General features: G+C 36.4%; 2 protein-coding genes across 12 annotated transcripts; both read left to right on the top strand.

Annotated features, from left to right (window-relative positions):
• Positions 1-44972: 44972 nt before the first annotated feature.
• SPINK5 (serine peptidase inhibitor Kazal type 5) lies at positions 44973-114537 on the top strand. Of its 11 annotated transcripts, none has more exons than XM_045576953.1 (38): positions 44973-45128; positions 46322-46351; positions 50861-50986; positions 53187-53259; positions 66383-66510; positions 68297-68360; positions 69386-69513; positions 70973-71039; positions 73922-74049; positions 75237-75324; positions 76784-76911; positions 78157-78232; positions 80658-80785; positions 82077-82119; positions 82454-82581; positions 83878-83920; positions 84255-84382; positions 85676-85751; positions 86085-86212; positions 88520-88568; positions 90928-91055; positions 93229-93316; positions 94742-94869; positions 95504-95567; positions 97886-98013; positions 99426-99534; positions 100168-100295; positions 101239-101311; positions 101898-102025; positions 102452-102530; positions 104676-104803; positions 105557-105629; positions 106339-106419; positions 106524-106651; positions 107469-107568; positions 109319-109449; positions 110968-111058; positions 114237-114537. In XM_045576953.1, the coding sequence occupies exons 3-38, from the start codon at positions 50886-50888 to the stop codon at positions 114243-114245; spliced, it is 3498 nt and encodes a 1165-aa protein (XP_045432909.1). In that variant the 5' UTR covers positions 44973-45128; positions 46322-46351; positions 50861-50885; the 3' UTR covers positions 114246-114537. The 11 variants fall into 11 exon arrangements, 10 of the variants coding, with proteins under 10 accessions (XP_045432909.1, XP_045432915.1, XP_045432908.1 ...); XM_045576959.1 differs by lacking the exon at positions 114237-114537 and adding an exon at positions 112695-113201 and having other exon boundaries at positions 46322-46347; positions 50859-50986; XM_045576952.1 differs by lacking the exon at positions 114237-114537 and adding an exon at positions 112695-113198.
• A 14676-nt stretch (positions 114538-129213) lies between these two features.
• Positions 129214-135096, top strand: LOC118711390 (double-headed protease inhibitor, submandibular gland-like). The gene is made up of 6 exons (XM_036424425.2): positions 129214-129376; positions 130911-130924; positions 131548-131678; positions 132910-132952; positions 134377-134483; positions 134931-135096. Exons 1-6 carry the CDS (start codon positions 129307-129309, stop codon positions 134983-134985), a joined length of 420 nt encoding a protein of 139 aa, XP_036280318.1. The 5' UTR covers positions 129214-129306; the 3' UTR covers positions 134986-135096.
• Positions 135097-144179: the final 9083 nt, after the last annotated feature.

Genomic DNA, 144179 nt, shown 5'->3' with positions numbered 1-144179 from the left:
AAATCAGGTATTTTTTTCTGCTTAAACTTCTTAAATACTTCAAAACCTACCTATTTACCTATTAAATTCACCCAATACTGCCTACCATGGCAAGTAAAGATTTTTATAATTCAAATACTTTTTTTTTCATTGATTAATACCATGGCCTCCATTTTTTCATCCTACAAACATTCATTGGATATTTATCTTGCATCCATTATTTGATAGCCATTGAGCAAAGCACTGTGTAATATATATTGAATATCACATATATCTGGCATATCAAGATGCAAAGGACATGGTGAAGGCTTTGAGAAGCTAATTCTAGTAGAGAAGACTGCTATATAAACTCACATATAAACACACAGTTTCATGGGCATGAGAGGAGATATGTCTCTATTTCAGGAAGTCAGGGAAGACATTTGAGTATTTAAGTAAAAATTGTCAAGTGGACGGAAGGGAGGATGTTATTCCAATCACGGGTGATTGCACAGTCAAAGCCAGGTGACCTCTAAGAATTTGTTATGGTTAAGGAAAGAAAAAGTCTGGTGTGTGAGCATGTAGGTGGTTGTAGTGAGGGGCAGTTACTGAAAAGGAGACTGGTAAGGTCTGCTGGGCTAGATCTGAAGGGACATTTGTGCAACACTAGTGATTATGAACTTTCTCTTACTTAAAGACCTCTGTGGTTCCCTATTACTCACTGGAAGAATAAGGAAACAATAATATTTGCATGCCAGATAGATAACCCTGGTGTCCCTGTGTGGGATGAGATGGTAGAAAGAGACTAGAAGCACAGAAATCAGTATAGTGACCATTGAAATGGGCTTGTGTTTTGAGAAGAATAAGAATGTGAATTAAGATGGTATTGATGGCAATGAGGAGCAGGTGATGGATTCCAAACAGAATCCAAAGTTTGTGTCATTGGGATTTCTTTAAATGTCAGTCTATTCAATGTGAACGAAAGGAAAGAATGTGATATGATAGATGAATGAAGCTGGTGGACAGAATGAAAAGAAGGCATGGTTCTTCATTAGGAAACACCAACCCTGAAGGTCCTGGACATTTGGTTCAGTAAGTGAGGATTTTAGTTGTTGAACAATGAAACAAAACACAATGGGAAACAAAGCAAATAGCCAAACAAAAATAGAAGGCCATCTTCTCTTTGTAGTACTCAGAATGACAGAAAAATGAGGATCACTGTTAACTATTTTAAGACCCAAATCAAGATGAAGGTGAAAATTTTAAGAACATGCAGATAATTACAAAGTGAAGTGAAGGAAAAGTAGATACTAATTAAGTGGATCTCCTACCCAGCAGGATTTTCCAGAAATAAGTATAATCTTCCCATTACAAATCTTGTATCACTCCTCTTTTCACACCCTAAACACAGCCATAATTGTTTGTTTCTTCAATATGTCAACCCCTCCTTACCCATGCACAAATTCTTCTGTCCCTCTGCTTATAGTTTTTTATTCAGAGCATTATCTCTTCTGCTGTGCTAAGAAGTGAAAAAGACAGCCGAAACTGGTTTGGCTCAGTGGTAGAGCATTGGTCTGCTGACTGAAATGTCCCAGATTCGATTCCAGTCAAGGGTATGTACCTTGGTTGTGGGCACATCCCCAGTGGGGGGTGTGCAAGAGGCAGCTGGTCGATGTTTCTCTCTCATTGACGTTTCTAGCTCTATCTCTCTCCCTTCTTCTCTGTAAAAAAATCAATAAAATATATATTTTTTAAAAAGTGAAAAAGACAGTTATTCTGCCAGAGACAAAGTGGTTTTCACCCTTGAGGGTGAGAATGGAGTTAGAATAGGTCCACTGCAGATAAAACTAGTTTTAAAAATCAGATGTGTTATTTTAATCTATGAATTATATATACATACACACACACATATATATATATATATATATATATATATATATATATATATATATATATATAAATTACACACACACAAACACACACTCTTTATCTGCCTGCAGGGGATAGGATTCAAGACCTCTAAGTGGATGCCTGAAACTACAATAGTACCAAATTATATACTATGATTTTTTCTTATACTAGAGGCCTGTTACATGAAATTCATGCATGGTGGGAAGATCCCTCAGCCTGGCCTGCACCCTCTTGCAATCTGGGATCGCTGGCTCCTAACTGTTTGCCTGCCTACCTGCCTGATTACCCCTAACCTCTCTACCTGCCTGCCTGCTTGCTCCTAACTGCTCACCTGCCTGCCCAATTGCCCCAACCGTCTGTGCCTCATGCCCCAGCCACTGTGGCTTCATTGGAAGAACATCCAGAATGATGTCCAGAAGGTTGTTCTATTGTCTGGCCTAATTAGCATATTACCCTTTTATTATAGACTAGAGACTAATTTATAAATTAGGCACAGTAAGAGATTATCAATAATAAGTATTAATAACAGAACAATTATAACAATATACTGTAACAAATGTTATGTGAATGGCTTTGGGGCCATGACTAAGTAAAATAATGTGTGATACTTTGACAATCAATCTGATAAACAAGATGACTGCCTCAGGAGGAATATAGGGGGCAACCTAGGGGGATAATTTGAATCTGTACCAGTGATTGGTGTGCTATTTCACATTCTTATTAGCCTATAATTAAGTTATTGCCTTAATTGTAAAGCATTAGTTAGAATGATTTAGTTAGAATGAGTTTGTTAGAATGATTAATTTAGTGTATGCTTTCATTTCTCTTGGATTAATATCCAGGAGCAAAGTCATTGGACTGAATAGTAGGTATATGCTTAACTTTAAAGAAATTGCTAAATTATTTTCCAGAGTGGTTGTTCTATTCTGCAATGAGAGTTCTTTCAAATCTTTAACATCAGAATGGTCAGGCTTTTTCATTATAGCCTTTCTATTAGATGTATAATCATATCTAATTGTGTTTGTATTTTTCATTTCCCTAATTACAAATGATGGCAAGCATCTTGTCATGTGCTTATGTGTTTTGTTTTTGTTTGTTTGTTTGTTTTGGGGTCAAATATTTGTTCAAACTGTGGATGAAAAGGGGCCACATGCTGATCTGATTGACTCAAGGAAGGCCTATGTGGCAGCCTTGCCAACTCAAGAGACCTAAGGTAACCACAAAGGATGGCCTGAAATTAAAAACCTTTCATTAAAAAGCAGTTTATAGCGGTAGTCCTATCCTAAGCCAGTTTATTCCTTGGCAAAGATATATTCCAATCTTTACTGAACCTATTGTCTTTTTTCATCTAAAATAACAAACTCATGAAATGTTTGGGTAACTTGTACCTTCCCTTTTTCTGGACCCCTCAGAGCACAACCAAAGCACCCTGGGCACCTTCATTGTTATTATTATGTTAGTTGTTGACTGTTAACTATCCTGTACCACCTAAGTAAAAGAAGTATATGTCTATAATTTTACTTTTTACCAGTCCCAGAGGTTTCTCCACTTTGCTTTCTCCGGCTTTCTTAATCTATCACCAATGGATTTCATGTAACCCACTTAAATCTCCTCCTTTTAAAGTAATATATAAAACAAGGTAAAACACACACACACACACACACACACACACACACACACACAAACAAAACAAAACTAACAAACAAATAAAACAAAAAACAAAACAAAAAACCCCCACCATTTTCAGTAGCATTATCCCAATACATTGAGATTCTGTTTCCTGGCAATTGTCTATAGTTGGCTCAAAAAAACTCATAAAAATTCTTTATAGGTTTGAATGTTTTTATGTTAACAAAATCATTTGCCTAGTTTTCAAGTTGGCTTGGAATTCTGTTCTTATTATTGACTTTTGAGAATTCTTTACAAAAGTGGTATGGGAAAACTTTGAAAGTGATGGGCATGTTCATTTGGAAGTGATGGACACAATCCATTGATTGTGATGATGGTTTTGATGGGGAGCATAAGACATTTTTGGGGGGCTAGCAATCTGAATTCGTTCCAGTCACCTGCCTTCTACTGCACACTCTTGCTAGCCGATAATTAACTCCATTTGTGAAAGAGTGTAGGAGACTAGCAGCCAGAATCTATACCTAGTTAATCACTATCCCTAATGCACATTCCTGATAGCCTATAATGAAATCACTGCCCCTTTCTTAATTATCTGGTTTTGCAAGACCTATTTACCCACCCTCTACAGAACACCTCGACTATGGCTGCCTCTTCCTCATGGTGACATGACTTGCACTGGAATCAGACTCTTTCTGTTTCACTTTTTAGGAAACACCATTACATTTTTATATTTCTAAGCTAATGAGAGATGAGGCATAGACATTTATTAAGGAAGCTACCCTCAGGCCTCCAGGAGGTCATACATGATTTTTGTTTCTAAGACCTATAGGCTTCCAGTATGCATTCAAAGGGCAGTAAATATGTAAATACACTAATTATCCTGTGCTCATTTAAAAGCAAAATTTCCCACCAAGTATCTTTAGAAATCCCTAAATGCAGGGTTAAGGATAGGAAAAGCAAAGGCTTTAGAACTTGAGTAACTGGGCAATGTGTACATACTAAACTCTCAAGAAATGACTAGAATACTTTTTTTTTGCATTTCTTTTAGGTTTTAATTTAAAGATAATTACATTTGATGAAGTTATTCTATTAGAAGATATGCAAGATGTAAAAAGCCAGCTGGAAAATAATTTGCAAGTTTTTATTACTATGTATGTGATATGATTTTTTAATCTATTGCCTTTAGATTAAATATTTTATTATTTAATTGAAAGGCCTATTAGGAAAAGTTCTCTATAGAAATTCTTTTTCTGTCCTTTTGGAAATTGAAAGTTAAGAGATGGATGTCAAGTGAGATAGAAGGTGAAAGTTGAAAGATAAGTAAAAGGAAGGCCAGAGAAAGAAGAAAATAGTGATAAGATAAAAGTAATTCTTCTGGAAACTAGTTGAAAGAAAGAGGGGTAAAAATGAGACAGATAAAATAAAAAGAAAATTAGGAGAGAGAGATCATGGAACCTGTTAAAAGGCAGGAAGAAATGTAAGAGGAAAATAGAAGCTGAGAAATAAAGAGGGTGTCAGAAGAAAAAGGGAGATGGAGAGGTCAGACAAGGGAATGGAGAAGAAATGAGAAGCTGCCCTGGAGTGAACAGGGAGGGCTAAAGGAAGAATCAGAAGCTAGGAATGAGATGTGCAGATGGGAGAATACTCACCAGAGAATTAGCAAGAAGGAGAAAAAGGAAACTCAAAGGAGAGGGGAGGAGGTGGAATGTGAGAACAGATTACAGATGGCTCTCCCTCACCTCTTCTTTTTAAACTTCCCCTCCCACACAACTTCATCACTTCCTCTTCCTTCTCTTCTTCACTTGTCTCAGTTTCAAACCTGACACTAAAAGAGAGCAAGTTGGTGAGACACTTGAAAGTAGGGCAGAAAGGCTCTGGGAGGAAGGTAGTAATCATAGTGTCTCATGTCCTCTTTTGAGTTGTCAAATGAGTTTCAATTTAAATGTCAGCTTTGATTGATGACAAGGTCCCTGGCATGGAGGAGCCACCTGGGCTAAGTGGAAAGGCACAGGGATCAGATTGGGAAGCTTCTCATGCTCTTGGTAATGGATCATGATGTCATTTGGACAAGTATTTGTCATCCGTGCACTAAAACCATAAACTCTCTCTTAGGACCTTGGTTTTGTCTTTTTTTTTTTTCTGGGTTGATAATCATTTTTCCAATTTCTGGTGTTACCTCCCCATGTAGATATCTTAGAAGTCCTATCTTTCAAGGCTTTTGTCCCCTGATCTTTCTTAACCTCACTCATTTATCGAATATTGAGCCTTTGCTAGATAGACACATAGGATTAAAATAAAGAATTTAAGAGGAGTTCCTGCTCCTGAGTCACTTGTAGTTAAGTAACATAGTCTGGCCAATGTATAGCAATTACAGTGTCATCTCAGGAATGGAAAGCACGGTGTCCTTGGAAGGTCACAGGTGGGACATCTCACCCAGACTTTCAGAAGCTAGGATTAGAGTACAATGAATGACTATAAGAAAATAATACAAAAGACTGGAAGATTCCTAGGATTAGGGCCAGCGCCAGAGGAGAAGAAAAATAGTGTTCTAGGCAAAGGAATAAGCTCAATTTACTGGGGGAAAGAAAGTAATTCAGTATTGTTGAAAAGAAGAGAGAGGGTGTGACTAAATGATGTGTAGTGTGAAGCAGTGGTGTGCTGATAAACCTGTTCTTAAAAAAAGAACAAGTCTTTATTTATAACATCTGCCAATTTGTGTGGTATGAATATTCCCACCATAGCTTAATCCAAATAAACAACAGTTTGTCAACTGCCTCACAAAACTCCTAAATACTTATTTATTTAAAATTTAAAAAGTTTTTTTTATTTATTTCAGAAAAAAAAGGGAGAGGGAGGGAGAAATAAAAATATCAATGATGTGGGAGAATCATTGATCAGCTGCCTTCTATATATCCCACACTGGGGATCGAGCCCACACCCAAGCATGTGCCCTGACTGGGAATCAAAGTGTGACCTCCTGGTTCATAGGTTGACACTCAACCACTGAGCCACAAAGCCAGGCGAAAGCTCCTAGATATTTAATAATTGACTCTAAAAGGTCAATAGGAACCAGCCCTAGCCCTAGCACATCTAAAGTAAACAGCAGCAGTATTAAGATGGACCTCTAAGTCCAAACTTTATCCCAAAGCTCTGAAAGATATTAAATCTGAAAGTGATTCATTAGGAAGGATTACCATCAGCTCTATAGGAGAATGGATTAATGGAGGTCAGAGACAACTTTTTCACCAGTTTTCTTAGCTCAAACCTTAATTCTGAAGTTACATAGAAACATTTTGTTAGATACAAAATAACTGATTCAGCCTTCCTTTACTCTCCCCTGTCCCATCCCTTTCTCTTCCTCTGTCTTCCTGCCACACCCATAATTCTCAGCTCTGCATATAAAGAATGCATGATATTGGGAGCAAAAATGTCTTAGACCTGCATGTCTGACTTCTCTGTTTCTTTATGTCACGGATTTATTAACTGCCTCCTAGTTCTGGAGAGACAAAAACATTCTCCTAGAAAAAATAAAAGAAATAAATTTTTTATTTATTAACTAGCTATTTGTTTTGTGCAGAGAGGATGAATTGATTAAAATGATTGAAAGTCGGTGCTTTTTTTTCATCAAGGCAAGTGATATGTGAATAACAGTGAGGCATTACTTTTGACTTAGTGAATAAGAAAGTGGCCTGTAGACAGAGTAGAGTATGAAATAATGAAATTCTGCTACCTTTATTTACTGGGTAATTTAAATCTTGGAAATTCTTCCACCTATGTCAACATTTTCCTTGACTGGTAATACAGATTCTTTTGCAAGGTATGTTATCAGAGTTAGTTTATAGTTTTTGAAAACTTGGAGTAGCACAGTGGTTTGTTTCTGCATCCATCAAGTTGAATATGTTGTTTATGGTTTTAAAAACCCACCTGACTCTGAAATGGAAGGATTATCTCTGGAGATGAGAAGTCTCCTAGAGGTATGCAAACAGATTCCACGGCTATTTCCCACAAGGCCATAGAGCAGTGTTCTTATACCTTTTGTATATGCTATGGACACCTGTGGAGGTGTGGGAATGAATGCCTGTGGTTTTTGTCTCAGATGCTTGTAAGTGCATAACTTAAAATGAATAGGATTATAAGGAAAGCAATTATATTGAAATGCAGTCATCAAAATATTATAAATTGGTGATCTAGTAATGCATCTGCTTCTTTAATATTCTAATAACTACCATAATTTCTAAGTAGTGAAGAATATAAATATTTCAAGTAATATGATATGGAAATATCTGTGATTTATATTGGTGACAAAATCAGAGTACTACTTATACTACTTATACTTTTGCCTGTTTCATAACTAAAATGTATGCTAAATTTTAGTTTGAGATTACTGAAAGCATTTAAAAATATTTTTTAAAATTATCAAATACCACAAATCATAAAGTTAAGACCATAAAGGTTAAACATTCCTTTAGAGGAAATTTAAGTCTCAGGTTTTGGTGTGTAGAGACTGTAGCATTGGTAAACTTTAGCATTTTTTTAAAATATTCCCTAGATTTTATCATCTGTGACCTTAGAAGATAACATAGATCAACATTCCTCAGCCAAGGTAATGAAGGTGCAGCCACTGTATATAAAATGTCACTTAGCACTTGTTGACAAGCATTATGGAAAGAGCTTGCCAGGACTATGTTTTTTACTCCCCACCCCCCCTTTTTTTTTATTAAGGTATTATATGTGTACATATTTTACCATTGCCCCCCACCCCACCCCACTTCCCATATATGCCCTCACCCACCAGTGTTTTGTGTCCATTAGTTATGCTTATATGCATGCATAAAAGTCCTTCAGTTGATCTCTTATCTCACCCACCTCTCCCTAACCTTCCTGCTTTAATTTGACAGTCTGTTTGATGCTTTACTGCCTCTGTATCTTTATTGTCCACAAATGAGTGAGATCATGTGGTATTTTTCTTTCATTGACTGGCTTATTTCACTTAGCATAATGTTCTCCAGTTCCATCCAGGTTGCTGCAAATGGTAAGAATTCCTTCTTTTTATAGCAGCATAGTATTCCATTGTGTACATGTACCATAGTTTTCTGATCCAGTCATCTACTTAATCCTCACAATATGCCAGGGATAGGCACTAATAACATATCCATTTTGCAAGTGGTAAAAGTGAATCACTGAAAAACATATAAGCTACTTCAAATCTTATACATCTAGAAGTTGTGTTGGAAACTCAAGAGTGTTTGACTTCAAAGTCTGTGGTATGAATCATTTTATCACTGTTTCCCATACTTTAATCATTCTGATAGCAGGTTCGTGAATTTTAATCATACCAGCTGACTATTATTCACTTAATATTTTCACTTAATATTGTAAAAGGAAAATTCATATCACCATCATATTTGGAAAGCTTATATCATTTGCCATAAAGAGGTGTTCATGGGAATATAAATACAATAACTAAACAAAACTGCCCATTCTCAAGTTCTTAAAAATGGAGGTACTAAGGGTATATTAATACCATTCTGAGAGTTTTTCCTTGATGTAAAAAGATTTTAAAAATTGATAAGGGAATTACTTTTTTCATTTGTGATGCAAAATTACCTAAAACTAACTAAATCTTATTTGTTATGAGGAGTTCCCAAACTGAGAAATACTGCCTTGCTCTGCACTAGAGCCTACGCTAAGTTTAGTGCCCTAGAAAGCCCACAGCAGCTATAGTAACACTAACACTGTGTTGAGGAAGCAAAGATCAGAAGCCATAAGCATTCATCACATGTAATAGAGTAACACAGGAGTATCCCACTGGGTCTTGCCTCTGTCACTCACTGGCATGTGCCCTGACTGGGAGCTGAACTGTGACCTCCTGGTACATGGGCCGACATTCAACCACTGAGCCACACCAGCCAGGCAAAATGCACAATCTTGGGTCCATCTCAGTGAGTCTGGGTGGAGCTTAAAGAGTTTGCATTTTTAACAAAAATCTCAGATGATTTGATGTTGATAGAGAGAGCATGGACCACATTTTGAAAACACTAGTTGAATCATTAGAAGTACATACAGGCTTTGGAGACAAAAGAATCTGGACTCAGTTCTTTCCTCTGTCACTAATTATATACCCGGGGCAAATTGCATACTCTCCTGAGTTTTAGTTTCCTCATCTGTAAAATCGTAATAATAATAATAATAATAATAATAATACAATATCTATCTCAGGTGCTTTTTGAGGATTAAATAAGATTGTATTTGTAAAGTGTCTATGTACTTAATACAAGGGTCATATTTATTATTAATGTTTATAATAATAATACTATCTAAGCTTTGATTCCATCTTTACATGATCAGATTATTTTTTACAGAGAGGTCTCTGCCATGACTTTAGTAAATATAGCTTATAGTTAGCTAGCTGTCAGCCCCACTGGTGTTGTCAGAGCTCCACTTGGGAAACTAGCCAAGCTATTTATCTATCCATGTCTATGCAGTTCCACTTTTCAACTGGAATATAATGTCTATAATATTTAGGCTGTAGAAGTCACTTCTACATAACAGGCTCAACAATAAAGATTCTCCCTTCTACTGCTGCTAAGATGAAAGTATGCATGCATTTATTATATTTACTCATTATTTCTCATATATGTGCATAGCTACTTCTTAGCCTTGACCTAGTGTGTTAAGACAGTCCTCCCATACTACTTTGCATATGATAGGAAGGAAAATGTGGCATTATAGTAACTTGCACATCTGTTTTCACCCCCCTAACACACACATTGATGAATTTATGCTGGATATTCATGTCTAGAACACTAACCAGCATGTAGCACTTGCTCACTGACTTAAATTGATTAGTGAACTTGGTGAATAAATTGCTGAAAAGAATAAGCTATTATTGCAATTCTTGCATCCTTTACAAATGATCATTTTCCATCATTCAAGTTAAAAACCAAGGAAACATATGCATTATATTATTAGTCTAAAATGTCAGGTATTGGCTTCAATTCCAAAAAAAATTATAAAGAAGATTATATCTTCTAATCTTAAGACTTCCACTGGAGCATTCTTTCAGGTGGGTCCTCTTCCCACACTGCAGATATGCCTGTGCGTTGGCCTCTAGTGGGAATATTGTCTTCCTACTCAGTATTCTTCTCTCCTCCTAACAGAAGGCCGATTTTGCTCCCTATGCATCTCCTCTGAGAGCCCAGTGCCTCTGGAAAAGCTGACCTGAAGCACTAAGTCTGATTGATGTGAGGCCAATACTATCCCCTATTATCAGTGATTAGCTCAGGAACGACCTGTACTGGTATTTACTAATGGGGTGTCAGTCATGGGCTTCTGGGATAGGTTTCTCTCTCCTTCGAGGATGTCTGAAGACAATCGTCCCCTGGCTCGATGCCAGGAAATGCTGTGGCCCTACCTGAGGATGATGTGGACTGTGCCCGTGACTCACACGGCTTTGAAGACTGCTCCACCTCTGACTTCCTGTTGTAGAAATAATGACTCTCTTCCTGGGTAAGTCCTTGCCATTGAGACAGGCTCTTTTTAAATAGATCACTTTGCCGAAACCGGTTTGGCTCAGTGGTAGAGCATTGGTCTGCGGACTGAAAGGTCCCAGGTTCGATTCCAGTCAAGGTCATGTACCTTGGTTGCGGGCACATCCCCGGTAGGGGGTGTGCAAGAGGCAGATGGTCAATGTTTCTCTCTCATCGACGTTTCTAGCTCTCTAGCTCTCTCCCTTCCTCTCTGTAAAAAATCAATAAAATATATTTAAAAAAAAATAGATCACTTTGCAAACTGTAAACATAGTGGTTCCCAGTAAGAGTACCCAAGTGAGAAGGACCTCAGGTTTGACCAGCTGCTAAGGAGTCGACAGGAACAGAGGTTACTGTTGTGAGACTGTGCAAATGGAGCTATAACTTCTGACTTGTGGAATCCTGAAATGATTTGGTAATTTTTAAAATATGGTTTTCTGAGAACATCAAAGAGTAATGAAACAACTGATATTCAGTCCTGGGAAATGAAATTTATGTTTCAGAAAAAGTTCTTAACTAGCAACCTAGACTTCTCCAGTTCCTCTCCAGGTAACCTTAGATACCTGTTTATAAAATGAGGAAAATTCATAATTGACTCATCTTCCTAGCAGTGTTGTGAGGATGAAATGAGATGCAGAATTTCAAAAGGCTTGATTCATATTTTAAAAAGCATACTCCATGTAGAGAAGGTGATTTTGCTGCTAAAGCTAGTAATGTACTCATTCAGTATGCTCCCTAACTCCCACTCATCTCCAGATTGGTTCTTTGCCACAGTTTTCCAGATAGTCATTTGAGGAACTTTCCCCTTTTCAAAGTTTGCCGGTGTTTCCATTGACTTTCTGTGTTAATACTTTGGCATGAAAATGTCACTTCATCAAATTTGAACTCCTAGCTCATGCTCAACATTGTGCTTATCCAGAGGATTATAGCTGATTTTTCCTGCCTCACCTATAAATTATAGAATCATTAAAATGATCCCATCATCAGTTCACAGGTGTCTAATTCACAGGTTTTATATTTAGGATTGGGATTTGAATCCTATAAGGGAAAGATGCACACATATGTTTTTATAGATAATACTAGCAGATCTGGAAACATAAATAAACAAAAGAAAACTTGTTTTTTTAAAGTTAACCTGAAAAACAAATCACAAAACAGAACACTGAGAAATAGAATACTAAGCCTTAACAGCCATAGGCCTGGGAGGTATGATGAAAAAATGTCGGGTGTGTAAACCTTGGCAGATGGGTGCAGGAGGAAGGGGAAGGAAATGACTGTTCATAGGAAGTAAAATTAGGGCAGGTGCAGTACACCCTAGATAACAGGCTACAGTTGAATCAAATTGGGCATGAAGAGCAAAACAGGAATATAAGAATATACACATGCATGCATCCATATATATTTATATCTGTGTACATATATACATACAATGCAGTACCTGCGATTCTTGTAATAATATGCTGATGTTAATACTAACAGAATAGAATACAAACTATTGTTAAATATATGATCTCATATTTTTCTTATAAACCTCTGAGGCTCAGATAAGGATTATTAGTCTTTCGTGTGAATAAAGAAACTGTAGCTCAGAAAGGTTGTCAGGGTTTGAGTTGGAATTTCAATGGATATTTCTGAACTCAGACTCCAAAGTTCATTCCACTCTCAATCCAGTATCCCAGAGTCCCAAATGTTTCCAAGGATCTTAAAGTGATTTAATCTAAGCACCTTTAATTTAAGGACTAATCCTGCATTTGATTAAGTAGTAGATTAGTTCATCACTGTATATTATAAAGACAATAGGAATATAGTTACAGTAACCAAAGATCTGTATCAATTTTTCACTATCTCCTCTCACCCCCCAAAATATATTAAAAAAACTAAAAGACACAACAATCATCCTAGTACCATTTTCATTTCTTCTAGCTCATACATGATCAGGTTTCATGCCAGGTTCATAGAATAAAATAATATCAGAAAGAGCTTCAGTTACATGACTCCTGAGAGGAGGAACACCACATTGGATGCTGATGCCCCAGCTTTCACAGCGATTCACTGTATGGTGTTGGGCAAGTCACTTATTCTTTCTGTGTGTCAGTTGTGTCATCTGTAACATGAGATAGTTATAAGAGATGACCCTTGAGGTCCTGCCTACTCGGAGTTCTGAGGAGCTGAATGGAGGTGATTGTGTTTCCAAGCAAGCACAAAGAATGAGTGGCTTCTGGAGGCTTCTAGAGCTTTCTTGTCCCCTTACAATTTTTTTTTTCAATAAAAAAAGGCAGAAGTGGACAGAAGCCTTCATATTTATTGAGTCCTTTGCAATAGTGTTGATTGATCCTCTTTCTCTGGGGGAAATAACAGATGTTGACATGGCTCAGCTAAAACTAGTTTGGGAAACCTAGGCACCCTCAGAGGAAAATGTATTTTACCACATTTCAATCCCATTAACAAAATCTTTTCTGATTCCTATCCAGTTTGATTCATGGATTCTTTTTTTTTTAAATATTTTATTTATTTATTTTATTTATTTTTTTACATAGAGGAAGGGAGAGGAATAGAGAGTTAGAAACACCGACGAGAGAGAAAAATCGATCAGCTGCCTCCTGCATAAACCCTACTGGGGATGTGCCCGCAACCAAGGTATATGCCCTTGACCTGATCGAACCTTGAACCCTTCAGTCCACCAGCTGAGGCTCTATCCCCTGAGCCAAACCGGTTAGGGCCAACTCATTGACTCTTACACACTTCACTGTTACTTCATTCCTGTTCCTCTCCATTGATTGTATAATTTCATTCATATCTACTGGGTCATGGGTTTTGGATCATTGAATGTGATTGCTTCATGCACTGAATGAATTATTGTCCTAGCATATGAGTTAATAGAGATGGTGAGTTAGGATGAATAGGTGATAACATTTTAGCCTCAAGCAATCACACAGAGCTGGATTTCTATGCATTGCAATATTGTGATGGATTGGACTTCGTGCATATTGTTTTCCATATTCTTACCCCTTAAATGTTTTTTTTAAATATATTTTATTGATTTTTTACAGAGAGGAAGGGAGAGAGCTAGAAAGCTAGAAACGTCGATGAGAGAGAAACATCAACCAGCTGCTTCCTGCACACCCCCTACTGGGGATGTGCCCGCAACCAACGTACATGCCCCTGACCGGAATCGAACCTGGGACCTTTCAGTCAGCAGACTGATGCTCTACCACTGAGCCAAACCAGCTTTGGCCCCCTTAAATGTTTTGAAATGAACTTAATGTACAGTGATTTGGTGTTTAAGTCAGGAAACTTGTGTCTGGTCATGGTTTTGCCACTTGCTAGGGATATTAAACCCAGAATATTCAAGGTAATTATCTATGCCTCAGTCACCCTCTAGACTAGGGGTGTCGAACTCAATCAGAGAAGGGGCCAAAATCTAAAATCCAGCCTAAATCGCGGGCTGAATGGTTTACTGAACAGTCATAAACTGTCATTGTGATGGAAACGCAGCAGAGTGCAGTGATGACAGCGCGGTGCGGACCACATTGCAAGGCCTGGCGGGACGGATTTGGCCCGCGGGCCTTGTGTTTGACACATGTGCTCTAGACAGTAGGGCGTATGATTTAGGCAGTGTCAATTTCACAGAGCTTTTGGGTGGATCAAATAGATGATGTCATATAATTCCAAGAATAGCCTGATTACGTTCAGTGGGATTTAATGACTGGGAGAGGCTGGAACCTGTGAAACTCCACCACCCACTGGATTGGACAGTGGTGGGCAGAGACTCAGATGTAGATGGTGCAGTAAGGAATTTAAGGCCAGCCAATGCAGTTCATTATTGATTAGAAGGGCATAGTGGTGGTTAAGGTAGACTCTCTGGCTGACTAGTTAAGAGCATGGCTCTTAAAGTTTAACAGATCTGATTAAAATTCCCTTGTTAGCTGTGTTACTTGAAATAAGTAGTCTCCCTGAACCTCAGTGCACTTATCTGTGAGATGAAAATATAGTAATAATATTTTTTCTATAGTACTATTGTGAGGAAATACATATAAGTCACTTAGCAAACTCCTGGACGTAGTAAATTGTATTGCTGTTATCATTAAAGTGCTAGCATTAGGGGAGTTTAGTATTAAATTTGAAGTGTCTTCTCATGGAGGAGGGTTAGCATTATGGCAGGAAGTTGAGAGGACATTACTTGAACATCCATCAAGTGACAGCATCAGAGAACTCTATCAGCAAGTCATTGGACTCCACCTAATGTTCTTGAATTGTGGAAAGATAAGGGGAAAGCAATGTAAATATCCAAGCTTTAAGGTGCTGGGACTTTATTGAGGTAATAAGACCAGGGGCCACAGAGAAGTCAAGTTAGCTGTGTTGGCTTCATGAGGAGTCCTGGAGCATTAGCCTGGGATGGGTCTAAATGAGATGCCCAGAAGCCTTGACAGCTACTAGAAGAAGAACATAGCAACCAAAAGCGAGCTGATGACCTTTGAAGACCTTTTAAAACTACAAAATGCTACACTTATGAAAGATAGCGTTAGCATTAGCAGAGGAATGCGGACAAGTTTCTTCCCAAGAGAAAGAGGACAGTTGGCAGTGTTTAAAGTGGACCTGTGATGTCATACACACACCTGCAAGGAAACATCTTCTGGGAAAAAGATTTACATAGGTAGGTAGATAGTAGTCACGGAGTAAGTTCCTAAGGCACCAAAGATTGGATTTGATATTCTTATCTAAGGTAGTTTCAATGTCTCAGTCTGGTAAGAGATGTGTGACCTTCTCTTCTTTCTTAAAGAAAATATTGATTTGACTCTGAAATTAATTAAACCACATAGATAGGCACTGACATTTTTTTTCTTGCATCATAAAGACAATTTTAAATATCACCAGTACAATTCCTTTATGCAACAGACGAGGAAGTTGTGATACAGTGAAAAGGAATTTTGACCTTGCCTCAGCTGTGTGACCTCATGCAAGTCACTTAACCTTGTGGGGCTATATTCTCCTGATAAGAAAAAGGAGAAGATAATTGTGCTGATATATTTCAGTGTCTTGTTTTGCTCAAATGAGTTGTTACATATGAAGGTGCTTCCAAATGATGAAGAATATTCTAGGTAAAAGGTTAATCATCATATCTAATGAGTTATAAATATACACTAGAGAATCTATTTCTTTTCCTCTTCTGAGCATATGTTAACTGATATTTGCTATTTGCCTTTCTAAATTCAGTTAAAAGTATAAATCCTTACTTTTTTCTTTCCATTCACGTAGGACTGTGCTTTTCAAATTTTATATTAATGAGAATTATCCAGGGAACTTATTAAGATACAGTTTTTATAAGCTTTTCATACAAGTTCTGATTTAGTGGGCCTACTAATTAGGGCCCAGGATTCCAATACTGGTGCACCATGGACCTCAGTTATAGCAATAGGAACTAAAATGTATTCCTAGTAAATTACTTTGCTAATATGTGCTTGGCTGCCCATGTTGTAGCACATGAGCCCAAAGCTGGGAATCTGGACACCTGAAATATATTCCTGGCTTGGATTCCAACCCAGTACTTAATACAAATCAGAGTTCAATATTTACCTTGTCCTATGATCCTGGATAGGTATCACTTCCATCTCTTCAGTCTCCTCACTAATAAAATGAAGAGGTTAAATGCTGGGGCTGACCAGCAGATCCTGAGTGATGGATGAATGGAGTACTTGTACACAACTGTTTACTGTAAAAGTGAGGGCTAAGGGGCTGTCTGGCTAAAGGAACTAGACAACCTTGATTGCCTTCCTTTTTAGGCTTTTATTGTAACAGCAGTTTGAGATAAAATTTGCCTTTTAGATACAATCAGTAAGGTAAGTAATCTTGGGAGGAGACATATGTTTGTAGTGTCTTCTAAGCAAGGACACTCAAAAGATTAAGCATAAGGATTCCAGTAAACCCCCAGGGGTCTGCCCATGCACAGACCTGTTTGGAAAGGTCAAGGAATAACTAGAGGCACCTCCTTAAGTACTCCCCTAATTCGGAATTCTGATAAACAGGGCAGGCACCTTATGCACACTTCCCTTTTCTTAGAATAGCATCCTTATGATCTTTTCAACCAAATCTCATGCTTCCCCACAGCTAAACTTCATAATTTCTAATATTCTTTCCAGCTTTGAATGTCTTTGAGCCTTCCAACTCTGAGGCCAGCTATGGAAACAAGTAATAACCTCTAGAAAAAGTTTTTTAAGCATCTTGAGAAGCTGAACTTGTTATTTTGTAGCAAGAAAAGGTATTCAGCAATATAACTTAATTGCCAAGTTGGCATCCTATAGACTTGAGTTATTACAGTTTTTCAGTGTGAATAATTTCATTTCAGAGAATTTCTTCAGCTAATAGAAGAATATTGTGGTAAATTTATTAAGATAGGCTGCTTAATTTTTAGAAGTTTAGACATAACACCTTTAAAAATCCTCGTACTTGTCTCATGTTATTAGTAAATGAGCATCTTTTTCCCAAGTTAATGTATAGCCTTGGGCTTTGGTAACTAACCCACATTTAATAATTTAATATCAAAGAGAAATAAAAAGGGAGCTAATTAGTTTGGTCAAGCTACTTTCTTAGCCCAGATCCATATATATATATTTGAATAGTATTACAGGTATCTCCCATTTTAGGATCCTTATATTTTTACCACAATCTATCCTTTGTTCTGCTTTCATAGTTCTTTCCCAGAACAGTATGTGTTTGTGTGAATAGTTAAATTTTCAGTGGCTCTTTTAGGATATTTGAAAAGTCTCATTATTTCTCTAAATTCTCAACCTATCCCCTTTTGCAGATACTCCTTTTTTCAGCAACATTGGGATCCTTAAACTTGAATTGTCCATGTTTTAATTTAAGCTGTGTCCTGTGCTCAGAATGTCCCTTTTTTTGACTCTGTTTCTACTCCTCTGAACTTAAAGCCTAGTTCAAATGTCACATCCACATTGTGGCTTTCTTTGGTTACCCAGCCTGAATGTAGTTTTTCTGCTCTGAACTTCCATAGTTCTTTTAGAAAGAGTAAGATTCTACCAGGTGCAAAAGAAAGGTCATTTCAGGCAAAAGGAATGGCAAGAACTAAAATATATACAAACAAAAATAATCCTATCTATTAAAAGAGAAGCATGCAAATTGACAGTACCTCCTCTATACCCACAAGCCATGCCTACCAACCATGTCCACCAGCCAATCAGGAGCGAGTATGCAATTTAACACAACCAAAATTGGTGGCTAATTTGCATATCCAGGTACAGAGCTAAATCTGAAGGCAGCATAGAAGGAAGCCAAGCTCTGCAGAAGGGAGTGAAGCTACAGAAAGCTAGCAAGCTGGGCAGCGGAGAAGGGAGGGAAGCAGGCAGGACAGTGGAGAACACCACAGAAAGCTCTATTGTAGGAATCTCCCTGCAACGGGCCTCTAGTTACTATATAAAATGATATATTAGATTATATAAGTTTGAGCATTTACTATATATTTTTCAATTTATTTTATAGGCAAGTATAGTTAACATATTATATTAGTTTCAAGGGGACAGCATAGTAATTTGATGTTCATACATTTTATAATGTGATCACCACAATAAGTGTAGTATTGATTATGGTAATAGCAATACTAAGAATATATATCTAATCAAGCTTGTAAAAAAAAAAAAGAATATATAATGAAGGTTCAAGTACCCACCATTCATCTTAAGAAGTATCATGTTAACAAATATATTAAAGCTCTTGGATTTTATGACCTTTTCTTCCATCCAGAGATAACCATTAGCTTGAATTTGGTGTTTGTAATTCCTTTCATCATTTTTTTATTTGTTATTTTGTTTTTGTTTTTTAATCCTCACTCAAGGATACTTTCCCATTGATTTTTGGAGATAGTGAAAGATAAAGAGAAATATTGATGTGAGAGAATCATTGATTGGTTGTCTCTTGCACAAGCCCCAACCAGGGCCTTGGGTGGTGAGGAGCCTGCAAACACAAGGTACATGCCCTTGACCCCCTTGACCACAATCCAACTGGGAGCCTTTGATCCGCAGGCCGATGTTCTATCCACTGAGCCAAGCTGGCTAGGGCATTTCCTTTCCTCTTTTTAAAATATGTTTGTTCCTTACAAATGGTCATCTAAATAGTTAGTTTAGATTTCTGTGTGTTTGGAACTGCATATAGTGTTATTGTACATGATTTTATATTTCTACCACTTGTATTATTTTTTGAAATTATGTATAGTTGGTATACAATATTATACAATATAGTGATTTAACAATATAGTGTACAATATAGTGATTTCAGGTGTACAATATAGTGATTTAACATTTATATACATTACAATGTGATCACCTCACTAATTTTAGTAATTATATATCACTGTGCAAATTTATCACAATATTATTGATTGTATTTTCTTTTACCTTTTTTACCCATTCACCCATTCTCTTCCCTCAGGCAACTATCAGTTTGATTTCTTTTCCTATGAGTCTCTTTTTGTTTTCTTTTATTTGTTCATTTGTTTTGGTTTTTGTTAGGTTCTACACATAAGTGATACCTTATGGTATTTGCCCTTCTCTGTGTGACTTCACTTATAATACCTTCTCAATCTATCTGTGTTGTTGCAAATGGTAGGAGTTCATTCTTTTTCGTGGATAAGAAATATTCAAATGTATATATCCACTCATCTATTAATGGACACATAGGTTATTTACAAATATCAGCTATTATAACTAATACTGCAATGTACATAGGGGTGCAAATATGTTTTTGAATTAGTGGTTTCTTTGTGTGTTTTTATAAAGAAAATAGGATTGCTGGGTGGCATGGTATATCTATTTTTAGGTTTTTGAAGGATTTCATACTGTAAATTTCCATAATGTAAAATTGTGCCAATTTGCAGTCCCACCAATGGAGTATACTAAAGGGTTCCCTTTTCAGCACATCCACTTGTTTTTTCTTTTTACTTTTTGATAATAGCCATTCTGATTGATGTGAGGTTGAATCTCATTATGGATTTTAAATGTATTTTCCTGGTTATTATTGATATTGAGTTTTTTTTTTTTTTTTTTTTTGTTTGTGTTTTTTTTTTATCAATTGGCCATCTGTATATCTTCTTTAGAGAAGTTTCTCTCCATGTTCTCTGCCCTTTTTATTATATTGTTTAACTTTTTATTATTGAATGATATGAGTTTCTTATATATTTTGGATATCAACTCTAGATTGGATGTATCATTTATGAATATATTCTCCCATTCAGTTGATTTTCTTTTCATTTTTTGATGGTTTTCTTTTCCATACAGAAGCTTTTAAATTTGATAATGTTCCATTTGTTTATGTTTCCTTTGGTCCCTGGGACATATCCACAAAGATACTATTAAGTGCATTATTTCCTAATAATGTTATATCTACAAAGGTTATACTCATAAGATTTTGTCCATGTTGATATGGGTATTTCTACAAATATCACACTTATTGCTCCCTACTATTCCATTGTGTGAGTAAACCTTAATCTCTGTTTAAATTTCTTACTGATGGATATTTGTATATATTTGTTTTTTCTCTTTCTCTCTTATTTTTCCATTAAAAAATACATTTGAATATTCTTATCACATTTCCTGGTACAGAGGTGCAAGAGTATCTCTAAGGTGTAAATTTAGGATTTGCAGTGCTTGCTCATGAGCTATATATATCTTCAATTTGACTTGTAGTGTTTTTTTAATAGATATGGATGTGAACAAAATTGGCTCCATCATTGTATCTCTCCCACTTTCTTTCTGTTCAAGCTTTAGCTCTGACTAACTTAATTGGTCTCAGCCAGCAAAGTCTCATAGCTAATGAAAAGCTGTGTTCTTTAGTCTTGCACAATGTTCAGAACTTGGATACCTGTCAGTAAACACCAAAATGGCATAGCAACAAAGATATCAGACTTTGTGCTTGCCTAAGTAGTAAGCAATTATTTGTCATAAGACCATCAGGAAGTATGGTTCCTGGCTCCTATGGCATTTTTTTGTCCCTTTGTCTTGTCAATTGTTAGTATTATAGTTTAGCTATATTGTAAAAACATTACTGTATCAACAGCCTACTAATGGAGATTATCTGCACAGACCATTGGAATCTCCTTCCGCTCAGACTCCATCATTGTACAGAGGTGCAAGAGTATCTGCCCTTTAAGTTTGCATTTGGATTTTATTCTAGAGGCAAAAGGAAGCCATTACTGTTAGCCCTGTAGGTTGCTTACCTTCCCTAAATCTTAGTTTCCTTTTCAGTAAAATGGGGACAACAACATAATCTTCACAAGACTGTTGTGAAGATCCTGTCATTTAGATACTCTCTCTATATATAAAACTCTAGGTGACTGTCGCAACTGAAACAACTGAACGGACAACCAATCAGGCTGAGTGGAGCAATCAGGCCTGCAGAGGGGGTATTGAGGGCCTACCAAATGACAGAGCAACAGGCTGGGTGGGGTGACCAGGCTGGCCAGGGGGGTTAGTGAGGGCAAACCAAATAATTGAGCAGTAGGCTGCGTGGGGCAACCAGGCAAGCATAGGGGGCAGTAAGGGGCCACCAGGCCAGCAGGGGGGTGAGGAGGAGTTAGGAGCAACCAGGCCACTGGGTGGGGGCAGTTGGGGGTGACCAGGTCATTAGGGGAGGGGGGACAGTTAGGGATGATCAGGCAAGTAGGCAATAAGCAGTTAGGAGCCAGAGGTCCCGGATTGTGAGTGAGATGTCCAACTGCCCCTGAGAGGTCCAAGATTGGAAAGGGTGTAGGCTGGGCTGAGGGGACATGAATTTCATGCACCCAGCCTCTAGTATTACTATAAAAAACAAGTGTGAAGTAGACATGATGTAAACAGATTTATATTTTAGAAAGCTAATGGCAACAGGGTTTAGACTGAATGCTTTCAGGAAGACAGGAAGTTATTGTGGTAATTTAGATGATGGGAAATCCTCATGAATCTTTTAAGACCTATTTCAGGGTTTCTTGACTTGGCACAATTGCAAATGTCAGGGGGATAATCCTTTGTTTGGGGGTTGCTGTTGCATGCATACATTGTATGATGATCTCTGGTCTCTACCCACTTGATGCCAACAGCAATCCTTCTCTTTGGCAGTTTTGACAATCAAAAATGTCTACAAACATTGCCAAATGGCACCTGAGAGGCAAAAACCACATTTAAGAACCTCTGATCTAATTCAAAAGTTTGCTTTTCCACGAGGCCTTCCTTGTCTTCTCTAGAAAGACCGAATTATTCTCTGCCCAATATTTGCCTTCTTAGTTTTGTAGTTGTTGTCTGCTTCTATATAAGTTTGTACATTCTCACAAATCATACTGATTATTTTTTATTACCACATGCAGAACATAGGTGGACTTACTATAGATATTAAATATGTGAATTATCAAATAAATGATAAAAAAAACTATTACTGAGCATATATTTTGTTTTAGAAACTGTATAAAGTATGAAGCAACAATGTTGAGCAGAAAAACATGGTCCCTGATCTTGTAGAACTTATAATGTATTGGAAAGGAAGTAATAGACACGTAACAATACATTAACAAAATAGCTCCAGATAAGATAAATGCCATGACGAAAATTCAACTGGTGCTTTGATAGAAAATAATGAAGTCCTCCACTTTAGATTAGTTTTTCAGGGAAAACAGTGACTTTTGATTTGAGAGATGCAGGTTAAGATAAGAAATACGTTATGGGAAGAATCAGGTAGAAGAAGAGCTCTACATGCAAGAAGCCAACAGGAATAAAATCCTTAAATTATAAAAGAGATTGTGATATCTCAGAAACAGAGAAAGATAATGCAACCGGAGTCAAATGAACAGTAAGATCAGTACATCAAGGAGATGAAAAGCTAGGCAAATTTGATATTATACAAGCCATTGGCCAAAGTAAATAATTTGTATTTAATTATAAATATAATACAAATCTGTTGGATGGTTGCTAAGAAGATACATGACCTAATTTTATTTAGATCTTTGACCTTAAACAATCTATGTTTACCTCTGTGCCTTGAATCTCAGAGTTATCAGAAAGATGAAATTAATATGTATAAAGCACTTAAACAGTGGTTGGTATATGCATGTATTCTATGTATGATGATGATGATGATGATGATGATGATGATGGTGATGGTGATGATTATGTGTTTTTTTTTGTTGCTTTTTAAAATATATTTTATTGATATTTTACAGAGAGGAAGGGAGAGAGATAGAGAGCCAGAAACATTGATGAGAAAGAAACATCGACCAGCTGCCTCTTGCACACTCCTTACCAGGGATGTGCCCACAACCAAGGTACATGCCCTTGACTGAAATCGAACCAGGGACCTTTCAGTCCACAGACTGAGGCTCTACCACTGAGCCAAACCGGTTTCGGCTGATGATTATGTTTTTTTAATGAAGGCAATTTGGCTGTGTATAAAGAATAAATTGAAAGGAGGTTATGGGTTAAGAGTGATAGTAGGACAACTACCTATGATTTCAAAAGTTAGGTGAGAGACTTTGGTAGCCTGACTAACCCAAAGATGATAGTAGAAGTGGGGAGAATGTCATATTGGTTTGTGATGGTCAGAAGGTTGATTTTTTAAGAATAGATGATGGATTACATATGACAGATGAGAGTAATAGAAAAAATTCCAAGGTTTTTGGCATCATCAACTGAGGAAATAGTGGTGCAATTTATTGTAATAGAACAGGGTGCATGTAAGGATTAGGTTTGGGTAGGGAAAATCAAGAACTATATCTTGAATGAATAAAAACAAGTAAGCAAGCATGCATTCATTTATAATGAAGATAATATAGGCATTGATATAGGATTTTATGAATAGAATTGATAACATGCTGTGACTGATTAGGTATGGCTAGATAAATGGATATTAAAGATTATGTGTAGGTTTCTTGGTGGGAGTGGGAAACTCTAATTATAGGAAACAAAAGCAGAGAAGATGTGGGTGTGAAGACAAAATACTGAGTTTGTTTATGAACAAATGAGTAATAATGACTGATAAAGGGTTAGAAGTTTGGGTTAAGAGGAAGATTGATATGGGAGATATTTATAGTTAACCTCATATAGCTAAAACATAATGGGTAGGAAATTAAATTGTAACACATCAAATTTAAAAGATAAACCATGAAAGAAGGGAAAACAAGTAAAGGAGACAAAAGTATTACATGTAATAGAAGCATATTTGAACCAAAGAAATGAAAAGCAGAGTGAGTTCAGAGAAAAGTGTAGTAATCATGTTAAATTTTGATGAGAAATTAAAAGAAAAAATTTTAAATAGCTAAAGCTTAATTTTCTGTAAAATTGTGGGCAGGAAGCTAACTTAGATATTTTGAAAAGTAAATGAATGAATGTTAGTCAAGGAAATGGAAGCTTTAAGTAGACACTACCCTTTATTTTTAATTTTTATTGAGTTTATTGGGATGGCGTTAGTTAACAAAATAATATAGGCTTCAAGTGTACAATTCTATAATACATGATCTGTATATTGCATTGTATATTCACCACCCAAAGTCAAGTCTCCTTCTATCACCATTTATCACCCCTTTAACCTCCTCTATCCCTGTCCTCTGTAGACACTGCCCTTTAAATGAGCTTGGCAAGATGATAGGCAGGGGGACATTGGAGGAGTAAGTTACAAGAGAGATATAAAAAATGTTTGTGGCCGAAACCGGTTTGGCACAGTGGATAAAGCGTCAGTCTGTGGACTGAAAGGTCCCAGGTTCGATTCCGGTCAAGGGCATGTACATTGGTTGGGGCACAACCCTGGTGGGGGGTGTGCAGGAGGCAGCTGGTCGATGATTCTCTCTCATCGATGTTTCTGGCTATTTATCTCTTTCCCTTCCTCTCTGTGAAAAATCAATAAAATATATATTTTTTAAAATATTTGTGGGTTAAGGGGAAAATATCCTGTTGTGGTGAGAATACTATAAGGAAATCTGATAAGGCAATGCATTGAAAACGTGGAAGTGATGGAATAGAGAGAAGTGGTGGGAGATTAGTCTTGGAGAACTGTAGTCATCTTTCTCCTGAGGCAAAATGGGAAAAGGATAGGTCAGCTGAAGTTGTAGACATGTTTTGAAGAGGAAAGAAAGAATTGTAAGTGAAATTAATGAGCTTTTCTGATATTAAAGAGGATAATATTAATTTTCATTTAATAATCATTTGCATCTGATTTTTGTCAAGACATTCTGCTGGGGTCATTCTAAGTAAATCTGCCATATGTACAGAACTGAGGCACAAAGAATTTAAATGACCCCAGGTCATAGAAATGGTAGGTAGAAGAACTGGAATTCAAAATATATGTGCCTGAATCTGGAGCCTAGTTTCTTAAATATAAGTTATGCCTCCACATGAGAATAGCTGACCTTTATCAATTAGGTTTGGAATTTTGCAAAGAGAAGTAACAGGAGCTCAAGGTTATGTGGTACTAATTATGAGATCGTATGTGATATTCCAGCATTGAATTTGGGTTGGAATAAAGAGAGAGCCAAGCTAAAAAGGAATATTTTGCCAGAGAAGGAGGGAAGGGAGATAGAAAGAAGGTTATCTGATCAGAAAGGGGACTTTAGGCTTTGCATCTTGGGACTGGAGGTTTTCTAGTAATGATGAGGGTTAGGGTGTGGCTATGTTGTGTAGATTGCTAAAGTAGGCAATTTCACAAAGAAAACTTTAGAAGCATTCAAAGAACACATAACTAGGGGTAAAAGTGCAAGACAAACAACCCCCCATACCTTCATAAAATCCAGAGGTTATAACTGTTTTAAACAGTTGTCAAAGATATACTAAAATATGTGTGTTATATTTCTATTCAAGAAGGCAAAATGTGTGTGTTTAGAATATTTAATCCCGGACATGGGTAAACCATATGACACACAAAGGGTAAATTCTCAATCCTTCAGAAATCTTGACCATATTGAATAACTCATTCTCTATAATATTGGCTTACTGTTGTCACTTTATTTAAAATTATTCCCTTTACTTTTATGCTCATTAAAGTGCTGGCCCCATTATTTAACTGATTCTTTTGTTACATGTGGCCATGTTGGCTATGCATCTGTCAGGTGTCCTCAGGTTCCCAAGAACCTTCTCTATTCTTTGGTGATATCTCAATTGAGCTTCCCTTCTACCAAGTTTTGTTAAGTTCTTCCCTCCTTCAGCTACTGTCTCAGGAAATTCCCACCCACATTCCACCCAGCTGTTCCTTTCCCATTCAGATATTTTTAATAGCTCTAAATGTATCTTCTGCCATCTATTTTCTGTCTTCTTTGCTACAAGTAAAATTTCTCCAGTAATAAGAGAAACAACAAATCTATGGTAGTTTTCAAAATGCTTCCCTAAGGACATTTTTCTCTTCACTCTAATGTGAGAAAGCTGGAATTATTTTTAATTTGACGAGAGAAGACAAATGGCTTGTCTAAGGTTGTTTGTCCTAGTAAGTAAAAGTGACAAATATGAGAACCTAGGTCTGCTGAAGTCGAAGTGCATCCCCAAGAGTTTCATCCTTTAAAGTAGGGGTGTCGAACTCAATCAGAGAAGGGGCCAAAATCTAAAATCCAGTCTAAATCGCGGGCCGAATGGTTTACTGAACAGTCATAAACTGTCATTGTGATGGAAATGCAGTGGAGTGCAGTGATGACAGAGCGGTGCGGGCCACATTGCAAGGCCTGGCGGGACGGATTTGGCCCGCGGGCCTTGTGTTTGACACATGTGCTTTAAAGAAATAGAGATTATTTGACTTGGAAGAAAAATATTTCAGACATCATCAATTGCAACTTTCCATTTATTGCTAATATCCCATCCTTAATATCTTTGTATAAATATGTTGGCAGTATATCACCTCTTTTTTTTTATTATTTTTTATTTTTTTTAATTTATTTTTTTATTTTTTTTAATTTAATTTTATTTTTAATTTTAATTTAATTTTTTTTTATAAACATATTTTATTGATTTTTTACAGAGAGGAAGAGAGAGGGATAGAGAGTTAGAAACATCGATGAGAGAGAATCATCGATCAGCTGCCTCTTGCACACCCCCTACTGGGGATGTGCCCGCAACCAGGTACATGCCCTTGCCCGGAATCGAACCTGGGACCTTTCAGTCCGCAGGCCAACGCTCTATCCACTGAGCCAAACCGGTCCTGGCATATATCACCTCTTGAGGTAGGCTGGTTCATCTTGGATTATTTGCTTTTCCTTATAATCAGCTAAAATTGATCTCCTCATAATTTTTATCCATGGGTCCCAGTTCACCTTCTGTAGCTACATAGTACGCTAAAGGAATGAGAACCCACTCTCCCTAGACAGCCTTTTAGTGTTTTCTGTACTCTGGTCAATTAACTTTTTTCCTATTATCTTACAGGACATGTTTTTCAAGTTTTTTTGTGTGGAACAACTCTCCTCTAAATATCAGCTTCTTAGAGAAACTGGCATTTAAACTAAATTGCATTAATCATGTCTGTCAAGCATGAAATCTACAATTGGGCACAATATTTCATTATTTTATTATCATTTTTATTGGTGGATTTATTTATTTATTTATTTATTTATTTATTTATTTATTGCTAATCCTTACCTTTTTGGGAGAGTGCAAGAGAGAGGGAAAGATAGAGTGAAACATCAATGTGAGAGAAACACATCAATTGGTTGCCTCCTGCATGTGTCTCTACCAGGGTCCTGGCTGGAGAGGAGCCTGCAACCAAAGTACTTGCCATTGACCAGAATCAAACCCATGACCCTTTGGTCTGCAGGCTGATGCTCTATCCACTGAGCCAAACAGGTGAGGGTGATTGATTTTATTTTTTTTAAATTATCTTTATTGTGGAAAGTATTACAAATGTCCCCCCTCCTTTTTTATTTTTATTGATTGATTTTAGAGAGAAGAGTGAGAACAATGTCAATTTTTTGTTTCATTTATTTATCCATTCATTTGCTTCTTGTATGTGTCCAGACCAGAGGCTGAACTTGCAATCGAGAATATCAGGACAACGCTCTAATCAACTGAGCTAACTGGCCAGGAATCAAGCATAGTACTTTATTTATTTTATGTTTATTTTATTTTTATTGTTTAAAGTATTACATGTAATATTATAGTACATATATCTCCTTCCCCACTCCCCAATTTATCTTCCTCCAGGCTCCACCAACCCCTGTCAAATGCCCTCATCCCACCTCCTTCACAGTATATTCTAAGAATAGTACTTGAGATGTGGTCTGTTCAATGGATTGGAGCACAGTACAGCTATCACCTCCTTTGTTCTAATGCTTTGCTACTATGAATAGTCCTGAGGTCATTCATGCTGATTTAGAATCAATTAAAATTTAGACGATTGAATTTCTTATGATAATCCTATAGCCATATTACCTCTAAACCCATAGAACTGAAAAGCCCATCAATAATTTTGTAGCAGAAATTACTGAACTAATAAGGGTGACATTTAGAGACTCTGAAGTTTAAAAGTTGGAACATTGTGTTTCATTCATGTAAACTATAGTAATTATAGGTTGTATCCATTATTACCTATTTAATTTAATTTTTAATTTGATTATAAATCTAACTTGTTGTCAAGGTTTTCTATTTCTCCATATTTTATTTTTCTTATTTTTATATTTTAAATTAAAACAAAATTATTATGCTCTGAAAGAAAAATTTAAATTTAAAAATAATTTATATTTATTTCAGGGAAGAAGGGAAAAACAGAGACACACAGAGAGAGAGAAAGAAAGAAACATTAATGATGAGAGATATTCATTGATCAGCTGCCTCCTGCACACCCCACTCTAGAGATTGAGCCTGCAACCCAGGCATGTGCCCCAACCAGGAACCAAACCATAACATCCTAGTTCATATGTTGATGCTCAACGACTGATCCACACTGGCTAGGCAGAAAAATTAAATTTTTGATTCAATTATCCACATAACAGTTATTCTACTACCCCTTTTAGCAAGTCACTCTTCCCCCTTCCAAAGTTAGAATCTGTTTATCATCAATAAACATTGATTTTTAAAAGGTTTTATTGTTTTATCAAAAAATACATAATATGCATGTAACAAGATTTTATTTAGATTCACAAAATTAAACATACCTGATTAAACAATATTTCTTCACACTCTCTTCCAATAACTTTATTTATCAAGGCTTACCACTCTTTTTATCATAATACTAGAGGTCCAGTGCATGAAGATTTGTGCAAGAATGGGCCTTCCTTCCCCAGGCTGCCAGCACCGCATTCACTCAGGATGGAGCTGTCTTTCCTCCTTCCCACACTGCCCAGAGGCCCAGAGTGACTGGGGGCGGGGTGGAATGTCTGAGTCCTGCCCCACTCCTGGCAGCTTAGCACCTGTGTATGCAAATTAACCTGCTGTCTTTGTTGGGCTAATTTTCATACTTACTCCTGATTGGCTGGTGGGCATCATGAAGGTACGATCAATTTTCATCTTACTCTTTTATTAGTTTAGATCATAGAGTACTTTTGCCTTTTGATGAATTATATATAAATGAAATTATATTGTAATTCACTTTTATATTTTCATCTTTTATTCAAGGTCATATTTATGACATCTAAATTGGTGCTTATATTTGTAGATTGTTTAATTTCATTGCTTTATAGCATTCCATTGTATGAATACGCCAAATTCATTCTACAGCTAATGGACATTTGGGCAATTACTTGTTTGGGATATTAGGAATAATGTTTATGTAGACATTCTAGGACACGTATTTTAGTAACATATGTATGCATTTCTGTTGGTAATCAAGAGTGGAATTATTGTGTGTCTTATTTCTCTTTTCATTTTCAGTTTGTTGATTTCATATTATACTACTCAAATTCTATCAGGGGGCGTTATTTAGCTAAGATAATATCCCTTGACCCTAGCCAGTTTGGCTCAGTGGATAGAGTATTGGCCTGCAGACCAAAGGGTCCTGGGTTCGATTCCGGTCAAGGGCATGTACCTTGGTTGCAAGCTCCTCCCTGGCCTGGGCCCTGGTCAGAATTCATGCATGAGGCACCCAATTGATGTATTTCTCCTACATGATGTGTTTCTCTTTCTAGACAAAATAATATCCCTTGGCACAGTTTTGCAAGAGTCTTTGTGTAAATTATCCTTAACCTATGAATCGACTGCCCTTGAACTCAATGTCTACTTTTGTCAAATTAGTGACCAGGCATCTCCATGCTCAGAAAACAACCTAGAGCTTTTTCCTCAAAGAAATAAGTGAGGCAATTTCTTATAAAAATGCCAGGAATCCTGGAAGACAAAATTTTTATTGTCATAATTTGAAATTAGAAGTCATTGGTCTATTTACTCTATGATATACATAGTAATCTCTGTTCTGAGAGGACATTGCAGCTTGTCCAAGGCCAGATAACTTGTTAGTATCCAAGTGCATTACCTGTGTCTCTACATGTCTACTTCATTGGTTCTCCTATACCTGCTATTAGCAGCAGGGTAAATCATCATGGATAAGGAAAACTAGTACATGGCAACACTATTCTTAGCACTACGAATCTGTTATTGCATTAACTGTTATTGCCATAGAATGTTTGAGTAGATAGAAAGAAGTACATATTGCTACAGATATATACACTGAGTGGCCAGATTATTATGATCTCTGAATGCATAATAATCTGGACACTCAGTGTATGTATATATATTAGAGGCCTGGTGCATGAATTTGTGCATGGGTTTTGTCCGGCCAGCCTGGCCAGGGGGAGGTGACATGGGCAGTTGGCAGGCCTGCCTGCTGGTCAAACTCCTAGTCAAGGGGACAATTTGCATATTAGCCTTTTGTTATATAGGATATACAATGAGTGGCCAGATTATTATACATTCAGAGATCATAATAATCTGGCCACTCAGTGTAGATATACAGAAGTACATAAAAACAGCAGCTTGCAGCATTTTTTTTAAACTTTTAAATTTTTTATTTTACTGTTTTTCAAATATTATTCATAAAGTTTGGCTCATTTTCAGTAAAACTGCTTATTCAGTTTCACCAAGTTTATGGCTTCCTGTCGTCAGGTCTTATTGATACAATGAAGATATTTGAATATACTAGAATATACCAATGGTTATTTCAGTTCAAGGAATATGATAAGTTTATTACTTTTCATAAGTATACACCTAATTCTTTGGGTATTGAACTAGCAAAGACTATACACCTCAAAAATGTTGAGTGTGTTTTCTTGTCAGGGTCTTACCTGACCTGTTTTTCCTTGTTGTTGCTGGGTCCCCCCACCTCCCCCTTTTCCAAAGAAGGCTTATCCCTATATCGACCCTCATTTCTTAATTCCATGAGAAATTGAAGGAAAAGAGTGCTTCAGCAAAGGCATCTATTTTGCCTTAATACGTTAATCATTTTCCCCCTCTGGAGAGGAGACCTGAGGCTGAGCAGTTTGGGTTATGCAGACACTTTTCTGAGCTCAGCAATGTAGTTTAAATGAACCAGGAATCAAGGGTGAACTACCATGGGAATCAAGGAATCCAGTTCTCTCTACTCGCCTCTCTTCCCAGAAGTCAAACACTAGTCTGCATTTCCGCCATAAGTAGGCTGCCATTTTTCATTGCATCACAAATCTAAGATGAGATTACAATAACTCCCAGGAGTTGTTTTCGGAGCACACCAGCTAATTAGGTGACATGACAACAGGGTGGAGTGATACTTTATTCTGCTGGATGTCTCCACACCCACAGTGGATTTGGCCTGGTGCCATTGCCAGCCACCCTCAGAGCAGTGGCATCTTACAATGCAACCACGCCTAGATGACAACAAGTTGTATTTTTTAAGCTAACTTTAAAGAAAAATTCCTCACATTAATTTAGGGACAAAAGAAGAAAAAGCATCAGTTCTTCCCTCCTCTCTCTTTTCCCACCTCCACCCCAATTTTTCTTGGTGGTGGGGGAGGGGATTTTGAGATGTAATGAGCTTACCTTGTAAGTGAATATACCTGATAGAGGTAGTTTGGGCACACAGTACCAATCTGGACAAAGATCAGTGACTGGCTTCTACTTAGCACCTTATAGTTTGTGAAGTACTTTCACTTATATTGCCTAATTATAACTTCACAACAAAATTGATACATAGATGGCAATATTTTTATATTTTTTAATGAGAAAATAGTCTGTTTTAAATAAACATGACTAATATCACTCAGATTAGATGGAGGACCCAGGTTTTTGTTGTTTTTTAAAAAATTCAAATCCCTTCCCCCACCTCACTGTTTCCCACAGTTGTTTCCTAAGTGACATAATGGTAAAATGTTCTGGTCAAAAGAGCCATCAATTAGTTCACTATATATTGAGTGCTGCTATGCTCTAAGTAAAGCTGCCTTTGAAGACAATATTTAAAAATATACATATTTAATGGACTTTATTTTTAGAGTAGTTTTAATTCACAGCAAAACTGATGGGAAGGTACAGATATTTTCCTGGACAATACCCACCCCTATAAATGCATGACTTGCCCCATTATCAATATCCCCACCACAGTGGTACATCCTATATAATAAAAACATAATATGCAAATTGACCAAATAGCAAAACGACTGGTTGGTGGGGGTCAGGGCTGGTGAGCAGGCCTAAGCCATCAGGTGGACATCCCCTGAGGTCTCCCAGACTGCGAGATGGTCACCCCCTCCTCGAGTGCACAAATTTTTGTGCACCAGACCTCTAGTTGATTATAACAGATGAACCTACATTGACACATCATTATCTCTGAGTTCATAGTTTACATCAGGGTTCACTATTGGTGTTGTACATTCTATGGTCTTGCCAGAGGTCCTCAAACTTTTTAAAGTGGGGGCCAGATCAAGGTCCCTCAGAGAGCTGGAGGGCCGGACTATATGAACTACTAATTCCTACTGTAACACCTCGGCTGCGCTCACTGCCCAAAAAACCTGGCGGGCCGGATCAGACTCGTGGCCCGCGGGCCATAGTTTGAAGACGCCTGGTAGACAAATGCATAATGACATGTGTCCACCATTTGTAGTATCATATAGAGAAGTATCACTGCCTAAAAACCCTCACTGGGAAGGCAATATTTTTATGACATTGTTTTGATATGCTAATTAGTACAGTTTAGTTGGCCTACCTTTATTTTGTCCTCATTGTGCATTTCTCAGTGTGCCTCACCTCATGAGTAATTTAGAAATTTAATCTGCATTCACAATCTTGTTTCAGCTAAAAGTGAGGACTGGAATTAATACAGAGACTTCCTAATTCCACATAAAATACCATTAAATTCATGAATTTGCTAATGAACAAGAGGCATAAGAGGGGCTGATGACAGTAAGAAAAGGCATTCCCTCACTCCCATTCATGGGCCGATAAAAGACATTTCCTTTCTTTTAAAAATGAGAAATATTTGAAAATTTAAGAACTTAGAGTCAGCTTTTTGATTTTCTGACCTATTTGAAAAGGTGTCACTTTTTCATGGCTCAAATGACCTGCCACTCCATCCAGACATGTGTATCTATTGTTCATTGAGAGTGATCCAATTCCCTGCAAAGGCCTCCCACCTGGAGTCCAATAAGTTGTCCAAAGGAAGGGGAATGGCCTGGCTGGCATAGGTTAGTGGTTGAGCCAGGAGGTCCCAGTTCAGTTCCCTGTTAGGGCACATGCCCCGGTTGCAGCTCAGTACCTGGTCTGGCGCATGCAGGAAGCAGCTAATCAATGATTTTCTCTCATCATGGAAGTTTCTCTCTCTATCCCTATCCCTGCCTCTCTGAAATCATTAAAATATATTTAAAACACACACACACACACACACACACACACACACACACACACACGAAGGAACACAGATGAGGAAATGACTCCTCTATCCTGGAGGCTATTAGTTTGTGCCCCTAAAACTAGACACTGGTTGCTGACACTTTCCACAAAATGTTGAATTCTTTAAAAGGCTCAGAAGTAGATTTCCACATTGTAACCTTTAATTCAATGTAGTTAACAGACTAACAAAGAAGACATTTCTAATAACAGCTGTACATGCTCCATGTACCAGATACCAAAGGCTTTACATGAGTTACTCCATGTCATTCTTATGATAATCACTATTATCATTCTCAGCTTAGTTGTGAAGAAAGTGAGTAGAGTGTTTAGGTAAATTGCCTTTTTTTACAAGGCAAAGAAGCTGGTTTTTGAACCCAGGTAGCATTGCTTCAAAACCCAACAGGTAATTTCTAAGTTATATCATCTTTCTGGCTCTCAAGTAGACTTAACTTTATATGATATGTTAAGTATATAATAAAAGTTGCTTCAGCTTTTTTCCTCAATCTGCTCAATAATCCTATCAAGTGGGTTATACTCTTATGATGATTTGCCCGAGGTCAAATGCCAGCAAGTCACACATTTCCAAAAATAAAATCACTGGTCTTCATTGGTGTCGATTGGAGAACTGGTCTTCTCTGTCCAAACACTGTGTGGATCCACCTGCAGGAGGTGGTTCGGAAAAATCCTGAAACACTTTATTTTGGCATTGTGAATTGGAAGTGTTCGAAGGATGAAAATGGCCCTCATCATGACATTTGCAGTTAGATCATACAGCTCAGAGGATGGGGGTACTGAGGGTATGTGTAACTTATTTTAACATTTAAACAATTAGGAAAATAATTCAGTTTTAGCCCTCATATCTTCATCTGTAAACTAAAGAGGGGAGTTGCCTGATTTCCAATGTCCTATCTAACCCCCAAAATATTAAACTAACTTTTAAAAATAGAGTTTTGTGTTTTTTTAAAATAATACCTACTTAGTGCAAAACACTTAATAGATGAGAAAAATAGTGAGAGAGATGTAAAATATCACAAATAATTCCACTGATTTTTGGTCATTCTGTGTCTTAATGCATTAATATATAATGTTGTAAAAAATAGCATGTTATTGAATATAAATTTTTTTTCTACAGTTATATGAAACTACCAGCACCATCAAGATATGGATTAGGGTCATCACCCCAAAATATAGGATGGGGCAAAAGTAGGTTTATAATTTAGAGTAAATGAAACAGAATTTATTCTTGTAATATTACTTATTATTTTTTAAAAATATTTTTATTGATTTCAGAGAGGAAAGGAGAGGGAAAGAGAGATAGAAACACCAATGATGAGAGAGTCATTGATTGGCTGCCTCCTGCACTCCCCCAACTGGAGATGGAGCCTGAAACCTGGGCATGTGTCCGTAACCAGGATTGAACCTAGGACCCTTCAGTCTGCAGGCTGACTCTCTAGCCACTGAGCCAAACTGGCCAGGGCTATTTATTAATTATTGTATTACTAGAGGCCTGGTGTACAAAATTTGTGCATGGGAGAGGGGGTAGGGGTGGTGGTGCCCCTCAGCCCAGCATGCACCCTCTCCAATCTGGGATCCCATTGGGATTGGGCCTGAACGGGCAGTTGGACATCCCTCTCACAATCCAGGACTGCTGGCTCTCAGCTGCTTGCTTGCCTGCCTTCCTGATTGCCCCTAACCACTCCCCTGCCAGCCTGATTGATGTCTAACTGCTCCCCTGCCAGCCTGTTTGCCCACAACTTTCCTCCTCTGCCGGCCTGGTCACTCCTAATTGCCCTTCCTTGCAGGGTTGATCACGCCCAACTGCCCTCCCTTGCAGGCCTGGTGCCTCTCAACTGCCCTCCCTTGCTTGCCTGATTACCCATAACTGCCCTCCATTGCAGGCCAGGTCCCTCCCAACTGCCCTTCCCTACTGGCCATCTAGTGATGGTCATCTTGTGTCCACATAGGGGCAGGATCTTTGACCACTTGGGGGCAGCCATATGGTGTGCTGGAGTGATGGATAATCTGCATATTACTCTTTTATTAGATAGGATTTTCCATAAGAACAACTGTAAACCTATTTTTGCCCCACCCTGTATTTCCATTTGCACCTTCTTCCTTGATTCCTAGCCTGACAACTTGAACTGGTTTATGCCCCTATAATTTAAAAATGTCATATAAATGGAATTCTAAAGAACATAATATTTTATGTCTGGCTTTTTTCACTTAGAATGATGCTCTTGATGTTCATTCCTATTGAGGCAGGTTTATTGGTTAATTTCATTTTATTCTTGAGTAGAAATCTGTTGTACAGATGTACAATAACTTATTATCTATTTCCCAAATGATATACTTTTGGATCATTTCTGGATTTTAGTGATTATAAATGAAGTTGCAATAAATATCCTTTCATAGGTTTTGTAAGGACATGTTTTAATTTCTCTTGGGTAAATACCTAGGAGTGAGATAACCTGGTCATATGGTAAGTGTATATTTAACTTTATAGAAATCATGTAGGATTTTGTAGTCTATATTTTTACAAACTTTTTTGGGGGGGAAATAATTATAGATTCACAGTATTTAACCAGTATAAGAAGTATTTAACCAGTTTCCCCAATAGGTAACTCTTACATTATTTTATCAAAAATAGGAACTTGATCTTCACTAAAGGCATGTGTATAGTTCAATGTTATTTTATTGCATGAGTGTATTTGTGTAACTGCCACCACATCACAATATAAAATCTTTTATCCCCACCAAGATCTTTCTCATGCTACCCTGTATAGTCACATCTAACCTGTGCCCAACAACCATCCTTAACCCCTAGCAACCACTAAATTGTTTTCCTTTTCTATAATTTTTAAAATGTTATATAAATGAAAGTATATGGATGTCGGTGATGGGCCTTTTTACTCAATCTTGAGAGCCACCCAAGCTGTTGTGTATAGACATAATTCATTCCTTTTTATTGCTAAATAGGAGCCCATGGTACAGGGTACTAACATTTGCGTCAACAGTCACCTGTTAAGGGACATTTTGGTTGTTTTCAATTTCTGGTGGTCACAAATAAAGCTACTATGAACAATTGTGTACAGGTTTTTTGTGTGATTATAAATTTTTATTTTTCTTGGGTTAATGTAAAGCTACTATGAACAATTGTGTACAGGTTTTTTGTGTGATTATAAATTTTCATTTTTCTTGGGTTAATGTCCCAAGGTACAATACTGGGTAGTTTACTAAACATATATTTAGTTTGTTAAGCAACTGCCTATTTTCCAGAATGACTGCACCATTTTATATCCACCAGCAACATATGAGAGGTCTGGTTTCTCTATATACTTGCCAGCATTTAATGTAGTCACAGACTAAAAAAATCCTATTCTTCATTTTAGCCATCTGACACTCCACTTGTCTAAAACTTTCTACTCTTTTTCTATCCATACAGTCAAAAGTACTACATATTCAGTCATGGAGACCCCACATTATTTTGCCCCTCGGACTTTGCTTATGCTGTTCTGAAAAATCAGTCACGTTCTCATCCCCATATGTTCAAATATCCTCTACCCTTGAGGCCCAATTCAAAGGCCACATCTTCCAAAAAAGTCATTGTCTATCTCCCAGATAGAAATAATATATCTTCCTGGGCACTTCATTCTCTACATTTATGACTCTTTATGTTGTATATCCTATTGAATTGTTTCTTTTCTAATAGAAGTATTATCTTCCCAACTACATGACTCAGCACATGTGTCAAACACAAGGCCCGCGGGCCAAATCCGTCCCACCAGGCCTTGCAATGTGGCCCGCACCGCGCTGTCATCACTGCACTCTGCTGCGTTTCCATCACAATGACAGTTTATGACTGTTCAGTAAACCATTCGGCCCGCGATTTAGGCTGGATTTTAGATTTTGGCCCCTTCTCTGATTGAGTTCGACACCCCTAAAAGGCAAAACAGTCTTTTTTACTTATATATTTTCTCTCACTTTCAGCAACATTTTTAAGCTGTCAATTGATAAAGTTCAGTATCACTCTTTCAAATTGATATGAATCTAAATGTACTTCCATTAATATCACATGGGTGTTGTCATTCAAAATAAACAAAATGTAAAATAATGTCTATATTCAATTTTAAATTCAACTCCTGCCCCCAGATAGTGTTAGATAATTAGCTAGTGATATAGTGGAAACTAAAAATATCAGATAAAAGAAATTATCAGAGGAAAAATTTAGTTTTCATAATTACTTAAAGATTAATTTAGTCTCATTAGCTGAATTTTTCAGAGAGATGAAGCTTTATATCTTTTTCATCCCATCTTTTTTATTTTTAGAATTTATCCTAATTTTATTAGAGCCTCTTCATCTAGAAGCCAAATATCTGTATTATGTGCTAGCTTAATTTTAACATAATAGACATTTTAAAAAATATTTTTTATTGATTTCACAGAGGAAGGGAGAAGGAGAGAAAGAAACATCATTGATGAGAATCATTGATCGGCTGCCTCTTGCATCCCTTTCCCCTCCCCCCCTCCCCACACACACACATACACACTGAGGATGGAGCCTGCAACCTGGATATGTGCCCTGACTGGGAATCAAACTGTGGACTCCTGGTTCATATGTCAACCCTCAACCACAGAGCCACATCAGCCAGGCATGACAGATATCTTTTAAAAAACATGTTCACAGATTCAGTTGATTAATGATTTGTAGGATTATTTTTTACCTCCTCCAGTGGACTGTAGTCTCTTATATGTTGGAAGCCTATTTCCTTTTTTTTTTTTTTTTTTTTAATAAATTAACACTAGGCTTTCACGAAGTCCTAGGCAAATGTAGGCATTCAGGAAATATTTGTTGTATTCATGTGGGGAGTATTATGGAATCTATTGGATATACCAAAACACCTGCCTTTGGATTTCCATTTTTAACTTTTTAAATCATATTTTAGTCATTTGGTTCCATTCCTGAGAATTCTCTGATTTCATATGTATTATTCATTATCTTGTTTCTTTTATCTGCCTTATGAATCAAGATTGTGATATAACTCAATGATTAGTGCTATTTAACTTGTTACCTGATTTACTAAGAAATGCTATCTTCAGGACAAGTCTCAGCTTGATTACTTGCAAGCCTTGTGACCTGGTATAAGTGACTATGCATAGCATCCCTGGTGTCTCTCTGTGTGTCCAAACTGCCTCCTATGATAAGAACACCAGATAGTTTTGGTTAGGGCCCACCCCAATGGCTTCATCTTAACTCAGTCACTTCTTTAAATACAGTCACATTCTGAGGTCCTGGGATGAAGACTTCAAGTATGAATTTTGGAGGGATGCAATTCAGTCCCAACAGTGAGTACCCGAGGTAAGTTAGTTAAAGACGTAGATAGCATGGTCACTCCAGTGCATGGTAATTAAGAGCTAGAGCTCTTGGGTTTGACTGTCTTTATTTGCATTGACTGTTCTCATTTGCATAGACCACTGCTGTATAACCTTAGGAAATTTATAGACTCCCACCTTCAATTTATTTACCTGTAAAAAATAAATCAAATGATACCCTTTAGATTTATTGTTGTACCTGTCACTTAAGAAGTGTTCAATAACTGCTAGTATATTTCCTATTTCTGTGCAAAAATTTTATAAAGATATATGGATCATTTTTTTTTCTAATTTTGCTTATAAGTCTAATAATATTGGTCTTGTTTATTGTATATATACATAAATATTTTACATATAAAATATACAGTATTCTTTTGTCAAAATTCAGTATAGTAGCTAAGAATGATATTGTGATTTTTAAAAAAGATTCACTTCTTAAACCTCTGTTTTCTATAGTCAAGATTAATCCTAGGAAACTTTGTAATGTACTAAATTTTCAGGTGATGCTGCCATTGAGCAGGGGTTCAAGTAGTATGAACTGTAGAGAAAAGCTGAATATTATATTTAAGAACCAAATATAATTTATAATAATAAAAGCATAGTATACTAATTATTGTAGATTGGACAGCCTAATGTCCTTCCAGACATCCTTCCTGACAAAGCTGGGGTGGCTTCCAGGGCTGGGCAGGCAGCCATGGTGGCCATCAGTGGTGGGGTCATGGGGACAGCACCTTCCCCTGATAGTCTCATCCCCTGAGGGCTTCTGGACTGTAAGAGGCTGGGCTGAGGAACACCCCCTCCAGTGCACGATTTTTTGTGCACCTGGGCCTCTAGTCCAATACTTAAAACTTAACATAGTTAAAAATTAGATATTAAAACTTTTGTGTTTTCTTAATCTTAGTCTAACAAAAGCAACAATTCTATCTATAAATAGCCAGGTCTGTATACTCAGTAATCAAACAGTGCCCATCCCTTCTGTTCTTAGATAAAATGAGATACTTATCTCTATAGTTTCTTAGCCTTTCTAGACAAACAGAAGGGAATTCTCAGAATATTTCAAGGTAATACAATGTGTAAAGGCTGTTTTCCAATTAGTGTCTTTAATAAAGGAAAATATAGTAGAGACATGTTATTGGGGAAAATATAAGATTGATAGGAAAGACAATTAAAATTAAAAAACTATAAAAGAAATTGCTTCATCTTCTAAGGTCTGTTGGGAGACATAGTTTTCAGCCATGGTCATAACATACCTTTCTCCCCTAAGTCATTACGAACGTGCGTGTGTGTGTGTGTGTGTGTGTGTGTGTAAGAGAGAGAGAGAGAGAGAGAGAGAGAGAGAGAGAGAGAGAGAGAGAGAAGAGTATTTTAGGAAAGAGCTATGTTAGCAATAGAATGCTGTATATAGTTTAAAGCTCCATCACATCTGGGTTCTCTTTGAATTGCCAGAAAGACTTTGAGATAACCACATAAAGTGTAAAAGGTGAGAAAGTAACAAGCTGGGATTACCATACAACCTAGTTCCTACTCTGGGGTTTTGTTAATGGAACCATTTTGGGCCAGCAGGGAATGGATAATAACACCTATTCTGCTACCACACAGCATTTTGAAACCAAATCAAGAGAACTAATGAATAGCAGATTGTTTGGAAAGGTATGGAAGATGGCTTGATGGTAAGGGACTATAATTATATATTAAACTATAATGATTAGCAAGGATATCTCTACATAGGAAAAGAGAAGTTGTCAATGGATCTGACATTTTAAAAATAACATTTGTCTTCAGTAAGATTATTGGTCTGCAAAATCTTGTTTACTTCAGACTTTTCTCACCTCTTCCATCTGAGTCAATATCCTTGATGTGAATACATATTCTAGGCCACTCAATACATACATTGAATCATAAAATTTATATTTTTTATAACAGCTCTATTTCTTTTTAATGAGGTAAAATGGGACTTTACATGTTTGATGAATGAAAGAGCTGAAAAGAAAATAGGAAATTTAGAATTTAAGAAAAAGTACTCTGATAATCTAATATAAAAGTATTCTGATAACCCAAGCCCTCATTCTCTAAAGCACATGTGTCAAACACAAGGCCCGCGGGCCAAATCCGTCCTGCCAGGCCTTGCAATGTGGCCCGCAACTCGCTGTCATCACTGCACTCCGCTGCGTTTCCATCACAATGACAGTTTATGACTGTTCAGTAAACCATTCGGCCCGCGATTTAGGCTGGATTTTAGATTTTGGCCCCTTCTCTGATTGAGTTCAACACCCCTACTCTAAAGCCTCAGTCCCATTCATTTGAATTTAAATGTCTTGGCTTTCCCGAAATAAGGAGTAACTAAAAGAGTACATGATGAATCACATCTGGATTTACAACATTCCTGAAATGAAATGGAGAAAAAGCCCTGATGCCATGAGCCAGCTGACATGTACATACTGTGTTGGGAGTGCTCGCTACATTTTCTCTCGACTACCTTCTCCTGCTGGAAGAGGTTATCAGTTCCAAGCCTCTTATTCATCATTTCAGAAGCTTCTGGGTGTCAGTGAGAAAAACTCTTTCCCCGTAAGAAGGAAACCAACTCCTTCAGCCTTTCCTCATAGCAGAGATTCTTTAGAGATGCAATCATATTTTGGTTCCTTTGTTCCACCCTAGTACGACTTCCACTCCTGGGAATATCCATTTGGGTTTGATTTGGGGTCTATCAGAGAATACTACACAGTCACCAATTATTTTGTAAGGCATTATACTTTCTTACCACTGGTAATAAGTGTGAGTGGTTGGGACACATTTCATATAGTCAGACATAGCAAATGAAGTATAAAAAGTTAGCATTAGTATGTCAATATTTAGAAGAGACTTTTATAACTGGTGATAGGGAACCAATGATGCTTAAAACCTAGAAATGACTTTTGCAAGTTTTAAATGACTAATGTTTTGATTTAGTTTTGGTAGTGTGGTTTAGAACATAGCAAAATGAAAAAGAACTTATATCTTCACTTTTAAATTCATATCAGAATGGAGATGTTATTCTATGATGAGTAAACTTTAATCTATTGTTAAAAGTCCCTATTCAAGAGATATTTACTTTTTTTAGAATCTCAGAAATTACCTACTACAAACATATCATTATAATGAAATAAAATATAAGACCAACTATCTCTAACTACATAGCTTAACACATATACTGTACTAATACTAAGCATTACAAACACACACATACACACAAATTACCTCTCTTACAACAGCTTTAAAATGTAGTTTTATTATACCAATTTTACATATTAAAAAATTGAGGCTGAGAAAAAAATAAACGACTTGCCCAAGGCAACATACCTAGTCAAGAGTTGTACCCAGATCTATCATATGCCAAAGTAAGGTTCATTTCTATTATTTTGTGTTGTTGCAAAGACAAAAATAGAAACAAATTTCCTGACTCCCTGTTACATTAGCTTTCTATTAGGCCAGCCAGTTTTAATCTTTTTCATCTCATGGCACACATAAACTAATTACTGAAAATTTGCGTCATACCAAAAAATATTATATATTTGCCTATCTGACTAAAAAATAAGTATAACTTTGATTCATTCTCACTGAACAACTATCATTAGGTTGGCTGTTGTCATTTTATTATTTTATAATCTAAGGGAAAAGAGTTTGGTGCACCTGACTATAATAGTCAGGTATTGCATGTTTTAAAAATTCTTGGCTGCACACCTATTGAAAAACACATCAATTTTCTTCCCTATAACAGTAACGCAATTTGCACTTGCTTTCTGGGCCACTAATTTTATTAAACAATTGCAAATAAGCAAAGCTAATGATGTTGACCTTGAAACTAATGATTATATTTTCATAGGAAATGAATTATATCATGGAAAAAAGAAATACTCTGGCTTTGATATTATTCAGAATATTCCAAAGCCAGCTAGCTTTAGATCAGCTTTTCTGAAACAATCTTTAAGAGGGTTTTTTGTTTTTATTTTTTTGTTTTTAATATATTTTGTTGATTTTTTACAGAGAGGAAGGGAGAGAGATAGAGAGCTAGAAACGTCAATGAGAGAAGAACATCAACAAGCTGCCTCTTGCACACCCCCTACCGGGGGTGTGCCTGCAACCAACGTACATGCCCCTGACTGGAATCGAACCTGGGACCTTTCAGTCCGCAGACATACGCTCTACCACTGAGCCAAACCGGTTTTGGCTTTAAGAGGGTTTGATTCCACAAAGTTCAAAACTTCCCTTCAATAGGTGTGGGACCCTGTGGAGCACTGGAACCCAACCTTTGGAACTTGGGGAACAGTGGGCTGTCTGAAAAGTTAAACCTGAAGTCTCTAATGTTCCTGATCATGATGTGTGGTTAACTCTGAAATTAAGTGTTAAAACATAAAATAATCCTTCAGGTTGAGGATTTTAAGAAGTAGTTATGTGCCAAGTTTGATCCTACAAAGTTTCTGCCTTTACTGTCTGTAATGGTGAAGCAGCGTATGGAGTTGAGAAAATACTGAACTTGTGTTCTTTCTTTTACTTTCTTTTATATTTTTAATCCTCACCTGAGGATATGTTCTTATTTATTTTAGATAGAAGGGGAGGGAGGTGGAGAGAAAAGAGGAGAGAGGAAGAGAAACATCAATCCGTTGCCTCCCATGGGCTCCCTGAGCAGGGATTGACTCCCAACCTAGGTATGATGGACCAACCAACAGAGCTACCAGGCCCAGGGTGTTTGTGGTCTTTCAAGTCGCACCTCTAACCTCTTCCACCTACCGTATTTTCCGGCGTATAAGACGACCATCTAATTTTACAGTTAAAACATAGGTTTAGGCCTATATTCGCTGTATAAGACTACCCTCCACTTCCGAGGCAACACCAGTTCTTTTTTTAATAGACCGCCTCTCTGACTCTGGCCAATCTGAGCAGACTTTTTACTAGAACACAGTGAACATGTTCTGTACCCGAAGCTACACTGTGTTCTAGTAAAAAGCCTGCTCAGTGTACATGTTCTGTACCCAAAACTACACTGTGTTCTAGTAAAAAGCCTGCTCAGATTGGCCAGAGTCAGAGAGGCGGTCTATTAAAAAAAGAACTGGTGTTGCCTCGGAAGTGGGGGGTAGTCTTATACAGCGAATATAGGCCTAAACCTATGTTTTAACTGTAAAATTAGGGGGTTGTCTTATATGCCGAAAAATATGGTAAACTGCATGTCCTTGGAAAAGTCATTTTTCCTCCTCTGAGTTTCTGTTTCCCCATGTATTCAATGCTAGAATTTTTCTAGGTTATCTTTTAGGATCATTTAAGTCTAACTTATATACAAATATGTGACACGGAATGGAGACACTTAGAACATCTGTGGATGGAAGCAACAAGAATACTTGCTTTTCTTCCTATAAAGCAGCTTTCTCCAGATGTGGTGAAATCTCTCAGTGTTTACCCAAATGGTAGTACAACTAATCTGTCTTCTTTTCTCCTCCCTCCCCCTTATGAAGGGAGCCAGGCTAGAAACATGTTTCTCTACGCAGTGATGTGTGTGTCTGTGTAGCTGAAGAATTCAGTTTCTATAGAAGACCATGGAATATTAAACTTGGAGTAACGTCCTTGGACTCAATCTATTATTGCCCTTTGAGGAGGTATCATGAAAACATATTAGAACTACTTTGGAAGCAGATGTTATCTGTTCAAATCTGCCACCTTGACAGGATCCTAAAGGATGGAAGAAGCTAAATTGATGTATCTTAAGTCTAGCACAACCTTGAACAACTGGTTTTGTAATGTTGGCTGTTGTGGGTGTGTGTCATCAGGCATATATAAAGTAAGCTGCATTGCCATGGGTTCAGTCCGAGAGCAACGAGCTGGTGAGCAATGCGTGGAGCAGACTTTTAGCCAGTTTACATCATCTTCATCATGAAGATAACCACAGTGCTGGTACTTCTGAGCCTGGCTCTCTGCCTCATACAAGGTAAGTAATTTGCATGCAATCTAAGCTTCTTGCCACAAACCACAAAGCCTGGACAGAGACTTGTCTCCCTCCCCCTGCCTGTACTTAGTATTCAAGTTTACATAAATGTATGTAATCCTAAAATATCTTGCCAGACACAGAGTTTTAAGGAATTATGAATGTGGTTTTATAACGATGTTGTTATCTTTAGAAATGGCAAGGAGCTTGAGATAATCTGAATTTTATCCATGAGAAATCATTCCAGCATTTCTACATTAGTACTAAAAAGCTAGTGGATTCTTCTTTACCTGACCCTCTTAGTAAGCATATCAATTCATACTTATAGGAATTATATACTAGATATTTGAAACTTCAATGTATGATATATATATAATGTTTATAAAAATATTAACAATTTAAATTCAATTATCTATTCTTACTTTAAAGCAGTAGTGCCCTCTAGCATATTTTATTTGTGTTAAATGTATTAAAGGCACTTCTTATAAAAGGGAAGGGACTTTTGTGGGAGCTCAGAGGTAGGTTTCTGCATTTGCTACTTGAACTTGGAGGGAACATGGATTTTGCTTAGAGCTATCTTGCTGTGAAGCATTTACATGTTTTAAAGGAAACCCTACATGGAGTTTTAAACATTATGCACAAATGATGCCCACTTCTCTAGGATAAATGTGTTGGTGCAAAAAGGTGTCTCATTTTGACAGAGTATAATATAGCCTGTGATTTTAATTAAACTTAATGTTTATCCTATCTCTAATTTTTGTATCTGTCTTAAGGAGGCAATGTTACCAGAATTCAGAAAATTTAATGTTATGTGTACATATGATCTAAACTTTCTGCTACATTATACTTTCAAATTGTAATTGATATGATATAATTGATATTTAGGTTATAATTTTTAAAAGAGGTCTGAAACACTCTGCTAATGAAGGGGTTTTATAAATTGGATATTTTGAGGGGGTCAGAAAACAAATACATTTTATTTTCCAAAGTAATTGGGCCTTTCTGAGTGTATACACTGATCTCCTGGGGCCATCCCTTCATTATATTTCAATGTGTTAAAAAATAATTTGTGGTTTTCTAACATATTTCCAGTAAAGTGGGCAAGTCACTGCACTGAGCAAATTGTTTCTTTTACTTATTAAATATTTTAGATCCCTTTGACTTTGTTTTTGTTTTGTTGTTTTTTTGTGTTCCAGATGCTGCCAGTATGAATGAAGATCAGGTTAGTCCTGCTTTTTCTGTTCATTGAATTCATTCCAAGATCTCTAAAGAAAAATGTTCATGGCCAACACCTTGATATTAATAATGCAGACACGTGTACTGATAGGTGCTGATAGCTTTTGCTAAAAACACAGAAACAGGTCTAAATGAATCAAGGCTTGAATGTCGGACACACACACATGACTGTATTAGTAATAATGGGTGTGAGCAAGAGGGGATCTACCATGCTATCGGAGTGCTTTAAAATTCCACAAACACATCAGCGAATTAGTATTGTTCAATTTAACAGCTGACAGTTATGACACACACAGGGAGCAGAAATTAGTTTTCTTGTGATTATTATGTTAAAAGGGGATTGGCTATATCTTGTATAATGCCAGTGTATATACTCCATTCAATAAATATTTATTGAGCATGTATTATGAATCAGACCTTGTTTGAGATGCTGGGGATATTAAAAAAATAAAGGAAAAAGACAAGCACTGTTCTGTCATGGAGCTCACATCTCAGTGGAGGAAACAGACGAACCAATCAGTCAATTAGTAAAAACATACAGTACATTAATAATGATTAGTCTTAGGAGGAAAATACAGGAGGATGGAAGATAGGAATTTCTGGGGATGGAGGTGGTATTAGTTCGTCTTATACCTGAAGCTAACAATAGAACAGGGATCTGAAGGTGATGGGGAAGGGTCGTGAAGATAATTTTTTAAATTAAAGCAGACCAGGCAGAAGCATCCATAATGGCAGAGGCCCTGACTTAGGAGAGTGCTTTACTACCTCTTCCTTAGAGGCTTATTGTTTGAGAGCTAAAGTAGTTGTTTTCTATAGCAGTTAATCATTTTACATATCTGGAAAAAAATTTAAAAGGGCCAGTTACAACTATGCCATTAATTCAGCACTTGAATCAGTGCTATGTATATAGCAAATATTTGCTACATCTCCCAAAAGCCATACATTAAGATAATAAAACAGTAAAATAACGCCTTTCTACAATGAAACTATTAGAACCATGGTAAAATATTCTCTTGCTATATTTTATTATAACAAATTTTTTAAAAGAAACTTCTTACTGGACTGTTCTAAAGAGTTTCATCATAGTCTCTATTATCTCATCTGTTTGCTGATTAAGGAGAAGTGGAGAAATGTCTATGGTGTAGTAGAGTGGTATTATGGTAGAGTAGAAAAGAAAAAGGCTGTATTTGGGGAAAATAAACAGCATTCTCACTGGGATGTTGCAGTAAAAAGAAGGGTATTGAGCAAACTTCATTTTTTAGGAAGCCATAATTTGTTTTTAGAGTTTATGACAATTGCGGTGATTTCCAGTGGATGTTTCAAATTCTGCATTGATACTTTTTATGGTTTTAAACTCTATTTCACTAAAACACCAAAAAAAAAAAAACAAACCCCTACATTTAGCCACCTCTCATGTTGGAATAAGCAAGAAGAATACCAAGAAGTAACTTTTTCTCTGGAAATGTTTCTGATCACAGAATTTGGATATTTTGCCCAAAATGAAAACTATTGGTTTAGTCTCTCTTGTGGTGCTGGGGATTTTATTTTTCAAGCTCAGTCAGTAACTTGTTGAAAGTTACAAACATGAGCCAGAGCAGCATGGAAAAGTCCTGTAATAACAGCAAGGATCTCTACCATGTGCTTCTATTTGCATTCACAGAGGATCATTATAAAGCCAAAGCAACCTTGTTAGTGCTCTAACACAGACAAGGAATGATGCCAACTCCCTGGCACATGTTGTGATGATGTCTGGGGAGTGACAATGGAAGACAATGGGCTATATAACAGCCACTGATGGAAACAGAAAGAGCTTGGCCCTAGAGGGCTCCAGTGTTCCTGGGCAGTGGGGAAAACACAAACAAGAGTAACAATACCAAAGACCGTGAGCCAAAGTCTACCAGTGAGACTGCAAGTAAACAGCTGCTGGGATTTCACCTCTCCACTTCACCATGCCTTTTTGGCCTAGATCGGCTCCTATTTCAAAACCCTCTTTATTATGGTGATTGGGAATATCTTATATTTTCCCCAGAGAAAAATCTAACCACTGCTTTCGATTTTTACAGCCCTTTCCTGTTTTATAATTCAAAAGGATAGTGTTGGGTCTCATCTTAACTAGTTAAACATTGTGCACAAGTTTCTTAATCTATTCTCTAGGCCTGGGTTGTTCATTAAACAAACAAACAAACAAACAAAAAGAATAGGGCTCATCTAATTTTGACATTGGAGAGGTCTGATTCAGGAATATCCCAATTGACAATGTTCTTATTCAATTGACTGCTAAAAACTACTTAAAGCTTTATTCAAGTGCTATGAATATTGTTTTAAATACTTTAAGATCTACCTCACAAAGGATGTATGTCTTTTATTATTATGATTGATTGATCTTTTCAGAAGAGAGAGAGGAGCATTGATTTGCTGTTCTACTTATTTATGCATTTGTTGGTGGCTTTTCACATGTGCCCAGGTGGGGGCTTAAACTCAAAACCTTGATGTATTGGAGCCATGTTTTAACCAACTAAGTTACCCGGCCAAGACTAGAATAGTTGTATTTCTATTACAAAGACACCAGGGTCTTCTCTGATTCTTGACAAAGTTTCTAATTAGATTTTATAGAATCATTTATATCTGGCATGCTAAGCAGTAACTTGCAGTGCTGGCATAAGATACTGTAAAATTAAAGACCAGACACAGATCTCAGAGGCCCACTTGTTGGTTCGTTGTCAGAAATTATTACTGTGCTCCTCAGATAAGATCACTGGGTGGTGACCATAAACTTAGAGATATTTCAGTAGGTTTTCCTTAGCAAAATTTCACAGGGCTGGTCTCTTACATTATTTAGGTCCCTTTTTTCCACCATTAATAATTTTTCAAGTGCTACCAACTGCCTGTATGTTTAAAAGGCTAGATGAGATACAACATTACCCACTAGGTGGTAACCAACATTTAAACAAGGATTTCTCTATATGCTGTTATGTCTATGGTACCTGGCAAAGTAATTTCATAAGTGTTTGCTTATTAATGAATAGTTATTGTGAAGATATAGGAAGCTGAAAAGAATTCTATAATTAATTCTTTGGAAGAGGTTGTATTTGTTGGAGTTGGAGCAAAGACATGATTTAATTTTTTTCTAATGCAAGCATCTCAAAGCACTATTTTATTCCTTTTGCAAAGGAAAAACTTAGATTTCAAAGACTTGTCTAAATAGCCAATGGACTTGCAAAACTAATAGGAAATATAAAGCATTTTAAATAATAGAATAGGTGGAAATAAGGACAGTGGACAGATCTTTAAAAAGAGGGTTCTTTCTTTTAATGCATTTCTTAACTCAATATACTTTATTGGAGAACTCCTATATGTCACTCAATCATTTTAGGAGCTTAACATTAATGGCATATTTGCAATACATGGCAAAATTTTGTTCAAAATGATTTCCCCTCTCCTTCCTAACATTGGTACAGTGCTGCCATCTGCATTTAACAAAAAGAAAGCCAACATCAAGCATAGCACTCCATGTTGAAGGATATCACACAGAATAGGAACATAGTAGTTCCAGAGAATATACAAAAAATATAAACTAACTAACTAACTAACTAACTAATAAATCTAGAACAACTAGGCCTCCCCAAGGAAGTGATAACGAAGGGCCTAGACACTGCTGCTTTGTTAGCTCTTACCAGTAAGTCAGTTAGTTGGATGTGAGGTTTATTTCATTTCGGAAGAGGACCTAGTCTATAAATATGTTTTCCAAACATATCTGACCAAGCAGTTCTTTCATTCAACTTTTAACTTGTTTTCCACTTTTTATTTGAACAACTGTTAACACTTCTGGGAGCTGGTGTCTTGGGTACATCCTTTGCTGACACGGCAGAGGCTCTTTACAGTGTCCAGGTCACACCCTGTGTCCCGGTCCTCCAGCAACTTTTCAAAGTCCTTCTTACATCACATGATGACCCACTGTGTGCTAGATGTATAATATGTGCCATCAGCATATTCCAATAATAATGACAACAGCAACAAAAACAAAACACTAATAATAAAGGAGGAGGAAGAGGAGAGAGATTCGACTTATTAAATATCTATAAGCATCAGACATTCTTTGAGGGCTTTTTACATACATGTTATGTTTCATCCTCAGAAGACCTGTGAAATGTATATATTCATAATTCCTGCTTTTTATTGATAGGGTTAAGTAAACCTTTGAGAAGTTAATTTGTGAAGGCTATTGGATGTGTAAATGGAATCATGAAATATATAGTTTTTTGATTCCTAGTTCCTTGTTCTTTGAATGCTTATTAAGTGAATTTGCAATCTCCAACAGACAATACACAATATACAGAGTCACTGTTTTTGTTTGTATTATTTATAACATCTGAATGAATGTCTTCTATATAAAGGGGGTAGTGGTTATTAAATAATATTGTTCAAAAAAGTTTTTCTTGGAAGATCTTGCTTTGATAAGGTTTCAGTAAACACAACTTCTTTTCATCTTCCCCTTAGAGTTCCTGCAGTGAATTTCGGGTATTGATGAAAAATGGGAAGGTTTTCTGTTCCCAAGATAAAAAACTTCTTCAAAGCCCTGATGGAATAATATTCCTCAACAAATGCGCCACATGCAAAATGATACTGTGAGTAAAGTTTCTCTTCCAGGTGTTTGAGTTACCAGCTGATCTCTGAACTAGTAAATGTATTCTTTTTACTTCTCGGCAAATATGCCTTTCTAAATCTAAATGGTTAAATAAAAATAGTTTGTAGATCACTCTGGCATCTCTCATCAGATAAAATTGGGTAAATGCCACCCACCTGGAAAGGTTGAATCATCCAGCATATGGTATTCCAAAACACCCAGAGGGCCCGGCATGAATACCTTATGTAAAATTTAATAGTCTTTTGAAGATGTAGTTCCAATTTGGGTTTCCTGGCCCTGAAAAATTAATTTAAGAAAGGAAGTCAGATTCCGTGGGCCTGTTCAGACCGGATCCTGTTGTACCTTAGGGTCTGAGGTTGTACTTCAGAGAATGATGTCAAACTTTTCTGTGGCAGCCAACCAGGAGAAGAATTTAAGCAGGATACACCCTGACTCTGTGAGCTGCCAGTGTCTTCAGACATTCGGGATTATGCTAAAATGAGATGGATTAAAAAGTTAATTATAGCTTGTAATTACCTGCAATTCAGAAAGAATTAGTATTCAGGAAGTTAATCAACATCTATGCAATGCTTCTTAACTTGACTTCCTTCTCTCCAATGACACCTCAAAACAGAAAATGGCTTGAGCTATCAATTGCAAAACCTCAAATCAAAGTGTCCTCATTTGTTTTTGAACAGGGAGGTCTTCTCAATTTCTGACCAACATCCAAACTTCAACACTGGTACCACGCCAATACTAAGCTTACCTGTTTAAGATAATTAGCTTTTTAAATGCCAGCCTGGTATGTGTCAAGGCATTTAATTTGACATAGCCAATAATATTGACATAGTGAAGTTCTGATCATATGTGCTACTTCTAAAGAAGAGACTATGGGAAGATGAGGGAAGGCAGGGCAAGGATGTAGAGTGGGGTGAGGCCCAGGGAAGGTTGAAGAATCCTTTCTTATTCTCTTGGAAGCTGAATGTAAATCAGCAGGTCAATTATTTACCATAAAGTTTCCTTCTTAATTCATTGGATGTTTTCATAGTAGACCAATACTATGAAATAAGTTTACTGAAAACTAATTTAAAACAAATATAAGATACCTTAAGACACATAAGGCAGTTTAGCACTAAGAAGTCACTCACTACATTATTCTATTTATTACCTATATAAATGAGTTGGAATAAATTATATTTTAACCTGGAAAGGAGACTGTATGAGGCATAAACACTGTCTTCAAATTTCTAAAGTTGTCCTTTGGGTCCTCACGGGTTGTAACTGGGTCCAAAACAGGAAGGCAGATTTTTACACGCTGAGAATAAATTCTTGCTTTTTCTTTTGATTTTCTTTTTCAAAAAATTGAATTTATTGGGGTAATATTGGTTAATAAAATTATATTGGTCTAATGTATACAATTTTACAATATATCCTGTGTATATTGTATTGTATATTCACTACCCTAAGTCAGATCTCCTTCCATCACCATTTATCCCCCCTTTACCATAACTGTTGTACCTCCCCCCACCTCCATTTTCCTCTGGTAATACCACACTGTTGTCTGTCTATAAGGATTTTTTTTCTCAAGCCATTTACCTTTTTTCCTGCTTCTCCCCTAATCTTTCTCTCTAACACCTATGAGTCTGTTTCTATTTGTTAGATTGGTTTTGTTCATTAGATTCCACATATAAGTGAAATCATCTGCTATTTGTCTTTCTTTGACCAGTTTATTTCACTTAATATTATATTCTCCAGGTCCATTCATGCTGTTGCACCCTTATGTTCATTGCAGTGATATTAACAATAGCCAACATTTGGAAGCATCCCAAGTGCCCATCTGTAGATGAGTGGATAAAAAAAATCCGTGATACAATTACACAATGGAATAGTCAATAATATGGTCTTTCAAATAGAGCATTCCTATAATGGTACAGATGGCTTTAACTTTGGTAACCACCTGGCTGTTAGAAGTATTTAAGGGGACTAATCTTCTATGAAGTTAAATATATAGATTCTTGCCAATAGAACCATGTTTGAGATATTTTTCAGTACAGAGGAGAGATTTATGGTCCCTCTGCTCATTTCTGGATCTGCCAGACTAGGCTGAGGAGAACAGTAAGAATTAAGTTCACCATATATGCTGTTATCCTTAAAAAGTTGGGAGATATGTCTAAGCTATGCCATTTCTTGCTCTTTTCCAGAGAAAAAGAAGCCAAAACCCAGAAAAGGGCCACGCATTTAGCAAGAGCCACTGGGGCCACTGACCCCACAAAGGTAAGAGACTAATTGGAGTCAATTTGCCGTATTTGCTTTCAAGATCAACTTTTACTCTATGTAGAATTTTTTATTTCCTACTTACTAAGTCATACCTGTTGTGAAGCCAACTGAGAAAGGAGGGAACATGGCTTAGTCCCTGGGTGGGCTAAATGTCCAGTACAGCTAGTCCATAGGCCCAAGCCATGACCCAACTCTCTGCAAACATTTTAGGCACTGACAGAGGCTGAAAGGAGGAGTAAGTCAGTGTGACGCCTGCCTTCCTTAGTCCTTTCTGGTTCCTCCTGTTCTGTATTAACTCCAACAAGAACCTTCGTAGGACTGTACAACTGAATTCAAATCTCAGAGCTTTTATTTATTATTGCTGTCACTTGCACCATTTATGTATTTCTCAGTGTCATTTATTTCATCTTTGAACTGTAATGTGGAACTAAATGAGAAATCAAGTTTAAAAAGCCAGCTACAGTGTTTAACATGTGCTAGCAGGCATTTGATTCATTTTATTTCCTTTTCCTTTACTTCTTTTACTTCCTATTATCTATCTTTTCCAATACCTGAAGAGTTCTAATTTAACTAGAGTTGTTTGTCTTTATCTAATTTCCAGATTGGATGTAGATTTTTTTCCAGATTTGTTTGAGAAAAATGTTCAGTGGTAAAAAAAAAAAAAAAAAAAAAAAAAAAAAAACACACAACAAAACTTTTTAAAAAATAAAAAAAGATATAAAATGAAAGAAGCTGCAGAAATGCACCCTAACACACAGCCATTTCACTTTATACTTTTTAATTTATACAAAATATTTTATTTATGCAAAAGAATAAAAATTCTAGGCCCAGATCGAAGAACATTTCTAGCCTACAAATGCCTCACAATGAATTATTGACAAGCTAGGCTTATTGCCAGGTATCCTGACAACTACTCACACCACTCCAGGTCTATTTAGTTTCTTCTCCAATATCTTCTTCCTCTTCTTCCTTTTGTGTGTAACAGGTAATAAAAATGATTTGTCATGGCAGACACACCCAAATTACTTTAACATCCATATTCTAACTAAGCTACCATCTTCCTTGTCAGTGTTACTTAGGAATGTCTGAGAACCTCAGCCTCCACAAAAAGGCTAGTCAGATTCTTTGCTGGTCTTAGCCAGTCTCACTTTTAAAAAGATAACACAATCACCACTCAGTCAATTTGAAATCCTTTTTCTGAGCAAAAAGGATCTGCTTCTATACTCTAAAAATCATTTGGGGTTAGAACAGTTTACTAGTAACAATCAAATCTACCTTTGTCACTTTTAAAGAGTGGCTCATTCTGTAAGATTTATTCTCTCCCTTCTCCTCTTCTTTTTCCTTTATGAAAAACTGGTACATCAATAGTGTTTAAAAATGCAAAATACAAGCAATGACCAAAAATGACACACATCCCAATCTTAACAAACCTACTATTTAAAAAATATTACAAGTCAGATGTTTTCATATATAGGCGCACATTTATTGAATTTTCATCAAATAGAATTTTTGAGAAATAAAATAACAGAATTTTAAGAATGTTAACATTTTATGCCCGGGTTAAAATTTTTACTTCTAGGTAAAGTTCTTAAAGTTACATGTTTGGCTCTCTAGGAAACTACTTACTTATAAATCAAGACAATTAATGTTTGGCCATCTGTGTTGATTTTATTTTAAGTGTTTGAATGAATTCATACAATTACACTGTGTTTGTTTTTGTTATTTCTCCCTCCACTGTAAAAGAGAAAAATCTGCCCACTTTTTCTGATTTGACTTCTCCCCTCAAAAATTAGCATTGGTACTCACTCTCAGAATAAGGTACTCTACCTGTTTAAGTATTTTCCTCCTACAGACATCCTCTCTCTCTTGCACTGTCAATTTCTTCTTCACTAGGATGAAGAAGAAATTCTTTTTCACCTCCCAACCCTAATATCCAATTCATAAATAAGTCTTCTTGGCATTCTCTAAAATACTTTATCCCAATTTGATTCCATTTCACCCTTTTCATTTCTATCATCCTAGTCAAATTCTTCATAATTTGTAACCTCTAACATATTCAGTCATGCTAGACTTGTTTTTAATTAATTGACTGATTGATTGATTCAGTGTTTCTCATTGATTTAGGTTGACAAGTTTATAGGCTACTAAGCTCATATGTGTATATTTGTGTTTCTGAGTTCTCAATTCTGTTCAGATTAGTTTATTGCTTTAATAACTAATAAGGCAAGCTTTCTGTCTTAGTTCACTTTTTTCAAATGTGATTTACCTATGCATAGGTTGTTTGTTTATATAATTATTATAAATAAAAATATCACTAAATTTATGAAAGCCCCCGACTTGAGCATAGGAACCAATGTGATTAAGATACATATAAGTTAGTTTGAGTAAAATACACTTTTTAGAATATTAACTTGCTCAAATCAAGAGTACATAATACTTTATCCTTAATTTCTAACTTTTGTGTATTTTATGAGATTTAAAAGTATTCTCTGCAGGAAAGTTTATATTTTTTGCTAATATCTAGGAAATTTTTAAGTGTTTTGCTACTTTAATTGCTATTTTATTATTATGGTATTTCTATCTAGTTAATGTCGGTATAGACAAATTCTATTGATTTCTATAGATTGATCTTATATTGAACAACTTTATAATACCTTCTGTTAATTCTTATAACTTATTTATTAATTCTATTTTTTCTTCGTAGTTGCTTACATTATCTGCATATACTAGCACAGTGGTCAGCAAACTGTGGCTCTGTTGACTAATGAGTTTGCTGACCACTGTATTAGCAGATAATAGACATTTTAATCTTAACACTTTTTTATTTCTTTTTCTTTCCTTATATTATTGGCCATAATCTAAGGGTTCAGTTATTAAACAGTAGTGATTATAATAAACATCAAACTGCCCTCTCTCCCCTATTTTAAGGGAAAACATCTAAAGTTTCTCCATTAAGTATAATATTTACTTTTCCCATAAACTGTGGCAAGTTTAGGAAGTCTCCTTCTTTTCTTAATCTTATGAATATGTTTTGGTCATTATCAAATGAGTCTCTTCAAACTATTGAAATAATTTTCTGACTTTTTCTTTCAGTCTAATGAATTAAAATTCTTGATAAATTTGCTAATGATAAACTATTATTCTTTTCTTAAGGTAAATCATACTTAATTAACATAATGTATGTTAAATATAATATTGGATTTGGAAAGTTAATATTTTATTTAGAAATTTGAAATTATTTTTACAAGTAAAATGAGACTATATTTATCTCTTTTTAATTATTCTAATGTGGTTTAGCAATCAATAGACAATTACCCTGAGTGGTCACATTTCAGGTTATGGCTGAATAAAGAGATCAGCAAATATTTTCTCCAAAATGCAACTATAAATCTAAACAAATTGAACAAAACAATCATTATGACCATTCTGGAAACTGAAGAACGGCAGCCTATGTCAATCTGACAAGCGTTTATGCTAAAAAAAACTGCTAACCTTTGGATTACAACAATGGGAGTCTGCAATGCTCTTGCTTAAGGAATACATCTTATCTCTGTTGCTTCTTTGCTGTGGAGGATCTACCAAAGCAGGGTAGGATATAGGGGTCAGCACTGCCATTGTTAAAGGGAGCTTACCTAATTTTGGGCAGTAGGCTACAGTCATACACAGAGATGTTTTCGGTATACGTCATGACTTTCACTAAGAGTAAGGGGAGGTGGCCCAAGGCTGTAGCATGGTTGGGGCAAATGTATTTCTGGCTGAGTGCTCACACATTGGCGGCAGAGAGCAAATAGAGACCAAGCAATTCACATAGTCCTGGTTAACGATAAGGCTGTGTACAAACCCTTAGAAAACACACACACAAAGTCCCAGTGTAAAACAAATGCTGGAGTAGATGCAAAAATGGCCTGATCTTTGAATGCCCTCCCCAGTGTACACCGGGTCCATCTGCACAGGATAGAGGCCTCACTGGCTTGAGGTATTTGAGCACAAACTGTGTCTAATAATTGGTCTGCCACAAGTTATACAGATACAGGGGCAGAAACCTAGAAAGCCATGCTTAAAAATAATAAAAATGAATAAACAAATAGAGATTTTCAGTGAAAAAAAATTTTAGATTAGGACAATAGTTCTAACAACAACTTAAGACTTATGGGTTTCCACTTACATAATATACATATACATATATAGGACTGGAAATTCTAGAGCTGAAAAGTAACTCAAGTGAACTACTGAGTAGAGAGTTCAAAAGCAGTTTTTAGATTGCATAAAAAAATTAATAAACCTGTAGAAAGATCAACCAAAATTAACAGTGGAAGTACAGAGAAAAAATTGATGAAAAATGAACAGTCATGGAGTCCTTGAGATAACAGCAAGCCTGACAATACAAATAGGAATACAATAGAAATATCAGAAATAGATCTGACAGGAAAAAAAATTATTTGAAGAAGTAATGACCTAAATAGTGTCATATTTGATGAAAAAAAAATCTTAACAATCACGAATATCAATAAGCCCCAAATAGGATTTAAAAAATAGCCAATTCAACAATATTGTTTAGAAATTTTAATACTCAACTCTCATAAACTGATAAACAACTACACATAATATCATCAAAGATATACAATACTTGAACACTATCAGTTAATTGAACTTAAATTGAAAAATACAGAATGCTTCCCCAGTGATTGCCGAAGGTACATTTTTTTCAAGTAACAGTAGAACATTCTTCCAGATAGATTATATAAAAGATATAAAACATATCTCAATAAATTAATTGTAATTAAAATTATACAAAGTTTGTTGTCTGATCACAACAGAATTAAATACAAAACCCCCCAAAAAATAAATTATGGAAATTTCCAAATAACTGAAGGATCAAAGAAACAACATGACAGAAGTTAAAACAATTTGAGCTCAGCCAGTATTGCTCAGTGATTTAACATCAACCTATGAACCAGAAGGTCACAGTTCATTTCCCCATCAGGGCACATACCTGGCTTGTAGGTTCAATCCCCAGTAGGAGGCATGCAAGAGGCAGCCAATTGATAAATCTCTCTCATCATTGATGACTCTATCTCGCTCTCCATCTCCCTTTCTCTGAAATCAATTAAAAAAAAAACACATAATTTGAACTGAATATAAGCAAAAACACAGTAATTTAAGACTCAAGAGGTTTTAGCTTAAGTAGTATACAGTTATACGTTGGTATACATGACGGATTTCACAGATACCAAAATCCAGAGATGCTCAGTTCATTACTTAGTCCTCTGTATCATTGATTCCATATTCATGGATAAAGGGTCACAATTTAATATTCTGAGCTTCCATATTAAGAAAGATGGAGGAAAAAAAGAGCAAATGAAACCCCAAGCAAGCAGAAGAAACATAAAGATTAGAGCAGGAATTAATGAAGTACAAATCATAAGAAATTTTTTAAAAATAATAAATCAAGTCTAAAAGTTGGTTCTTTAAAAAGATTAACAAGCTGACAAACCTTTAGGCAAAATGACCTAGAAAATAAAGAATAAACAAAAATTTCCAAAATCAAGAATGAAATATACAGTGTAAATATATATCTTAGAGAAATCACAAAGATTATAATGGAATATTAGGAACATATTTATGCCATAAAAGTGGACAGCTGAGATGAAGCGGATGAATTTCTAGAAAGAAAGAAATTATTAAAAATGGGCCCAAGAAGAAATAAAAGATTAAAATAGACCTCTAGTAAGTAAAATAATTAAATCCATAAGAAAATACTACATCTAGATGACTACATTTGTGATTTTCATCAGATATTGAAAGAAGAAATAATACCAATCTTTTACAGACTCATTCAGGAAATAGAGGAGTAGGTAACCTTACCAGCTCATTCTAATGAAGCCAGTGTTATTCTATAATAAAAGGGTAATATGCAAATTAGACCAGATGTCTTCCGGACAAAGCCACAGCGGCTGCTGCTGCACTACAAAGGCCAGGCCAAGGCTTAGGCAGCTGTGGTGGCTGGCAGTGGCAGCAGCAGTGGCATGATGGGGGAGTCGCCTTCCCCTGATGGGCGTGATTGCCTTCCACAGAGGGAGGCCAGAGGCAGCAGCAACAAGGAGGTGATGGAGGCAATGCCTTCCCCTGATTGGCCAGTCACCTCCTGAAGGGGAGCAGGCCTAAGCCATCAATAGGACATTCCCTAAGGGTTCCCAGACTGTGAGAGGGGGCAGGTGGGCTGAGGGATCCCCCCAAAGGCATGAATTTTTGTGCACCGGGTCTCTAGTTCCAATATAAAATCCAAAGGAAGATATCACAAGTACAAGGGAAACTGACAAATATCCCTCATAAACAGAGATGGAAATATTTTAAACAATATATTAGTGAATATAAAAAAGAAAACCATGACAAAGTAGGAATTATTTTAGGAATGCAACTTCGGTTTAACAGAAAATTTGATACACAATATTGATAGAATGAAGGATAAACTACATGATTATTTCAATAGATGAATAAAAACCACTTAACAAAGTCCAACACTCATGCAAGATAAAAATTTACATAAGAAAACTAACAATAGATAAACTAATAAAGAGCATCTGTAAAAATCTACAGCTTACATTATACTAAATGGTTAGAAAGTGAATACTTTGACCTTAAGATTGAGAAGAAAGCAAAGATGTTTGCTCTTACAATTTCTATTCAACACACTACTTCTACTCAATTTGAACTGAGAAGGTCTAGGCAATGTAAGGCCAAATTTCTTAGTTAATTTGAGACATCATGATTGAAAAGAAAGCAACTGTCTTTAATTATAGGGACATGACATTATATATAGAAAACCCTAAAGATCCACAAAAAGAAAAATTACTAAAACTAATAAGTAAGTTTGGCAAGGTTTCCATATATAAGATCAAAACTCTAGTGTATTTCTATATACTAGCAATAATCCAAAATTCAAATTATTAATTTCAATCATAATAGCACAAAATAATAGAATATGTCAAAATAAAATGCAAGCCGAGACCGGTTTGGCTCAATGGATAGAGCGTCGGCTTGGGGACTGAAGGGCCCGGGTTCGATTCCGGTCAAGGGCATGTACCTTGGTTGCGGGCATATCCCCAGTGGGGGGTGTGCAAGAGGCAGCTGATCGATGACTCTCTCTCATCGATGTTTCTAACTCTCTATCTCTCTCCCTTCCTCTCTGTGCAAAATCAATAAAATATATTTAAAAAAAAAAAAAAGCAAGACTTGTACATTAGAAACTACAAAACATTGAAATGAAAGAGCTAAATAAATGATGAGGTAGACCGTGGTAATTCTCCCAAATTAATCTTCAAATACAACATATTTCCTGTGAAGATTCTGGCAGACATTTTTAATTCTATTTTTGGGGTGTAAATTCACAAGTTGAACCTAGTATTTATATAGAAATGTTGGGAAACTTAATAGTAACTGACTTCAAAACTTTATTAAAAAGTAATGGTGAGAAAACAGTGTGGTATTGGGTATAAGGACAGACATGAAGATCAATGGAATAGAATTGAGATACCTTACATTTATAATGACCTAACAGTGCTTAAAAAATTGAATAACTATAACCATAAAAACAAACTTAGATTCTTACCTTATACCATACAGAAAAATTAACTCAAAATGGATTACGGTCCCAAGTTTAAGAGCTGTAGCTAAAAAATTTTTTGAGTAAAACTTAACAAAAAATAAGGAATTTGAAGGGGTGTTTTTAGATTTGAGACCAAAAGCATGATTCATGAATATAAACTTAATAATTTGGACTTTATCAAAATTAGAAACTTTTGTGTTTGAAATGAGATCACTGAAACAATTACAAAGGAAATAATAGGCTGGAAGAAAATGTTCACAAATCATGTATTGTAAAAGACTTCTATCCACAGTATATAAGGACTTCTTACAACTCAATTATAAAAAGGTGAGCAGCTCAACTAAAATAAACATTACACTAAAGGTTTATTAATGGCTAATAAGCACATAAAATATATTCCACATTGTTATTACTTAGGGAAATGTACATTAAGACCACAGTGAGATAGTTACATTACCACTAGAGTGGCTCTAATCATAAAGATAGAAAATACAGAATATTGTTAAGATTGTGGAGAAATTGGGACACTCCCAGATTGCTGAGAGGAATATACAAGGGTGCAGCAACACTGAAACACGGTTTGGCAATTTTAAAAGAATTAAACATGAATTTGTGTTTAATATCATATGTTATTTTGTGATGTTATGCTAATATTTGATGTGTTTAATATGATGTTATGTTAAAGATGACCTAGCAAATTCAGTTCTAAAAATCTACCCCAATGAAGTGAAAACACATGCCCACACAGTCAGGCATGTGAATATTCATAGCAGCATTGTTTTAAATAATCCCAAACTGAAAACAATCTAACTACAGTACCTAAATATCCACTAATGCATGGATAAACAAAATGAGCTATATTTTTACAATGAAATATTCAGCAATTAAAAAGAATTGTACCACTGATGCTGTTAAAATACAGATAAACCTAAAATATTATGCAAAATTTAAGAAGCTAATGATATATTTATGAACCCATTTGTATGAAATATCCAGAAAAGGCAAATTTATAGAGTCAGAAAGTTCAGGGAGCTAGCATTAACTATAAATGGGTATAGGGGAAACCTCTGGAATGATGGAAATATTGTAAAATTAGGTTATAGTGATTGATGGTTGTATAACTCCATAAATTTACTTAAAATTATTGAAATAGTACTTTTAAAATTAGTGAATAATATGCTTTTATTTTATGTATAGCTAATGTTGATATATTTTTCCAATAAACATTGCATATATTTTTATTTTCATCTTTCTCTTTCTGTTTTATAAGTCATATAGAAATCTACCATATCAGCTTTTTTGTTAATCCCCAATATATTATAGTTTCTGAGAAGTGTGTGCCAAAATCTCTTCTTCCACTTGTTGATTTTTCTATTATATTCTGTTGGTTAGAAAGAACCAACATTATTAGGTGAATTTAAGCTGATTATTTTATTTTTCCCCCTTCTTCGTGTTACTTTATATAATGTACCTTTTTTCCCTTAGGATGCATTTTAGACTCAATTCTATATATTATTAATATTGTTGCTCTGCTCTCATTTATTTTTACCTTCTATATAACTTTTTTATCCTATTGTGATATTTGAGTGCCTTTTTTCTTTTAATTTTTCTCTTGTGATCAATAACTCTTTGTTCCTATACTTAAAATCTAAACACACATCTTTTAATTTGTGGGGTTAGTCAATTTATGATTTTTGTTACTTGTTTTGCTAGGAGTTGATTTTCACAATTTTTCATATTTTTAGTTACTACACTTTTTTTTTTACAAATTATTTTTGAAGTAGTTTTTTCCTTTGGGTTTTCTTTGATGATGACTTAAATGTAACATATCTTTTTGTTGTTCTTTTCATGACTACCCTAAATAAAATATCTATAATTATAATTTATCAGAATTGCTAAAGTCCATGTTTACTGTTAATATTTCTTTATTCCTTAATGTGTTAGTCTGCTCTCAGTTCATTTTGTTAAAATCCCCTAACTTCCACAGTTTTATTATGGCCCAGATTATAGATTTGAGTTGCTATGGCTACTTTTCTTCTTTAACTTTTCACAAATTCTAGCGATGTCCCCTGTTTCTTCAGATATTCTTCCTGTATATTTTTACCTCTTCTTGAAGACTTCTAAATTTATTCTTTGTTTTTATAGATTATTTTCTATTTTAAATTAGGTGGGTGTTTTTTTAAGGTCTTCTATGTGAATTTCCTAATCTGATTCTTCTGGTTCATAAATTCATTATGTATTTGTACCTATCCTATTTTTATTCTTTATATTGGCTTACTTATTTACATTTAAATATTTTTCATACCTAAAGCTTTCACTTTTTTCTTCCTTTGTAACTTCTTTGTTTCTTGCTTTATATTGCATTATCTTCCCTCATCTCTCTGAAGCAAAGTTATGTTCTCAGTAAATTATTCTTCTATGCATTCCAATAATACTGCTTCAGTTGATACTTATTCTGTTCATATTACTATATCTTTTATGTTGTTTTACTTCCCAAATATACAGATTTATTACTATAATATTCCTTGATGGCTTTAGTTGTGTGTTTTTTCCTGCTACAGTGTGTTAGATAATATTGAAGGTCAGGCTTTAGTGGCTTCCTCTCCAATGAGTGTAAGGGTAAGGACGGGAAAAGGGAAGGCCCACAGCTGAAGGTTCTGGAGCCAGGGTTGCACACTCTGGATCACCGCCACTCCACCAGGTCAGGAATCCGTCTGTCAGCTCTCAGCAATTGTCAGCATTAGGAAGAGGTGTTCTCTGTAGGCTGTGCTCCACCAGCCCTTGGGGTTTGGAGGAGGAGGAGGAGGTGGAGTAGTAAATGCTTGCACCTGTTCTCATCACCTCCCAGCTGGGCTTTGACCTGCCCTGTCATCACTCTGCTAACACCTGTGACCTAGTATGCTGTGGTTGATTTTTCTGTTGAAGAGGAATAGCAGTGATTGTGGAAATTAATAACTTTGATTCACATTGCTGAGGCTTCCATAGTTTCAACAAAATGATATTCAGGGAAAATCAGCAGCTTCCTGTTGGTTTTTTTGTTTGTTTTGTTTTGTTTTGAATATGTTTTTATTGATTTCAGAGATGAAGGGAGAGAGGTAGAGAGATAGAAACATCAATGATGAGAGAGAATTATTGATCAGCTACCTATTGCACAGGCCCTACTAGAAATCAAGCCACAACCCGGGCATGTGCCCTGACCAGGAATCTAACTGTGACCTCCTGGTTCATAGGTCAATGCTCAATCATTGAGCCGCACTGGCAAAGCCCCTGTTGTTTTCTTATACTCCACCCATCCTCCTCTCCTTTCTGTCCAGTGAAGAGAACAATCTAGTTCCTACCAAAAATACTTTGCAATAAGAGTTCTCTATGCCTAGAATGGTTTTCCCTCAGATCTTTAATGGCCAGCTCCTTGTCATTAATCTCATATCACCTCAAATGTTATCATTGCTGAGAGATCTTTCTTGAGACTATATTTAAAATAGCCATTCTTCTAGGTGCTATCATATTGTTCAGTATAGTTTTCATAGCACTTACTATAATTTAAAATCATTTGTATTTATTGTCTATTTCTTCCCACTAGAATGTAAGTTTCTTAGAGCACATATTTCTTTTCTTTTGTTGTTTATTTTTCTTTTCATTCTTTTTATCACCCCCTCCCCCCCACCCCCCCACCCCCCACCCCCGCTGTGGTGATGTGACAGTCTATGCCACATCTATGGAATGCCTAGAGCATGTGAGTGTGTAATGTCTTTTAAGGAAAAATAAAAAACTGAATGGATGAAAGTAACACATATGGCCATTATTTATCCTATTTTCACTCTATTTTTTTTTACCTTTTTCTAAACACGACATGAATAGTGGGGTATGTCCTATAGCTTTTCTTTTCTATTTTAATTTTTCCCTCTTTGTTGGCTTCTTTGTTTCTCAATGTAATCTTCTGTTTTACAAATTCATTCTATATTTGTATTTATCCTACTTTTATTTTTTCTATTGTATGACATACTAGGTTCAGGTCTATATTTTAAATGTCTCATATCTCTAGTTAAATATTTTTATTATGACAATATTGACATTAAAATTTGTTTTTCAATGTGACATCATAAAAAATAAATCTCATTTTATTCATTGATTTTAGAAAGCAAGTAAATTCAAGTTAACTCTGTGTATTTTTTAGTTAGCTTATGTCACAATAGTGAGTTGCCAAATAATGTTTCATAAATATTCATTTGATCTTCAACATGAATCTGTAATATGGATAGGGTGTGGATTTCCATTTTTCAGATGAGGAAAGTGAAGTTCAAAGAGGTGAAGTAGGTGGGTGGCTGATGTGAGAGTTAAACACTAGTCTTCAGTTATTACCTAGTGCAGTTGTTTTTCTCACTGTTCAAGTTTGTCCCTAAGTACATATCATATTACTAGAGTCATGATTTTGGGACTTCTCCAAGTATCTCTAAAAGATGTTTAAATTTATTGGCTTAATTGTCAGTAGAGAAAACAACAGGGACAAGAACAACAATAAATGGTTATGATGTACTTGGCATAGTTTTAGATGCTGCACATGTATTAATACATTTAAATCTCTCTTTTTTTAAAAAATGTATCTTATTAATTTTTTTACAGAGAGGAATAGAGAGTTAGAGTTAGTAACATCGATCAGCTGCCTCCTGCACACCCCCCACTGGGTACATGCCCTTGACCGGAATCAAACCTGGGACCTTGTAGTCCGCAGGCCGATGCTCTATCCACTGAACCAAACAGGTTTAAATATCTTTATAGTCCTGAGAGCAGTCTGTATGCATTTTTCAAATGAGGTTACTAAAGCACAGAGAGATTAAGTAACTTTTCCATATCACATAGCTTGTAAGTGGCAGAGTTAGAACTATGAACCTAAAAAATCCGGCTTGTGATCATTAGCCTAACTGGTAATAACAGAAACTTTATTACAGCTTATAGTTTACAATGAGCTTGAAGATGTATTATCTACAATACCAATCTGTAAAGAAGGCAAGTAGAATTTTATAGACAAACAGTCCTAAGTTTCAGAGAGGTGATTTGGTATCTTACACAGACAGCAAGGAGCTAAAATTATACTGAAATTCTTCTCTAATCTAATTATACCCCTTTTCTTGAACCATGTTTATTATCCCTGATTTTATTATCTCAGTGTGGTCTCCTTAATATGTTTTCCTTCTCCAGTGAGTTATATTGTTGTGGGCTTAACATAGTAACCTATGCCCTAGCTGGTTTGGCTCAGTGGATAGAGTATAGGCCTGTGGACCGATGAGTTCACAGTTTGATTTGGTCAAGGGCGCATGACTGGGTTGAGTGCTCAATCCCCTATGGGGGTGTTCAGAAGGCAGCCAATCAATGATGTTTCTATCTCTCTCCCTTTTCCTTTCTCTCTGAAATCAATAAAAATATATATATTTTTTAAAAACCCAGTAACCTAATTAAGTTCCTAAGGAATATTTTCTCTCTTAATATTTTTATTTTCTTTAACCACATCTCTTGCAGTTGAATTGCGAAGATTTCAGGACAGGTGAAAGAGATGGGGATTTTATCTGTAACTTTGATAATGCAGCTGTGTGTGGCACAGATGGGAAAACTTACAGCAACAGATGTGCCCTGTGTGCTGAGAACGTGTGAGTATTCTCTGAAGCAGTCTTTTTCCCTACAGCATGTTCTCTGTGTAATTACATGACACATTTTTTCTTATGGTCTTTAATGATTCATCTTGTGGGAATTAGTCATCTATAAAGTATTAGAACCACTTCTTTTACTGCTCTTAAAGAACAGTATTTATAACTTTATATTTTACAAAGCACTTTTGTGTGCTATTTATCAGATGGTTATCACTGTGTCTATGAAGCAGGGATAGAAGCTTATATCTATACATATATATATACATATACATATATTATATATAATAAGCATACAAACAATATACTACATAATTCATCTATTTTCTATTTATCTATTTCTGACTGTATTCTGTTCCACAGAGAATTATTTAATCATCAACTTATATTAAGTTCTCAGTAATTTATAGTATTAGAGTAGGTAATTGGGACTCTTAATGTTGAAATTCTTTTCATCTCTTCAATCTTCACCACATCAATAAAGCATCTTGCTGTCCTATATTTTGTCCCATTTGTTGCTTCTCCACCCTCAATACCAGGTTTGGTTATTGATTGTATTTAACTAACAAGATAGCATACTTGCTTTGCAGGTTCTGGTTTGTGACCTCAATCTTTAATTGTCTGCTCTTCAGTTTTTGAAAATATAACAAACAATGTCTGAGAAGACTGGTAAAGACTATGAAAGATATTTAGTCTTCAAGGTTCTGCAAGCTTTACCAAGGCACCTCTGGATTAAGTCACTCTAATCCCTCATATGACTGCATTTTCAGAAATACACCCTAAAAATTATATCTTCAACTCTTACCAAGGGACAACATAGAGAAACAGAAAGCAAAAACAGACATGGAAAGAACATACTGGTTTTTATTAGATATGTGTTTTATAACTGCTGTGAGCACCCTGCACATTTTGTTTCTATTATACTCTGATTTAGGTGGGGAATCCTGTGGTAGATTCTTTAAATCTCTGGTTCAGGTGTAAGTATTTCTCCCATCATTTCTGGTATGCTTCCTGTACTGTGCAGTGAGTCATTCTGCTCATTGCATTTCTTAGCTTGGTCTACAAGAAGACTCTGAAATTTAATATTTTTGTTTCCTTCAGCTGATTATATATATATATATATATATATATATATATATATATATATATATATATAGCTTTTCTTATCACTTTAACTACTAAGTTTTTACTTTTCTTATTTCTATTGGATTTTTGTTGTTATACAAATACTGTAGGTGTAAGCTGCCTTGTCTTTATAGGAAGTAGGAAATGTGTTCTATATTTATGGTTCTATGTTTTCAGATATGCTTTAAAGCTCTATTAGATGGAACAAAATTAATTATTAGGACTTTATAATCTTCCTGTGAAAAACAGAATGTTAGTTAGCATAACCCAAATGAAGGATAGTATAATGGAATGCTAGATACTGTCACCTTGAATTTATTTATTAAAACCAGTAACATCAACAACAAGGTTTCTTGGGAGGCATCTAATATCTAGTTACAAGTTTTACTTTTTCCCACACTTCTGATAGGGCCCCCTCTAGACATAGCAAAACAGATCTGGAACTAACATTTATAGGTGTGCATCTTACTGTCCCATCAATGTGATTCCATTTCTTTGATTCCAAGTTATAAACCTAGGCTCTCCTTAGAGTAAGTAAAGAAAATAATGCAATGTGATGCCTGTTTTCAAGAGCAAAGAATCACAACACAATGAAGATAAGTTAACACTCAAATTATGAGAAGTTCTGTGATACTAAACTATGTTTATGAACTTTCAATTCCAGTAAAACCAGGTCCCAAGTTGGCATAAAAAACGAAGGGGAGTGTGAAAGCAGTACTCCAGAGCAGGTGAGCACCCATGTCAGCATGGTGGGAACACTGGGGCTGGGGCACTGACTTCGAAGAGGAAGAAGGCTCTTTGCTCCTCCTTCTTCGTTGGTGGGGTGGTTGGAGAGAAGTAATTATTGCTGTGCTTGAACTGGGATACTGCTTGTTTGATGAAAAGCAATTGATAGTTTTTGAAGCTAGACTAGGTTACTTTAGTAGATAGTTAGACCTTTCAGCTCTATTTTAGCTTTCTATGAAAAGAGGGAAAGAGAAAGGGAGGGAAGGAGAGAAGGAGGGAGGGAGGAAGGGAAGGAGGGAAGGAGGGAGGGAAGGAGGGAGGGAGGGAGGGAGGGAGAGAGGGAGGGAGAGAGGGAGGGAGGGAGAGAGGGCCAAGGAGGGAAGGGGGGAGTTAAAAGGGAACTACCTGTATAGTAGTAAAGGTCACTACACTCCCGTCAGTTACCTAAATTGAAATCCCAGCATTGTCACTTGGTGTCAGGAGGCCTTGGGCAAATCCCTTAACCTTTCTGTTCCAGTGTTTCCAATATCTGAAAATGAGATTTGGATTAACTAGCTTCTTTTTATGCTAAAATTCTGTGAGCCTTTGATGTTAGAAGAAGGAAGTGAACATCTCACTATATCACAGTTGACTTGTTCTTGCTGAGTGACTTTTCTAAGTCAAGTTTTGGTGCCCTTCTTAGAGGCACTGGTGATTACCCTCACCAAGACTTTTAGGTTGCATTTTAAACCTCTCTTTGTCTGTGTCACCCAGTAGATTGTGAGCAAGCTGAGGACAAGGACTGTGTTCTACCTTAGTTCTAGCACACAGTAGTTTATCCATGTTGACTAATAAATGAATTAATAAGTAAATGAGTTCCATACTTCACCACATGAATTTTATGGAGCTACTTCTACACGTCTCAGACTGCTCTAGGTGACTAGTATGCACTTGACAGAGAGGCACTGAGTTCTATAAAGTTTCTGAAAGCAGCGTTGTAAGCATTACAATCAAGGTGGCAAACATCACATTTCTTCCCCTGTTCTAGGATTTGTGCAGTGCTTTTCGGCCTTATGTGAGGGATGGAAGACTTGGATGCACGAGGGAAAATGATCCAGTTCGTGGCCCTGATGGAAGGACGCATGGCAATAAGTGTGCGATGTGTGCTGAGCTGTTGTGAGTATCTCCATCCCCAATCAGGCTTGATGAGGATGTCTTTGGTGACTGTCCTAGGCACCACTCCTCAGAGAGATCAAGTCCTTATTGCGAAGCATGCAATCTTTTGTTTTCATAAGGCAAATGGTCTTTGCTCCCAGAGTGGCTTTTCTCTTTTTAGTTCATTTCATTTGCTAAAGTTTCTTAAAAGGAGTGGATAAGGTGGTTATGTTAGTTATTAAATTCAAGTCTTAATTTGTTCCATTATAATGATTTGAAAATGCACAATGTCTTATAAGACATAACATTTTTAAAATTAAAAAGCACTTTCCTATGGAATAACCTCGTTCAGTCATTTGACATGCATTGTTTTTTTGGGGGGACAGGTATAGAAACTCTTATTACAATGAGATTCTAATTTAAAATAATAATAATGACAGCAATGTCATGTGGCTGAATTTATTATTAGTATAAAAGGTGGAATTTATGAAAGGGAAGAATTGTTAGATTAATCTTTCCTTGGGTGCCTGACATGGTTCTGAGCAATGAAACCCAGGTATGAACACGATCCAATGAGTCTTTAATATTCTGGATGTTCAACAAGATATAGACTCTAATCTATATGATGGCAAGCCTTAAAGTGCTTTGTATACATCCTCTGGGATCTTTAAAAGCTGAACAGAGAAAGATTTACAGATTAGTAAACTTCACACCTGCCTTTGAAAATTACAGTGTACTGTTGTAGGATTCAAGGGCATGTCTTAACAGGTTTACAATATAGTGATTATAACTGGTTTTTAGACTGGAATTCAGCCAAATTTTCACCTGTTTAGAACTAGGAGATATGTGCCTTTAGTGTTCAAACCTGCGCTGATTCTGCAACTTTCATTTTCTCTTTATGCACTAGCCAAAAAGGAGAATTTGACCTCCCTAACTCCTGTTTTTTTTCTCTGTAGAACTAAAATAATAATGTAGGAAGAGACTGCAATTAAATAATAGGTGATATAAAAGGATTTAGAAGTTCAGTTTCGTGTAGCTCTTATTAACAATGATGCTTTTACATAAAGGCAAACAAAGTACTTTACGAGGTATAGAAAGCTATACATAGGGTGTGAACGACAATATTTCCAATACTCAGTTTGGTTTCACCTCGTCACAGCATTATTTTAATGCTCTTGGTTCTACCTGTTAAATGGAATTCTCCTGACAATAGTTTGTCAATCAAGGAGTCACACCCATCAAGCTGCACAGAACAAAGCTTCTAATTGACTGGGAGTGAGTCAGTTTCACACCCTTCCTTACCCTTTCTTATCTGTTGTAATTTTCAGGCTCAGACATTCAAGACAGACAAAAGTTGGTCTAATGTAAGTGGATCAGTTTAACAAGTCAGGGCAAAAGATATAAAAGTAACTTAACACAGAACTGAACACTAAAAATAGGATCAAGCTATAAACTGACCAAGTGTTTTCATTCTTTGCAGCTTAAAAGAAGCTGAAGAAAATAGAAAGCGACAAGATGAAACCAGAATTCGACGAAGTGCTGAAAAGGTAAATTACTCACCAACGCAATTTAGTTCTTGTGGCTATAAATATTAATAAACATATGCTTAAACATTTGAGGTAATTTAATAATGCCATTGTCCTTCATTATCACATTAGCATTTCCATTAATTTCACAATTCCCCAGGTTGACAATTCCTAGTATATTAATAATTAAATTCATTCTTAAAACAGCATTTCTCACCTAAAGCTCAAAATACGCAATTTTCCTCTTTGCTTAAAAAAAAAAAAAAAAAAAAGAAGAAAAAAAGAAAAAAAGAGTGTAAGTCAGAAAGTTTAGGCAAATTAAATTCCACTTAATTTTCATCAGGCTTTCGTATAACCTTGCTTTGAATAATTATAAAAAATATAACAATATAAATTAGGAATAACTTTAAAAAATAAATTTTTATTATTTAAGGCCTTTATTAACAGGTTCTTACAGTTGATGTTTTGGGGGGAAATCAAGTTTCAAAGTTTTGTTACAAACTAAAAATGAAATTCTAAGTTAAAAAATAATAAAATAACAATAATTATAGAGTCTTTTGAACAATATATTCACTAGTATATTTTATGTATAATCCCATTTATAAAAGTCTTGCTTCTGTTACATGAAAATCTCAAACAAATATTGAGCTTGTGGTTTCAAAAATACACCCACAATTAAGTTTTTAAAAATTATTAGATGATTTAATTTTCCATCTAGCATACAAATGACACTCATTTTGTTAATAGAATAGGCATTGTAGGTAATTCAGCCTGGATTTCTTAAATCATGAAGGCTAGTAAACCTATTTTCCGTAAAAATGATAGCAGTTACTTTGCTAAATAATTAAAATTATCGATGACTAACCTTTTGTTGAGGAGTCAGAGCGCCAGAGTTTTAGTCTGAGCTCTGTCATGCTCCTGTGTGTGAAACCGAGCCAGTCATCTCTTCTCTCTGGGCCTCAATTTTTTTTGGCAGCAAAATGAGGAGGTTGAATAAATGATCTCAATTCTGCTTTCCTGTTGGTTTGGGATTCTATGTCTTGCACCTTTACACCTTTATGTGCTAATACAAGCATACAATTCTTGTAGATTATAGGGCATATGTTTTCCCAAGGGAAACACAGATCCAGTTAATGGTAGTCAAGACCTGACCTTTCATTTCATATTGCTATTCAATGAAGCAAATATCTCAACTTTCATAGGGTATTGAGTGTTTCAATAAAGCATGAAGCATTCAGAGCTGTCAACAATTTGTTCAATACTCACTGAAATTTGAAAAGCAGTTCTTTAGTGGCGGTTAAACTTCAGTCTGAAACCTTGGGTCACCATGTGATAGTCAGCATCTTACTACTCCGTAAACAGAGTTCTTTCCCCTTGTCTTTCATCACATCTCGGCTACTTTTCCCTCATCCTCTCTGTGGCCGGGGTAATTGTTTTTGATGGGGTCATTGGACATGATTATGTTGAATAGGACAGGTTTACTGTGATGGCTCAATTTCTGCCCCATAATTTAACTGTCAGTGGGTTGCTCACAAAAGAATTTCCTAGGGTGAATCACAGCTTATAAACTGAAATTATCATTGTTTCTCTTATGGGAATTATTGCGCATTGATTTTATTACCTTGCTATGATTATAGGTGACTTCTGTGTCGGTATCCCTAGATTGTTAAAACCAGGAAGTTTGGAGCACACCCACTGCTCCTCCAAACACAAATATCTTCTCATTAGGAGGTAATTAGGATTCTCTTTTAAAGTGTTCTAAGTAATATGTATTATTTAAAAAGGGAGAGAATTCAAAGTTTTTAAAAGGTCCTAACGAGCATCTGTTCTAAAACACTTCATTTTGAAGGTGATGGGATTTGAGTCTCAAAGGAAGTGAGATTTTATGATGGTCTCCCAGTGGGTTTGAAGCACAATCCAGCTACTCAGGTCTCACTTTATGTTCATGTTTTCTTGGCTGAAAGGGAAAAATGAAGGTCACACAGTTGAAGAGAGGTCTAAAGGGAAGCATTATTGTAGGTTATATTGTAGTAATATATGTCATCACAAAATATGTTTATTGATATACAGATTCCCAAGTCTAGAATAATTTATGTGTTTGTGTAAACTTATCCCACATCAGATAGTAGTTTTTAAAACACAAAGAAAAACACAAGAATACTAAACCAAAGCATCAAGAAATAGGTACAAACCTCTCAGATTTTGCAAGGAAGTAATAATCTTTTTAAGGTTTTCTAAATAAATATTCATCTTGATATTCTATCACTCTAAGAAAGGGAGTGAATGAAAATTAGATTCACTCTCTCTAAGGTTTCTACCTATCATATTACAAATAAACATTTATAAAAGAGCAGATTACATAAAAATGATGCACAATTCAATGGAGAAAACAAATCAACATAAGCCTAATGCTGTTGGATACCAGCTTATTTTTTTTTTTCCTTGCCAACTGGTTTGGATTATTCTTGACTTGATCCATATTAAGTAGCATGTAAGTATCTCACCTCACAGTTTGTATATCCTACTCATTTTCAACTTTTATTTATTTATTTTTTTGTTTTGGCTGCTGCATTTTGTTGGAACGCCATTGAAAGATCTTTTGCTTTTTATTATATTTTTTTCATAGATTTGAAAGTTAACAAGAACTAACTAGTTTTAGAAAATACTTTCTCAACCTTATCCTTCCTAAGGCTCTTTTACCTTTTAATAAATATACCACATAGGAAATATAGACACTGAGTAATTTTATACTGTAATTACTATTTTTTATTAATTCTTATTAATATGTAATATGTGTTTAACAACACCTTTGAGATCTGACATTCTTTAACTATGAAGTTCTGGTATACATTCTGTGTTAAAATGTAGAAATGTGTTCAATGTAATTGCTTGTCTTTTTAAAGGATTTTTGCAAAGAATATGAAAACCAAGCGAAGAATGGAAGGCTTTTTTGTACCCGAGAGAGTGACCCAGTCCGTGGGCCTGATGGCAGGATGCATGGCAACAAATGTGCCCTGTGTGCTGATATTTTGTGAGTACAGATGTGGGGTCTCTGGAGTGAAGTGGCGGTTGATTGGAATGATGAGTAAGAACGGTGTTGAGGAGAAGATTTGTTCAGAATTTCGAGCAGTTTTATGTTCTCTACAAATTATAATACCACCTGCTAAATAGATCCTAATGATATATGTCTATTTCTGAGTACAAATGGATTTTATTACTCAGTGAGAAGGTTGGATAACAAAATACTTCTTAATATTTCTTCTCATGAATTTTGTAAGCCTTCTATGAGATATCCATAATATAAAATGAGGGTAAAAGCAGGTACCAAGACTTTGTGTCCTTCATTAATTTTCTCATTGTGATCATCACACTTTCTCTAGATCCTTGAACTCTCTCTGTTCTTTCTCTGTGCTCCCTTATTCCAGCTTGTCTCAGTCTTGACCAGTTAATGTCTTCTCTTCCATGGATTGCATTTTAACATTATCTTACCTTGGATAAGACCGCCTAAAATCTCTCATTGAGATTCAATTTTTATAACTCTTATTGATTTTATTTCATAACAGTTATTGCAGTTGGTAATGGGGAATTTTTTCTATGACTGCTTATTGACTATCAGTCTTCGCTATTGAACTCTAAGTTCCAAAAAGACAGGAACTTATAGCTCAGTGTTTGTTTTGTATACTGTTGTGCTATATGCCCAGGCTAATGCTTGCCAAAAAACAGTTACTAACTAAATGTTTAATGACTATATGAATGAAGACTAAGGCTAAATAGCAGAAAAAAAGCCATGGATATGCACACACACACACACACACACACAGGGCACAACCAAATGAAAATGTACCATAAGAGGTGAATATTCAGGTATGAAAACAGCAATGACAGATGTAGGACTCATTTTCACTTTGAGGTCTAAGATGTCTTCTTAAAGAAGGGAAAATTTAAGCTGGGGAGATTTAGAAGAAATGAAGATGATTAAAAAAAAAAGATCATTACAATGAAAGGAAATGGTATGCATGAAGGCAAAATGAAAGAAAGGGGTTCTTTGGGGAAACAGTGGAGATTTCAATTTGAAAAGGGACTTTAAGGTGATCAGAAAGTGTTTGTACAAGAACTCAGGAATACTTAGTTGTTTTCTACTTGTGCCTAAACGACAGTTTTATAACATGAAGATTTAAAGCATTATAGTCATTTGTTTGCTTTTGTTTCTTTCTCTAGAAAACGGCGCTTTTCAGAAGAAAAATATAAAGCAGCTGAAAACCTGAGAAAAGCTGAAGAAAAAGTTAAAGTTAAAAGAGAAATTGAGGTGAGGATTAGTTTGATCAATCTACTTAGAACTTTTGTAGTATGTGTGCGTATGTGCATCTTACTCTAGAATACATTTTCAACATTGGTTCATTTTTTTCTCCACTACTGATGGGTATTCTGGAAACTAATTTATAGTTATTATTTTATAAGATTTATAATAATAAAATAATAAGTATGACATTACAATTTTTAGCTCTATTTGGAGGAAATTAATCAAGTCATATTAATAAAATAGTTCCCTATTTCTAAATGCAGGTATATATCAAAGAATTATCTGACTCCAATTTTATCCTTTTCTTTTTTCCTTTATTTTTTTTAAAATATATTTTATTGAATTTTTACAGAGAGAAAGGGAGAGGGATAGAGAGTTAGAAACGTCAATGAAAGAGAAACATCTATCAGCTGCCTCCTGCACACCCCCTTACTGGGGATGTGCCTGCAACCAAGGTACATGCCCTTGACCTGAATCAACCTGGGACCCTTCAATCCATAGACCGACGCTCTATCCACTGAGCCAAACCAGTTTTGGCTTCCTTTCTTTTTTTCTATAGTTTCCCTTCAGTCTCTAGTCACTCAAATCCTCCACATATCTCACTGGATAGTCTTTCTAAAACAAAGGTTTGATTGTATTCTTTTCTGCTGTAAATATTTATCATTTCCCATTTTCTAAGAATAAAGTCCAAATTTCTTTTAAACTTTAGTAGCCTGGTTTTGACTTATCTTCAAGGTCTCCTTTTAACCAGTTCCCTAATGACTTTGCCCACTAATTCTTCAGCCACTATACTCATGACCACAAAGGATTAGCTTGAAATAACATGTCCTTTTATGCCTCTGTGTCTTTACATATAATTTTTACTTTTGAAGGACTTTTTGCCACATTGTGTTCCTGGAAATTATCCTAACAATACAAATCAGATATAAGCTCTTCTCTGAATTTCCATGAATTATTCTTTCCTCTGTGCTTGTATGCACTGAATTCTGACTTGTGCCATCTCTTAGCTTTTTATATTGTCATTCCTTATCTTTTTCACTTGAATAATAGAAGAGCTAAGTCACATTTATATTTATATCCCCTTAACTTAAAATTTGAGAGTCTAAATCTTAAAAGCTTTATTTTTATTATTCTTCTTTTTAAATATTTTTAATAAAGAGAATCTACCCTATGAGGGAAGGTGGCAGGGGAAGGGAGGGTGGGTGAGGGAGTAAGAGATCAACCAAAGGACTTATATGCATGCATATGAGCATAACAATGGACACAGATGGGACCAGTAGGTGAAGGGATGTGGGGGTTGTGTGCTGGAGGTTGGGGGTAGCCAGGGAAAGGTCAATTGGGGGAGGGGAGGAGAGGAGACTTGTGTAACATATTAACCAATAAAGAATTTAAATTAAAAAAAGAGAGAGTACCTAAAAATTATAAACATAGAACTAAATGGAACTATCTCATTTTCATTATTCAGAAACTCTGCAATGAATATAAGGGTCATGCAAAGAATGGAATACTTTTCTGTACCAGAGAAAATGACCCTGTTCGTGGTCCAGATGGGAAAATGCATGGCAACTTGTGTTCCATGTGTCAAGCCTTCTAGTGAGTATAGAGCTTTAATTGTCAAGATGTGAAGGGACCTTACAGCTAAACTAAAAAACCTGATTATTTCAGATATGAGGAAACTGTGGCTTGAAATAGGGAAGTGAATTGAGTAAGTTACACTGAAAGTGTTAGTAACCGAGCTGGGAGTAAGTACCTAGAGCTATTTATTTTAAGGTATCTGTTTTGCCCTCACGTGTCACTCATTCTCTTAGCACTGGAACATTCTGATAAGTATGAACTTGTACAAATACCAAGTTTTTTCCTACTTTGAAATTTTATAGTTGAACAGTTTATATAAGTTAATAGGCATCTCATCCTCCAGAGGCGTAAGGGCCCAAAACTTCACACGTAATGTGGAAATTTGATTACTAGAGTTAAAGTTGCCCATGAAACCACCATGAACCTTATAAAATTACAATACATGTTACTTTACATAACATTTTCCACTAAGTGACAATTGAAAGCTTGCTTTCAAAATTTGGAGCTACTCTTAATTTATGTGATTGAGCTTAGTTCAATTCATTGATTCACGTTTAGAATCTACAACCTCTTGTTTGATTGCTAATCATGCATAGTTGAAATAACATCAGTTAACTGTACATATCATGCAGTTCTATTGTTCAAATCAAATTTAGGCTCGTTTAGTTTACCATGGGCTGTTGTGGCCTTTTTCTTCTCACCATAGATTTTGTCTTCAGATAACACAGACATGAAGAAGCAATACATTTAAGATGAGTTAATAAAGTTAAGTGTGCATGATGAGGTAGATAGTTCATAGACGTAAGGGAAAAGACCTTGACTAGTTCACATGCCTTGAAAGTGTAGCCAAAGCCCTCTCTGCCTCATTTCCAGTCATGAAAGGAAGGGACCAGTTGATACGCTTTGTTACGGCTGCCTTCACCCTTCAGGTGTAATGTCTCCACAGTACCAGCTTTGATCATCTCCTTTATGGACCTTAATAATGTTTCTTTTCTGACCACAGGCAAGAAAGGTAATTTAGAGAAAGCAAGTTTTCCAGATGCACAATTACACTCTTTCTCTCAAAGTTAAGCAGAAACTATGAAGAAGTTATGGCATCTAGCCATACTGGAGGCGGTTTTGTTGCTTCTCATTGGTATGTAGTGATAAAAGGACAAAATCGCTTCTTTCTAAGGAGGGAGGACAGTTTAGCAATGCAGGAATATCGAGAAACTATTATCTGTATATTTGGTCCTATGGCTCCTCTCTTTTTCTCTCATTCAGCCAAGCAGAAGCAAAAGCAAAGAAAAAGGCAGAAGCAAGGAATAAGAGAGAACCTGGAGAAGCATCTTTATTTGCAGTGAGTTGAATACATCCCATAAGTCCTACTTAGCATGATAATTTGAACATACTTCAAAGAGCCTAAAGGTTGGAATATCCTATCTGAAATAGAGGGAATATGCTAACTGACCCTAACACCTTGGTAAAGATGGCAGTGCCCACAGCCAATAAGGAGGGGATATGCTAATTGACTGCCCTGCCCTCAAAGATGGTGGCACCCACAGCCACAAGATGGTGGCATCCAGTCCCCTCATCCCTGCCAGGACAGCAGGTGTGTGACAAGGCTGGACCCACCCCCAGGTAGGCCCAGCTGCTCTGTGCGCCTGCCTCTAGAGTCCCCCAGTCCCCTCAGCCCCCCTAGCTCAGGTAATCAGAGCTGGCCAAGGCTTGTGCTGCCGATAGTGGCAGAAGCAGAGGTGTGATGGGGCCTCACTTTACCCGGATCGCAAGGTGGCCTCCCACCCTGAGGACTTCCAGACTGTGAAAGGGTCAGGCTGGGCTGAGAGACACCCCCCTCCAGAACATCTGGGCCTCTAGTTGCCTTATAACTCCCACGCCCCCAGAAAATCATAATCCTTCAATCTGGGGGTGACATTGACAAGAATACTATGGGAACTTGATCAATTCTTGCTGCTACTGAGACTAACCATGTATAATAAAAATAACTAATCCAAAGCCTGAAAAACAGTTATGGTTTCATCAATTACAGACTGGGCTGATTTTTGCTTACCACCTTTCAGAAACTCTACATGCATGTTTTCTACATAAGAATTTTTGAAATTTCATATCTGAGATGGGATAAAAATACATTGATCATAGATATTTTTTTTAAAAAAAATGCATAATTTTTAGCTTGGCCAGTGTGGCTCAGTGGTTGAGCATCAACCTATGTACCAAGAGGTCACCACTTAATTCCTAGTCAGGACACATATCCCAGTTGCAATTCAATCCCCAGTAGGGGAGTGCAGGAAGTAGCAGATTGATTTTGTTTCTCTTACCAGTGTTTCAATCTCTGTCTCCCTCTCCCTTTCTCTTTCTCTCTCTCAAATCAAAAAAAACATTTTTTTAAAGCGTGATTTTTACTTCTGAAATGTCACAATATCTGTTCCCATAGCCTTATGTAAGTTATTGTCACCTATTGTTTTGATGATGAAAGTTTCCTAATCTTTCATCTAAGTTTTGTTCTCTCCCTTTTCCAGCTGTTCTCCCACACACAGAGTAAAGTTTCAAAATATTATTCAGGTCACAATACTGCTCTTCTTAAATCCACAAATAGCTTGTTTCATGTCTGATCAAGGATGCATCTCAATCTCCTTGTCTCCTTATCTGGCTTCTTTTTTTTTTTTTTCCATTGACTCATTCCTCCCCACTCCCATCCACTCTCCAGGCCTTCACCCCAGTATTGTCTGTGTCCATGGGTTATGCCTATATGCATATGAGATCTTCAGTTAATCTCTTCCCTCCCCTTTCCCCTTCCTTTTGAGGATCCTCAGTCTGTTGCATGCTTCCATGTCTCTAGATCTATTTTGTTTATCAGTTTATTTTGTTCATTAGATTATACATATAAGTGAGATCATGTGATACTTGTCTTTCTCTGACTGACTTATTTCACTTAGCATAATACTCTCAAAGTCCTTCCATGCTGTCTCAATGGGTAAGAGATCTCACTTTTTTATAGCTGCATAGTATTCTGTTGTGTAAATGTACCATACCCTTTCTCCCCCCCCCCCCCCCCCCCCCCCGCCCACATCAACTGATGGGAATTTGGGCTGTTTCCAGATCTTAGCTGTTGTAAATAGCACTGCTATGAACATAAGGATAAAAATGTTCTTTCTGATTGGTGATGCAGGCTTCTTAGGATATATTCCTACAGTTAGGATCACGGGGTCAAATGGCAGCTCCATTTTTAATTTTTTGATGCAACTTTACCTGTAATCAGAAGTTGATATTCTGTTATATGCCATATATGTCATGTAGGTTTCTACTTGTATCTCACAGCTCATCTTAGCATTCCAATATGCATATTCTCCAGTCCATTGAATAAGGAGCAAATCGTATTTATTCTTCATGGTCTCAGTCAAATTATTCTTATTCCCTGACACCTCCCTGCTTTCTACAATCAGATTTCATGGTCTCAACTTCTCAAATTCTCAGATTTTATTGTACCTGATGTTCACACTTATTATATTCTGCTTAGGTTACAGTGAAGTTAACTTGTCAATTTCTTTTATTATATTGTGACATCCTAATATGTCTTATTTGCTCCCATCTCTTATCAATTGATGATTGTTATTTGTTTAATTGAACTTTACATTTGAGAGAGAAACAGCTAAAATCCTGGGCTCAGAGAAACCTAACATTAGATTCTGCCACTGTAGATGTTTTGATCTGCTGCTTTGAAGAGAAATGAAATGTATGTCCCACTTATTTCTCTGTTTTGACAGGAGTTGTGCAGTGAATACCGCAAGTATGTGAGGAATGGCAAACTGCCTTGCACCAGAGAGAACGACCCCATCCAGGGCCCAGATGGGAAAATGCATGGCAACACCTGCTCTATGTGTGAGGTCTTCTTGTGAGTAATGCTGCAGCTGGAAAATATGGGAGGGTTTTGTCCTTTCTGCCATGTTTCCTTATTTTCAGCTGTAATATCTTATTTTTTAAATTGGCTTTGTTTTTTATCCATGGCATTATTGTGCCACCTTTTTGCACCATGTCCTAATTATGTAAGAATAATTCCAATATCTCAATCACTGCTTGGTTAAGCTCCCATGGAAGTGAAAAAAGATGTAGACCAAGGACCTGGCCTGTGCAGGGTGGAGGATGAAATCATCTGAAATCACACCATTGATCCCCAAGCAAACAAACCAATGTGCAAAACAGTGCCTCAGTCCATACACAGGGCCTGGAGGAATGGTTTAGAATAAGGAATGACTGGTATCTGGTGGAGTTGACTCCTCCACGTGTCTTGTCAGCTTGAAGAGCTTTGTTGAAACCTACTCTATGCTCCTACCCCCAAATTTCTCCCTCATCATTTCCAGAACTTTTCCTTCTTTGTAGAAATCACAGTCAGGAGTAAATTTATACATGTGACTATTTGCTTAATGTTTCTCTCTTCCACTAGATAATTATTATTATGAAAGGGATTCTAGAAAATATAAGCATTGGGTTCAGATTAACCTTCTGCTTCATTACTATGTTCAGTTATGAGAGAGCCACTTCAATAGGAAGACAAAAACATATTTAGAGGAAATAGAGAAATTCATGAAAACCACAACCTTTGAGGATTATGAAGGCTCAGCACACTTAGCCAAGGGAAAATCTCAGTCTGGAAATGTCCAAGTAGTTTTGTCTTTAAATGTGCAAATGGAGAAGTTTTAGGTTGTGTCCATGGGTGGATGTGGGGCCAGTAAGTAGGACCTGTAGGAGACAGATTCGGCTCAATGCCAGGAGACACTTTCTAAAGCTTGAGGACTTTAAGGATGAAATGACCTAGCATGGGATTTCAAGGATTACAGAGGTAAAAAACTGATGGGCAGATTAGAGCAAAGCGAGATAATAACCAGAGATACAGCTGTGAGTACTGGAAGTTTAGAAAACCACCTCTGAGTAGGCTTTACATTCTGCCTGGATTTATTAATTCTATGTCCTTGGAAAGCTCTACATTCTGTCAGTTTTCTCACCTGAAATTGGGCTTAAAATAGTACTTCTTCCACATGCACTTGTGAGGATTTTAGTAATATGAGCACAATATTAGGCACAGAATTAAATTGTCATTAACTGTAGCAATTCGATGATATTTGAGATCAATTTCAACCTGGAGATTTTATGACTTGCTCATTTCTTTCTTAATCACTCTCTTTTAGCCAAGCAGAAGAAAAGAAAAAGAAGGAAGCAGCTTCCTTTGAGGTGAGGGGATCTTCTCCAAGTCAGAGGCATATGGACCTGGGACCCATACATGGCACTCAGTGAACCCATAAATTCCCTGAAGCTGTAGGAAACATGCAGACAGTTTCTGTTTGTGTGTTTGTTTCCATGTGTGCATAGACATGTGAGTGGCTTTTTTGCAATTGAGGATCCATTATTTCATCACTTGAAAACATTCATGTCTTCAAAATTAAGAACTATTCTAAAATAGGCCAGTTGCCGATCCCCACTTAAGAGAAAGTCCAGTCTCCAGTTATTCTTGCAGTGTGATCCTACCTGTGTTCAATACCTCAAACTTGTCTCCTCCGTTTCACAGGAATTGTGCAGTGAATACCGCAAGTATGTGAGGAATGGCAAACTGCCTTGCACCAGAGAGAACGACCCCATCCAGGGCCCAGATGGGAAAATGCATGGCAACACCTGCTCTATGTGTGAGGTCTTCTTGTGAGTAATGCTGCAGCTGGAAAATATGGGAGGGTTTTGTCCTTTCTGCCATGTTTCCTTATTTTTAGCTTTAATATCTTATTTTTTAAATTGGATTTGTTTCTTATCCATGGTATTATTGTGCCACCTTTTTGCACCATGTCCCAATTATGTAAGAATAATTCCCATATCTCAATCACTGCTTGGCTAAGCTCCCATGGAAGTGAAAAAAGATGTAGACCAAGGACCTGGCCTGTGCAGGGTGGAGGATGAAATCATCTGAAATCACACCATTGATCCCCAAGCAATCAAAACAATGTGCAAAACAGTGCCTCAGTCCATACACAGGACCTGGAGGAATGGTTTAGAATAAGGAATGACTGGTATCTGGTGGAGTTGACTCCTCCACGTGTCTTGTCAGCTTGAAGAGCATTGTTGAAACCTACTCTATGCTCCTACCCCCAAATTTCTCCCTCATCATTTCCAGAACTTTTCCTTCATTGTAGTAATCACAGTCAGGAGTAAATTTATACATGTGACTATTTGCTTAATGTTTCTCTCTTCCACTAGATAATTATTATTATGAAAGGGATTCTCGAAAATATAAGCATTGGGTTCAGATTAACCTTCTGCTTCATTACTATGTTCAGTTATGAGAGAGCCACTTCAACAGGAAGACAAAAACATATTTAGAGGAAATAGAGAAATGCATGAAAACCACAACCTTTGAGGATTATGAAGGCTCAGTATACTTAGCCAAGGGAAAATCTCAGTCTGGAAATGTCCAAGTAGTTTTTGTCTTTAAATGTGCAAATGGCGAAGTTCTAGGTTGTCTCCATGGGTGGGTGAACATGGGGCCAGCGAGTGGCACCTGTAGAAGACAGATTCGGCTCAATGCCAGGAAGCACTTTCTAAAGCTTGAGGACTTTAAGGATGAAATGACCTAGCATGGGATTTCAAGGATTACATAGTTAGAAAACTGATGGGTAGATTAGAGCAAAGCGAGATTATAACCAGAGATACAGCTGTGAGTACTAGAAGTTTAGAAAACCACCTCTGAGTAGGCTTGACATTCTGCCTGGATTTATTAATTCTATGCCCTTGGAAAGCTCTACATTCTGTCAGTTTTCTCACCTGAAATTGGGCTTAAAATAGTACTTCTTCCACATGCACTTGTGAGGATTTTATTAATGTGAGCATAATGTTAGGCACAGAATTAAATTGCCATTAACTGTAGCAATTCGATGATATTTGAGATCAATTTCAACCTGGAGATTTTATGACTTGCTCATTTCTTTCTTAATCACTCTCTTTTAGCCAAGCAGAAGAAAAGAAAAAGAAGGAAGCAGCTTCCTTTGAGGTGAGTGGATCTTCTTCAAGTCAGAGGCATATGGACCTGGGACCCATACATGGCACTCAATGAACCCATAAATTCCCTGAAGCTGTAGGAAACATGCAGACAGTTTCTGTTTGTGTGTTTGTTTCCATGTGTGCATAGACATGTGAGTGGCTTTTTTGCAATTGAGGATCCATTATTTCATCACTTGAAAATATTCATGTCTTCAAAATTAAGAACTATTCTAAAATAGGCCAGTTGCCGATCCCCACTTAAGAGAAAGTCCAGTCTCCAGTTATTCTTGCAGTGTGATCCTACCTGTGTTCAATACCTTAAACTTTCCTCCTCTGTTTCACAGGAGTTGTGCAGTGAATACCGCAAGTATGTGAGGAATGGCAAACTGCCTTGCACCAGAGAGAACGACCCCATCCAGGGCCCAGATGGGAAAATGCATGGCAACACCTGCTCTATGTGTGAGGTCTTCTTGTGAGTAATGCTGCAGCTGGAAAATATGGGAGGGTTTTGTCCTTTCTGCCATGTTTCCTTATTTTCAGCTGTAATATCTTATTTTTTAAATTGGCTTTGTTTTTTATCCATGGCATTATTGTGCCACCTTTTTGCACCATGTCCTAATTATGTAAGAATAATTCCAATATCTCAATCACTGCTTGGTTAAGCTCCCATGGAAGTGAAAAAAGATGTAGACCAAGGACCTGACCTGTGCAGGGTGGAGGATAAAATCATCTGAAATCACACCATTGATCCCCAAGCAATCAAACCAATGTGCAAAACAGTGCTTCAGTCCATACACAGGGCCTGGAGGAATGGTTTAGAATAAGGAATGACTGGTATCTGGTGGAGTTGACTCCTCCACGTGTCTTGTCAGCTTGAAGAGCTTTGTTGAAACCTACTCTATGCTCCTACCCCCAAATTTCTCCCTCATCATACCCAGAACTTTTTCTTCTTCATAGTAATCACAGTCAGGAGTAAATTTACACATGTGACTATTTGCTTAATGTTTCTCTCTTCCACTAGATAATTATTGTTATGAAAAGGATTCTAGAAAATATAAGCATTGGGTTCAGATTAACCTTCTGCTTCATTACTATGTTCAGTTATGAGAGAGCCATTTCAACAGAAAGACAAAAACATATTTAGAGGAAATTGAGAAATGCATGAAAACCACAGCCTTTGAGGATTATGAAGGCTCAGTACACTTAGTCAAGGGAAAATCGCAGTCTGGAAATGTCAAAATAGTTTTTGTCTTTAAATGTGTAAACGGAGAAGTTCTAGGTTGTCTCCATGGGTGGATGTGGGGCCAGTAAGTAGGACCTGTAGGAGACAGATTCGGCTCAATGCCAGGAGACACTTTCTAAAGCTTGAGGACTTTAAGGATGAAATGACCTAGCATGGGATTTCAAGGATTACAGAGGTAGAAAACTGGTGGGCAGATTAGAGCAAAGCGAGATAATAACCAGAGATACAGCTGTGAGTACTAGAAGTTTAGAAAACCACCTCTGAGTAGGCTTGACATTCTGCCTGGATTTATTAATTCTATGTCCTTGGAAAGCTCTACATTCTGTCAGTTTTCTCACCTGAAATTGGGCTTAAAATAGTACTTCTGCCACATGCACTTGTGAGGATTTTATTAATGTGAGCACAATGTTAGGCATAGAATTAAATTGCCATTAACTGTAGCAATTCGATGATATTTGAGATCAATTTCAACCTGGAGATTTTATGACTTGCTCATTTCTTTCTTTAATCACTCTCTTTTAGCCAAGCAGAAGAAGAAAAGAAAAAGAAGGAAGCTGAATCAAGAAATAAAAGACAATCTGAGACAGCTTCCTTTGAGGTGAGGGGACCTTTTCCAAGTCAGAGGCATATGGACCTGGGACCCATACATGGCACTCAGTGAACCCATAAATTCCCTGAGGCTGTAGGAAACATGCGGACAGTTTCTGTTTGTGTGTTTTTTCCATGGGTGCATAGACACGTGTGTGGCTATTTTTCAGTTGAGGATCCATTATTTCATCACCTGAAAATATTCATGTCTTCAAAATTAAGAACTATTCTAAAATAGGCCAGTTGCCGATCCCCACTTAAGAGAAAGTCCAGTCTCCAGTTATTTTTGCAATGTGATCCTACCTGTGTTCAATACCTCAAACTTGTCTCCTCCGTTTCACAGGAGTTGTGCAGTGAATACCGCAAGTATGTGAGGAATGGCAAACTGCCTTGCACCAGAGAGAACGACCCCATCCAGGGCCCAGACGGGAAAATGCATGGCAATACCTGTTCCATGTGCGAGGTCTTCTTGTGAGTAGAGCTCAGGGCTTCTGAAGGAGTGGGGAGATAGAACTAAGAGAAATTCTCAAACAATTGCAAATAATACATTTTCCTCTCCAGTGTAGCATTTAATTTTGGGTGTCACATTTAAGTTAAAAAAAAAAAAAATAGCACAAATCCCAAATAGCAAGTTTAGAGAGCTCTCAGGGAATTATTGTGATGTAAAAAGAAACAGAATAATCTCTTTTAGGATCTTTCAGAACTCAGAATATTTTATTCAGGAAAGAAAACACTTTATGATAATCTTACTCATTGCTTTTAGTTCTGCGCAGGATTACCAGCTGAAATAGGAAATGGATGAGATTACATGTAAAATATCATTATGGTACTCAGAAAAAATTAGGAAATTTTATTTTAATTCACTATCTGTCTACTCGTTTTGTGTGATCTCAAGGAATAGAATTAAAATGGATGAGAGCTATGGGGGACAGGTCTGAGTGCAACATAAAGATGAACTTTGCAACAGTTAGGGAAGGAGAGGCTGCTTCGGGAATGGTGACCTTCTCGTGTAGGAGTTGGATGACCATTTAAAGGGGACTAAGATATAACTGTACAATAAATGACATGCTATGTCCCCTGAAACAAGCCTGTCATTCTGTAAGTCTTTTGATCTTTGTCCAAAGGGATACTCCAATTTATTTTCTCTCTCTGGATTTAGTAGTTAGTCATGCAGTTTTTTTCTGGTAGAAAACAACAGAACCCAGATTGATCCCATATTATTTGGGCCATGGAAACACTAAACATCTGTTAGATAGAAGTCAAGATGATGACTATGTATTCATTGTCATCAGTGTTCATTGAATGCATATAATTGTTTTGTATCGATACTTGCCAAGAGCTTTGCTACCTAATCTCATTTAATCTTATCAACAAACATGAAATAAATTCTGTATTATAAGTTTTAGATAGAAATTAAAGGCTCAGAGAGGTTGTGAATGATAGGAAAATCAACACAAGAAAAACAAAGTGATAATATTTCTCAATGTATGATGTAGACAGTATATGATAATTTAGCAAAGCCATGATCAGCTTGTGGTAGTTGTATTTAGCTATATTAGGCATGTTTCAGTCTTTTTTTCTTTACCTCTACATTAATCTCCCAGTGACAAGGAAGTCATTCTGTCATTTAATGGTCAACTCTGATACTTCCTTACAATTTCCCTGTATGGAAAGAAAATGCTTCTTGAATTTTTTAGTTAAGACTCATGATAAAGTTTAGATCAGTTTTCGTTTTAAATAAGTATAAGAAACCTCACAATTTTGGAGTTGTTTAAATAATTTCCTCATCACTATAAAATTTCATATCCAAAAGAAATACAGTTTTTTTACGTCATATTTTATGGTTATGTTAATAAAGGGTATTGACTTTCTTGAGAATTATTCTTCCCTCTATAGTCTTTTTTTGCACACTTAAAATCATATTCAAGCATTCTCTTAAACTTTTAAAAAGTTTTAATTTGATTAATGGACAAGTTTTACATTGATTGGAACATATTAAAACATTTTTACAAATTATTTTATATTTTTCTGTCTATATAACATTATTAAATTGCTTGTGTTATAGATTCAATTATGCCATAGATCCATTCACTAAACTCAGCTTGCAACACTGTTAGTTATCCAAAATGATTAAGAACTGTCACTCTCACTTCACTTCCATCATATGCCTGCTTTTGGAGAAGTCACTGATAATAATGATTACACTGATGAGAATACCAATCTCTTATATCACTTTTGTCAATCATTTGTTTATTCTATTTGTATTCTAATGTATCAACTCATTTCAGGCTCATGATAGTCTAATGAAAAAAGTATTCTTACTAACTTACTATCCTGTCTCTCCTTTATCCTTCCCATTTAAAGATGAGGAAGCCACAAAGAGATTAAGATTTTTTGTGCTTCTTAAGCAATCTGGCTTGAGTTTTGTCCTCCTAGCTACCATGCTATATTGCCTCTCAAAAGCCAAATATTACCACTTTATAAAGAGTTGTTGCAGATGCAAACGAATCGGCAAATAAGAAATTCTTTCTGCAGTGTATTTGCTGGGAAGCTAAACAGATTTATTCATTAAGGGACTTTCTCTTGCATCCCATTCTCTTGCATAGTCATTCTAATCTATTCCAATAAAATTACAAACAACTATGATTGGATCTTTGGGGTTACTTGAGACTAGTCAAAGCAATGAATGGTCAACTGGTAAATGTTAAGAATCTATTCTACTGCACTAACATTAATTTCTTCTCTTTTCCCTGACGCCCCACATCCTGGTACTTATAGTCAACAAGAAGAAAGAGCAAGAGCAAAGGCTAAAAGAGAAGCTGCAAAGGTAATTTTCTCAGGAATGCTAGTGTTATGCCTTTCTCTCTGTAATAGCGTTCTAGCTACCTCACCAGCAGAAATGTTTTCCTATGCAATTTTCATGCCTGAAATGAACAAAGAAAACCTTTAACCTGAGGGAAAATTATCTTGATTAGGAGTTTGCAGAGGACCAATTTTGTTGCATGATAATTCAAATTTGGAGCTTCATTTCATGAAAATTGGAGTGTTATTAACTTTATAAGGAATAGTCTCCATATTCGACTTTTCTTCATTCTCTGTTGTCAGGCACAGATTATTAATATCAATCTTTTTAATTTACTAATTTTGATTTATGTAATTCAAATATCTGCTGTTTCTAATAAAAAGTACAAGATCTTTAACATTTATATTAGTCCAATTTACAAAAAAATGCACAAATATTTATCATGTTTCTTCTTTATCACTTCCTAAATATGGAAGAAATACTATTCTCACTCATAGTTAATGATAATTACATAAATTTTTTACTTTCTAGTTACTTTAATCTACTGTATTTTTTCTGCATGCTTTAAAAATTTTACCAGAGGCCTGTTGTATGAAACCAGTGCACTGGGAGTGAGAGGGGTAGGGCTTTGTCTCTCAGCCTGGCCTGAGCCCTCTCACTGTCCAGGATCCCTCACTCCTTACCTCCTGCCTGCTCATTCCTTACCACTAGGCTCCTTGCTCTTTGCTCCTGACCACTTGGCTCACTGCTCCTTAGCAACAGGCTCCTTATTGCTTGGCTCACTGCTCCTTCGCACTGCCATGGAGGTGGGAGAGGCTCCTGCCATCATTGCTGCACTCCCCAACTGTGAGCCCAGCTTCTGGCTGAGCAGCTGCTTCCCCTGTGGGAGCACACTGACCAAGAGGGGGAAGCTCCCGCATTGAGCGGCTGCCCCTGGTGGTCAATGTGCATCATAGCGATCAGTCATTCCGGTCATTTCACAGTAACAATCACTTAGGCTTTTATTATATAGATAATTTTACAAGTAGCAGAACAAAATTTGACTGTATGTAGATGCTAGATTACTGTCATATTAGAGCTCTATATAAGATTTACCCTTATGTATTCTATCTCCTAGCAATAGTTGCAAAGTATAAGCCTGATAATTTACTTGGGAAAAGTTGATACAGTTTAAAAGTTTACCTTCCTCAATAACTTTATGTTAGCTGAAACCATTTTTGTTGTTGTTGTTGTTGGTAATTTAGAATTGAAAATTTGTTTTACCCATAATGTCTGAGGAGTTGCTAAGTTGTCTTAGATTTTTCAAATGATTCTAACACATTCCTTTTTCTCTCCACTCCTGTAGTTGCTCTCCAGTTTTAAGTCTATAGCCCCCACTTTAACAAGTAACTCCCTGAAAGGTGTCAACTTCTCCAGATGTCATGCTTGTTCTCTCCTCCACATCTTCAAATATTTCTTTATTTCTTAGTTGAGCGTGTTTTTCTCTTTTTTCCTTTGGCTCTAGAGACAAATCAAAATTCAGCAATGTTCTCTTTTTGCACATTGCTCTTATTTTTTCCTAGCTTTCTTGAGACATAATTGACATATGACATTGAATATGTTTAAGGTGTACAATGTGTTGATTTTGAAATGATTACCACCATAGTTTTAGTTAACTCCTCCATCACATCACAGAATTACATTTGTGTGTGTATGATAGGAACATTTAAAATATACTCTTAGCAACTTTCAAGCATATAATACGGTATTGTTAAGTGTAATCACCATGTATGATAGGTCCCCAGAGCTGATTTGACTTATGACTATAAGTTTGTACTTTTTTACTGACATCTCCCCATTTTCCTCCATGCCCTCCAATTCCTTGTTAACCACTTGGTAACCATTCTACTTTCTGTTTCTATGAATTCGGCTCTTTCTTTTTTCCACATAGAAGTAAGATCATACACTATTTGTCTTCTCTGCTTCACTTATTTTACTTAGCATAGCGCCCTCAAGTTTCATCCAAATTGTCGTAAATGGAAAGATTTCCTTTCTTTCTCATGAAGGCTCAGAGTATTACCAGTTCCTCTCTTTTGAGTCCTATTGATTCTTCTCACCTTTGATCTTTTGTAGCTTTTGTGGACTGATGTGCAACACAATATATATATTGTTCTTTATCAATTGTATCAGCCTTCTTCTACAACTGAATGGTAAACACCCTCAGGAGAATGATGAGGATGTTTACAGATCTACTTTAGTGCCAGGACAATTCTGAGTCTGTGACATGAGCTTTGAAAAGACTTATTGATTTTTTGCTTCTTACTCTTTGCCTATTTCTCATAATAGGCAAAGGTACAGGAAGGGTAGAAAACTGCTCTGAGAAAATATTTTCTTCATTTTCCAGGAGCTCTGCAGTGAGTTCCGGAGCCAAGTGAGGAATGGAATGCTCATCTGCACCAGGGAGAATGACCCTGTCCGTGGCCCAGATGGCAAAATGCATGGAAACAAGTGTGCTATGTGTGCAACTGTGTTGTGAGTATCTACCCTTATCTTTCCCATGGAATTTCTTCATCATTAATCATCCCTGAATCTCACACTTTTTTTTCAGAGATGTATAGATTATATACTGTATACTAGGTAATTTTAAAAGCACTTGGACAAGGACAAGACATTAGGTAATGTTGAATCACATAATGACAATGTTATTCTCTATTCAATAATCCTTCTATCTCCTAATTAGGCAATGGGGGGAAAAGTCTTAATTTAGTGCCAACATTTCCTTAACATTTGATAATTATCATTAAGAACAAAGAGAGCAGAATTTTGATAATCTGGGTGGGATGATCTCTTTGGTCCCTCTCCAACCCCTACATTTTATGATTCTATGAATATATTCAGATATTGGTTAAGGGAAAACCATTTAGACAAAGTTCTGTGGGTCTGATATGTAAAGACTCTTAACATAACCTGAATAAGAAATAAACTAGAGAGAATCATATTTATCCTTTCAGAAATATTACTATACACAGGTGGAATAAATACTCTGAGAAGTGGTTTAGTGTAGAGAGTTAATCCCCTAAGAGGCAGGCCCATGTCATAGCTGTTTATTAAAATGTCTTCTTGGTAAGCTAGGTTCAGGGCCTAATAGGCCATTGTGTTATTCCACTGTGTGGGACAAAACAGGAGAAGCTCACCCTAGCCAGTGTAGTTATATGGTTAGAGCATAAGCCTGTACACCCAAAGAGGTGCAGGTTCGATTCCTAGTCACATACCTGGTTTGTGGGTTTGTTCCCTAGTTCCTGGTGGGAGAGTGTTCGAGAAGCAGTCAATCCATGTGTCTCTCTCAAATAGATATATCTCTCTCTTCCTCTCCCCCTCCCCCACTCTCCTTCCTTCTCACTCTCTCTGAAATGAAATGGAAAAATATCCTCTGCCTTCTCTCCCTCTCCCTTTCTCCTTCCTTCCCACCCTCTCTGAAAAGCAATGGAAAAAAATACCCTCTGGTGAGGATTAACAAAAAAGAAAAAGAAAAAAAATACAGGAGAAGCTAATGTCATATTACCACCTCTAGTTCTCCTTCTTAAACTCCTAATCTCAAGCTAAAACAAATGTTGAGAAAAATATTTAAATAATATCTTCTGAAAAAGGTGCAAATTTATGTTGCTCCTTAACTTTCCCATGACTTCTTCCAGTGTTAAGTATAAGATTTAAGTTCCATAAAAAGAGATTAACAGGGCAGGGCAGAAATTAGGGCTTTTCTCTCACCTGCTGGATTTGGTTTAGTGTAGAGAGTAATGTGAATAATATAATTCACCTGCTTAGTAGAGAAAAGGGTGGTTGACCTCATCTCAAATGCACAGGCAACTAGATGAAAGTTGTTATGAATAAACTGAACTGGAAGAAGGGATCTTCATATATAAAGATCCGAATTCATTTTTTCAGTTTGGATAGTCAGTACAGACACTAGGATTGGGAGGAGGGAGCAAGGGCTGGCCTAGTGAGAATGGAATAGGTGAGCAGCTCCAATGACCTGAAATACCTACCTTTACTGTTTCTCTCTTAGAGGTGATGACTAGGTTAGACATGATAAAGGCTAAGGATATTTTCCAGCCTTACTATGCTTCATGTTAGTAGAAAATGGCAAGAATGCCAATCAGGTTCATGAAAAACCTCCAAATATTAGTTGTTGAAACTTCTTGGGCTTGAATCATTATTGCACTCTAAAATTTGAATTTCAACTTGAATATTATCAATGCCATTAAAATAATATTTATAATTTTTTATGTTATAGTGAAATGTGGTTTATTTTGATTACAGACCCATTTTTTTTTACTTGGTTTCATCCCTTTATTTTATCATTGATGTGGTAATTATTTAAACAGAAAAAAAGTTTCACAATTTAAAAAAAAATCAAAGCAATTGAGGCTTTTTTTGGTTGAAGGCACAGACTAATAAAAAAAAGACCGCCTCAAGTTCACATACTGATAAAAAAAAAATCATGCTGGTTTTAATTTTTAAATGATGCTGGGAACTACTGAATTTATCTGCATAAATGGACAAAGTATTAGCACCTCCTAAACTGGATAAAATTGTACTGAAGACTCAATCTTACCTTTGGTCTGAAAGATTCTCATTCCTTCTGAAAACACATTACCAAAGAGAATGAAAAATTGTATTTAGTTTGCATCTTCTTTTTTTATTGCAGTGAGCTTGAAGAAGAAGAGAAGAAAAATAATGGTACTGAAGAAAAGGCGAAAGTTGAAGCTGAGAAATTTAAGAGAGAAACAGTAAAGGTAGGTATTTCAGGTCATTGGAGCTGCTCACCTATTCCATTCTCACTAGGCCAGCCCTTGCTCCCTCCTCCCAATCCTAGTGTCTGTACTGACTATCCAAACTGAAAAAATGAATTCGTATCTTTATATATGAAGATCCCTTCTTCCAGTTCAGTTTATTCATAACAACTTTCATCTAGTTGCCTGTGCATTTGAGATGAGGTCAACTACCCTTTTCTCTACTAAGCATGTGAATTATATTATCCCAATAAAGAAGTACATGCAGATTGTCTTGTTGTCTGAATGCAATCCAATAGAGGAAGATTTTAGATTGCCCCCATATCTTGTCATGTAAAGGTTTTTATTAGTTAAAGAAAAAAAAATTACCTAAGTTTTCATCCCAATTAATTTTCTGTGAGATTTTGAAGAAATTACTCCATAGCATCATTTAGCCTGGGTTTGCTTCTTAACATCTTTATGATGATGATAAAGAGATGATGATGATGATGATGATTATACTATGATAATGACAATTATAATGGTGATGGCTATTAATTATTTCATTGCGACTGTATGCAATGTGGTCTAACAATTTTATGACTGATTTTTGTAGTAATCATTCAAGGAATGTATTACTATATGTATTTTATAGAAGAAGATTCAGAGGCTTAGATAAGAAGTTCAGGACTGTATGTAATTAGTAATTTGAGAGCAAGCAATTGGACCACAAGTTCTAGTTTTAATGCCCATGATGTGCTTTAGATTTTACAGTTTCAATTTGTAATTTTCCTATCGGTAGGCTGTGTTCATTTCTAGAATATTCAGGAAACAGTTTGTCTCTTTGCCTTTTCCAGCATCTAGAGGCCATTCATGTCCCTTTGCTCTTGAACCTCTTTTGTCATCTGCAAAGACAACAACATTTCATCTCTATTTTTTTGCTGTCATGTCTCCCTCTCACTATCTCGTCTGTCTCATTCTCCTTGTTTTAATGGCTGAACTTTGTGATTACATTGGGCACAGTAGAATTTCCAGGAAAATCTCCCCATTTCAGTCTCCCATCTTTAATCACATCTGTGAATTCCTTTTGCCCTAAGGTGATATTCACAACCTCTGGGTATTAGGGCTCATTCAAATTTGAGATTAGGGATTGGGAGCTATTGTCCTGCCTACCACAAATTTCCTTACAAAAGGAGCAATAAATTACTCTTCTTTCTATATCTCCTGCTGCTGAGCAGAGACTAATATTTACATTGAATTGAAGGTTTTTTAATATATGGAACAACAATCTTATGTTCCAAATAATGTGTGACCTGGACCTCTGAAAGCATCTTGGCTATTATCAATCTTCTGCATCACCTTTTCCATTTATCAATTATGTTTTGGTTCATTATATCATAGTTTTCAAAGGGTTAATGTGAGAATACTTAGTTACCCGATTCTTGGCAGGAGCTGTGCAGAGAATACCGTAACTATGTGAGGAACGGACGACTTCCCTGCACTAGAGAGAATGACCCCATTGAGGGCCTGGATGGGAAAATCCATGGCAACACCTGTTCCATGTGTGAGGCCTTCTTGTGAGTAGATCTTTAGCCACTGCTTCTGCTGACTGGAGGAGATACCTTCATTTGGGGCAGGCAACAGAGAGGATATTGGAGGTTCTCTCTATGAGGTAGAAAATGAAGGCTTTCTTTGAATTGAGAGATTTCCTATGATAAAGCCTTAGAGTTAGCGCATTTCTTTGTAGTGTTCTCAGTGCTCTGAAAGGCACGTGAATCACCATCAAGGAAGGACCATGTGCTAAGGGGAAACTACCCCAAGCTAATGGCATACAAGGATGGAGATTTCTGTTCTCTGCATACATACTGTCATGAATAACCTAAAGATGTAATTATTGGGCCTATCAATTGAAAATTTGCTAATATCTAGTCACTGTTTTTAAGTATTCTAGCTTCATTCTGGGGAGAGGACAAATCTCTATTTTCTAAAAGAAATATGAAAATTTATTTGCTGGCTCACTGTAGTGTGTGTTATTGTTTAAGCAACACTAAAAGCAAAAATAATCTGGGGGTGTGCATTTGCCTTTTGACTCCGAAGCTAAGTTGGTTGTGAAAGGGAAGGAATAGAATATTTCTATCTGGAGAGACTTCCCCTTTAGGATTATATGTCTGGGAGCTGGGAATGATTCTTTCCACCCATGTTCTCCTCTAGCCAACAAGAAGCAAAAGAAAAAGAAGCTGAATTAAGAACAAAAGTTAAGAGAGAAGCCGAAAAGGTAACTGTCCTGGAGTGTTCAGACCACAATGAAAGAATGGGGTTTTGTATTATAGTTGCTCTTTAAAAATAATTCATGCCAAAACTGGTTTGGCTCAGTGGTAGAGCTTCGGTCTGTGGACTGAAAGTTCCCGGGTTCGATTCCGGTCAAGGGCATGTACCTTAGTTGCGGGCACATCCCTGGTAGGGGGTGTACAGGAGGCAGCTGGTCAATATTTCTCTCTCATCGACGTTTCTATCTCTCTATCTCTCTCCCTTCCTCTCTGTAAAAAATCAATAAAATATATAATTAAAAAAATAAAAATAATTCATAAAATTACTGAAGCCTGTGTGAGAGAGCTCAAGGTTCAGTTAGTCACGGGGTTGAAGAAATTTTCTTAATAAGCCATAAAGTAGGTATTTTTATATTGTGGTTGTTTGGTCTCTGTAACAGAGTCTCTATTTGCTGTTGTAGCTCTAAAGCACATGTGTCAAACACAAGGCCCTCGGGCCAAATCTGTCCCGCCAGGCCTTGCAATGTGGCCCGCACCGTGCTGTCATCACTGCACTCCGCTGCGTTTCCATCACAATGACAGTTTATGACTGTTCAGTAAACCATTCGGCCCGCGATTTAGGCTGGATTTTAGATTTTGGCCCCTTCTCTGATTGAGTTCGACACCCCTACTCTAAAGCAAATGGGCATGGATGTGTTCCAATAAAACTTTATTTATAAAAAATCTGGTGGACCATATTTTTCCCTAGGAAAAATATGTTTTACTTACAAAGACCTAATTTAACTTATTCCCATATTTTTAAAGTGACAATTTAAAGCAGATAGAAAGAAGTACTTGCTTAGAAACGTAATGAGAATATTGATGTCAGAATTCATGTCATCATATTTCAGAGTTTTTATAATTGAAACATGAAAACAATAGAATTCAAACCTGGACTCCCTGATACCGATCTACATTCTTTCTTTCTTTTTTAAAAAATTTAATTTTAATGTTTAAAGTATTAGTAATATATATCTCCCTTTTCCCCCAGCCTCCCCTACCCCTTGGCACATGCCCTCATCCCATCCCCCCAGTGTCTTATGTCCATTAATCTAGCATTATTTCTAACACACCATGCAGTTTTTAGATGGTCACATTTGGTCAAATTGTGCTTTACCCTTAAATATTTCTGGTGTTAGCAGTTAGGGAAAAAATAGAAAAGCAACTTTCCTAAATAATATTTTCTTGATTTAAAAGGACTGAATTCAGTTAGATTTTTTTCCCCAATTTTGGGGTCATTTCCTTGTCCCCACCAAAAACTATTGACATTAAAAATAATTTCTAGACAAAAGTATCACACTTGGAATTCTGCTTGATTGTTTTGTTTACAATTTTATTTCCCACAATTGCGGGTCTGGATTTAAAAATAATATGATATGCTCATCTGATCACTTTTCAACATCTACAAGAGAAAGTTCTTCAGAATCTGACTATTTCTTACTTTATATTAGCTACTACCAACAAACTGTCCTCTCATACCACATTTTTTATTGATAACTATGACCAGTTAGGAAATATGGCAGCGAACCTTAAAGTAGAGCTGGGGAAAAAACTTACTTTTGTCCTCATTGAGTTTCAACTTGAACTAAAAGATGCAAACAAACAAATAACCCCCTCAAAATTAATCCTAATTGCTATTCTATGATCTTAAGTGATTTCTTACTCTCTATTAATTGCTCAGATAATTCTGGAGCAAACATTTACTGAGTACTTCCGAGATGTCAGTCATGTGTATTATTTCATGTCATTCTCTTAACAACCCAGGACATATATGGAATACTTAATGCATAATGGTCTTTATTATTGCTGCAGGTATTCCTGTGCAAATTAGGTAACTTCTTGGTAGGCATGATATAGAGGAGATTGAGATATAGTATGATTGTTGGACCACATAAACTTTGAAGTTCTATCTAAACCCATTTTTTTAAATTCTATGATGTGTCCAGTGTTTTGTGGTGTGTATTTTTTTAATTATTATAACAGAGATGGACAATAAAACCCATAGTAAGAAATGTGACCAGTCCTCAGAGAACCCACTTTATTAAAATATTATTGCTTGCTTGTGATTGCAATTTCAGTCTGAATTCAGGGGCTAAATCTCAAGGAGGAAAAAAGATATAACACCTTTTTAAGTCCTGTGTGCTTAGTAGGAATTGAGCAAAAACAATTGCTAGAAAAGAAATCCTTAGGTCATTTTCCCTTTTTTTCCTAGGAAGCACTTAGTAGGAACCCAACAAAATAATTTCCACGAAAATACTCAAGCTCTTACCTTTTCTGCTTCTTTTAGGATACATGCGGTGAATTTCGGAGCCTAATGCAAAATGGAAATCTCTTTTGCACACGAGAAAATGATCCCGTGCGTGGTCCAGATGGCAAGACCCATGGCAATAAGTGTGCCATGTGTAAATCAGTCTTGTGAGTGCACAAAGGAAGCCCCTGCTGTGGGTCAACAGAATTGGGGAGGCAAAGAGCTGGGGAGCTAATAAATATTGCAATTCTAGAAATAGACAATATATTAGGTTGTTACTATATTCTCTATTAGTTCTGGGATGGAGCCTATCAATGGATCACAACATTTGTCTCAATAGAATTGTTAGTCCTTTGCTATCATTTGTTCCCTTTTCTGGATTATTTTTTTAATTTCCTCTGGGGGGGAAAAACATATCAATTTACAAAAAATCTAACTACTCTATCTATACTTTTGAAAATACCAGAAAATTAGCTTTTTACACAATGTTTGGAAGTAAGACTACATTATTTGCCATTCAACAGTCATTTACTGAACATCTACAATGTATAATGTATATAATGGTTTCACAGAGATGAATGAAAGATCTTTTGAGAAATCATATAGTTCATTAGACATGGGCATTAGTTAATATATTGATAATACACTGCCAAATGAAAAATGAGATAGACAATATGTTATACTACTTCAGGGAAGGGAAAGTTAATAGTTCAACTATAGAACTTGACCTTATAATTTGGATAATATGAGGACAGGACTGAAAGGAATGAGAACAAAAGAAGAGAACAGCATAGGTAAAGATCTAAAATTAAGAAAACTGTTATATGTACAGTAAAATGCAAGATTTTTTTAGTTAATACTTAGAAACTTCACCAGCTTTGAATGCCAGATCAAGGATTTTTAGTCAATCCTATTGATATATAAAGTGGAAAGGCTGCAAAATTTTTAAGTAATAGATGAATATGATTCCTTTAAGAAGATTCATATGTCAGCAGTATAAAGGAGAATAACAGAAGGGAGGGACTAAAATTAAGAATACTCCAGGTGATGGTAGGGGTTCACAAAGACCCAGTGTAAAGTCACTGGAGCCTGGGAAATAGGATATAAGGTGAGCGGATCAGCATGGGAGATACCGTGAAGGTGAAATTAGTGTTTTGTGGCAACAGCTATCTGAGCCAACCAAGAGGGTGAGAGGTGACTCCAGTGTTTTGTTCTTCATGGAAGGGAGATAATCTAGAAGTAAGAACACATTTATTAAAGAAAATCGTTATTTTTGGACCTCTTAAATATGAAGTATTTGAGAGAAATACCTGAAGATTCAGTGAGCCTTTATGAAATACTAATTAATTGCTCACCTGGTATTGTTAGTGATTTATAAATATTGGTTTTCTTCTATGGCAATGAGGACTACGCATAATTCATCTTTTTTCTTTTCAAAGAAGGCTTGCAACATACTAGATGTTCAATAAGTGCTGGTGAATTCTGTGCCAATCTCATGTGGCCAAATGATGAGAAACGCATAGGCATGCACTCCACTCGGTAATCTATTATCTTCTGCCTCCCACTTTCTAATTTCCAGCCAGAAAGAAAATGAAGAAAGAATGAGAAAAGAAGCAGAAAAGCAAAGAACTGCTTCAGAGCATGGTTCCAGTGGTAGTGGTGGTGGTGGTGGTGGAGGAAAAGCTCAGGTAAGAGATACCTCTAATTTCATAACCAAGGTGAGCTCAACTCATTGGCAGTAAGACCATGGCAAAGGCTGTGGAACAAAGTAAATGTGTGTAGTGCAGAGTGTGAAAATGTCCTTGGAAGAACAGTAGGTCATCCCCTTAAAATTTTAGGGTAATATAATATCTCAGCAATTTGTAGTCTCTCCAAGGCTCATTGTGTCCTCTTCAAATCTGGAATAGTTAATGTGATGGCTTCATCCCAGTCTCCTGACATTGTTGTGGGAAAGCAGCCATAAATAATATCTAGAATGAATAAAGGTATTTCCAATTTTATACATAAAACATTGTATATAAGAACAGGACAGATTAGTCCTATTGGTTATGTATTAGCTGACCCTTGATCTATGCTGTTAAATTTCACCAACTTTGTCATTTCCCTGTGTGGAACATTAAAAGCAGCAAAATTAGGCATGACAACTGTACATCATAGCATATGGGTGGTCCCAGCCCACTTTTTCCTATAGATAGTAATTCTAGGTCTTATATTCCATGTAAGAGAAGGTTGACAAGAGCATTCCTTACTCAAATTGTTTAACAAATTTAATAACAATACAACAGACCATGTGATACAGAAAACCTTTTCTCTCTTTTCAGGACCAATGTGCTGAGTTTCGTGATAATATGAAAAATGGAAAACTCAGCTGTACCAGAGAGAGTGATCCCGTACGTGATGCTAATGGCAAAACATACAACAATAAGTGTTCCATGTGTAAAGAGATTCTGTGAGTACTTTTATTAACAGACATGTCTGAAAGATAGCCACATAGTCATCCTGAATGAATGCCTATTTCTCATGAAAGATGGCTACATAATCTTCTGAATGACTGCCTACTTCCCTATATGAAAACTATTCTTTTTGTTAATTCCAAAATATTATTTCTCCAGCTTCCCCTAAGGAATGGTAAGAGGTTAAAAACACATGATCCTAAGGTATTTCTCGATCTTTCTTCTATCACAGGCTCCATACTTTAAAAAAAATAACATTATAATAAGTTAACCTACAAATCAAGGTAGCAGAATGATGAGTTAATGGGGAATTAAAAATTAAAATTTATGATGAAAAGGTGGAATAACTGAGAAAGCTGGACTTTGAGACCTGAAACTTGCCTTAAATATCTGAAGGGTTAATATCAGAAAGATGTAATGAGTCAGTAGGCTTGTTCTGTGTTGTCCTGAAAATGTGAAATAAGACTAAAGGATAGAGATTACAGGGAGATATATTTGGACATAAATAAATAAAGGAGACTTTAAAATTACTTGAGTTGATCGACCTAGAATATCTACCTTTGATGAAGAAGCTTTTTAAAAAATGTTTTTATTGATCTTAGAGAGAGAGGATTGCAGAGGGATAGAGAGATAAAAACATCGATGAGAGAAATATTGGTTAGCTGCCTCCTGTGCAACCCCTACTGGGGATCAAGCATGCAACTTGGGCATGTGCCATAACAGGGAATTGAACCTCGGATCTCTGGGTTCATGGGTTGACGCCTAACCACTGAGCCATACCAGCCAGGTGAGGAAGCTTCCTAATAACCCAGCTGGCTGTCCATGATGGGGGCATGCAGAGACGTTCTCTGTTCAGGAAGATATCTAAGATACATAAACTCTAAGGGGCATTTGAAACCTCGGTACATGTTAATAAGATAACTATTGTTGCTTTTCTAGGGAAAAACAATCAGGTGGAAAAAATACGTATTCTGGCTATAAAGCAAATGGGACTGAATCAGCATCAGGAAAGGTGAGTCATTTACTATGTTTTGGCAAGAATGGTCTTTTGTAAGTCAGCATTTGGCTGTCAAAAATATGGAAAGAAATGTCATTGTTGCCAACCAAGATCTTGCCCTTAGATCAGAAGCCATCATTAATGTAAACTCCTGGTAAACTTGTTCAGTGTGGAAACTTAATATCAAATGGAAATCTTACAGTCTTATACTTTACAAAGCACATTTATAAAGAGTAGTTTATTTAATTCTCTCAACAGCCTAGTAAAATTTTGATCAATTTTGAGTCAAAATTTTCATATTTTCTTCTTTCTCACCCCATCCTCCAAATACAAGCAAGAGTTTATTTAGAAAGTCATAGAGGTAGGAGAAGTGAGCCATAGAAGAAATGAGCTAGCTGAGCTGTGTGGGCTCAGGGAACAAGTTACAGAAGCAAAAGAAAGGCCATTGGAACTTAGGAGAAGGAGAGAAGCAAGATATGCCTGAGGGAAAGGAAAAGGCATGGGCATGTTCCACAGAGACACCCAAATCTTCAGATTTCAAAGCCCAATCAAATACTGTATGAAAGCAGTCCTACCTAACATAATCTGCCCTTCTTTTCAGGATCCCTGTGATGAATTTAGAGGCCAAATGAAAAATGGACAACTTATCTGCACCCGAGAAAGTGATCCTGTCCGTGATTCAAATGGCAAGACACATGGCAATAAGTGTGCAATGTGTAAGGAAAAACTGTGAGTATTTTTTCAAAAATGGGCCTTTGAAACAGAACCAGAGCAATAGAAGCATCTAATAGATTGTCTAACCTATAAGGGAAGACAGGGGTGGGGAGTTAAAAGGAAGGTGGTAAGAGATCAACCAGAGGACTTGTATGCATGCATATGAACACAACCAGTAGACACAAACGGGGGTCAGGGGGCGGTGAGGGCATGTGCTGGGATGGGGTGGCCAGGAAAAGGTCACTGGGGGAAAAGGAGACTTATGTAATACTCAAAACATTAAAGAAGTTAAATTTTAAAAATGGGCCTTTAACTGTGAGTCTTAAAGTATAATGATCATTTCTCATCAATGTGAGAAAATGACACATTTTTAAAGCCTCGTAATTAATGAGGTAGTTGTCCACTTTGGTTGAAATGTTTCTTTCCATTCTTTTCCTCCAGGGAAAAGGAAGCAGCTGAAAGTAAAAAGAAAGAAGACAATGACAGGCAAAACACAACAGAAAGGAGCAATGAAAAACAGGTAATATATGCCAATACTTAAATTTGGATGGTTGTTGTCTGGTTAATTTATCCAACAAATATTTAAGAAATGCCTACTCTGTTGTAGTCATTATAACTATAACAATGGTAAACAAGAAAGACATGGGCATGTCTTGCAAAGAAATAGCATGTTAATCAATGCCCTAAGAGCACCTCTGATGCAATTACGACCATCTACAGGGCCAGTGACAGTTGTCAAATTATTGTTGGTATCAAGTAAATTTCTTTTCTGAAGTTTTAAGACAAAAACAAAATAACCAAGTAAAAGTTACAAATAAGAAAGCATGTATCATTAGAGCTCATGATCATAAATTCTTGGCATTACAGTGCCATCTTGTGTTCAATTTTGTACTTTAACACATGATGTCAATGCTTTACACACCTACACAATATATGACACAGCACACTCTCTTATAACCCATCTCAGAGCGCCAATTAGAAGCGTAAAATTTCCCCAGGAAAGTTTTCCCATCAATGAGGCAACTTTTCACTGTCTATATTGACTAAACAAAATGAAACTTAGTAATAGTTATCAGTTTTAAAAATATGTTGGCAATGTCTGCTATGCATTTTAGTAAATGAATAGTTTTGTGAAAAGGCTGTACTGTACAGCCTCGAGTGATATCTACTGGCCAATTATTCTATTTGTAATCCTGTTACTTTTTAAAATTATTTATTATCTATTTTACAAATGGAAAATTTAAAAAAATCCTCTCTGTATGTGTGTGTGTGTGTGTATATATATATATATATATATATATATATAATGTCCAGATATTGTGTGTGTCTGTGTGTGTGTGTGTGTGTGTGTGTCAAGAAGGGAACTGTAGTCTTATCTACTCATGTAAAGTGAGATAAGCTTTACAAAGCATTTGCATTATCTTATTTAAGCCAACCCCAAATCTATGCAGTGGCTGGTATTTTTCCAATTTTACAGTTCAGAAAAAACTCAGAGAAGATAACTACAGACAGATAATAAATGGAAGATCCAGACATTGCACCAATAAAGCAAAGGTTGCAATTCAGGAAGATGAATGCTATCATAAACATATATGTTGGTATGCAGGGCACCTGGAAAGGAAAATCATTCTAGTAGCTTTTAAAAATGATAGCTGTGAAACATTTAATATGTTAATCAGATATTGAATTCCAGAAAAAAATTTAAGTGCTCAGCAAAAGCAGGTCTAGAGTTGTCTATGTAAATCACAATTTAAAGAAAGAATGATAACTATAATCTAAATTACTAGTATTTGGAAGGTAATCTTTCCAAATGTCTATTTTGGCTCTTTGGGCTTAACAGAAGTTCAAGAAAATCTTATGGAGATGTCCAAAGCTTTCAACAGAGGCCAGATTCCAAGGACCCAGTTCCTTTGGCTTCTTTTTAGGAATGAAATAGTTTCATCTTCTCACAAATATACAGGAGTTTCATTTTCTGCCAGGTAAAAGCAGTGAAGAAAAGGAAAACAGCGTGGTTGTGAACAAGTTTTTATTTTATTTTATTTTATTTTATTTTATTTTATTTTATTTTATTTTATTTTTTTAGTCACAAATCCAACATTGACTTTAGTTACTTATTCTCTCCAAGGCTTACTTTTCTGATCTGTAAAATGGGGATAATGCTGTTTATTGTATAGGGTTTCTATGACAACTAAAGAAATCTATCAGAGCACCCAACAAAGTACCTGGAATATAATGCAGATTTGAATAAATGTTTTTGTTATTGGGGAACAAAGCTAAATGTTTACATTTTAGTATGTTTTACCCAAGGAGCATCTTTTCGTTCATTCTGAGGTTATTTTTTTCTGTGTGGAATAATGGTGCAGTTGTAGAGAGACAGGTTTTGAGCTCAGCCTAATAGAAACCTGCATAAAAATGGTATGGGCTGCCTCAGAAGGCAAATTCCATTGGGGAAAAACAGTTATTTGAGAGGGATGTTGTGGAGAGGATCCTAACTCCCTGAACATATATTGAATAAAGTGCCTGTAAAGCATATTACACCTCTAAAATTTCATTTTCTCTAGATATTTTCCGCCTTGAAGTGTTTTGAGTTTAGACCTCACTGGCCAATCCAGTTTTCAGTTCTTCAGACCAGACTATTAACATCTTGCTTTGCTCCTTTTGGCAGGACCAGTGCCATGAATTCCGGAGCATGGTGAGGGACGGAAAGCTCATCTGCACCAGAGAAAACGACCCGGTCCGAGGTCCATACGGGAAGATGCACGTCAACAAGTGTGCCATGTGCCAGAGCATCTTGTACGTGAGGAGGTTTATTGATCAGTTTGATGTGTTGTGCATGATGCCAAAAAAAGCCCAACCAGTTCTTAATTTAAAAATCCAGGTACAAGTGACAAATATAACAGCTCCTTACTTTAGAAGAGGATAGTAAGTGTCTACAGCACATTCACAAGAAATTCATTTTGATGTTGAGCATCATGTGGGATCAGAAGAGAGCTAGTGGATTGTGCTCACATTACTGGCTTTCAAAGAGGAAGCTTATCAGCTAAGTAATGTGGGACAGGCCAATTCATTTTACAGAGCCTATGTGAAGGGAAGAGTAATTTCACAGTAAAGTTTTTATAGGCATTGGAGGAGATAATATAAAACATGCTCATAAACTTTAAAGCACTAAAACTATATAGTGAACAATCAATACTGAAGAGTTTAATTGTGCTTTAATTAGAAAAGTAAAAAAGGAGAAATGAAGCAACTCTCTCTATGAAGCCCATAAGTAGATTCTACTAGGAGAAAAGAGTAATGGCCTAAGAGGATCACATGATTCTGACAGCATAGTAATTGGATTGAGGAAGGTTGAAAGCATTGCCATAAATTATGAAAATTCCAACAAGCAGAATTCATTAGTAAAAAATCAAACAAAACTATTTTAGGTATTTTTGAAACATGAAAAAACTCTTGAATTTGTTAATGTTTAGAACTGGAGAAACACTTGGTTTAAAAAATTCAATAATAATCCTGGAAAAACTACCCTATTCTTTTTTTTTTCTGCAGTGACCGAGAAGCTAGTGACAGAAAAAAGAATGATGAAGAAAAATCACACAACCAACCTTCAAATGATAAAAAGGTTATTTCTTTAAAAATATCAAGAAAACTATTTTACTTTTTATCCTCAGATTTTGAATTCTATTCCAATGTTGGGATAATGAAGATGCTAATGTTTTACCTCAAAGAAAATTGATTTTCCCCATATTGTCTCTTTGGGCATAATAAGGTGTGTTTTTTTTTTCTGGCTCTGAGGTTTTATGTTTTTCTCAGTTTTGTAGAAAATTCTCTACAAAATTCTCAAACAGTGTGTCATTACTTTAGTCTCTTATCTTGGGAGAAATGTGGGTTGAAAAATAAAGGGTGAAATCCTTTTTCTCCTCCCCTGCATGCTTATCTCTGACACTAAATGTGAAAGGAGGCTTCAGGTGGCTTGCTGACACTGATTTAACAGCACAGGTAATAGAATCGAACCCCAAAGCCTCGCCTTCTGCCCTTGACGTCTTTTTTTCTGTTTTCTCCAGATGATTTTCTCAGCATCAACAAATCAATAGCATGCATGCATGATGCTGCCTTTTCTGTTAGCTTTCCAAGACTCTGAAGAAGACATCGTCATTCAGTCCTTTAGCAGTGATAATCAATCCCATTTGTAGAGTTACATTCCTGTGAGAATGTCCTTTGGTCAAGGGCACACCTCATGTGGCAAACAGGGGAAAGGAAGGATGGAAGGAAAGGACATGAGAGACCAGAAGGTCTATCAAGCATTGTTTTGTGTTTCCTTGCATTTGCAGGACCAGTGCAAAGAGGTTCCGAAAGGAACAGAGAATGGGAAGTCTGGGCATTCCTTGGCCTCCATTGCCAGGATAAGTGCAGTGAGTCTGAGCCCAGAGCCAAGAGAAATCCTCCTCAAGTCCAATGTGAGGAAACCGCCAGGCTAAAGGGAAACAGCCACGCTCACTTCTTTCTCATTTTCCAGGACGAGTGTGCTAACTTCCGGGCGTACCTAAGGAATGACGAGCTCCTGTGCACTCGGGAGAATGACCCTGTGCATGGTGCTGATGGGAGGCTGTATAAGAACAAGTGCTACATGTGCAGAACTGTCTTGTGAGTAAGGGTACCCTCTGACCCCTTCAGCATGTGGGGGAGCTGTATTTGTAGAAAAGCCCTTTAAATAAATATGGGGTCCTTAAACTACGATTTTAGATTCAAGGCCCTTAATTTGACAACACCTGGTATAGGAGGAAGAATGCTTGGATTTGGAGACAGGAAATCCAGATGTAAGATCTAACCATGATATTTACTAGCTGTCACTTAAAAAAGTTTTTTGTTTTTTTTTTTCATCTCTCGGGATCGTAATTACAAGAAGTTATTTAAGAGTTTTGTTCCAACTTAGATCAGACTCAAAAGAGAAAGATATATAAATATGTACTTATGCTTCCAAATATATAAAGTCAACCTCCAAAGCTAAGGAATTTGTTTTTGAGAAAGGGTTTCTAAGTTATTCTGATGGACAACCATATTTGGGGACCAATGGGCATGATAGATAATGAGGACAAGGATCACAATTATCACCATCGTCATCATCAGTGTTCATTTAGCTCTTTGTAGAATGTCGCTTTTTTATTTTATATTTTATATTTGTTTTTTGAGGAATGAATTACCAATACTACCTTTTTTAAATGTTCTAGAAAATCTAAGCTCAAGGAATTTAAGCAGCGTATCTAAGGTTACACATCTATTATGTGATAAGAGCTCTAAACCAGAGCCCTGCTATGTACTTTCCTTAACATGTCACCCTGGTCACTCTGTGTTCTGTGTTTTGAACATAGAATATTCTAGGGTTCCATCCTATTTTATTGGAATTACTTAACTTCCCACAGGAAGTTATAGGAGCTAAATTACTTTTTATTTTCTTTTTTAGTCAAAAAGAAGCTTTGGAAAGGGCAAGACTTCAAGAAAAGCCATCCCAACCAAGATCTTCCAGTGAGGAAGACAGCTCAGATTCCCCCAAATCTTCTCTGGTAAGAATGACTCTTTTAGGAAAGCTACTTATTAATTTAATTTTCTTATTAGGGAGGTATGGTGGGTGTTGTCACTGGCCCCCTGTGGATCTCATTTCCACCGAAAGGCCTGGGAAGGGCTGATTCAGTACAGCCTCAAGTGCTTTTGCCCATATTGTCACTGTGACTTCAATAATAACTTTATTAATTTAAGGAAAATAGTACTTATAAGTTTCCCTCAACTCAATGCAAGAACTGCTATACTTGTTATTCTATACTTTCATTATCATACACTTCACAGCATTTCTATATTCTGATTACTTAGAGTTGTAAGTTATATAAAAGTGTGTTATTTAATTTCTGATTACCTAGAAACCTTATCACTGTCACATTTATTATCAGTATTATCCCACTAGGATCATAAAACAAATTTTATGACTTTAATTTTTTGAAATGTATTGATACTTGTTTAACAGCCCAGTAGAAGGTTTATTTGATAATAATTTCATGTGTACTTGAAAAGAATGTGTAGCCTGTAGTTGTTGGATATAGAGATCTATGAATATCACCTAAGATAAATTGGGTAATTTTGTTTTTCAAATATTCTACAATATATCTTATTTATTTTTGGCTATGCTATCAATTACTGAAAGAAGTATGTCAATATTTCCATTTATGTTTGTAAAGTTATCTATTTCTACTTTTAGACAATTTTTTTTACCACATATATTTTGAAACTATATTTTAGGTACATGCATATTTGGGATCGTTATTAATGAAACTATTATTTTAATCATTAGAAATTATCTTCTTTATCTTGCTAATACTTTTTATTCTGTTGGTTGAAATAGAAATATTTACTTAAAGTATACTTCTTATAAACATTATATAGTTGAGTCTTTTTGTTTTCTAGTATGATAATCTCTGTTCTGTAACTAGGATGTTTATTCTTACTGTTATTTAATGTAATTACTGACACAATTGTATTTAAGTCTTCTATAATTCTGTTTTTAAGTTTGATTTTTTCCTTTGGCCCTATTTTCTTAAATTAATAAAGTTACTATTGAAATCAAACTTCTAAAAGACTACAGAGAACAAACACATTCCCTCTTCTACATGAAAGATATATCTTTAATTTTGGAAAACATACTGACAATTAACATATACTGAGCCCTCAGTGTGTACCAAACACTGTGTTATGCATGCATTTAAATGCATTATCAGATTTGATCCCCTAAAACACCAATATGAGACAAGAGCTATTATTATTCATGCTGTTCAGTGAGAAACGAAGGCTCAGAGAAGTGAGATAAATCTTTCCTCTGATTTAATGGCAGACTCAATAGCTCATGCAATTAACTAGTATTTGCCTCTGATTAGTATTTTCCTTTCTAGATTGCATATAGCTAGTACCTTCATTTAAGATAAAATAATATTATGTTTTGCATGATTACCATTCAAGAATCCTTCCTATGGATATGTCTCATTTATCTGTGCCCAATATCACGTAGAGTTTTGGCTTTCTTATTGCTTTGTTCTTCCTTATGTCTTGATTTACTACTTATCTTCCCTATTTTAAGGAAGCCAAATCCGGGAGGTTAAATTTATGTAATAATGCTATGAAATAAATAATGTGAGTTTGTTTGATCTATGTGACAGGTTTGTTACTAGTCATTTATTCAAATGTGATGGAGGAAATGAAGGGGACTTTCCCCGGCTCATCCCTCTTGAGTGTCATGAAGCAAATCTGATTTATGTTTTGCTTGTTTAGGATTCTGAGATGTGCAAACACTATAGAGTATTGCCCAAGATGGGTTACCTGTGCCCAAAGAATTTACAGCCTGTCTGTGGTGATGATGGCCAGACATACAACAACCCATGCATGCTCTGCCATGAAAACCTGTAAGTATACAAGTTGCACCATCATTCCTTCTAGTGTAGAAGCTCTTGTCTATAGTGTTTCCCATGGCAGTGAAATGGATAGCAATTTGAGGCATGCTGCAATCAGATGACTAATCATCACAGTTCAAATCACATTTTGTGATCATCAATATCAAAAATAAAGGAGATTTGATGTTATCCCTTTACTGAAATTGGTTATATATTTTACTGAGTAAAAGTGAAAGGAGAAAAGTGGTGGGGTTACAAGAATTAGAGAAAATCTCTATAAGCTCGTGGATACTTATGGGAGTCACCCAAACTTTGTCTGATAGAAAAAGTTGAAAATCATTGCTATGCAGAGTTAGCCCAGCTTGTGATTGCTAATGGGCCTTAGGACTACCAGATAGTCACAGATTTCCCATGCTCCTTAAATCTTCTTTGAGCAGGAAGTGTTACCATGCAAAAGAAAGCTCACTGGAGCAAATGGCACACCCAGTGTTGGCGTTGGCTTTCAGATTTGTAACTATCTGTGCATCTGTGGGCCTGTTACCTCATCACGCTGAGATTTAGCTGCTTTCTTGGAGAAGTAGAAACAGTTCTCTGAGTCAACTGACTTTACAGGGTATTGCAAAAAATTATTATGTTAAGTTAAATGCAAAGGAATTGTTTAAGACTGCATGCATTGGTGGTAGCTTTGTTATTATTTTTTTGTTTTGTTTTTTTCTCAATTGCTATCTGACACCTCCATCCATATTCTTCACCTTTTCCCAACCTCCATTGGACTAGCTTTAGGTGAGAGCACGGTGATAAATCTTAATTTTTCCACCTTACCCCGCTCCAGACTTACATGACAATCTATGGATATTCTATCCTTCTCAGGACACTATAAGCAATGTCCAGAATAGGGGGATGAGCCCAATCTCCTGCTTTTCACTTGTAGAGAAATATTTGAAATTACATATGTGTCCTTTTAAGTCAAATAATTCATAAAAGAAAAAACTACTCTACACTTCATATACTTAGAATAAAAACTGAATATGAGAGCTTTATGCGATCTCACATCTGCAGACTAGGCACTTTCACATTCACCACTCCCTGAGTTCTCACTACCTGCCATGAAGTGGTGATAGTTTCACAGAGTATGAATCCGAAGCTCAGTTAATTTGTTTAAAGTCACATAGCTAGGAAGCAGATCAGACAGGATTTTAATCTTGTTGCTTTGGGCATAATACAGTTTTCTTTCTACTACACTGCTGTTGTATGCCAGGCAGTACTTCCTTTGAAAATTGGAGGTCAAAAATGCTTTGATAATATGAAGAGAGTTAATCTTTTCAGAAGAGGAAAGAAAATGATGTGACATTAACAATTTTTATGCATAATATTCATGAAAACATTAATCTTTTGAAATCCATCTATGGGTCTTATAGAGTTTTAAAAATTAAGGGAATCTTCTGTTTAAGGGATGAATAAATTTATCACCCACACCAATCCTTGTTGTTTTCTTTCTTCATCTCTGAAAATTACTTTGTTCTGTTTTAGAATACGCCAGAGTAATACACACATACGCAGCGAAGGGCCATGTGAGCAGAATAGCATCCCAGAAACAACACCTCTCAGCGTGCCAGCATCTGTAAGTACCCTGGCAACCATGATTACGGTTTTTAGAGCCAGTTGATGAAGATAATTAAATAATTGCTGAAATATATGGGAATAATAATAAAGTAGTTAACACTTAAAAATGTTTAGTGGGTAGTAGATTTTTTTTTTAGTAGTGATGTCCCTAATAACAATTTCACAGAGGTTTTCTTTTTTGTAGTCTACAATAAAAAATGAGATAGAGACCAAGAGAGGTCAAATAGTAACAGAACTGGATTTAAACCATTTCTGTGTAGCCCCCATATCCTTTCATTTTACGTTGTATTAAATGATCTTCCCTAATGAAAAGTTGACCTTTTCATTTAAATTCCTACAAGGATGTTTTGGCACACATTATTGAGTTTGACATTCTCCCTGGTGATTTTATTTGAGGAATCTCTTTATTTAGCAAGATGATATGTAACTTGGGGGGAGGAGGAACTGAGAATATTCAAATAAGAGAATTTTTTTTTGTTACCAGATAAATATGGTATTTCTAGTTTTTGATGGTCTTCATATATGAGACCTTTGGCAAACCGCATAAATATTTAAACCAGCAATTTTCAACTGCTGTGCTAGAAGAATTTGTGAAACATCCAACAGCTGACTGTGTAGTCAGGGGCACTGACCTCTTTCCCTTTAGATTGTCAAATTAAAAAAATGCCAACAGCCAACAGTACAATGGCCATCCGATGTGAAAGAATCAAAATTATACCTAAATTTTTGTCAGATTAGCAAAAGATACATACTTTGGTATGCCGCAGAATTTTACTAATTTGCTTATGTGTGTCATGAGATGGTTGAAAATTGCTCACTTAAACTAAAGATCTTACTGAGTTACTGAAAGTATTCAAGAAGTGCTGACTTTTAAGCATTTGGCACAGTGTCTAAAAATTAATGGCATTTATTGTTATTATCACTATTGTTATTATGCCTAAGAGACCAAAGTATGACTAGCTTTAGAGAAACACACACTGGCACTGTGTTTATTTATAATTACTTTAATAAATTCTCTCTTAATACATTTATATTTGATATTCACAAAAATAATTAAAGTAAACAATATTTAATGAATAGATAATTGTTATTATCCACATTGTTATTTTACTCCCTTCCACTGCCAGCTTTGGCAATATGGAATTGGAAACTGTTCTGCTACATTTGAGAATCTTAAGCAACACTACATGAGACCATACTCAAAAGAACTACTCAGTGGCGCTTGATATTGGAAACTGGAAAAATGAGCTATAAGCTGTTGCTGCTTTCATACTAACAGCTGGAAGGCAGGTAGAATCAGTGGATCATGGGCTGAAATCAGGACATTTTAATTTCTCACTTGGGCTTGAGAAAGTCATCTATCTACTCTGGATCTTTACATGTCTATAAAGAGAGGGTTTCAATTTTTGCTCCAGTCCCCATATTGTGTTTGCTCTCTTGTTACCTATAAACTCTTAACAATTTGCCCCTCATTGTATTGACAGACACACTGTCCCCTAATCTCACAAACACACCTGGTCACGTACATTCTAGAACAGGAAGGGGGAAATAATCTTTATATAAATTTTATAGACCACACCTTAGGAACACCTTACTGCAATCTCATTTAGACAACTTGACAAAAACTGCTTTAGGGGGAAGTTGCCATAGGAACATATGATAAGATATATTTATTCAAATAATGAAGAATCTTGCCAGGCTAAGCTCAAAACATTTGCAAAGGAGTTCCTTCCGTTTATTTTTGAGTGTATTTCTTTCCACCAGAGGTGTATATCAGGCATAATTAATGACAGGAATTATTTATGAAGTTAGCTGATGGATCAAGTCATTAGAACAAAAGGTGTCCTGGGTGTGATTTCAGTTCCCTCTATGATTCAGTGCTGTGATTTTGGAATAACCAAGGTGATACGGGTGGGACTTGGCTAAGCATTGCTCTGGTAACTACTCTGGACTCATATCCAAGAGGTTGGAACCTATTGCCTGACCATTGTTCCTGGGTAGAAGATAATCTAAGAGAGCCTGGACTCCCAAGAATGGAATAAAAGGCTTTTCTGGAAAAATAGATTGAGGGTCCTGGAACCTATACTTTTGCTTACTCTCTAAGAAGGACTTTCTGTTATACAGTAACTGCTAAGATGAATGTAACCCTTTAGAGTTTCATGTGCTTTCCTTTTGCATCCTCGAAATGCTCCTGTAATTAGGGCAAAGATCGTTATCTTTCCCATTTTATAGAAAATCATCCTGCAAGAAATTCTGTAATTTATCAGCATTATTCAGTATTGTATCTTGAGTCCAATGTAGATCTTCTGACTTTATTTCTTATGTTCTGCCACCATCTTTTAGGTATCAGGAGATTCTAAGCATCTGGAGCTCTAGAGAAGGCATTATCTCAATTAAAAAAAATTAGTTACTCTGGGGAAAAATTACTAGGTTAAGGAAAATACCAATACTATTTTGTGTGGTGAATAACCAGTTTCTTAATTTGCTGACAAAGACTTTCAAGGATTTAGCAAGACCATAGCTTGAGATTTTCTAACCAAAGGAAGTCTCACAATTTTAATTTCAATGTGAAAGTTGAAATGGAGGTTTGAGTTTGGAGTGATAGTGGTACTAGGGCTCCAGGTGGTAAGTGTAGTTATATGGAAGAAAACTGCCTGACGCATTTGCCCCCTTTAAAAAAAAATTGTGTTGATTTAATGTTTTAAATGTTGACTGAAGAGTATATGAATATTGGATGAATCAGACAAGGAAGATAGCTGGTTATAGTCTCATGGCCTAAAACAAAACATAGTGTTAGAAAAATTGGATTTAAGTTCTGACCAAATGTGAGACTTTGGGAATTCAACTAAACTTCTCTGAAGCTCAGTTTGCTCCTCTGTGAAATAATGTTAACAGCATCTATCTCTTTGCATGAGGGTCACATGTAATAGAGAATAGACTTCATTTTTGCATCCACTGCAACAAGGAGTATGATCTAGGACCTAGAATCTAGGCACTCAATAAAGGTTCATTGAATCAAGTGAATAAAATGTGAACATGATTTTAAATTGTAAGTCCTTGATAGAGTGCAGGAAACTATGGATTTCTTTGACTATGGTACAGCTATAAATGCACAATCCACATTTCTACAACATCTCTGAATTTCTTCCATTTAACCTACCCATCTTCTCTTTCAGGTCAAATGATGTAAGGATTGGTGAAAGCCATGAGGGACCATTTATATCTTGATTCTGAACTGCCTACCTTCACCATCTGTATATACAAAGAATTCTTCAGAGCTCGTCTTATTTACTGTAGAAAACAATAGAGACTGTTGGGGGAATGGACTCACTGACTTTCAGTCTTCTCCATCTCTTTCCTCCTAGATTCTGCAATCAGAGGGCACAGAGACATCCCCACTCAGTCTGTGTCCACAGATCCCCTGGTCACAATGCTGTCTGTCCAATTACTTGTTCAATAAAAGAAAACCCAGCAGAACACCCTTTTCGGGATTTCTTTGCCACTGCCTGACAAATAAGAAATTGTGTGTGTTTTTTTACAGAAGTTGAATAAACTCTACCCTTTTGTCTGGCTAAGCCCTTTCGTGAACAGAAAATTGCTCACTTTTTTTTTCTGATTCAAGTTGTTGTCACAGTAGGAAACAGAGGTGGGAAGGTATGGGCTCCCAGCCGCTATATAAAGCCAACCAATTACGAATCAACTTCACCTTCACCATCTGTCACCTTACCAGCTCCCCTATCTGGCATCTCTATTTCTGTAAATAGTATAATTACCTCTCAGTGAATAGGCCTCATTCAATGACACAAACCAGTACTTTTTCACATCTAATTGTGTTGTCTCTGGACAATGAATGTCTATATCAGGGCCTTGGTTGCATATTCTGGGACAAGACAGGAAATGAGTTCCCAATGTGTGTATGTCTCTTGAGCAGCATTGTCCAATGGAAATATAATAGGAGTCACATATATCATTTCAAATTTTCTCATAGCTGTAAACCAGAAGTGTGAAGCCACGGCCAGCATGGCCTTGGGTTCAAAGGCTTGGAGAAAAAGCTGATGTGCAAATTGCTACACAAGACCAGAAATATAAATTTGGAAATTGTGGAAGCCAGGAAAAGCTTAGCTGTAGTAGCTAAGTTCCACTGAGTCTCATTCCCATCTGCTTTTATTTACTAGAATACACAATTACAAACAGACATATCAATGGTAATGTTTAGTAAATATTAAGTTTATCAGGTTGGGGGAGTTTGCTTTAGGCCATTGAGTCAGCAGTAGGTAATAAAATGCAAATATTCACCCTGTGAATATCAAAGAGCCCAATTCAGCCTTCTGACTAGACTTCTTGCATTTATATTAATTACTATTGATCTTGGTTCTCAGCACAAAAGGGTAAAATTAATTTTAATATTATGTATTTTTAATTGTTTAAAGAATTACATATGTCTTCTTTTACCTCAATTGACCCTCCCGCCTTGCCAATCCCACCTGTGAGGGCTAGCCCCCTCCGCCTCAGTGTTTGCGTCCATTGGTCATGCTAATACACATGCATACAAGTCCTTTGGTTGATCTCTAACCACCCCTCCCCTGCCATTTTTCTCTGGTTCTATTTTTGTTATCAGTTTATGTTGATTATTATATCCCACATATGAGTGAGATCATGTGATATTTATTTCTCTGAGTGGTTTATTTTCCTTAGCATGATGCTCTCCAGTTCCATCCATGCTGTTGTGAATGGTAAAAGTTCCTTCTTTTTATTGCAGCATAGTATTCCATTGTGTAGATGTACCACAGTTTTTTAATCTGCTCATCTACTGATGGGCACTTAGGCTGTTTCCAAATCTTAGCTAGGGTAAATTGTGCTGCTATGAACATAGGGGTGCATATATCCTTTCTGACTGGTGCTTCTGGTTTTTTGGGATATAGTTCTAGAAGTGGGATTACTGGGACAAATGAGAACTGCATTTTTAATTTTTTGAGGAGATTTCATATTGTTTTCCACAGAGGCTGCATCAGTCTGCATCCCACCAGCAGGGCAGGAGGTTTCTTTTTCTCCACATTCTCCCCAGCACTTTTCCTTAGTTAATTTGTTGATGATAGCCATTCTGACAGGTTTGAAATGGTATCTCATTGTTGTCCTAATTTGCATTTCTTAGGTGATGAGTGATATTGAACATGTTTTTATGTGTCTCTCAGCCTTCTGTATGTCCTCTTTCAAAAAGTGTATATTTTGGTCTATTGCCCATTTTTTGATTGAATTGGTTTTCTTCCTTTTGTTAAGTTGCATGAGTTACCTGTAAATTTTGAAGATTAAACACTTATCTGAAATAGCATTGTCAAATATGTTATCCCATGCTGTGATCTTTCTTGTTGTTTTGTTGATGGATTCTTTTGTTGTGCAGGAGCTTTTTATTTTGATGTAGTCCCATGTGTTTATTTTCTGCTTAGTTTCTATTGCCTTAGGAGCTTTACCAGTTAAAGATATTCATACAACATATGTCTGATATTTTGCTGCCTATGGAGTCTTACAATAAGATTTTTATGGTTTTCTATCTTCGGTTTAAGTTCTTTAGCCATTTTGAGATTGTTTTTGTGTATGGTGTAAGTTGGTGATCTAGTTTCATTTTTATGCATGTATCTCACCAAATTTCCCAGCACCATTTATTGTAAAGACTGTCTTGATTCCATTGTATGCTCTTGCTTCCTTTATCAAATATTAACTGAGCATAATGGCATGGGTCGATTTCTAGGTTCTCTGTTCTGTTCAATTGGTCTATATGTCTGTTCCTATGCCAGTACAGGCAGTTTTGGGAACTGTGGCTTGGCAATATAGCTTAATATCTAGTGATCACTCCAACTTTGTTCTTCTTCCTCAGGATTGCTGTGGCTATTCGTGGTCTTTTTTTATTCCAGATGAATTTTTGGAGAATTTGTCCTGGGTCTTTGTCATAAGCCATTGGTATTTTAATGGGGATTGCACTGAATATGTAAATTGCTTCAGGTAGTATGGACATTTTAATAATGTTGATTATACCAATCCATGAACATGGTATGTTCTTCCATTTGTTTATGTCTTCCTCTATCTCTTTTTCAATGTCCTGTAGTTTTCCGAGTAAAGGTCTTTTACTTTTTTAGTGAAATTTATTCCTAGGTATCTTAATTATTTTGGTGCAATGCAAATGGGATTTTTTTTCTTTTTAGTTTCTCTTTCTGTGAGTTCATTATTGGTGTATAAAAAGGCCATAGATTTCTAGGTGTTAATTTTATATCCTGCTACATTGCCAAATTCATTTATTAAGTCTAGGAGTTTTTTGATGGAGTCTTTGGCGTTTTCTATATACAGTATCATGTCATTTGCGAATAAGGACAATTTTACTTCTTTTCCAATTTAGATGCATTTTATATCTTCTTGTCTGATTGCTATGGCTAGCACTTACAGTACTGTGTCAAACAGGAGTGGTGAAAGTGGGCATCCCTGTCTTGTTCCTGTTCTTAGGGGAATTGGATTTAGTTTTTGCCCATTGAGCATGATGTTAGTTGTACATTTGTCATATATAGCTTATATTATTTTGAGGTGTGATCCCTCTACTACCACTTTGCTGAGAGTTTTTATCAAGGAATGGTATTGGATTTATTCAAATGCTTTTTCTGCATCAATTGATATGATTATGTGATTTTTGTCTCTCAATTTATTTATGTGATGTATTGTATTTATTGACTTGCAGATATTGTACCACCATTGCATCCCCAAAGTAAATCCCACTTGATCATTGTGTATAATCTTTCTATGTAGTGCTGGATGCGATTTGCTAGAATTTTGTTGAGGATTTTAGCATCTATATTCATCAAGGATTTTGGTCTATGGTTTTTTTGTTTGTTTGTTTGTTTGTTTTCTTTTCTTCCTTTTTTTTTGTGGTGTCTTTATCTGGTTTTAGAATCAGGGTAATGCTGGCTTCATAGAAAGAGATTAGAAGTGTGCCTCCCTCTTGAATTTTTTGGAATAGTCTAAGGACCATAGGTTTTAATTCTTTGAATACTTGGTAGAACTCTCCTGTAAAGCCATCTGGAACAAGACTTTTGTTTGCTGGAAGCTTTTATATTGCTACTTCAATTTTTTCGGTAGTTATCGGACTATTATTTTATTTTTTTTTTATTCTTCCTGATTGAGTTTTTGGAGCTTGTACTTTTCTAAGATTATGTCCATTTGACTTAGGTTGTTTAGCTTGTTGGAATAGAGTTGATCAAAATATTTTCTCATAATCCTTTGTATTCCTGTAGGATCAGTTGTTACTTCAACTCTTTTATTTCTGATTTTGTTTATTTGGGCCCTCTCTCTTTGCTTCTTGGTGAGCCTGGCTAGAGGTTCATCAATTTTGTTCATACTTTCCCCGAAACCGGTTTGGCTCAGTAGATAGAGCGTCAGCCTGTGAACTCAAGTGTCCTGGATTCGATTCTGGTCAAGGGCATGTACCTTGGTTGCGGGCACATCCCCAGTAGGGGGTGTGCACGAGGCAGCTGATAGATGTTTCTCTCATTGATGTTTCTGACTTTCTGTCCCTCTCCCTTCCTTTCTGTAAAAAATCAATAAAATATATATATTTTTAAATGTTTAAATTTTTGTTTGTTTGTTTATATAATATTGGGTACTTTCAAAGAACCAGCTCTTGGTTTGCTTATCTTTTGTACTGTTTTTTTGTTTGTTTTTTTGTTTGTTTGTTTGTTTTGGTCGCTATGTGGTTTATTTCCACTCTGATCTTTATTATTTCCTTCCTTCTGCTTATGCTGGGCTTTTCTTGTGGTCTCTTTCTAACTTTTTAAGTTCTAGAGTTAGATAATTTATTGCCATTTTTTCTTGTTTCTTCGAGGTAGGCTGCAGAGCTATGAACTTCCCGCTCAAGACTATTTTTGCTGTGTCCCATAGATTTTGGATTGTTGTGTTTTCATTGTTGTTTGTTACCAGGATGCTTTATTTCTTTAATCTTTTTGGTAACCCAATCATTGTTTAATAGCATGCTACTTAGCCTCCAAGTGTTGGATTTTTTTTTCATTGTTTTTATTGTAGTTGATTTCTAATTTTATGCCATTGTGTCTGAGAAGATGCTTGATATGATTTCTGTCTTCTTGAATTTGAAGAGAATTTGCCTGTGTCCCAATATATAGTCTATCTTTGAAACGACCCATGTGCACTTGAGAAGAATGTATATTATGTGGCTTTGGGATTTATTCTGAAGATGTCAATTAATTCCTTTTAATAATATATAGTGAGTTATTTAGGATTGCTGTTTCTTTGCTAATTTATTGTTTAGAGGATTTATCCAGTGGTGTTAGTGGGGTTATGAAAGTCCCCTATTATGACTGTATTGCTATTGATTTCTCCATTGATATCTTCCAGAAGATTTTTTTTTATGTATTTGAGTGCTCCTGTATTGGGTACATATATGTTAACCATAGTTATATTTAGTTATGGAATTACTCCCTTTGGTATTATGAAGTAGCCTTCCTTATATCTTATTATGTCCTTTACTTTGAGATCTAATTTTTCAGATATAAGTACTGCTATCCTAGCTTTTTTTCTTTTTTCACTTCCATTGGCCTGAAAATTGTTTCCCATCCCTTCACTATCAGCCTGTGTGAGTTCTTTGTTCTGAGGTGGCTCCCCTATAGAGAGCAGATATATAAATCAGTTTCTATGTTTCCCCCAATGTTGTCGTTAAGAAAAAAGAAAGAAGGCATATAAATAAATTTTTAAGCATGACAATTTCAGAAAAACAGTGAGAAAATAATGTTGCTTTTTGGGGGGGTAGCTCCAGGATGTATAGGCTATGTTTAGTGATTATATAATATGTTAAACTGTATCTCCTTTCTGTTTATTTATAAGAAATCTAGAAATCTATTTTCATGACCAATACATACAGTTTTTTTTAAAATATAGTTGCTTTGATATGTCATTTTGAACATGTTATTGAGATCAAAACAACAAATGCTCTATTCTCCTTTCATTATTATTATTACTAGAGGCCTGGTGCATAAAATTTGTGCATGGGTATTGTCCCTAGGCCTGGCCTTTAATCAGGGCCATCTTTCCTGGCTTCCAGCAGCTGGCACTGCCACTCATTGCCACCCATCTCTGGTTCCCTGTTTGCCATTGGGCAATTGGAGCCTCCAGCCAGGGGGAGGGACTGAGAGGTTGGCTGTTCCCACCTGCTCAACAGCCCCACCTCCCACCACAGGTCACCCTCTGTGTGTGGGGTGGCCAGCAGGGCAAGGGCTTTGGCCTGATGCTACCTGCATCTGCTGCTAACCACCACCAGTTCCCTGTTCCTCATCAGCGATCACAACTGCCGGCCGCAGGAAGGGATTGAGAGGTTGGCCAGCAGGCTCCCATCCAGTGATCAGAGCCTGAGAGCTGAGGGAAGCTCATTGAGTGTCTGTCCCCTGGTGGGGTCAGTGCACATCATAGTGATTGGTTGTTTCACTATTCTGTCAATTTGCATATTACCCTTTTATTATATAGGATTATTTTTATTATAATTATGAATATTAGGTAAGATGCACAAAGACTGTTATTCTACCCTTAAAACTTAACCAATTCTTAAAAATCATTCTCAGCACTAGGGAAAAAGTAATAGGGTGGGTGGTCTGGAGTGGGATAAAGTAAGGAGATGGAGAAAGGCCCAGGGACCCAGTTAAGGTCAGGGTAAAGTGGGGGAACAGAAATCAAGAATCAGATTAAGGCCAGGAATGAAAGACTAGAAAATAGATAGAGGATTAAGGATTAGAGTTAAGAGTGTATTGAACACATTATTGAAGATTTTGTTTTTCATCTAGAAGTGATTTTTTTTTTTTTTGAGTTTCAAACTAGAGGTGAATATAAAATGTCAATGTCAGAATGGCCCCAACAAAATAACTGCATTAACTATCAAGTAAATTTCTGGCTTGCTTCTCGAGTTATATCCTGGATGGATGGGGGACAAATAAAAACCAGACCCATCTCAATGAAGTTTCGGAAACTAGTCCTAAAATTCTAAACCAGGGAGTAACAAATGACCCCGAGATGGGATTAAAGAAAGCAAAGCTATTTTGATCACCTTTTTTTCTGGTCAGTACCACAGATTATGCATTTCTCTCTAATATTTCAGAATCCATATTTAGAGTATGGGTGTTCATAGATCTACCATTGTCAAACTTATTTTCTCGTGTAAGGAACTCACTTGAAATCTTCCTCCCTCTTAAAAGTCTTCAGAAAACCCTTGTCTAGATTATGGATGAACAAACTTTTTCTATAGAGAGCCGCACAGAAAATGTTTTAAGCTTAGTGGGACATTTAGTCTCTGTCACAACACTCAATGCCACTGTTGTGTAAAGAAATGAAGCTCTAGCAATTTGACTCAGTGGATATGGGTAGGTACCTCATTTGCAGGCTCCTCACTGGCCCTGAATGCAAAAGGCAACAAATCAATGTGTTTGGATATTTCCCTCTCTTCCACTCTCTCTAAAAATCAATACAAAAATATCATCAGGTGAGGATTTAAAAAAAAAAAGAAATGAATTTACATTATGTAAATAAATATGCATGGTGTGTTCCAATAAAACTGTATTTACAAAAATTGGTGGTGGGCCCAGTTTGATCTATGGGCTACAAACCAGTAAGCAGTAGGAATCTCTCTCTTTTCCTTCTTAATTCTCATCTTTTTGCTCCCTTCTATACTGTTAAATACCAGCCACACTTCTCATTCTATGATAATGATAATAGGAACTAATAAATGTTAACATTTCTAAATACTTAATGTGAGCTTGAAACAGAAAAGTATTGGCAAAATTCGCATTTGTACCCCAATTCAATACTCTTTCTGATCTTCTTGGTTGACTTTGACCAAGGTCAGCATCCTATGTTACACACATAGCTAATAGTAAATGACGTGACTGTATTCTCAAATGACTCTCCCTTTGGCCTTTACCAATGACGGGTGATATCTGTTTTCCAAATAGAAAAAAGTATAACAAGACATCTGTGTGTGTTTTTCCTGACACCATCTTGGCACATAGGTAGATCCCTTTTCCTTTGCGGTATTGAAATTAAAGTTCCATCTCAGTAATATGTGACTATAAATCATTCTTCAAGCATGAAGAGAGAACAGAGAAAAAGCTTTGTCCACTGAAGATCAGTTCCAGGTAAATAAACTATTTGTCCTCCTCACTGAAATTTGTATTGTATTTGACCATAGAGGTCCTTCTGAGTTACTCTGATATTCTGCCTTCCATCAAGCCAAGTTGTTACAGTACTTGTAAATATGTTTCTAGCCTGTAGGTAACTTGCATTTTAGCTTGTTTTTCTTCTTTTGGAGTTTTAGACCCCTTTTCTCTTCAGTGGCCAAATAGAGTTGAATGTCTCCATCTTTTACAACTCTGTTTCATCTCCAAATGACTGCTTCAAAACACAACATTTTTTCATTTCCCAATGTAGACTCTTGGATAATTCCTACAAGGCAGCTGCACTAGAGCAAAGCAAAGTGAAACAAAACTGAAATATAGGCATTGTCTTCCCCCTCTCTTTTATCCTCCATAAAGTTCTTCACCAAATCTGCTAAACTTGCTCCAAGTCATCAACACCCTTTCATGATTGACCACAACAGCTTTACAAATGATTTCCCTGCTTCAGTCTTGGCCCTTCCATTGCATTCTCCACTCTAGGCAGAGTAATGACCTGAAATCCAAATTTGATGATATTATACTTAAAACCCTTAAGTGACTTTTCTAGCTCCCAAGATGAACTCCAAATTCTTGGCATGCAAGGCATCTGTTCACCTCTTTAGCTTCAACTCTTGCATTGCCTTCCATCTCTTATACCTTGAATAATTATCTTGAACTTGTTCTTACATGCTTTCTCTTCCTAACATATCCTCTTTATCCATCACTGATCCTTCTCTCATTTTTTTCTTCTATTTCACAAGGTCCATTTTTTCCAAACTATAGACTAATTTGTTCTCACCTCAGGCAAGGTGCAGCTGGTCTTTGGAAACTTTCCATAACCTCTTCTTTTCTCAGAATGTGAATTAGTTATTCCTTTGATATGGTCCTATTACATCCTGTCCTTACATCTATATTACCAGCTGTCACTGTTTTGTAACTACTTATTTACAAGCCTATCTCTCTCACTGAACTATGACTCCTTTAAGCAAAGAGACAGTTTGATAGCCTTGTTTATATCCCTGGTGCCTAGTATAATACCTGGAATGAAGCAACATATTATTATAAAATTTTAAGTGAACCTAAGATAATAAAATTAAAAGGAGGCTTCCCGGGGCATGGCTCAGTGGTTGGACATTAACCTATGAACCAGGAGACCACAGTTCAATTCCCCATCGGGGTATATGCCTTGGGTTGCAGGCTCCATCCCCAGTGTGGGGCATGTGGGAGGCAGCTAATCAATGATTCTCTCTCATTATTGATATTTTTATCTCTCTCTCCCTTTCCCTTCCTCTCTAAAATCAATAAAAATATGTGTTTTTTTAATTTTTAAATAAAATTTAGGGCAAATATTCTCAATTCTGGCCCATTGACATAAAAACTACAAGAATAGAGGAGAACTATTATTTCTCAAAGAATTTAGATAATTTTTACCTTCCTTCACTGGTACACATTAAAAATTGCTGGCACCCTGGAGTGTAGCTCATTTACTTGAGCATTATTCCTTGCACCAAAAGGTTGCTGGGTCGATTCCCAATCAGAGCACATGCTCAGGTTGCAGCTCAATCACAGGTATATGAGGCATATGATGGATACATCTCTCTCTCTCTTACTCTCTCCTCTCTCTCTCTCTCTCTCTCTCTCTCTCTCTCTCTCTCTCTCTCTCTCAAAAAAAAGAAAAAAAATCAACAATTTTTCTAAAAATTGCTGACACCAATGGTTGAAAACAAGCTAGTTACATGAACTTATAAACTTATAAAATGTACCCTGCCATCCCCAAGAAGGCTAAACTCCTGAGGTATTTTTCAGAAATATGAACACAAGCTAAAGCTAAAAATGAATGCAAATGCAGCATGAGACCATAAAAATATACTGTGAACTATATTGTTGTAATTAGCATTGTGCTTTCTACTAATTAATTTCAGCTGAAATATGGTATGTAGTGATAAAGACAATCTCAATCAGGAAAAGGTTGATAAAACCTTTTAGGATGATAAAATCCTAGACTGACAGAGTTAGAAGAAAATTAGAGACTATTTATACAGCATATTTAATATAGAGGAATCTTGAAGCCAGGAGAGGGCACGTAATTTTCTGAGCTTACCCAAAATGGGTATAAATCAGAAATACAAATTTAAGTATATATTTTTTTAAGCTCATTCTCCTTACATCAGTCCCTCTGCTCTTCATGCAAATAATAATATTATCTATCTGATTATGGTTTTGGACAAAATAAATTGATTTTTTATTCAGTGATCCTAAAAAATTGTTCATTATCTATAGAAATGGTCACTTCTGTTTGTGGAATATTTCAATTCCAAATCTATGGAACATGTGGCAGGATGATAGTACACTTGCTGAGATTAATAGTGAAAGTGACTTCCAATACCTTGACTTACATGAAAGGAGCCCTGGGAGGAGTGATAAAATGAACAATCACCAGTTTATTATGTTCTTATCTCTGCATCTTCTTTGCTCTTCAAATGTTAAGTGAGAAAATTGCCAGAATTATTGCCAAGGTCTCTAAAAATGAATTATTGACAAGTTGTGTCCACAAAGGATATCCAGGTCTCTGGTCACATGACAGACATTGATGAATCAAGCAGGAAATGCCCACCCTTCCCCACCCAGAGACTGTTCCTATGCACTCAGAAGACTTGTAGGCAGTTGGATAAGTCCAGTTTTAAGTGCCCAGTAAAGGAATTCTGGAGGAACTGCTTAACCCCAGATTAGCACTGACCTAAAAGTACAAATTAAGATTCTAAAGAAGAATGTAATTGTGATAGTAATTTTAATGTCAATATTTTAAACAAGAAGTAATAACAACATCAACAATGCAAGCAGTATTTAAGAGCTATTAATTAGTCTTTCATGTATCTCCTCTGCATCACAAAACTAGCAGAAAAAAAAGTGTGTAATTGACTTAAAGGATATTTGAGTTAAACTGAACAAAAGCATGAATTATAAGAAAGAATTACACTTTGTAATTTGAATACTTTTGAAAGTAAACAAAACATAAGGGATAAAATTTTCAAGAAACATGAAAGGGGCTGAGTTCTAATACTGACCAAGACTGCTGCTTGATCACATCCTGAAAAGGCAAAATACTGAGTGTGTGACTAAAAACATGTTTCACAACGTGTTTCTCAAGCTCAGATTCAGGGGTTCTCAAACTCAAAAGTCACCCTGTCCCAGATTAAATCAGATTATTAAATACCCATTTTAGTTATTAGCACAGAATCATGGAGCAACCTCAATTAAGGGAACCATTTATGGCTATTTTAGTCCACCAGGATGCAGGATACAACTAGGATTGTCCAGATCAGAGGGCCTGCTCTCATTTTTTGATAACTTATTGACCATGTTAGATCCTCATAAACTCTAATACTGAATGGGACCCAATCTCCTTATATCCAGGCAGAGTAGAGGGGTCAGAATCAAATGTAATTTTATTTAGAAACAGAAAAGGGCTAGTTAATCTTGTACATCTATATTTATTGATGGAAACTCATACCTACTGTGTGGGGGACCATAGTGGCTACTGCTAGGGAGTCATGGCAGTACTTACCCACATTTAGGTCTGGCTGCCCTAGTATCACAGCCAATCAATTTGTTTTGAAACAAAAATCTTGAGCCTATTAAGCAACTGGTAATATAAATGGGTGTGGGTCCTTTAAAGTGACTTTTAATTTAAGCAGTGTATTGTGATGATGCTGACCAGCATAATTCTATATACTGATTTTTAATCCTTAGTTATTAAGTAGGTGACAAAAGGAAAAAAGAAAAGTGAAGTCTTGTTAGAGTTTATGGATGATTAATTTCTCTGTCATGCCTACAAGAATTTCCAGAAAGGGAAGAACATGAGAGGTAGATTTCTAGACAATTATTCTTGAACTATGCATTTAAAAAAAAAAAAAGGAAAAGGAAATATCAAAATATTTTAAAACTTACATTTTTTTCTGGAGAAGAAGGTACATGCAAAATAAAACCTAGTTGGTGGAAGATTAGATATGGATGTTAAAATTAGAGAGGAATTAAAACTCCTACATTTTCCAGGATTGGTTACTACTGACAAAGCTTAACAGTGAAACTGGAGAGAAGCCATTAAAAATGTGAATTGGCATGAAGATTTCTGGGGGAAATGTTGACCTTGAAGCTGCTATGGATATCAAGAAGGTGATGTCCAATAGTAGTGGAGAACTGAGTCGAGGATCAAGGTGGCAGATGTTCCCTCACCTTGTTTGGGAAAGTAAGTAGAGGCAGGAATCCCATATTGACACAAGGGTGGGTGGTGGTGTGAGAAAGTATGGCAAACTAGAAAGAATCTTGTACAGTTTCAGGGGATCTGATTCACTGAGTGGTCTCACTTCCTCTTTTATTTTATTTTATTTTATTTTATTTTATTTTATTTTATTTTAATTTTATTATATTTTATTTTATTATTTTATTTTAGAGTCTAGTTTAGAAGTTCTCAACTGGATTTACATGGAACCTTGATGTCTGTAGAGAAAATGTAGGTATTCATGAATCCTATCTTGGCTTCTATTTAAGTTACTTCCTTTAAAAATATCTATTTCATTTATGACTGGCCTCACGAGATTACCTTTGGGAGGAAAAACATGTTCCATTTTTTAAGTAAACAACAGCAATGAAAAGTTTGAAAATCTCAGACCCAGATGCCGTTCAGGTCCCCACCAGCTCTAACATCCTGTGAGCCATTGTTCTGATTTCTATCTACTTAGAACATGGTCAGTCTAATGAGATGCTTCACTCTAACTTGGGAGGAAGATCACTTATCCAATTCAGAAAAGCTTCTAGAGAGCATTTCATTGTATTACACATATTTCAAACATTGGTGAAGCATTGATATATGGGTGAGGTGTAAATATTCAAATTTCACAATGGCATTTGCTAATATTATACAACTCTACCTGAGGGAAAGAGATGGTATTGGAAAATAAATAGTATGAGTGATAGAGACACTCCTTAAAAAGTTAGAAACAAATGCAGTGAGTGCTGTGAGATCATAAGATCTGAAATTAGAAGATCCAGTTTTGGTCAAGATCCTATCACTCAGTAGCTGTGTGCTTTGGAAATTTGCTTAACTCCTCTAATCTTTGAGTTTGTCCTTTGGGAATTTACTCCATTTTAACTCTATCTTCTGGAAAGCTGATGTGAGGACCATATGAGATAATAGGGATACATTTCTAAGTAATTGGAAATCATTGGGCCTGTATTATACAGACTGATTCATTTGCCTCTCAGCATAACCATATGGCTTGTTGCAGTTTAGGTTCTTACAAGGGTATTTCTTGGATCACATGATCTCACACATCTAGAGGAAATAATGAACAACATAAACAGACCTAGAGAAAGAGAAGCAGCAATCAGACTCTCAAACCTCAGAGGAGCCGAAACCGGTTTGGCTCAGTGGATAGAGCATCAGCTTGCGGCTGAAAGGTCCCGGGTTCGATTCCGGTCAGGGGCATGTACATTGGTTGCAGGCACACCCAGTGGGGGGTGTGCAAGAGACAGCTGGTCGATGTTTCTCTCTCATTGACGTTTCTAACTCTCTATCCCTCTCAATTCCCCTCTGTGTAAAATCAATAAAATATATTAAAAAAAAAAAAAAACTCAGAGGGAAATAAGGGAGGATGGAGGTAAGGGGAAGAGATCAACCAAAGGACTTGTGTGCATACATATGGGCCTAGCCAGTGGCCATGGACAATGGGGGTTGGGGGGGCATATCTAGGGAGGGGTTTGGGATGGGAATGGGGGAATAAGGAAAATTATGTGATTCCATAATCAATAAAATAAAAAATTAAATAAATAAATAAATAAACAAATAAATAAGTAAAAATAAAAAATGTGATTATGTGGATATACATATACATATATATGTATATGTATATATACATATATTCATAGGATTGTGTTAAATAGAATATCATACTTATAATCTTAAGAGGCATGAGAAAGAATGCTAAAAATCAGATTATTCAATGCCAATTTTAGTTATTGAAGTAGCATATCTATAAAGGAAAAACATATTTTAGGAGAGAAGTTAAGGCCTAGGATTTTGTAGAACTAGCTGTCCTGATCATGAACTCTGTGACTAAGTAGAATGCATTTTTTAAATATATTTTTATTGTTTCAGAAAGGAAGGAAGAGGAAGAGAGAGTAAGAAACATCAATGATGATAGAGAATCATTGATCGGCTGCCTCTTGCATGCTCTCTATGGAGGGGTTGAGCCTGCAACCAGGGCTTGTGCCCTTGACTGGAATTGAACCCAGTACCCTTTAGGCTAACTCTCTATCCACTGAGCCAAGCCAGCTAGGGCTAAACAGAATACATTTAATCTTTCTGATCCATAAAATTCATCAGTTTATTTTAATAATTTAACAAACTTTCATGCAATATTGTAAAGTTCTTCATACTCTAAAAAATCAAGGTATTATAATGCTATCTATTCCTGTTGCTACTATTGTACATTTTAAAGAAATGTTGCTTTAAACTTTCTATTTCAACTTTCAAGTTTAATCTTTTAAATGGTTTATTTAAGTATAATTAAGTTTTATTAGTTTCAGGCGTATAACATAGTGATTTGACATTTTTATACCTTACAATGTGGTCACCGCACTAATTCCAGTAGTAATTCATCGTCTACCAAACTTATACTCTTTACATGTCACTTTAATTTTTATTTCTCCTTTCTACACCTATGATATTTGTTCTCAAATATAGTCATGCCATTGTATTTGCTGAGAAATCAAAAGATTATTATGTAAAACACCTTTGGTAGATGAGTTTCAGGGCGTAACTGTTCCTGTCTATAAATCAGGATAATAAGGAAGCTTTCCTTGACAAATGAAAAAAATACCCTAGCTTGGGTAAACAGTCAATCATCATTGAAAAGGTCAATTTTTAATGAAGGTGGGACCCTGCATTGCATATGTGCACTATATATACACACGAGTGTGTTAGGCAGGTTGTTTTTTCCTGTCTCTCTTTCTTTACTTGTTGCCTCCAAACAGCATTTCCCTAGCACCCTCGTTCACCACCATGATGAAGACCATCACTGCTTTTGCCGTTCTTGCTCTAGCAGCCACTACATGGGCTGTCTCTCCACCTGGTGAGTTACGAATCCTTTTAAATGTTTGTGCAATATATTCAGCCCTTACTAATAGTAGAATGGTGGAGTTAGAAGAAAATTTAGAAAGTATCTCTTTGGATTGATCTGATTAACAAAGTGGGAGAAGGGTTGGATCTTCAGAAAAAGGAAGAGAGATGGAGAAGATTAAAAAGATTGTAGGCTCTTCACCCAGTTCCAGATCAGGATGCCTCAGGATTCTGACTTGCCCTTTCAGAAACCAGTCGTGAAATTTTGAGACCATAATCCAGCCTTGCCCTGGGTATGCCCACAAGAACTCATAGCTTTTCTTCCAAAGAGATTTCCCCATGGTTTCCCCTCCAGAGATTACATGCATCTCTGTCTCCACCATGACTTTGGCCCTGAGCAAAGAAGTGACCACTCTTAGGTCTGGCCTGGGCAAGGGATGTTGGGAAATGGTGTCTGAGAAAGAAAGGAGCATTTATCTGAGGTATCACTTATCTGTGCCGGTACTCAGACATTTAAAGCAGTTGCCAGCAAAAGGCTACTATGAGCTGGCAGGATCATGGCAGCCAATTTCATCTGACCTTATATTGGTATATTTATGACTGCAGGGGAAATTATGCCACACAAACAGTTACAGTTGCAATTCACACAGCAATTTATTATCCTTTTATTATTGCAGTGGGCACAAAATTTATCAGCACACAGTACACTGTTACTCACAAATTTCCTGGTGCCATGGGTACAGGCTTACAGGGAGCTCCCAAAGAGTGGCAGCAGTGGCGCCTTCTCTGGCTGGCTGGTCAGCTCAAGAAGGAAGTTTCAGTTTCAGGGCAGTGTTCCCTTCAGAAATCCCTACGTACAGCATGGATCCATCTGAGACCCCACCTTTCCTCTGTCTTCTGGAATGGAGCAAAGCAGGTGGGGAAGGGGCCTGCACCCAAACTCAAACTCAAGGCAATCAGCGATGATAAACTTCCAGTGATCGGAGCCACCTGTGTACCACAGGGATCAAAGCGATCAGTAACCACCAGGTGTCCAGGGATCAAGCCATGATCAACATGAATGGTATTTGGGGACCCTTTAAATAGCCTGAAGTACCCACGGCAGTCCAGAGGGGATTTTGGTAAACAAAATGCATAACAAGATCTCAAGTGTAACATAGTTCCAATGGGCATATTAGTGGACAAACTTGTGAACACTCTCGGGAGAGAGAGGAGTATCCATTGTCAGACATGGTCATCATGACGAGTCACTCTAAGTCAGTAATTGAAGTTCAAATCCTTGTCAATAGAATACACACACTTCAGGGCAATGGGGAATGTGTCCTTAATAATATCACACTAAGTTTCAGGGAAGTTAACTCAAACGTTTTAAAACCCTTTTAACGTTATTTTTGGCATTTTAAAATATTTCTATATATTTACTACAACAAGTGGTTTTAGTTTACTGTGAACAATGAATCCAGTTTTGCATTTCTAACCATGGAATTTGCTTTCTCCAATTCCTTCTCTCCAATTACATCGCCTTCCCCTCTCTTTTGGTGATCAAGCAATTGGGACAGCGGTGAGTACTGCCTTCGCCGTGTGGTCTTTGCACAAACGAAATCAGAGCTAATGTGCAAATGAGCTAGGGAAGTAGCTAAACTGGCTCACAGTAAGCTAAAATAATTCCTCAGCGGCTAATACTATTCCTACTCCTCTCTTCCTGGTGGTGTTTCTTTCTTAAAAGATTGCAAAAGGAGTCTCCTTGCAAAAGGGGAGTGACAGATAAAGTAAATTTTACTTTTTGGTAGCATTTTAAACTTTTTTGATTATTTTTTCACATTAATTATGCCTTTGGACTTGCATTATAACTCTAAAAGGAGAGATTAATGCTTCCTTCTTAAAAAGCCAATTATTTGTGGGGGGTTTTATTCTTCTATGTTGCCCTGACTAGAGATTGAGCCTGCAACTTTTTTTTTTATCAGGATGATGCTCTAATCAACTGAGCTACCTGGCCAGGGCTTACACAGCCAATTCTATTTTACTTAAGGATGTTCTAGGTCTGATCAGTTTTTGTAGTGCAGCCCTAGTCCAATAGAATATTTTCTGGACACTCTTTCCACTCTCTACTTTCCATTTCGATACGAGAATGACTAGAGAATTGAAGAAAGAGAATGCAGGACATTATTTTTCTTCTGATTACAGGTGGATTGCTCCAAATACCTGGGCCAGAGCAAAGGCGGAAGGGGGTTTCCATGCACAAGGGAGCTTAAACCAATATGTGGCATCGATCAGAGAGCTTACTCCAATGAATGCATGTATTGTATGATGAAAAAGTAAGTATGGTATTCAATTTGGAGCTCAGCCCCAGCCCCTTTAAAGATCACAAAACCCACATTGGCAGGAATCTGCTTGGTTGCTAAACACAGGGTTTGACAAATCCTACCTTTTGTCCATTCTCTTTGGGCATTGCTTTGTTAAAATTTTAAAAAATTAGCTATATCTCTAAGGAACTCAGAAGATAGCTTTCTCTATGTAGGCTGTTACCCATGGACACGATACACCAGAGGAAATTCATGTTACTTCTCATGGTTGCCTGGAAAAGTCTGGGGAAGAGAGTGAAAGTACAAATGAGCAGTGGGAACCAGTTGGAATTCCCACTGCCACAAGTTCAATATTAACTCCTCACTGGAAACAACCTCTAAGCTTCTAGGGGAAGGGTTGTTACCAGCCTTTCCAGCAATTTTAATTCACTAATTTATGATTAGTTGTTAAAATAATGGGCTTTGAAATCAGACATATGGATTAGAAAGCAAATTGCATTTAGTTAATCTGTAACACTAGGTAAATACCAATCCACTAAACACTTCAATATTCTCTTCTGTAAGATATAAATTATAATAGTGTTTAGAATTTACTGTGAATTTCAGTCGTTAGCTAAGCAGCAGACATGGAGTGAATACACATAGAAATGAGCTCTACTTTCTTTCATGATTTTCTTCCTTATTTTCTCTCATTTTCTAACCCTTCTGAAATGTACAGTCAAGTGTAATAGCAATTGTTATTCAGTATATAATATTTAGGATATGCAAACTCATACACTACTACAACAATAGGAGTTTAAAGACTGGGAGATTTTATGGATTATATTATCTCATATCTCATATCCTCTTTAAAGAAGTCAGGAATCTAACTCGGAAAGGAGAAATAACTGTAACAAAATTACTCACACTAGTGTCAGAAATGGATTTGAGCATTTTTTATTAACTGCAAAAATATTTTCACACTATACTATTCCTTTGATTTTTATCTGAATATTCATGAACTATTTTTTAATAGTCCTTTTAGTGCTGATCTTATTTTATTATGTTTTTATTTGATGGATGTTTTATTACCGAACAAAGATATTAATGGTCAATGTTAGTCAACTGGAGTAGAATATTAACTAGAACCCCTCATTCTAGGTCCCAGTCGGACAACACAGAATGACATATGACTGTATTTTATTCTGTAGATTATGAAATATCAAGTAACTGCTTTACCCAATAGATAAATTTTCTCTTTCAGAGAAGAAGGAATTCCACTCAGAAAACTTCATGATGGGAGTTGTGTAAGTATATTCAGAAATTTTATTTGTTCTTAATATAAAATGTTACACTAATTCCTCATTTTCATATGGGAAAAACTATTTTAAGATATGTCATTTAGAAATTATCTCTACCATGTATGGTCATAGGTAAGACCTTTGGTCAGCCTAAACAGATGTCCTGAAGTATAGTTAAAATATTTACCCAGAAAAGGATTTCGGAAACTTTACTCATAACCCTTAATTGGGACAGGCTGGTATACATGTGCTTCTTTTCTTTTCTTTTTTATATATTTTTATTGATTTCAGAAAGGAAGGGAGAGGGAGAGAGAGATAAAAACATCAATGATGAGATTGAACCTGCAACCTGGGCATGTGTCCTGACTGGGAATCGAACTGTGACCTCCAGGTTTATAGGTCAACACTCAACCACTGAGCCATGCTGGTTGGGCCACATGCTTATTTTCTAACCCTGCAACTTATTAGCAGATTAAGAGAAGGAGTTCATGGGAATTAGGGATTCAAGATTATTCTCATAACAGTAAAGAAAGTTATTTTGTAAAGGCACAAAAAATTCAAAAGAAATATAGAGATAATTTAGCGGATTAAATTATATGACTGGGATGTCAATAGAATAAGATAGGAGAACTGTTAACATGTATAAGACAGTTCAATTTAAAAAAGGGTACCTAGCCCAATTCCATGGGTGGGAGAGAGAAATGACATCATGAAACTTATAAAAGTCAGTGACCTGACTTGAAAGGAGAAACAGGAGCTGGGTTGAGGGGCAAAGTGGGTAAGATCATGTAAGAGGAAAAGCACCATAAACAAAGTCACAGGGACTTTCAGGAGCAGGAGACACTCAGGGAATTGAGTCCTTAAATGGCCTACAGAGCAGATAAGAATGGAGAGATAAGCACAGGTTCTGAGGGGACTTTCTGCTGATGTGAAAGTCAGTTAATTATTTGAAGAACAAGGTCTACTTTCATTTGTAAAAAAAAGAAGAAGAAGAAGAAAGAAAGAAAAATCACTACATCAATGTAGAGGAGGACTGATATCCCCAATAAAGCATGGAGGCTGGGAATACATTAACAGATCATTGCAAATGTGTAGGCAGGACCTATTGAGGGCCAAGTTAAAGTTAATGACAGTCTGGTAAGGAGAGGTCTAGTTTGGAAATGAAGTACAAGATAGAATCTATAGGATGTATTTGTCACTCAAATGTAGAGGAGTGAGAGGGAAGCCTTGAATCAGAACTGAGCTATCCCTTGCTGTGATGATCGTCCCACCAGTGTTAGGTCAGGTTATATAAACTTTGGAAAATGTTGTTTTGCATATGGAATTCTGAACTAAATAATCCTTCAAGGTCTTTCAAAAATTAATTTTCTATGATTTAATAATCTGAAATTGTTCTTTCTTTTCTTTCTTTTTTTTTTGGACATGGACAGGTTGAATGCACTGGTTACTCTAATGCATGCACCATGGAATATGTACCTCACTGTGGAAGTGATGGACAATCATATGCCAACAAATGTTTGTTTTGCAACGGTGTTGCGTAAGTGCTGAATTCAATATATTATTTGCAGAAGCAGCCTTTCTCAGAGAGCCAGAAACCATCTTGGCTACTGAATAAGCTAGATGCTGCTATGTAGCATAAGAGTGAGATGGTTCACTGATAATCACAATGTTTTATAAAAAGAAGAGAGGAAGAGAGGGAAAAAGTGGATAGTAGGAAGAAATGAAAGCTAGAAAATGAGAGACTTCTTACAGTATTTTTAAATTACAGACAAAAGAAAAATTCACAGAATTTTTGGCGGGAGGAGGTTCTTGACACTGGTTTTTACTAGCACATTGAATATTTTTTAGTTCACCCTGCTTAAGCTTAGTGGCTAATTGCTCATCTTTCATGCTGTGTACTCATTTGACTGGATTGATCTAAAAACATGAAACTTTAAATTTAAGATTTCCAAAACCTTTCTTTTAAGAAATGATTTCTTTTTAGGAAGAGCCGTGGTGAACTTTATTTGAGAAAATTTGGATCATGCGAGTCTCCCTGATGCTCAAGCTCAGCAAGTTTCCCTTAGCAGATTCCACACAGAGACCCTTTTCCTGGGATGCTGTGGGGGCAAATATATGAATTTAATTCTTCAATAAAAGAATCTCAGCAGAAAACTGTCTGGCTTGTCTCCATGTATGTGATTCTTGCCTTGAGGAGAGTACCTGTGGTTGTTTTCCTGAACTATAAATCACATGAAAATATTTCTTCTATTCCTACTAAAACTGGGAATGAGAGAGGTTATAGACTTGCTTGTGAATAAGGAATATGCTCATGGCATCTCATTTTAAAACAACTCAGAAGTAAATGTGTCAAAGGGTGGATCTGACCATAGTCTTATATCATCTTTTGCTACACCAGTGAAAAGTGGAAAATTCAGGTTTGGAGAAAGATAGAGTGAGAACACACAATACCTAAACTAATCAGAACAGACTAGGAGTAACATTACTTTAGGCACCACCATTTAAAGGGAACTGAGTCATGTATGGGCATCTGCAAAATATCAAGAAAATGTCACCGTACATTTCTAAGTGAAAAAAGCAGAAAACAATATATACTACAAAAATGTGGTTGAATATGACAACAGGAACATGTACATGTGCTCATGAGTGTGGTATTGTCTTCCCTATAGCAGCCTTTCCAATCCTAGAGAATTATGCATTTAGATTCCAGAGCTTGATCAAGAAACACATTGAACTGGAATGGTATCATTCAATATATACTTAATAGTTATTTTGGGGTTTTAAGATTTCACATCTTCATTTTTCCCCCCTATTTTCTAATGTTAACATTTACTCCTTGATATAAGAACAATTGTTCTTTACAAAAAAGAATATAGAGGCAGAAAGTTCAGGTAACAGGAAGAAACTCAGGTATGATAATATCTCTTCCCTGTTGCACAACTGCAAAGATACTGGACTGATAGAGGAATAAAGCTGGACCCACTGCCAAGGACATCCATCACCTCATCCATCGCTGCAACCCCCTCTGTTCCTCAGCTGCTTTCATGTTTGTTTTGCCTTCTGGCAGAAGGTATTCATTAGCATTGTGGAACATGATATGCTCTTTCTACTGTGTTATTTCATACTGTTTCCTCATGCTGTTGCCTCTTTGGATCTTTGGAATACCTGCCAAAGGCTATTCAGCCTACCCCCCAAGTCTTCCAGACAGCTTCATGCTTTCTTTACCAATGCCCCCTGCTGAGGTTTGATGTTGATGGCTCTGAATGTTGGACCTCCCAAGGTCTGCTCAGCCTAGCACACAACGCCTCAGTGCCTTCCTTCCACACAGCTACTCTATCCCCTCCTGAGGCCCTAACACGTACTCCTTAAATGAGTTACCAGCCATAAAAGCTGGTCACATCTTCCTTCCTTTTCTTTCTAAGGTGGGTCAACTAGGCCATATGCTGAGGACAAGTGAGCATCTGGCATTGTGCATTCGTACAGTTGGATCTTCCACTGTTTCTGCTTCGTTCCTGCAGGAATCCAGGGAAGGCCTGAGGAAGAGATGGGGAGTACTTAAAAAGACAGTGTCCCAGATGCTATCAGGAACAGGCACATCCAACCATTCTGGGCTGTGGAGTATTGAGGAGACCTTTCATGTCTCACCACAGCATAGCAGCAAAGAGTTTATGTGCATTTTCCTATTGACATATGCTTTAGAATAGAAAAAAAAAAAAAAGAAGAAGAAGAAGAAAAAAGGCCTAAAGGGCATAGGGAGGACCAGACACTTTTGCAGGGTTAGAAAAATGGGGACAGTTCAATATGGCCCTTGATCAAGCTCTGGTACCTATATGCACCACCCTCTAGGGTTGGAAAGGCTGCTGCTATAGAAAGGCAGCCCCCCCCCCCCCGAAGAATTTGCTCACTGATTTGTCCCTTTCTGTGTCTGGATAAAAATAGCTTTGGGGCCCCCATGAGATGGCAGGTAATGATTTTTATCCCTGTGGACTCTCCAAGAATGCTTCAAGATACTCTAGCATTCCCAGTCAGAAGATTTTTAGCATAACCAATGATGCCTGAAATATTAGTAATCTTTATCTTAATCCGGTATAGTCTCTGATTCCTGAATAAGTACAGACACGCTTCCTCTGTTGAGACGTTTTTGACTAGAAGCCTCTAGTGGCCTCATCATTTTCTCTGTAGCTTCTTAAGAAAAAACAATTGAATGAGTCTTGAGATAAGAAGATGACTTTTCAAGACACTTGAAAATGCCTCCATGCTAAAATAATTCAATTATGTTCAAATATTTATTGCTGACTATCTTCTGTCTTCTGAGTAGTCACATATCTGTCACTGAGGTCTATACTTTTGTTTATGACTATCCAAGGTTTAATTTTTCCTGGGCATTTGTTCTTGGGGACTTAGGCATTCCAGGTGCCATATGCAGAACTTACAATGGGCAGACTACAGATGGGTATTCAATTCGAAGCTGGCATTCTAATTATTTCTACTTTGGTGATTGCAGTAAAGGACAATATCCTGAGACATCTGAGAGCATCATTTTAAGAGCACACCAGGAGGAAAAATGGCCAAATCTTTCCCAGTACTCTTCTCATTATTGTTCTTCATGCTGATCCAACATTGTAAGTAATTTGGCTGGTTCTGGCAGGAATGTAAAGTGGATTTGTGGGCTCTAACATTCACTGTGATCTGAAATAGAATGCTTTGAAATTCTTATTTAATTTATTTATGTCATTTTACTGTATTTGTATATCTGTAGATTATATGCAAATACTGACATTTCTTATAAGGGACTTGAGTATCTGTGGATTTTGGTGTCAGCAGGGGGTCCTGGAGTCAATTGCCTACTGAAACCAAGGGACAATGGTAGTCACGTCTTCCTCTAATGCCTTCTAAAGTCTAGGCTAAATTGCATCTTAGTATGATTTGTAAGACTCTTTCGGCTGCTAGAGGCACTTTTGAAAGCCCAGCTGCAACCACAATCTTTGCCCACAAGATGGCAGTAAAGCACAGTTGTTTAAACCAATAAATTTGACCAGACTTCCTCAAATACCAACAATGTAATTTTGAGCAAGTTGCTAATGTTCTATGAATTGTGGATTTCTCATCACTTAAAATGGCAATGATATTTTACATGATTCTGAGAAGTCAAGCTCCAAAAAAGTTTAAATAAGGAAATCCAAGTGAGTAACTGGACAAATGGGGCAAAATCTTGAGTGAAAACAAGAGGGCCCTTCTTCATTGTCTACTTATGAATCCCCATTTCTGAAACCAAAAGGGGAAAGATTTTGAGAGAAAAATATATTTTAGCACTTTATGATGTTATATTCTTTTCTTCTCAGGAAGATGGAATCTCCTAATATACTCCAAGTTGAGCTCTTATTCAGGTCTCACATTAGATGAGAAAGTTGGGAAATGGAATTTACAGTCCAGAAACAAACCCACACCACATGGTCATTTAATTTATGCCAAAAAGCACTGTAAAGAAATTATGGAAGGATGTTCTCTCTATTAAATGTTGCTGAGACTATCACATATAGACACAGTACATTAATCTTAGTTTCAATTTGAATTTATATTCAAACAGTCAATTTGAAAATATTTTGAAAGGAAATATATCTTCATAAACTTAAAAGTATAAAAATATTGCTTAAAATGGCAAAAAGCATTAAGTATAAAAATATGGTAAACTGTGCAAAATAAAAATTAGAAACCTCAGTTCATCAAAATACATCATTAGTAGAGTAAAAGGTAACCCACCAACTAAGATAAAGTATTTCTAATATATATATCCAACAAGTGGCTCATATGAAAAAATATATGAAGAACTCCTACAGACAAATAAGAAAAACACAAACAGTTCGATAAAATGCTGTGCAAAATGTAGAATGAGGGTATCAAAATAGCTACTAAATATATCCATTATCTTCATTTTCCTTTGAATTCCAGTTGTTTTGAAATCACCTGTTTGTTTTTTTTTAAATCCTGTGTTATAATTCACCTTGTTTTTATACTAGGGTGAAGTACAGAAGACATAATTTGGTTTCTTAAATTATATTCACTTTCGGACAGTCTTTGTCCTGTTTCTTTTGTATAACATATTGTTCTCTAATAACCACGCGTAAGTCGCCAGTTCTTTGGAAAAGGCCCTGGACTGCTACTTGGGAGTAATTCTCTGTTGTTTTGGGGTATGTCCTCTGATCTCTTGGTTATTCCCAATGAGTCACCTCCCTTCATCTCCACCATAAAATATGGCCTGTGTTCACAGTTGAATAGTCTTCCTTCACATGGATGTTTTCTATCAAATTGCACAAAACACAGGCTCTTTATTTTTCACTATCTGTCCTTTGTACTCAAGGCTTGGTTAATTTGTTCAAGAAAGTTTTGGGCTCTTCATGCATCACTTTGCATTATGTTTTACTAGAAGCCCGGTGCATGAAATTCATGCAAGCAGGGTGTGTGTGTGTGTGTATGTGTGTGTGTGTGTGTCCTCAGACCAGCCTGCACCCTCTCCAATCTGGGACCCTCTCACAATCCAGGACAGCTGGCTCCCAGCCACTTACCTGCCTGCCTGCCTGATTGCCCTAACCACTCCCCTGCCAGCCTGATTGCCTCTAACTGCCCTCCCCTGCAGGCCTGGTTGCCCCTAACTTCCCTCCCCTGCAGGCCAGGAAACCCCTAACTGCTCTCCTTTGCAGGCCTGGTTGCCCCTAACTACTCTCCCCTGTAGCCCTGGTCCCCCCAACTAACCTCCCCCTTCAGGGCTGGTCACCTCCTACTATCCTCCCCTGCTGGTGTGGTCCCTCTCAACTGCCCTCCTCTGCTGGCCTGATCACCCACAACTGTGCTCCCCTGCCAGCCATCTTGTGATGGCCATCTTGTGTCCACATGGGATGGCCATCTTTGATCACATGGGGGCGTCCATCTTGTGTTTTGGAGTGATGGTCAATTTGCATATTACCTCTTTATTATATAGGATTATTATATAGGATTAGACAAAAGGCACACTTTGAATCTTTTTAAGAGAAGCCCTATTAAATGTTCCTATATGGTTAGTGCCATTTAGAGGCTCCATTGTTTCACAGAGAGTTTATGAGATATGTCTATAGGATCCTTGGGAGGTCATTGATTACTGCAAAGGGCCTATGGGGGACCATCTGAAAACAACCTGAGGTTTAAAAGGGTTTGACAGTTCCATACTTGGATATATATTAACCTTGAGATAATTCTCTGGCAGCAACCAGGATTTTATTTTTGTCTCAAGTTTCTCTTCTGGGAGAGACTGGGGATGAGAAATAATTATGGTTTCAAATCCAGGAAGTCCTAGGTTCTTTTCTTTCCTCCAAATTCTGCTTGAGAACTAACTAATTACTTCTTTAGTTCAGCTCTATTTTTACATGTCATATGATGAAATCAATTGATATGTTCAACATTTAATCTGGAAGTCTCCTTAGCAAAAGCTATCAGGTCATTAGATAACTTTTTTTTCCTTCAATATTTTATGTTATTCCAGACCTCAGTTTTGCTTGACTTTTCATCATGAAGTAAGATATGTCTTCCTTTTGCCAATTTCCCATAACATTTTTCTCATTTTTATTTAAGCCCTCTCCAACAGTCTCCCTGCGGCTCATCAGGCTTCTGCTAATTATTTCCTTAAGGCGCTTCTAGCTTCTGCCAACCACCTAGTCCCAAAGCCAATGCCACATTTTAAATTTTTGTTATTTTCAAACATAATTTCCAGACATCAAATCTGGCTCCACTTATTAATGCTGCATTATAAATCAACTTTAAATTAGTGGTATAAAATAACAACTAACATAGTTATTTATCTTCTACTTTTTTTTTAATGGCTTTGACGAATATTTGCATGTGTCAAAAAAATATCTGCCCTCAAAGATGATATTGTGCCGAAACCGGTTTGGCTCAATGGATAGAGAGTCAGCTTGGGGACTGAAGGGTCCTGGATTCGATTCAGGTCAAGGGCATGTACCTTGGTTGCGGGCACATCCCCAGTAGGGGGTGTGCAAGAGGCAGCTGATCGATGACTCTCTCTCATCGATGTTTCTAGCTCTCTATCTCTCTCCCTTCCTCTCTGTACAAAATCAATAAAATATATTTAAAAAAATATGATATTGTATTTTAAGTAATAATTAAAAATTCTATACAGTAGATGTACATTCATAATATACCACATTTACCAACATATGCCATGAATGATAAATTGTTGTTTTATTATAAGTCAAAAGAGAGAGAGAAATTGATTCCTTCTTTATCAAACATGGAAAAAATAATAGAATAGGCTTTATTTCACTTGGTCAGGAAATGAGGCAGATTCTGATAAGGCAGAAGTAGCAACAACAGGTTTGAGGCACAGAAAATATTAACAGAAAAAGGTGCACCAAGAGAAAAATTCAGATTGCTCAGGATTCTAGTGGTTTGAATCTCCGATGATGGGAAAGGAAACAGGGAGGTGAAATTGAGACAGAAGATATGCCTGGTCACACAACAGCCTTGAATCCCAAGCTAAAGCTCTTTCATTTCATTGGATAAGCTTTGTTAGGCAATGGAGCAGCACTCCCAATTATTTTCTCCCTGGGGAAGCATGTCCAGACCAGAGTGGAGAGGCTTAGGTGAGATTTGTATAGCTGAAATAATGTTGTTGTATGTAGAACAAAAATTCTTGCAGAGGCTTTCCCCAGAGTTTAGGGCAAATGTAATAATGACTTGTTGGAACTACTAGTAAATCACCTGATCTGGGTAATACTGCTTCCTTGTGATTTTAAAATACTTTGGCCAACTTTTCCCTCATATTGTAGAGTATGTTAGCAAACATTTAAGAGGCTTCCGTTGAAGCTTATAATTAAGCTTCAAAGGGAATAGGCAACGCCAGACATTTAGTTGGACTGAAACTATTTCCTTCTTACCAAAGTACATTTCACCCTAGTTTCTTTCCCATCCCATGTGGAGAGTGTAAATATATGTTTCAATTTAGGATGGCAGCGAACGTCAGTGTGCCAGCAGAATTTTTATTGCTGTCTGATTCACTTCACCTTGGGCCATATACACTCTGTGAACAGCATTGTTTCAGGACTTATTTGGTCCTGACCTGTTTTGGCTTCCCTTTGAAGCCACCCTTACCCGATATCCTATGCTCCAGCCCACTGAGCCATTTGATGTCCATCTAATCAGTATTTTTCACACATTCATGTCTCTTCTCATGGCTTTTAGAATTATTTCATCTCTACCTGTGTGGCCTCCTGCTCCTCTTCAACATCCTTCGTCCCATTTCAACCAGTTTTGCCACAGAACTTTAATTTATCCTTCAGAACTCACACTGCACATTGTGTAAGTGTATCTTTTTTTTTTTTTAATTAAACCTCTGATGACACAACCTAGCACAAGTTGAATATTTATGCGCTCATAGAACTTTGGAATGATAAATTTTCTAGAATGGTATTACATTATATGTGACATATTGTATATATATGACTTGCTAACATGTGAACTCTGTGAGTTCAGAGATAACACAATGATATAGGGACTAAATCACTATGAGAACACGAAGGAAGCAGAGCCAAACAAACTTATTGAAACCATCGAAGAACCTCAACATTCAGAGAGTTGCAATGAAAATTAGGAGGCAGTTTAGATATGACCAAAAAGTTAACAGGTTAAAAAATGTAAATAAATTTAAAAACAGTTTGCGTTGTTTTCATTCAAAAATATTTTATTACCATGCGTTCAGCCCAGGAAAATCAGTAGTAGAATTAAAAAAAAAAAAAAAAGGTAAAACCCTGTCTTGCTTTCAAGATCATTAGAATCTCACTAGAGGCCTGATGCACAAAATTCGTGCAAGAGTAGCCCTTTGTTTCCCTGGCTTCCGGCACTGACTTCCCTCTGGCACTCCGGAGCTGGGCTTCCCTCACAGCTCCAGTTTCATTGGGAAGGGTGTCTAGTCTAATTAGCATATTATGCTTTTATTATTATAGATGTTGTAGATAAAATATCAATCAGTAAATAAAGATAGCAATTCAGTGCCAACCTCTGTAGACAGACTTATGAAAGTTCTGTAAAGAGAGAGACAATAATCATAAGAATAAACACAAGCCATATTTTCTTAAATATTTTATTGACAAATTTATTGCGATCTTTAAGGTGGGAAGTCATGTCAGGAGTCAAAAAGATTTCTGCATATGGGGCATGATGACTGGCAAAAATTAACAAGATGAAACACTCTGTAAGTGAAGAAAATGAACCACAAAAGGAGAGACTAACAGAGATGTGACTTCATATTTAAACCATGCTATCTGTATCTTCATCTAAATCACTTACAAAAGTACTGACTGGGACAGTATTCTGTTCCTCCTGGTCATGTTCATTCATCCATCAGCAGTTTTTTGTTTAGTTGTTCAACCAGTTACAGTCATCTACTCATCATTTTGATCTTTTCACAATTAGAGAATGAGAAACTTTATCTAATGCCTCTCTGATGTTTCAATCCATTACATCTACTATATATCTCAGACCTACCAGTTTAGTGACCTCATCTGACATTTTTTAAAATTTTTAAACTTAAGGATAATGGCAACCTATATAATAAAAGGCTAATATGCAAATAGACCAAACAGTAGAATGACCGATCACTATGATGCGCACTTACCACCAGGGGGCAGATGCTCAATTCAGGAATTCCTCTCTGGTGGTCAGTGTGCTCAGCCAGAAGCTGGGCTCATGGCTGGCCAGTGTAGCAGCGGTGGTGTGAGCCTCTCCTGTCTCTGTGACAGTGCTAAGGATGTGCAACCACTGGCTTAGGACATCAGTCAGTCGGACTTCCCTTAAGAGCTCCGGGACTGTGAGAGGCATAGGCTGAGCTGAAGAATCGCCTTACTAGTGCATAAATTTAATGCACCAGGCCTCTAGTGTTTTCTTAACTGTTTCTAAATCTACATTATAATGAACTTTTCTGGGATCTTATTCAAATTAATGCTAAGCTTTGACATAAGATATTTGAGGAGGCTTAATATAAAAGCAGATATACAAAAGTCAGCCTTAAAAATGAATTTAAAAAGAAAAAAATTAGGAAGAGAGAAATCTTTAAATGAAACACAAATGTTCTTAATACTATATTATAGCATCAGTTAACTTTCATGTTCTTAATACTATATTATAGCATCAGTTAACTTTCCAAAGTTTTATGTAGCAAACTATATATTATGGCTTAGTTTGATTTTCA

This window comes from Pipistrellus kuhlii, unplaced genomic scaffold (assembly GCF_014108245.1).
Source record: "Pipistrellus kuhlii isolate mPipKuh1 unplaced genomic scaffold, mPipKuh1.p scaffold_m20_p_8, whole genome shotgun sequence".
Taxonomy (NCBI): domain Eukaryota; kingdom Metazoa; phylum Chordata; class Mammalia; order Chiroptera; family Vespertilionidae; genus Pipistrellus; species Pipistrellus kuhlii.
Note: the sequence above shows the minus strand (reverse complement) of the source record. Positions and strands in the feature narration are given on the sequence as shown.

What these genes read in the sequence shown, in the direction of transcription:
- LOC118711390 (XM_036424425.2), top strand. Translation starts at nt 129,307, where the DNA reads ATGATGAAGACCATCACTGCTTTTGCCGTTCTTGCTCTAGCAGCCACT. An exon ending in ATGTATTGTATGATGAAAAA is followed by an intron (nt 131,679 to 132,909) that starts GTAAGTATGGTA and finishes TTTCTCTTTCAG; the next exon opens with AGAAGAAGGAATTCCACTCA. An exon ending in TTGTTTTGCAACGGTGTTGC is followed by an intron (nt 134,484 to 134,930) that starts GTAAGTGCTGAA and finishes ATTTCTTTTTAG; the next exon opens with GAAGAGCCGTGGTGAACTTT.
- SPINK5 (XM_045576959.1), top strand. Translation starts at nt 45,074, where the DNA reads ATGAAGATAACCACAGTGCTGGTACTTCTGAGCCTGGCTCTCTGCCTC. An exon ending in GAGAAGCATCTTTATTTGCA is followed by an intron (nt 78,233 to 80,657) that starts GTGAGTTGAATA and finishes CTGTTTTGACAG; the next exon opens with GAGTTGTGCAGTGAATACCG. An exon ending in GCAATGTGTAAGGAAAAACT is followed by an intron (nt 102,026 to 102,451) that starts GTGAGTATTTTT and finishes CTTTTCCTCCAG; the next exon opens with GGAAAAGGAAGCAGCTGAAA.